At 44.4% G+C, this 143,856-nt stretch overlaps 1 protein-coding gene across 7 annotated transcripts; it reads left to right on the top strand.

Annotated features, from left to right (window-relative positions):
• The first annotated feature begins 36,860 nt into the window (after positions 1 to 36,860).
• Positions 36,861 to 136,122, top strand: KCTD1 (potassium channel tetramerization domain containing 1). 7 transcript variants are annotated; one of them, XR_010829651.1, is made up of 6 exons: positions 68,826 to 70,824; positions 101,824 to 102,002; positions 128,056 to 128,200; positions 130,481 to 130,589; positions 130,680 to 130,786; positions 134,325 to 134,351. XR_010829651.1 is itself a non-coding variant. In XM_066992884.1 (5 exons), exons 2-5 carry the CDS (start codon positions 101,839 to 101,841, stop codon positions 134,481 to 134,483), a joined length of 774 nt encoding a protein of 257 aa, XP_066848985.1. In that variant the 5' UTR covers positions 36,861 to 36,970; positions 101,824 to 101,838; the 3' UTR covers positions 134,484 to 136,122. The 7 variants fall into 7 exon arrangements, 6 of the variants coding, with proteins under 6 accessions (XP_066848985.1, XP_066848987.1, XP_047935981.1 ...); XM_066992884.1 differs by lacking the exon at positions 68,826 to 70,824 and adding an exon at positions 36,861 to 36,970 and having other exon boundaries at positions 130,481 to 130,786; positions 134,325 to 136,122; XM_066992886.1 differs by lacking the exon at positions 68,826 to 70,824 and adding an exon at positions 37,050 to 37,094 and having other exon boundaries at positions 130,481 to 130,786; positions 134,325 to 136,122.
• Positions 136,123 to 143,856: the final 7,734 nt, after the last annotated feature.

The raw sequence follows: 143,856 nt of genomic DNA, 5'->3' as shown, positions 1-143,856 counted from the left end.
TTTTAGATTAGTTGACACCATATGCTCTTCCCTGTATGTTGATGTGTGAGCAGAACACAGTGGTCAAAATATTTCTTGTATGTTTTATCTCTGTATGTTTCTCTCAAAACTCATATTAGGCAGTTTTATTCTATCACTTTATGGATTACTGCTCCATCCTTTCTGAACCCCCAGAAGCCTGATACACTGACCATACCACACCATGGTTCAAATGCCAGTTTCAGATCCTTCTTATTTAAAAATCTAATGTCCTGATTTCAATTGTGCTCACCCAAAATAAGTAACTCCTTCTGGAAAAAAAAAAAAAAAACACATTACTCTTAATGTTACCTTTGGTAAAAATTACTGCTTAGCACCACCTGTCATTCAGTGGGACTGGAGAACCTGAATGACAGCTGAGTGTCCATGCAAAGAGCAACTGAAAATTACATCCATCCCCAAGCTGGCCACCAACCCACACCCTCCCCAAAGCCTGTTCCTCGCCCTCTCTTTATGGCAACCTCTCTGCCTCCACGTGGATGATGGTGGGAAGTGAGAAGCAGCCGGGCAGGTACTAGGGAAGCGTGTCTGTAAGATCTGCCTCCTGCCATCTAAAACACTCATGTTACTTTAAAGCCTTTGCAGGAAAGATGATCTTTTTGTTCTCAGTAAGTGCCTGGCTGTGACACAGGTGCAATGCAGCTCTTGCACAGGCAAAGCTCAAGAGCCCAAGAAGCAGCTCCCAAAGGAGGGAGCCCTGAGCAGCTTTCCTGAAACTCCCGAAGGCAATGTGCTCCAGGCCCTAAGTTGGCTTCAATTGTAAAGTGGCAAAAACAGTGCAACTTTTCTACTGTGAAGGCCTTTGCTGTTGTTCGAGCCCTTATCTGAGCATCCACAACATACAGATGAGCCTGCATGGGGTCAGCTGGGTTAGCAGAGAAATGAAAAATTCTTTGCTTAATGAGGTGGTCTCTCTGCCAGCTCTGTTTATCTACAAGGGTACTAAGGATGCTGAAAACAGCCTAAAGGGAGAAAACGAAACCGAGTTTCAAAGGCGTGTGACAGCCTCTGTATAATCCCAACAGGCTCTGTTCCTACATACCATAGCAATTTCTGTTCCTGCAATTCCCTGTATGTTAGCCAGGACCCATTCTGTGGGCAAGGGAAGACTTTGGAAGAATTAGGGTGTGGTGCAAAAGACAAGCACAAGCACAAGACTGATGTATCAGATCATGTGTGAGGATGTGCAGCACAAAGGTGCTTTGAGCAAGGGCCCTGATAGCATCTCCCAGGGACACTTGCCTGGCGTTACCCCTCCCGGTGTGCACAGGCATGTTCCTAGGAAAACCGTGGTACGCTCGGGCCTGGATTCAGCTGCACCATGACCTGGGGGTGGGAGGAAGGGAAGGTGCAAGGCTGACTGCTGTCACTGGGTGCTGACAGCAAGGAGAACGGTCCCTTTAGTCTCACCCTCAGCAAAGCCACGCTGGCAGATGCTGATTGGCACAATGAGACTTCACCAGCTCCAAGCAAAGCACAACCCGCATTCCTAGAAGGGTATCATCACCAACCTGGCCTGAAAATGCCTGCCTTGGTTTCCCCAGGTGGGTGGGGAGTGGAGTGGAGCCATGCGGCACCCCCGATGCACCCCAGAGCAGCGATCGGCGCAGCAGGCTCAGGGGACTGCAGCTAGGCGGAAAGGGGCTGAAACCTGAAACGCCCTCATGCCTCCCTCTTCTGACTTGAGCTCTGATCTGGAGCAGAGAAGCCTTTGCTCTACGATGCTGTCTACCCATAATGGACCAAAACCCAGATAAGAAGTATCTCACTGATCTTGCCCTGGGCAACACCCACAATGCTTTCTTGAAACTCCTTTGAACACGCAGTTTAATTGTTTCTTCTTGTGAGCAACACAGTGAAGACCCAATGAAACGGATTTCTTTACTGTGTAGTCTTTTTCTCTACTGGGCTCTTAGTCCAATTGTAGCAAAGTCTGAAATACTACTGAAGAATGTACATTGATGTAAAAATATAGGCAATCCTTTCCTTTTACAGGATATCTTGGGAACATATTTTAGAGAGAGATAATTTATTAAAGCTTATGTTCGCTTTACTTGAACGTTGGACCAAGAAAAGCCAACAAAATCTCTTTAATACCAGCAGAGAGGTAGTTGGATACACGGCAGAAAGGGAAGAAAAAAGGAACCACTAAGCCTATTGTAGTGCTGTAGTACACACAATGTAATCTGTTCCCTCTGACATCTGTAAGGTTTAAGCACACGGCACAGGAGGCTTCCTCTAACACTTTTGTATATGCTAAGGCAGAATTTCCATCAGTTTTAATAGCTGAGCTTTATTAAAAGAAAGTTCAGAGTTTTCTAATGTATAAATAGAAACAATTCTTACAATTCTTACAATACTGGTGAAGCAGTCTAACTGGAATTATGTCCAGAAGCATTTGAACTGAAGGATAAATTTAAAAAAGAAAGAAAGGAAAAAAAAAATAAACAATAGCCCACTACAATGGCAAAATCCATTAGTTGAGGAAAGCAGGGCAGACATGGTCAAGGCATTGTGCTTAAAGGATATCTATAAGACACACATATACAGTAACAGAGAGTGACATTCTTCATGTTGTATCAGTTTAAAAATCCAGATAGATCTAGATATAGATGTCAGCTACGAGGACAACCAGACTTCATCGCCCATGGACATCAGCACAGCCAGCACCTGTCCGCTCAGCAGGTTGTGTGCCTCGCAGTGAAGGGCTCAACATGATCCACTGCTCCGAGCCCCCGCGCGCAGCCCCGGCAGCCCAAGGTGCGCCTCCCACCAGGCTGTGCCAGCACATGGCGTGCAGTCAGGGGAGGCAATTTATAATTACTTGGTGCAGATTGCAGATGGCCACTTTGTTAGTGCCCGTGTGGAGCCACCCGTCGCAAGGCATGGGGTTGCCTTTTTTCCCTTCGTGGGGATGTCTGATCATTGTGTGCTTCTCCTAGGGCTCGATCCGGCAAGGTGCTGAACAAAGTCTCCTACGTTAAAGGAGTAGAAAGGCAAAATTAACAGCCCTTTGAGACAGAGGCTTGAAAAGGAAATTAGAGAATAGGATTTCTGCATCGTAAAATATTAGGGACAGAGTGTATTAAATTGCTCCTAAATGGTGACAAAGGAGATCTGTTTCACTGTCTGTTTTATTAATTGCTTTAACTAAAGGATGTGCCTCTCTTGTGGGGTATTGACTGCTAATTCGAAAAGGAAAAATATTGCTGATGCATTATAATCAGGATACTATGCAAATTTTTAAAGAAATGACAATCAAGTTCTGTATGTTGTGCTTCCAAAATTTATTTACTCGTTACAACCAGGCCTTCTATTGAGAGTGGTTTCATGCATTCTTTCACCAGTCAAGTCAACATTACTGTCTTTTTAAAACAGCTGTAAATCTCTTTGATTGGGACTTGAGGCTGGAATCATTCGTGCTGTGTTAAACTAAACTGTCTTATCTCCTTGAGTGCTATGCAGCCTCTAGCATGTCCAGAGCTGCATCTGTCCATGGCCTACGGAGGCCAGGATTTGAAAGCTATTAATAAAGACATTTGGGGAGGAGACAGAGACACGCCTTTAACCCTCGGTGCAATGTGCAAGGAGAGATGACAGAGTAAAAGAGGCATAATTTTCCTTTCTCTCTTTCAAGGGTAGAGGTTATTTCTTTTAAACAGGGACAATCAGTGCCCTGCAAATAACCCGTTATTTTCAAAAGAATGCAGGCTGCTGAACATCTGCACCACAGGACCGAAGGCTAACCCAGAGAAAGCTTTCAGACTGAATATGGGAGGAAAAAAACACAATTGCCATAAAGCTGACCCAGGTCAGCACCTCTGCAGGGAGACTCACACCTACTTCAGACAGCATGGAGATCCTCAGCCCTTTCCATAGGGCTGAGCCAAGTAAGTCATAAAGTACCCCTATTTGGGGGTGGGACTCCCCTTGCGTGGGGAGTCTTGTCTTCCCACTCAGGAAGAATATACACATTTGATGCCCAGGTGGCCCCAAAAGAGTTTCAAACTGGTCCCATCGTAGCTTAGTATTAGCCAGGAACTCAAGTATTATGTAACTTGAAATATATAATTCCCCTAGAAACACCAAATTACAAAAGACAAGTCAAACACCCAGCTTGTTTTCCCATTTTCCCCTTCTCAAAGTGCATGATGAAGAGCAAGTCCTTGGTGAAAAGCCAGACTTTTGTGGGAGGCAGTATTGAAAATCTCCAGGTGGTGGGGGAAATTCCTCAGCCATCCAGAAACTGGACATCTAGTCGTCCCTGTGGACAACCTCAAGAACCAGGCACAGGCAGAGCAGATTGATCACATCCACTGTGATACAGAGGGTGGCTTAATGCCTTCCACTGTCAAAAGTGGATGGGGCACTGGAGGCACAGCCATCCTCCGACTTCAGCTTGCACAGAGATGAGCTTCATCCAGAGCAGCATCTGGGGCTTTGTCACGGCACAGCTCCTGACATCGCTCTCAAATGTACCTCATAAAACTTTGGGGGAGGCGGGGAAGGGAAGCTGGGAGATCATTCTAGACAACATTCTCACTCCTGGTTTTCCTCTCAATCAGCTCTACTGGGGATACCACCTTTCTGTTGCTGAAGGTGTTGGTGACATGCACCGAACAAGCTGTATGCGCCCATCCCCACACTCTCTACGCCTACATCTCTGCTCTCAGGAGCTGCCTGTTTCTCACAACTCACCAGGTCAATCCAAATGTTTCTTTTAGAGATTATGTCTGGAGCTGTCTGCTGCACTTCCTTGAAGGCTGGGCTACTTGTATTTAACATCAGGCAGTCAGGAAGGACCATGCTCATGGCTAGGGGAAAGGCAAGCAATTTATCACTTTGCAAGGCAGGGCATGCCTCCACGTTTGTCATAGCTCATTACAGCAGAAGAGGGAAATGTCCCTTTTTCATTGAAACCAGGATTTGGCCTCAGCTTTCCTTCCTATGGCAGTCTCCTCTATAAAAAATGATAAAATAAAACCTCAGTGTTCTCAATTCTCTCCTCTGCTACAACTATCTTTTTGATCTCCACAGTATCCACCAAAGTAAAAAGAAAATCCGAGTACTACCCCTTACAAAAGTCCTCAGGGAGCTCAGCACTGGTGAGATGCAAAAGGCCAGCCCTGAGAAGAACATCACCTATCTCAAAAGAAAAGTTCAAGAATGGGCTGTGAGTTCCTTCAGAGACAAATCTGGCAGTTTTTTCACTTAGAAAAACCCTACCATGCACCTGGTATTTGATGTCTTTTTAAATAGGAAATTTCTCTGAGTTTTTGGGTCATCGCCTATGTGATGCCAAGGGCCCAAGGTCCTTGGGTCATCACCTCTTTGTCAGCTAAGTGATAAGGATAAATCGAAGTCACGCAGAAATCACAATATCTACATCAACATATTATTATTACTGTACAAAAAGCTAAAACTAATGGACCCGCTTTTTCAGTTCCAAGTCTGGAAAGCCAGTGAAATCACCACTCCCTGGCTAGCACATACATGGGCTGATTCAGCAGCTACCCCCCCAGCCCAAAATCTCAGAAAGGCAGAAGGGCTGCACAGTAGTTCATTTTTCTGGTGGTCAGGAATTTCTTTAACTTCTTCTCCCAACAGCCATCTTTGTTCAAATTCTTTGTCACCCCACAAGTCCCACCAAGTCACTCAAAACAAATGCGTGATGATTTTCTTGCACTTAAAACTGTTATTTTTTTATACAGAATTCCAACTTTTTATTCAAAACCAAAAGTTTATTTTTAGATTGAAAAAATATGAAGGAAAGAAATTGCAGTCTGTGGGTAGGCAGAGTTCTCCCACAAAATATATGCAATTTTCTGACTACCACTTTCTCTTATTTCTAAAATTTCCATCGGTGCAGTAATCAAGCAGCCTGAAGACCAGATCACATTTGGTTTCATTTCAAAAGTGCTAAAGAGATTAAACAGCTTGCAGATTGGATGATATTGCATGATATGCCCTATACATAATCATACAGAAACTGGAGTTCAGCTTCCCATTAATTGTGCATTGATTCACTTTAAACAGGCTCTGGATACAGACTGAGATGTATTAATAATATTTTATTGTATTTTAACTCACTTCTGCTCTTATTAACTTGTTAATTTGTTCTAATGAATTATTTAGTTTTTCTCATAAGATTTATTAATGTGTCAGACCTTACTTCCACCTGTAGTTTTACATTATATATGCGTCTGAGAGGAAATACCGAGTAAAAAAAAAAAAAAAGAAGAAGAAAAAAGCAGGAAGAAATTTTGTAGAGTATCTTTGTTCTGGTTGTACTATGCTTTGTAATTTATTATTACCATTTTGTTGCCTTACTCTGCACAAGTAAATTAACCAATGAGTGCCTAAGGACATGTAGCACATGTTCAGGGTTTGTGGCATAGGAGTGGATAAACAAAGATGGTAATATCGGCTAATAGAACATTGCATCCCATGAGGGGTTTTCATTTCTTTTGTTTGTACGTTTCCAATAAGCAATGCTAACCCTTTAAATGAAGAGAGGCTTTTGTGCCTGTGAGTTTTAGGCGAGCATGCCACAAGCTGTCCAGCTGCATGTATTCTGTTCCTGATCATCTTGCAGTGGGGTGCAAAGTCATGCAGCTTTGCAGTTCCCTTACCTTCATATGACCTTCAAAATCTTCTGCAATGTTATCTCTTCAGCATCAAAAATCGCAACAGACTTGAGTAGAACTGGCACAAGAATCCTGGTCAAGAAACCACAACACCTTAAAAGAGGGTAAGGAGAGTTATGAAGCAGTGACTACTTACCTGCAACTGAAATCACTCCTTTCTTTGAACAGAAAGCTTCTGGTACCCCTCATTTGGCAGAACTGAGGATAATAGGGCAAACGTGAAAAGTTTCTGCAGCACTATCCTTATTATGAAGAGTCTGATGCTGCCATCACACCCAGATCAGAATATTTTAAAGTTTTTCTGTACTTGTAATACTTGGACTTTGACCATCTAATATCTTATTCCCTTGTAAATGACTTCTTCCAGTTAAAGAATCAAAATGTGTGTATGCACCCACCCGAAGCAGCACAGACCCTGAATCATAGATGCACTGCCTTTCCAAGAACAAAATAGCCCATTCTCTTATGCTCCCAAGTTGTGATGACTCATCTGCAATGAAAGATTTATCATATTTGAGACTGTATACGTACAAATATTTATTCAAGTAATTTACTCACCAATTTATCTTCGTTTAAAGACAACAAGAAACAAAAACTCCACCAGCTCCCTGGATACCTTGCTTCACTTTTAATCACCTTCTCTATTAAGAACCTGCACGTAGCTCCTTGTGTGAATTTGTTTGACTTCAGCTTCCAGCCACCAGCACTGGTCTGGGAGCCCTTTAGTACCCAGTATTTTTCCCTCTGAAGGTCCTCACACTCACACACCATAGCTCAGCTATTTGTAACTCTCCAGCACTGTTTTCACTGGTTCCCACATCCCCTTCACAGCACGAACATCAGAAATGCAAGCAGCACATCAGTACAGCTCTCATTTAGGCTTTCATAAATAGACTTCTCTGCTCCTGCCCATACAGACCTGCGCAAGGAGCTCACGTCAACCCTTTCTGGGTGCTCCCCTTGTCCCTGCCTTACCCTATGGACTGCTCCAATGCCCGTCATGTATAGTGTGCATTCTTAATACTGAAATGTGTTTTGTTTAAATGGGTGCATCCTTTCAAACAATTTTGCTCGCTTTGTAATTTTACTGCTGTTTATCACTTTTAGAGTTGTCTGCAAATATTGTTGGCAGTGGATTTGCAATTCCAGACCACTGGAAAAATGTTGAAGACCATCACCTTTAACACCTCCTTTTTTATTTTCCCCTGTTGGTTGCAAACCACTGATTTGCTGTGCTCACACCCTCCTCTTTTGTAATGTCTATGGTATGGCTTTTGGGGGTGACGTGCTCACTCAGACTATCAGAGGTGAGGTCTTCTTCCACAGCTGTGTCACTGGGAGAGCAGGACTGGGCTGGTGGAGGTATCAAGTCTCGGGTTTGACCGTGGGTTCAGGCCCTGGCCTCTTCTCTCTTAGTGCTGTCTCCAGGTGGCTCCAGGCTGACAGCAGGCTGCGTAGCTGGGGGCAGGAGAAGCACAGCAGGGTACCACCGGTGTGTGGCTTTTGGCTGATCAGGGAGAATGGGCAAAGCAAGCCGACATCTGCCTGCTGTGGGCCGTGGAGACATACCTCGGGGGCACAAACGGCCAAGCTGCTTCATGCAGCCTCCCCTTCCACCCCAGCACACACCAAGGCAGCCAGCTAGAAACCCAGAATCTCAGCACTCCCACAGATGGGAAAACGACCAACAAAACCCAGCCGAGAGATGTGCCTGGCAGCCCTCGAACTGTAGCAAAGGTCTGGGTGGCAGCATGCTGCAGTGGGGAGCGAGGAGGCCAGGGGTGGCCAGGAGCAATGTCCTGCCTCCAGTTTTGGCAGGACACCTGACAGGCAGCCCAAGAGGTGGGTGGGAGACAGGACAGCATCCCGGGGACCGCTTCTCCCAACCCTGGGCATCAGCCAGCTGCATGGCAGAGGTAGCTGCAAGACATCTGCCTCCTTCCTCTGGCCTCCTCCCTATGCCCTTATTAAAGCCAGCCAGGAGTTCTTCATGCCGCATCTTTAAGCAGACTGAAAGGAGAAAAAAAAAAAAAAAAGAAAAAAAAAAGCAATTGGATGGCATTTGCCTACCCTCTGCCAAATTTCAGGCAGAATTTTACTCATTCAAAGACATATAGATAGCAATCTTGACTGTTTTGTTTGTTGTTTGGATTGCAAAAGTATCAGGAAGCAAAGGTGCCCTGGAACTAATTTCTATTGTGTTCTCCAGACAGATTGCTCTGTAGCATAAATCCTATTAATAGATGACCTCAGATGTTGCCTTTTGAGTGGTGGTGAGTTTTTGAAGAGCATGAGCAATGCTTTTCTGTGGCTCTGTAATTTCTGTACTGAATAAACAATCCTCTTTCCTCTCCTACCCCCACGTGTGACTCCTTCATCAGCACTCCCCAGGCTGTGCATGAAGCACAGGCACGCTAAACAATACACCTTCTGTTTTCCACAGCTGCACATATGCCAGAAAAACTCCTTGTACGACTCGCAGATAAAAAGCCCCCATCCCTCTCCTCATTCTCCTGGTGTGCACACCACAGACCCCCAGAGAAAAACCTGGCTTGTTCAGCTACAGCGAGCGGTACTTCATTAGCCCTTTAACTGATGAGAAGAAAGGCAGGGGAACAAGTGCCAGAGCTGCCGTCCTGGAGAGGGCTGCTGAGCCCTGCTTCCTGAGGGAGGCAGGTAGCCGAGGCTGGAAGTAGTAGGTGGTGCTACTAAAATATCTGCTGAGCGCTCAAAACTGGACTTGTCACCTGCTGAGATAAAGTCCCCTGCAGTCTCATTAGCAGTGGTCAATGCAGTGGAGATGCCTGTGTACGTCTCTCTTGGAAAGAACCCTGATCGAGAGATTAAAAAAATTACCTCGGGGCTTATTTTGTCTCCCTTTTTCTTCTGTCAGTCCCATGTGCTATTCTTTTCAAGTTCATGAATACCAGACATGCTGATGGTAAGGGATCCACTCAGAATGAAGATGCAGCAAAAGAGGAGAGCTGACACCAGGAAGATCAGCACTTCAGCTCTTACAAGATTTTAATATAAGGATGTGCAGAATTCATTGCTAAAGCCTTCTCTCAGTTTCTTTTGCTTACCTACATGAAGTGGGCTCTTACTAAAATCCCTTTTACACTATTTGCCCCAAATATGACAAAAACATGGAAGAAGGTCCACAGTGGAAAGGAAAAATTACAGCTGAATTTTCCCAAGCAAACCTCCACTCAGACAAAAGTACACCTTTTTTTATGACCTGTTCTGAGACATACACCCTCTGCCTGCCTCCTCTGCCTCAGCACATTCACCTTGAAAAGCCACGGGGCCTGCTGGGCTGTGAGCTGTGCATGGGTTTAACACACATGTTCGTGCCCTGCATCTGTCACTATACGTAATTGTGCTTCCCCGCTGCTGTTTGCACAGTGTGGGACCACCACGCAGAGCTACAGCTCTCTCGTTATTAGAGCACTTGGATTTAATCAAGGGTACGGTAGCTTAGGGTCGACACAGGCTGCCCATGGAACAGGCAGCATCCCAAACTAGATTAACTAACGGAATAAATAGATAAAGAGGAGAGAAAGGAAGCAGGGCTTTTGTTCCTTTCACTTTGCACTTCTGCATTCCAGCTGCCAGGGCTGAGGGCCAGCACTTGCTTTTCCAGGCAGCCAAAACTGCAGGCTGTGTGTGTGCTTTCTCGTGTGTCAGAGCTGCTGAGCTCTGCACTGGGCAGACCATGCTGGATGCCAGCATGAGGGAGGACATCCCTCGGGTCATCCCCCCAGCTCGCCCTGCCTCTGGGGGAGGCTGGGAGACAGGCTTGGGGAGAGAGAGGCTAGAGGAGGGAGATATGAGCCAGGAGCCCTGCAACCCTGTGGCAGCCACAGTACCGTGTGCCATAGTCCTCTCATGCCTAGAAGCCTGGCTAGATTTTTCCCATCTGTAAATATTGTGCTTGCCACTGTCTAGCTAATTTTCCAGTGACACGTTGAAATTTCCGTAGCAGGGCATGGATTCTGCAAACAGCTGTGCCTGTCAAAGGCTATCATTCCTAACGGGGGTTACCATGCCCCTACCAGGAAGCATTGTCACCTCCATTCTTCCAAGGAAAAGGCACAGGAGCCCTTCCTCATCTGCTTCAAGCCAGTTAGCAAAACTATCTTCCTCAGCAGTGTAACCTCACCCAGTGCCCTTGCCCAGGAGCTCTCGCTGAATCACGTCTTGTGGCAGGAGTAGCACCTTCCAGCAGCCACGACAGGAACATCTCCAACCCATGCAGCTCAGTGCAGGGAGAACATACACCGACAGCTTCGTTCTGCAGCTCCAGCCACAGGTACAAGACCATGTTTGCATGTGCATCTCTTTCCTAGTCATGCCTACCACCTGTGCTTCTGCCATGTAGCACCATCCCTGCATCCTGTGGACGTACACCTCAGAGGGCTCTAAGGCTTCAACAAGAATAGAGATGCCTCAGCTGGACACCCACTTCTGCTGTTCCCAGCTTTATGGCTGTGGAAAGGGGATGTGTTTGAAGTGCACTGGTATAGCAACCATGTCATCACTCTTTCTCATGGTCATAATGCTTTGGATATGGATTCTGTCATCTTTCCCAACTAGTCAAAATCAAGCCTGATCACCTGGGGGTGAATTCCCCAGTGAGACAATAAAGAACGGTCAGTGGGCACGGTTCCCTCCTGCAAGTTGGTTTGCCTGAAAGCTGTGTTCGTGTTGCTGCAGCACCATGCCTGAGCTTTTTAGCTTCACAATACCAGTAAATCAGGTAACATAATGTTTTGTGTTGGTGTTGAACCAGTTTCTTAATATGTGGTTATGGACTGCTCCAGGCTTGGTCTCTAAAGGCACAAAAGATGTCTTGAATTTCTTCCCGAGGGCTGATGCTGTTTGCTAGTGGCCCAATTTTGAGTGATTAATCACAGCAATAGCTCATGTCAAAACACACTACTCTCATAACAAGTGCCAGAACAGTCAATACACTTTGCAATGTAATTGCGACCTCCTCATGCTTAGCACAACATGGTAGGAAACTCCAGGCAAACAGGTGTGTCTTCATTTTACCTTTTTCCAGGGCTGGAGTAATTAATCAGTTGTAGGATACGGTTAACATTTGTTTGGGATTCGCTGCCTGGGACCCTATCCTAAGTGGACCGTGGACCACTCCATTTTTAACAGTTGGCCAGAAAAGGAGCAGGTCATTTCTCCAGCTGGAGCTGCCTGGGATGGAGGACTTAATCAGCACACAGGGGAACCAGCTCAGTGACCCTCATCCTTCAGGCTCCCCTGAGCTGAGAATAAGAGTCAAGGTCAAATCCCCTTCAACACAGGAGGGCAGAGAGCTGGAGAATATATCTTCATGGCACGTGTCCCACCTCTGGTCTCTTCTTACCTGGTCAGGGCAGAATTTGGGTTTGTGTGCTTGCTTCAAAAGAAGTGCCAGGCCTTGCTTCAGGGGTGGCTGCGTGCAGTTGTGTAGCACTGAAACCATCACTGCAGACAACGCTTATAAGTAAAAGAAAAGTATAAGTAAGGCTGCCTAAATAATCCTTGCACAACTGTAGACTACATAACCACTATTTTTTTATTTTATTTTATTTTTTAATATGGAAGTTCTAAGCTATTTGTGCCTGTCCTCACTTACCCAGAGCTGATTGGGACACGAAGGCTGAGGAATTTTAAGCACAACCACAAAGTACTGTTCCTCATTAAATTCTGTCCTTCCACACCCACGTCCCCTCTCTCTCGCAGTATTAGGTGCGGGTGCTACCTCGCAGCACAAAGCCATCAGCCCCGAGAAGTGATGATAGCCTATTTCAGGACTGCAGCGCTGCTGTGAACAAGGTGCTCAAGTATGATACATTATCCCTCCAAGGCTGAAAATATCACCTCTGCGATGCTCCTAAACTCTGAGCTTAACACCACAGCACAGGTTTCTCATGTGATAGAACATTATGCTCCTAACAAAAAAAAATAAAAATAAAAAAAATCAAAGCTGTTTATACATACAGCACACTGGAGCTTATTGCTGTTTGCACTGTTCTGTGTGTGATTTGTGCAGCATCCTGTGTGGGCAGAATGGTTCTGAGCTCACAATGCTGTTCCAATAAGCTTGAACACATATGACACAATTTGGTTAGTGGAAACCCCACTATGAATTAATGTATTCTGTAAATTCTGAGTTGTAAAGACTCTCAAATAAACCAGTACAGGATGCTTCACCAGATACTGGACTAATTTTCTTGACAGATGTAGTATAGTTTTAATGCCTATACTACATTTAAGGAAAGAGATTACATTGAGAGAGTGTAAGCTTATACTTAAAACAGTTAAATATATTTAAAATGATACAAGTTCTGTAATAAAAACCCAAGGTGGTCCACTGAAATAGAGTTCCACTATCGCAGTGTCCTATACAGCCTGAATTAAAAAAAAAAAAAAAAAAAAAGGGGGGGGGGGGATGCCTGCCACCACCTGTGCAATAAAGAACAGATTTATTTTAAGCTAATTTTTTCTGCCCTGACACATTAATGACCTGTACTGTAGCTCATGTCGTTCAAACGTTTAAATAAAGGTTTAAGTGGGCACTTCCATAACAGCAACCACTTTTCTCTGACCCTGTGTTTATAAAATTGGAGGCACCTGAAATATGACTCTTCTAAGGCTTCATTTGAACTCAAAATTCTCCCCCACAGCTGAGATGAGTCTTCCTCCAAGCAGAATGCACTTGCTAGACCTATCATAGAGCAACACCACACAAAACTGCTGGGAAACTGAAGAACACTATCCAATTGCAACTGCCTCGGGTCAATGAAGAAGATATTAGTTTTATTTTTAGCTTGCTTTTGTAGCCTGATTGAGTTTTCCATGAGATAATCCAGTAGACATTCTCCTCTCTGCTGCTTTGGGTTTCTTTTTAATCATCAGGTTGGCCACATTATTAATTAAGAAGTTCTTAATAAATCATTGACTCTTTAATGTGAATCAGAAGAAGCAAACACTGGCATCCCTTGACTAAATTCTTTCATAGTTTGTTATTAAAAACTTTAAGATGTTCATTACTGAAGTATCCCAGCCACTCTCAAACAATAAAGAATTTGGTCTCATGATACTGATGAGAAGTGGAAAAGTGATGTAAAAAGAGTGTAACAAGTAGGAAACAGAGCACAGACCAACTAAAAGACTCGCTTGCAGTCCCAGAGGAAACCAGTAGCATCAATGTCAAAACATAGTAGGCTGTTTTTCAGTTAGTCTTACCTGATGACCATTTTATAGTCTCTTGACAGTCTTGGTTTTATTTTTTATTTCAGAACAGAAGACTACAGAAAGAAGAACAGGCTGCAAAGAAAATCAAGAGCCGAATTAGCTTGCAGACACATGCATTTGCTTTTGGGTGAAGCTGGGGTCCCAGAATGGAAAAATCTACAGCATGGTATTTTTAGTAATGTTAGCAGTAAGGGTTCAGAAATCGTAAGACAGATTTCCAGAAATCATGAGTTTAGTGTAAAAAATATCATGACGTTTTTCTAGAAATACTCGTTTGAGTTTTCATTTTTTCTTTTGTTCATATTTGCTTTGAAAAAGTCTTGAAAATTGTATGCAATGCCTTCAGGAGCTGGGTTTGTCTTAAAGACAAATGCCCAATGTTGTAAAACTCATGGAAAAATTTGCTAGAGTCTGTACTGTATTTATTCAATGGCATTGATTATTCAGGAGGATTAATTCTAACAACTTAAAAGGTTATGCCTTATAGAGCCTAGTGGCAGGTGAACATGAAGATTTTAGACAGAATTTCAATAATATTGAGTTGTCCGCTTTTGAGCCAAGACAGAGGTTTGGATCCCAAAGCAGTGTTATTGGTATTGTCAGGTCTTCTCTGGCTATAAAGCCCAGGCCCACAAGAGGAGGAGGAGGTCAGGATTTACTGGTGCAGTGGACAAGCACCCAGGTGCTACTGCCTCGCATGTTTTCCTTGCTGCATCTGGCACCGAATTTGGGTGAGGGAGGAGGTGCTGAGGAGGTGGCACCATGCAGTTGCATGTACAGAGGGGCTGATACCCCTGGGATGCTGGTGGGTACCTAAGGCTGGGGCAGCTGGTGGGTATGGCCACCAGGGTCCAGCGTTAACCAGGGTCCTCCACATCTCCCATAGCACAAGTCCCCAGTGCTCAGACAAATGCATTGAGCCCAGCTCTACCTACGTCTACACAACCCTTCTTTGGATGGACGCATCTGGGGGAGCTGAATGAATGCAGATCAGGACGAGACCTAACGAAGCAGAAACTTGTTTAGACACTTTTCCCAACCAAAGCAATTAAATCCTTTGTTACAACTCATGATCTTTCTGTCTTTCCCTACCAACATCCACCTGCCATTGCCTCTATCTTTATTGGGATTCCTTAGACAAGTCACTCATCATAGATTTTGCTTCCCTGGTATTAATGGCGTTGGGTTATTGGCTTTGTGTGACTGACAGTCACAGCGTAGTGTAAATCACAAGGAAGGAGAAAACTCCCACTGTGGAATTCTGAATCTTTTTGTAAAACTATTTAATTCTATGCACTCACCTGTCTTTTCAGTATGTAGAACATATCTGGTTCTGGTCTTCAAATGGCAGTTTTGTTCCTGTTAGCTAGTTCACAGGGCTCTTACACAGGGCTTTGTGGTCGGGAGCATTTAATTCCTCTCCTCACCCATTTTTTTTTACTCTTAATATAAGTGTTTTGATCAGAAGCTAGAACACTGGAGCTGGCCGAGAGTTTATGCAAATCCAGCCAAAGCCTTTTGCCTAGTTGATTCAATCTTCCCTTTAATCCCCACGATGATCCGCAGTAATGGATAAAAATTCTGAGCAGGAGCAGGGAAAAAAAGCCCTCAGGAAGCAATTTTGATTGCTGTGAGGAAGCACTTGAGGCTCTTGGCCCCAGGGAGCTCTCCCCAGTTCATCGGAGGCATTCAGATACCATGGTGATGGGGGTCTTTATATGAATAACTAGATAGATAAATGGTGAGTGCTTTTGATCTCTGCTAGCCTGTATTTCATGTTGTCAGCTGGGGAAGAGGCTATTCAAATCTGTCGGCTGCAGGAGGTCAGCCAGGAGAGAGAAAATGTCTTCATTACAGCCTTCTGTTCAGCCAGACCTCCCAGCTGACCCCGCTGCCCAGACTTGTCAGTCAGATGAGGAAAATTTTCCGACCGAGGGAAGGCATTGCTGTGCCAGATTTATTCCCAGTGTAGCAGCTCGGAGGTAGCAGCGTGAGACCCAGGAAGACTTCGCTAGCACAGGGGCATGTCCCACACCAGGACAAATGTGTGACCATGCCATCTTGGTCTGTGTTGGGAAACCAGGCTGGTTTTTCTTGGTGTTATTTTCAGTGCCACTATTTGGAGGGCTCGGAAGGCAGGCCTCAAGCTGAGCGACTGAAGAAGAAAGCCTTACTTGGTAGTTAGAAGAACCTAAATATTAATTACACTTTCTGCATGAGTCTTTTCAATCAGTGAGTCCCCTTTTATGGGTCTCATATACATTCCAGGCAATGGAAATGGAGTTCATTCTAGTTTACATTTCAGGCTGGCAGTGAATTTACAGTGTTTCTTTAAAGATAGTGCTCTGGCTTTGTGTGCACAGCCCCACTGAGATCTGTGGCAATGCTCAGGAAGGAAACCTGGGCAGATCTCACAAGCTTCTAACAGAGAAAGAAGACTTTGGCTATTGGAGGGCACGTTTTTGCAGGGGGATGCATGCAAAACTGCAATAGGAATTCCAATCCCATTATTTGTTAATGGGATTTGTAAACCTCATGTTCACAGGCTGAGATAAACAATATATGCTTCCTGAATTCCTCTTGCAAGAAGAGCTCCTTACAGCATAGCTAAATTACACAGTAAGTTATCATTTACAAAGAATGAAAATGAGAAAAAGAGTCAGTGAAATTAATTTACGTCTGAAAGATTTCTCAGTTTTTGGATTGAAGGGTAGGGGAAGCAGAGTGTCCTCCAAAACCACACTCTTAATGGGGATAGTTTTACTACGTTAGATCATTTCCAGAAAGCATTATAAAAATGTTCCCTTTACTCAAGCCAGCAAGGTTTTAATAGTATCAAAGCAAAATATAGTCTGCTATTAGCATGAAATAACATTAGCATAAATAGAAAAGAGTCAGGATGCTAAAAAAGAACTCCACATAAGTGGCCTGCTCATTTCACTAGACATCACTATGGCTGAGAAACTGTGAAATTTCCATAATAATCGAGTGCAGAGGAAAACAAACAACAATTTTATTGATAGGGAAATTACATCCTGTTGCTGAATATAAAACTACAGCACTGTTCAATGGCCCCTTAACAGCACTGAAAATATATATTAATTTTTAAGTGTAAATGAAATGTAAATAAAATATTCATTTCAATCTGGACACAGAATTCTCCTGATAGTGTTTCAGGGCAGAAACCCAGGAGATGTATATTTGGATTCCATGTCCTAGACTCTAAGCTAGTGGCATCTGATACCTTTGTGGAAAAGATTCACTCAGCTTCTCTGTGGTGATATACTTGTGCTGGAAAGCATGGTACCAACTGGTCTGTGAGAAGGTGCTGGCTTGGGGGAGAAGGGCTCCTTGGGATTTTTTCTTTCTTTCTTTTAAAAAAGACAATCCTTCAGCACTTTGTAGCAATAATCCCAGATATTACATCTTAAAATAATGCTGTTGCAGTGGTTAGGACTGTTACAGCAGGGCTGGATTGTGTCCAAAAAAGCAAACAGCTCCTTTTCCAGACCAGGGAGAGCAAGGAAAGCAGCTCTGGGAAACAAGTGACCACACCAGTCGTCACCACATGGACTCAGAGCTGGCAGATGGGCGTCCAAGCCCTGTCTCCTTTGGGGCTGGGGCATGCATGGTGACAGCAAAGAAGCTGCTTGGGTTTCTGAATCAGCATCTCTGTGCCAGCAGCAGCAGCGAGCCAGGCAGCAGCCCTGGCAGAAGCAGGTTTCTCTCTCTCCCCGTCCATGTGGCCAGGCACTGGAGACCCCTCTCCCCACCACCTCCTGCAGCCAAAAGCCCTCCTGCACAGCCGGCCAGGAACGCCGCCCCGCCAGCATGACTCTGCTTTGCATCCCCTGTGCACTCTGCACAGCAGTAAATGATTTCCCCCCAGGGCAGCGCGATGGAGAAAAAAGGGCCCTGAAATTCAGCCGTGAGCCACCCCGAGACGGCTCGTCCTAAAAACTGCGGCTGAGGGGGGGGAAGGTTGGGAGGGAGATGGGAGCGATTGTGTGGCTGTACAAAGCCAGCGGAACAGTTAATGCTTTAACCTTGCGTATAATTTATACAATAAACAAAGTCACATGTTTCTCTAATAATTTAGATGTAAGCAAATGTTGATTTATTCAGGAAGGCTACTGCCGGCAGCAAAGCCTGCAGCACTGAAATTTGAATTAAACTAGGACAGAAGCAGGCTAGTCTATAATAACATTTGTATAATTTTATTTTTGCCCTTGGCTCAGTTCATTTCCTTCTACAGTAGATGCATGAAATTGGTTCTTCAGCCACCTTTAGCTGATGTTCATTGATATCGGGGGTAGGCAGAGAAGCAAGAGAATGTAACCTTTTTAGACTTTGTGTTTGCAATCACAAGGCCATGAATTCCTAGGTCATTTACAACAATAATTTTCTGCTCTGCCTTCCCTTTCTGCAGTAATCTCTGACCAGTGCCATTTAACCTGGGGTGATGGGGCTTTTCCCCCCATTTTTTCCTGCATGGAGACTTCTAGAACAGAGCCTGTTAAACAGATGCAAATGTTGTGTTGTTTTTATCCTTTTATTCAGGCCCGAGGGCATGAAATTGGAGTTCTCTTACTCTGCCTTCAAAAAGAAGGAAAGGGACTGTATGATACTTTAAAAATGATGCTGAAAAAAAGAGCACTAGCATGGATATCTGGAGAGGATCCCTTGGTTTGGCTTCCCTTCCAGAGCGGCCTTTGAGGAGCAGAAAACCTGCTGGGTATGGGGAAAGATGCGGAGAAGCATGAGGCAGCGATTTCATCAGGGGGATCTGGGGGAAGCAAAAAGCCAAGCCTCGGAGGATTCACACTGATGAGAAAAAACATTTCACATCTACCCAGGAAGTCTGCAATAGGTCTTCAAGGGAAGTCAGAGGATGCTGCTCCGTGATGGAGACGTCACTGGGCGCCACCCCACCGTGGAGGGGACACCTCGTGTCGCATGGCTGGGCTGAAACACACAGAGAGCCTGCTTGAAATGCTCCCGAGGGCATGGTGTTTGTCTTTCCTGAGCCAAAAGGGACTGTCTTATGATGGGGGGCAGAGGTGTGAAAGCAAAGGGGCTGCTGGAGAAGTGGGAGGGGAGGGGAGGGTGAGGGGAGCTGAGAGCACGCTGGCAGAAGAACGATAACGTCTCTGCCTGGCAATGTGACAGGGATCATCTTTTAACAGCCGCCAGGACGAGCAAGATTGTTGCACAGGGATGACTCAAGATGTTTTTTTCCAGACTTAAGCCCGGCCAGGTGCAAGAACTTGAATGCCTATCACAAACTGAGGTAGTGGTGCTCTTACTCATAACACCCGTGTATTCGGTGATTTCATGGCTGTGGTATTTGCTAAAGAGTAACTTCATTCTTGCAGTCCTCTAGGTTACAAAGAAAAACTCCTTAACGTGACTGAAAATCAAAACAAGCTCTGTGGGCCCAGGGCAGTTCCTGGGAATCGGGAGCTGTCCCCAGTCATCCCAGCATGCCCAGACCCTGCATCCTCCCCGTGACACTTCCAAAGACCAGGAAAATAAGCATTTCAGCAGAAACAGCCACCTGATGGAGGGCATGGCTGACTGCCAGGGTAAGAAGTGCCAGCCTCAGGTTCTTCCCTTAAAAACACAGACAGGCTACATAGATGAAGGGTTTTCTAAACAAACTGAATCCAAAATGTTGGATTTCCTACCTGTATTAAACATCTCCATTTCAGTTCCTGTAACTTCGATTGTTATTTTTATTTCCGTCTTACAAATGGAAAACCCAACCCGTGGGCAGCTGCAGTTTGAGAAAGAGATAAACTCCCAGGATTTCTTCTGGTCGTCAATCCTAACATTATGTGAGCAATGGATACCTTGAGTCTTATGCCCCCATGAGTGTTGTCTTGCATCTTCTCACCTGAAGGCTAAGGGCCATGACGTAGTCATGCCCTTCAGCAGCCTTCCCCGACCACAGCGAAGAGAGGAGAGCCACACCTTCGTGCCTTCTGTGTCTATCCGCCTCTGCCCATGACAATACTTGCAGAACTTTCTTCCAGATTCCTCTCCCTGTGTGCTAAGTACCACAAGCAAGGGAAGGGCAATCCAGGGAGCAGGTTGCCTACGCTGACAGTCGCAGCTTCCCAGGCTGCTCCCTGGGTCAGGTGCTGCCCCTGACCTGGGGCAAAGTCGTGGCTGAGCCCTTCGTTCCCTTATTATAACTCAAAACATTGGATGAAACCCTCAGCTGGAGTAAATACTCATTGCTCCCGGCCCTCACCCACTGGTTGGCAAAAGCACACAGAAGTAGTCGCATTTCTGCTGTTAAAACTGAGCTTGGTTCACACTTCTGTGGTCAAACAAGTAAGTATCGCTGCATTTTATTTAGCTCTGTTAATGCCACACTAAGAATGGCATGTGTTTTAACATAACCACACTTTCCCCCTTTTTTTAAAAGCCATAAATGAAACATTAAAAGTCTCAATCCATCACAGTGACATCAGATCAGTGGACTGTGACTTTTATGACATCAGAGCAATTGATTATATGACTCTTTTATGTGTAGCTTGCTATGCAATGATTGCTCTCCTCTCCATATATTAAATCCTAACATCCTGGAATAATCTCTAGAGATAAAAAAGAATCGCTGTGAAGCAGTGAAGTACAGTAGTTACAGAATTGCCATAAAACTGTCATAAAAAAAATTGTAGAAACAGAAATGCCTTTAAAGATGGCAATGTTCCATTATGGGTCCCTAGCTACTGGGCTGTATTTGCCCTATGCACACCTTACTATATTTACTGCTTCTGGATATTTCTGTACCTTTCTCCCAGCAGCTTAGATGGTTACCAAGACATGCAAGGGTGTTGGTCTGCGTGCTGCAAGTCCCTCCGTCCCATTATATCATCTCTAACAAGTCTCACACCTTTTGCACCACGCTACATGCAGAGCCTCTTCTCAAATCACTAAAAAGAAGCTGACAGTGAAAGGGAGGTGTGAGCTGTTTGTTGCCATGAAATTCCTGAAAGAAGACAGATATTCTGTAGTGCTTATAAATAAAGGTGCTGCTAAAATTCGATTCAGGGCACAGAATAAGTAGCTCTTTCATACTGAGAGCTGATGTGGAAAGCTCTGCCCAGAAGACAGAGCTCCAACTGGATTTTTTGCTGTGAAATCACACGTGCTTGAGCCCAGTCAACATGCAAGGTGCTGTGCTATGTAGCCGTGTGTTTTCTTGTGTTCTCCAGGTTATCTTCCACAGGGTTACTACTGGGAGCAATGAGCAAGCCAGTGTTTTTCTTTGCCAGTTACAAATTTGTTGCTGTGTGGGAGGATAAGTTCCAACAGGCAAAGACAAATGCTTTCTCTTTTTTTTTCTCCCCCCTTTCTAATCTCAAGGCAATTTAATGTAAGCAGAAAGGTGCTACAGTCCTAAGGAAGGTGTAAGTCATCTGAGAAGTTTATGCCTCCAGGTCCTGAAAGCTGAGCTCTGGCAAATCTCACCCCTGCTGCTGCGGATGTCCATGTCCCCAGCATCTACTCTGCTACCTCTGCTCCTGAAAGGGGTGGCCTCTGGCAGAGGAGAGGGTCCAGAGACTGGGGCAGGGGCTGTTTTCCCTTGAGGATCCGCAGCTGCTGCTGTTCTGCATGTGAGTGGGCACCTATAGATCATCCCCAGGTTGTCTGCCTTGCCAGAGAAATGCAACAGCTTCAAGAAATACTTTAACATCTGCAAAATACTTTGGGATCCTTACACAGAAGTCACCAGAGAAAAGATGTTTGCACAATAAAATTTCCACAGGCAGCCCTTGATGCCAGCATCCTCTAGTCACCCTCAGAAATGATGCAGTGCAGCCCTCTTCTTCCTCTGTCCTTCCCAAAGAGGCATATTTTGGCAATCTGAGAGACAACCTAAGCTATCTAAGGTGATGAATGGTTAGTACTTATCCCACTCACAAGGATCTGAGCTCTGTTTTATTAGGTCTGGGGGGGGGGGGGGAAAAGAGATGAGTGGCCGGGACCTTTTAAGGGTCTTTTGCAGAGTCCAGGGTGATTTCAAGGGCAGCTTATGGCATAGGATATTGACAACAACAGAGCCCAGCTTGAGCAGCCACCCTTAACTCATCCTAATTTATATGCAGACCAAGCAGCAACATTATTGTTCAGCTGGGGGCATATTTAATTGCTGAATGTTCTGCAGATGTCTTGCAGGCTGGATAGATAAAGGCATTTAAGTTGCTGACTTATAACAGCACATCTTTCTTCTTTTAACATAAAAATTCCTACCTTCTTTGATGGATGTGGAATTTATAGGACCGAAATCTTGTGCTAGTCCTTTAGAATATTTTAGCAAGCATTCAACTCCCCAGCACTGCAAAGTAGCAGCTAAACCCCGATGTCTTTTCATCAGGAAAACAAATGAGCTTCATTACTGTAAAAGCAGTGCTTCCGCCCGGTATGAAATCGAGGAAGGTCCATTATTGTTTCTTTAAACCCAGCAGTACGATGTGTCGGGCTCTAGCCAGGCACCAAAGGGACTGCAGTTCCTTTAAGTGCCATCAGTCTGTTCAGTGCTGAATGAGATGTACAAGGACTCACGAGCCTTGCCCCAAGGAGAGTGTGACCCCACGGCAGTCGTGCAAAGCACTGCTGGTGCCAGGGTCCCGCACACAGCTCCTGTTTGTAGGAATATTGTGGGGTGCCAAGCAGTATGGGATCAGGCCCATGAATGTAAAGGTCTCTGGGAAGAGAAGTGTCTTGTCTGTCTCTAGGTCACAGCTTATTAAGGGCTACATAGTGCACAGTGTCCTTTTTTTTTTTTTTTTTTTTTTTTTTTTCCACATTCTCTTTCAAATCCCTCCCAACTTTCAGGAATAATCAGATTTAAAAATGGACGTCCCTTATATTTTTTTAATGGCACCTATGATGCCCTTTCTGGCTTGCGTCACACCAAGTCTCCTCCATCCCAGTGACTTAGGTGTCTGACAATTTGTCAGGGAGATAGCCATAAGTTAGGCAGAAAACCGGACTCCATTAAAAAAACATAAAAGCTGGGAGGAGGCAACTTGATGTGGCATGGCTCCTGGCGATGAGGAAGCATGAGTGCATACTGAAGCTTAGAAATAGAAAGTGATGTCCTCATAAAAATATGGCTCTAGGCTGGTGTGCCACTAGAAATTCTTCTGTCAGTTTAGAATATTTAGCTCTAAGGGATCTCTACTTTCAAATGGATCTTTTGATGCAAAATAGGCTGCACAGACGGAGATAGTGTTGAAGAAGGGAAAGTCGCATTTGCTCCCAGTTATGCTTGGTAAACTGAAGATTTTTAGATAGACTTTTTGATCTTAAAGTATTGAGTGGGCAGGTGGGTTACCTCGCTGGTGTGTTAGCTCTCCAGGCCCTTCTAACTGAAAACCTTCACTGATGTCTGGGCAGCTAAATAATACTGAAAGCTTCAACACCGCTGGTTATCAGGGGAACCTCTTTAGCCTAATTTGAAAGCTCAAAGCTCCAGGCAACTGAATTTTTTTGGTTACAGGCTCTTTTGTGTGATGTTCCAATGCAGTATATCCAATCAATGATGTGATATCACGCACTGTACCATCATGTGGATGTTTATTCCCCCCGTGTTTTGTATTTGACTTGTTAAACTGCAAGAAGAGTTCAGGGAACAAACGGGGGAAAAAAAAATAAAAATAAAAAGCTGCTCCTCAGCTCCCCTGCTGCAGAAATTTAAAACTAGCTAACGCACAAGCCTCAGTGCTCCAAAAGAAATGAAAAGAGCAGAAAGTGAAAATATATACATATGTATACACATGAACAAAACATGAGCCACAGTCATGGCAATCTGGGCTCCAATGTGCCAAACAAAAGGGGTTATTCCTCCAAGCAATCTTTGCACCGTAAAATTTAGGACACAACAAGGCTGGTTTATGATCACGTTGTAGATTCCGCTAGAAAACCATACAGTTGCAGTACAGTAAATTCTACTGAAGGTTGGGGCAGGCTGGTTCTCTGGTTGTTTTGTTTTGTTTGTTTGTCTTTTACTATTGTAACTTCTAAAAGAATCAGTGTTAAGGAACGACAGTTTGGATGGGGCATGGGAGCAAAGCTAGTGGTCAAGATACTCATTTTTCCTTTCTTCTCTAATTACACTCACGCAGCCCCATTGTAATTTAAGATCATTTTGGGGAATTACAAGAACTGTGAGAATTCTTTCCACACTGATTCTTTTTTACACAAATAGTAATAGGCCAGACCTTCATATGAAATAAATCAGCCCAGACTATTTCATTTACAGTGTGTCTGTGTAAACAACCTTAAATTGATTGTATTTATTAAGATGCCAAAAATAAAAGTAAGAGGAAGCTGCATGATGAATGATTCATTTACAAAGGGTGCCTGATACCTCCCGAGGTTTTGGCTCAGAAGAACAAGAGCATTTTATGGAAACTCCTGTGTTTTATAACTCTTTCCATTTAATTTGATGCAAGTTCTTTCATCCAGTCCAGTAAAAACACAGAAGATGGTTCAGAACTAAGATTCAAGCAGGACTACATTATAAGATTTTAAGGCTTTGAAACAGAGCTTCCAGCTCAACTGGAACAGTGCTTGCCTAAATTATGTTTTCCTATGTTTACAGAATTTTACTGTCAGTCCAGCTTCCCTTTCTGCTCCTATCTAAAGCAAGCCACAAGCCTGCATTTAGGATGCTGTAGTCCCTGGACACTGAGATAACTGTGACACTGGGAGTTTCTCGTCTTTTCATATGGTCTGTCTCAAATGAGAATTCATATTTGAACCCTAATATCTGTGATGATGAGACAAATGGGCAGTAAACAGTGGCAGGCATCTGACAGGGGCAAGCTTCCAGTACGCACCCTGAGCTGTTTTCTTGCACTGTGAGAAGAATCTCTTCTCTTTTGGCTTGATCTTGACAGTGCTGAGTGACAGCTGATGGTGCTGATAACCTTGTTCTGCCATTGACATGAGCCAGATGTGAGGCTACTCCACCCTGCAGGGCTGTATCCTGCACTCACCGTTACCCTGGAGTGTTTACTAGGTAGCCAGATCTTACTTTTATCTTTGGCATCCAAATAAAGTAAAATCATCTTGCCATTATTTATACAGTTCTATTGAAGCAAAGTTTCCATGGATGTACACTGGCCTCAAATTCAATTAGCAGTGCTGACACTTCCCTGCCTTGTGATTCTTCACAGCTAGTTCATGAGTCCTTTGTTGGTTTCTGGAAGATGTCATGAGAGAAGCTGTGACAGTGAGGCAACGAGGAATGAAGCAACACTTCCACTTTCACACTGGGTGTATTAATCTCATCCATAAGTGAAATGTTATCCCAAATTAAAAGTATTCACTTAGTAAATGAATCACTGCTAAAGTCAGCTGTACTGCAAATGGGCATAATCAGATGAGCCCTTCTTTCTCTCTTAAAGGCTTTGGCGTCAGAGTAACAAACCAAAGAGCATGCCAGGAGATGCTGAGCAAATTCTTCCAAAACAAGTAAAATTGTCTTTCTTACAGCTGCATGTCTTCCTCTCTGTATTCACAAGGTTCAGATCCATTTGTCAGCCTTTTAGGTGGTTTCGAGTTGTGCCATTTATAAGCAGCGGGGAGGGTAAACGCACGGAAGCAACAATTGCCTCTCGGGATACTTAAACAACAAGAAAACAGCACTCTCCAGACAGGAAGCACCACAGAAGAGCAAAGAATTAGCATGATTAGGAAATGAGGTGAGCCAGCTAGCCTCTCACCCCAACAAGGTAGAAAGGATCAAAAGGTCTGCCCAGGTCTATAGGGGATCTGGGCAGGTCCCAGGAGTCCAACTGTGCCAACACCTGCCAAAACGTGCCTGGGATGGTACGTGGTTGCCTATGTTTTGGATTGCACTCAAACTTAAAATGAAACTCAGCAGAACCAAAACTGAATAAATCTGGCCGGTTTAGGCAGGCACTCTGTGAACGCACAGGGTATAACCAAGCAGCAAGAAACTGGGGGGAAAAACAAACAAAACAAAACAAGAAACACAAGCACGTAGGGACTGTATATTTCAACACTGTAGCCAAGAGATTCGTGCACCTAAGTGCCTTACAAGCCCTGTGCCCAAATGATATAGTAGGTGGCATTAGAAGGGATGTTTTCTATACTTCTGAAGGTAATCTGGTACGGAACTACCTACAAAATTAAATATGGCCACAGTATAGCAACAGTAACTGTTTCACCTACTCCCAGCTTACTTTGCCAGTTGATACATGACTGGTTTGGAGAGAGACATTTTACTAAAACCTCATGATCCAGACAATCTGTAAACACCAGCATAACCCCTTAAACAAGGGTTTCCCCTTTTGTTGTTAATTTTCCCTTTGTGCTGAGGGAATGTAATGAGCATTTCCATTAAGTCATGGTACAAAGTATGCACAAATGAACATTCATTCTAACAATAATGTCAGAAACAACTCACTTTTTTCCAAATGGTAAGTTTTAATTGCTGGCTTAATCTAGTGTAATAACAATGTGGAGGCTTTAGGCCTCAGTTCATTAAAGCATTTAAACATGTGCTTAAGTATCATTGCACTTAATGAGACTTAAGTCTCTTCCTAAGTGTTTAGCTAGTTCAGTGACTTGATAGAAAATCTGGGAAGTAAATATTTACTGATTAATTCAGACCACTGGTAATACGATTCCATCAAATAGCATCTGAATAAAAACTTCTAGGCGTAAAATCTAAGAATGCAAGGGAATTAGCAGGCTGAAGGGCAAAACAAAACACTTAAAGCCAGTGAATCATCTTGCAGCTACTATGAGCACTGTTTCAAAGGAGGAGCTGGTTGGCATACACCCGTACAAAAAAAAAAAAAAAATCAGTAAAAAGTAATCAAATACCATCATGCAGCAGAATCTAACAAGTCAAGCCTAAGTGCTAAGAAAACACCTTCTGAGAAGGTGAGGTTCTCTGTCAGTGACAGGCAGGAAATGGTCTGCCTCCCATCACTGGAGATCCTGTTGCACACAGGGATGGTTGTCTCCTACAGTCGCTGAGAACCACTCAATGGTTGAGCAGGATGACAGGCATCTGGACTTGGAGAGAGCCTTCAGGTTGCCTGTGACCCAAACCACCCACTTTAGAACACAGCTTTTAGGTACCTTCCTGAAAATTTCTCCATGGTTTGCCCAGTGGTCTTTCTTATTTTCCCATTTTTCTCTAAAAAAAAAAAAAAAAAAAAAAATTAAGAGGAGAAAACTATTCTGAATAAAATATTGATTACATAGCTCATCATTTAAATCTAGAAAAGTAAGGATTTTGTGGGTCTTAACTTTGTCCTCTTTGTTGCTCATACATAGATATATAGATAGATTGATAGAGGTACACATGTTTATATACACACATACGCATATGTGCAGAAGAGTACTCAGTACTACCACACCTGTAAAGGAGTGCCTATAAAACTGCATGATGTTTAAAGCCTGAACAAAACATTAACAGAACATGTTTACCACCAGTACTAAAGTAACATGAAATTGCAGTATGTTTGTTTCCACGAGCTTACACTTGGATATGATCTCCACATTAAAAGGAATTTACAGAGCAAATCAGAAATGAGAAGTACAACCCTGTGGTATTTAAAGCCATAGGAACTTTGTTATTGGCTTCAGTGAAAATGAGGTTTCCCTGGGACATACAAATTACTGGAGTGAACTAAGTAAGTCTCTGAAGGGTCCAAAAGGGTGATGGGCAGTACCCATCTATTTGTAACTTCTTCATTCACCAAAGTGTTATGGTCAAAAGAGACAAGGGTTCGTTACAACGAGGTTTGAAACTCAAATCTTCCAGGTAGTAAAGTTTTGTAATTAAATTAGAGAAGAAGAGACGGCTTAAAACACATATTAAGGGGAAAAAAAAAAAAAAAAAAATCCTGCAGCTTTATAGCTAAGGCCAGAGAGGGAACTCGTTGCAACAACTGTATTCGAGAAAGAGATTGTGCCTTTGTGATCTTACAACATCATTTCTCACTGAAAGCTGGCAAGCCTGCAAGTTCCTTTCACAAACATAAGTCATCTGCACCAACATAGTTAAGATGACTTATTTGGATTTTCTTCAAGCTTTTGACAAGATCCCTTTCTTAAAAAAAAACTGTAAAAGCTGCACAGTAGAAAAGAAGTGTTGTTCTCTGTTGTAAAAACTGGACTGGGAGACAGGAACTCCTGAGTTCTCATTGTATTTCCTTTGATCTATATGCCCTGTTCATAATAAGCCTGACACTTATTCCTTCTGTGGCTTTGGGCAAGTCATATAATCTCTCTGCCTCCTTTTCCTGTCTTGGGGGGTATTGCATGGATTAGTTGGTCAATGTTTGTAAAGCAGCTGAAGAGTATTGACCCGATTCTCCCAGGGAAGCAGGGACACTCAGCTTCTTGGAAGGTCATGACCAATAAATTCTAAAGCATGCTACAGAAAATAAATACCAGCAGAAAAAAAATAATGAATCCAGCCATGACACCAACTATACCTGTTGTAATTCACTTTGTTCCTGCAAAAGGCTGAACACACTAAATCCCCTCCCACAGCTGTCAGAGGATCCCAGGACCCTCCTGGTGTGGTTGGCATCTTTCAGGTTTTGGACTGTAGCTGTTGGTGAGAAAGAAGGGAGAAATGGACTGCTCCTCAGGGGGACACAGAAACCACTCCCAGCAAATGTTTGCACTAGTGAGCTGGCAGGGGAAAATAAACAGTGATTGAGCGACACTTGCTAATGGTACTCATTGTCCCATGCAGCTGAAAAGGATTGTGAGAAGCCTGAGATGAATTAAGAGGCATTGGTGTATCCTGAATTTGGGGATAACTGACGATCAAATGAGCTTAGTCTTGGACGCGAGTAAGGTAATAAACACTGGCACAATTCTCTCTGTGACATCATTAGTTTTACTTTGAATTAAGTTTGGTTTGACTTTGCTGCACAGTAACAACCTGCATGTTTCCACACCTATCTGTATGTGGGCACAGAGAAGTAGCAGAGAGGATTGCTCCTGTACTCACAATAGAGTGGGTTGTTTAGCTGACCATTGAGCTAAAAACAAAAAAACAAAAAAAAAAAAAAGGCAAATTGAGCACATCTTTCTGGAGCATATCTTTCTAAGAGAGAAATCGAGAGAGACAATATCATGGCCAAGGCACTGGAGAGTGGCAGCAAATGCCCAGGCAAAGGGGAAAGAATATTTTCTTCATATTCGTGCCCCTTTCTGATCATTCTGAATACTGCTTTTCACTGTTGGCTGGTATCATGAGGAGAAAGAGAGCAGCAGCTGCTGCATTAGCAGAACTCTGCATTTTCTGCCGGGGCAGAGAAGTGCAGGAGGCAGAGAGATAAGGCAGTTTTGCCTGTGTGAGTGCACTTTGGAGTGGCTATTTTTGTGCACAGGTAGTGTAATTGCAGAGAGAGGAGAAGGCCGTCAGCGGCCTTAACACAGAGCTCTATTCCTTCCTTTGCACCAGCAGCTATGCCAGCTACATCAAGCCACTGACTCTTTGCCAGCACTCCTTGCTATTAGCTCTGTCAGGGGAGTGTTCCTAGTATAGACGTGGCCTTGGCAGCAATGTTTCCTTGCTAATGTGCCCTTGTGAGATGCCTCTTTCATGCCACCTTCACCTATATATGTTTGGTGATCATCGTGTCCTTTCTTCTAGAGGCTCTCTAGGATGTACACTGCATGGTTCGGTCACTCCCAAGAAGACGGAAGACTGGAAGAAAAACAACAACAAAACCCCAAGCAGAATAGCAGAAGGTTGGCTGACAAGGTAGGACTTCTCTCAACATCTGTCTCATGCTGGCTAGGACACAGAAGGGTTGCCTGAAGGTATCTACGGGAGTACTGCCCTTGCATGAACTAGCACAGCAATTTTCATTGACTGTGGCATGAGAGGGAGAGTTTTTCCAGATGGGCATTTTTCCCTGGCAGACATTTTCAGCGTTTGCCTTAGGAGATGACAGTCTCTATTTTCACAGGCAGTCAACTAAAATCCTCTTTAAACTTGTAGGTCTCCTCATGTCCCCCTAGCAGCTGTGACAGGACCAGCAGGGCATGGATTAAAATATCGATGAGCTTCCGGCAAGCCACTACTTTTGACCATAAAATGAACAAATAAGAATAGTGATGAGGCGGCAAGGTTTGTACCTCTGGCTGCTGTCTCTACCCAAAAACCCACTGTTGCCTAGTACTACTCAGTGCTTACAAGTCCCTTGTATAAGACAAACTATCAGGCCATTACTGAAACATAAAAATCATCAATATAACTGCAGGTGTGATATCCGCATTACATATGGAACCAAGAATGAAGCAGACAGTAGCTTAACATTTTTGCACCACTCCTCTTTTACATAAACTCATCCATCAAGTAGGACTAGACTAGCCCAACTCCTATAATACCTTGCAAGCTTGGGAAATGACAATGATGTAAAATCGGTGTGAGGTGAAAAACGGCTGCTTTTCATGAAGTGGCTAGGAGAAAAACAACATTGATTTAAAAGTGGCTTTCTCCAAGTTATTCCAAGCAGAAAAGTACCACTGCTTTTCTGCAAAGAGGGAGCAAAGGTACATTAGCAATGTCAGTTTTTCAAAACTCATGCATAGCGTTGAAAGCAGAGGGTAATTTCTGTCTTACAGAAATACAATACAAACCAAAATACATTTTTGATTTGGAAAGTGCTACAGGCAGTACCTGGTCTTTCATGTGTATTTTTTTTAAGATATACTCAGTCTACAATGAGTGTAGAAAATAAGTATGGTTCCAAAATCTGCAGGTCACTCATTGCAATCACTATTTGTAGGTCTAAAACCTTGGAATGAACTGTTTCTGAGGGGTGGATATAATAACAGCCAGGTTCAAATGCTACAGTCAGACCCTTTCTTTATCCAGATCAGCCACTTGAACATCCCAGACCAATATATGCACTCCCAGACTTTGGGATATCCAAAACACAAATATGAATCCAGATTTTACAGCCTGAGTTTCTCTTAAAGCTGTATTTTCTATCCCTCTGAAATATTTCCTCAGTTGAATAGGATGGTTTATTGAGTAGAAATTCATGTTTCAAATAACTATCTCAATGCATTACCATATTTTGCTACTATCTCACACTTTCCAGAAGAGTGTGTATAGAAGTATAGCTATACTGAAAGAGAGTACTATATTGTCAGTGCCAATTTTCTCTCTGAAAACTCATGGTACAGTTGAATAACAACCCTGAGAATGGTGGTTTTAATGTTAAAATCTGGAAGGGAAGGTTGGTGTGTTTTGTTATTTAATAATACCAGATACCTCTGCTCATTTTCACTATGTGCACAGGTGTGCTCAGGGAATATTTTTATGGGTAGGAAAGCTAAGAGGTTCAGGCACCCAAAGGATGAACAAAGAGAGATTCTAACATAAATTTATATGGTGCCCTGAAGGTACCACCAGTGTATTATAAGGCTTCTCATGAGCAGTTTTGGCTCAGGCAATAGGACCGTGAAGCAAAGCTAAGTGGTTCTGGATCAGGTGAACTGAGAATGAGGCAGATTATACTACCTCTAGAAACCGTGTGTTTTGTTAGAGAGTACTAAAATATAAAATAGGAAAAACATTTAATCAAATGCATATTTTACTCCTTACCAATTCCTCTCCCCCTTCTGCCCCCCAGCATGCACACACATACATGCACACACACCCCTTACCCTCTTTTCCTCAGCGTAGTCTTTAATTAGAATTAGTTGAGCAGTTCAGTTGGAATGGTCTTAGAGCAATTTGTACAATCTCATGAGATACATTATCAGTTATGCCCTGAATTCTGCATGCTTTATCTACCAGACTGACTCAAATTTCTTACACGTTCAATTCTGCTGGTATTTCACACAGTCCAGCCCAGAAAAGCTCACAGTGACCATATGGGTACATTAGTCCTTTGGTAAAGTGGACACACTAATCTGAATAAAACATCTGGCTTGTGTTGGGGTGGAGGGAAGAAGTTTCAAATGAGCTTAGGGAAGAGAAAAACAAACAAACAAAAAAAAGTAAGTAACAGATAGCAAGAGAACAGGTGAACTCCAGTTTGCTGTCTGCCTTCACAGGTTGTGCAGAATTGGTTCTTTTCCACCTGTTTTGCAGAATTGTCTCTTTCTCCACAACTTTTCTGTGCAACAGCTCTCTGAAGGCAAGAAACAAAGGCACTGTGGTACTGTCCCATTCTGCTCCTCAAAAAGCCTCTCTGCAATCACCAAGCAAGCAGAGGGGTATGCTTCTCAGGGAAGGAGTAACTGGGGAGGGAAGAAAGAAGTAGAGAACATCAGAAAAATGCAGAGGATTTCCCAAAGTTCATTATAGATGCAAATATACATAGGAGGCAATTATACCCAGACTCTTAGTTTCAGTCCTGCATGCTCAAAGACAATCTTCTAAGCCTTTCTTTTTTAACCTGTCCACAACTGTCATGAATTGCCAGAGTTCTTAGCATCTCCAGCTTCCTTCACTGGCAGAGGGATTTAGGGGCACTGAAGGCTTCTGAAAGACACCCATAGAAGAGACCCCCCCCAAAAGGAAGAGAGGCTTTCTGTAAAACTGCTCTGTGGTCCCTGGATTACCCATACAGTCTGTAAGCTTATCCATATCTTCACAAGGGACCCAGAGACTCTCAGGAGATTATGATACACCAAAAATCGATGTTTCTGGGGAAGAACCTAATTCAACCTCAGTTTTCATTACTATTTAGAAAAATGACATACAAAGTTAAATGAACTTTACCTCCCAATCCAGTGATGCTATTTGTCCTTAAATCAGCTACCCACAGACTGTGCTCTCGTTCCCTGAAGCAGATAACTGAGAGCTTGGAGCCCAAGGTGCAGGGAGGGACACCATCTCCTCCCGCGGTGCACGGCAGGCAGAGCCATCATCTCTGGGCAGCTAAGTGCAGAACGAGGGGATCCACATGGAAATAGCTGGCAACTGTAGAGGGATACAGAAATACCCCTATTCAGTTTCTGTTGTTCTCCTAAATGCACCAGGGCATAAATGGCATAGGTGGTAGTGGAACAACTGGACCCCTTAGAAGCAGGGTAGAACTTAGTGTTGAACGAGTTCAGACACCTTCCTATAGTGCACTTACGGCTTGATTTCCAGTCATTTCTTCTCACAAGTGCAAAAAGGACATCGTTGCTTAGGCTATTTCCCTGCTTCCTATGGCTTGCACTGTTCAATTCACTTTACAGTTAAATAATAAAATCTATTTCTTCAAACGCTGCATCAAAATGTTACTGATAATAAAGAAAAAAAAAAATACGGTATTTTTAACAGTCCTTGGGGAAAACAAATCTGGAGATACTGTGTTCATAAATCTCTCCCTTTGCATGCAATTTAAAATCCTCCAATTTTTACTAAAAAGGAGAAGGAATCACTTACAAACTATCTAATGTAGGCAACTGTTGCTGGCTTTTATTTCCACACTAACCAGCTCTTCTTAATATTTTTGAAACGAGATTGATACACATATAAAACCCACTGAACTGCAGGAGGAAACTTTGAAAAGAAGGTCAAGCTGACATGAGGGCCTTCCTGAGAAGAGCCCCTGTACTTGTTTCCAGACAGGATTACAGATAAATCAGAAATAATGCCCTTTAGCAAGCGGACACATATGATCCGCAGCCGTTGGAAACCCTGCCTCTTCAAAAGCTGCAATTTTCCAAACTGTTAACGTTGACAATGATGCAGCAAAACTACTATAGTTTTCCAGAGGCTAATTAGGAACAGGTGATGATTTGAGCAAAAATTCAGAAATCAAATATTGAACTCAGTTTGTGCTCATTAAGGTTGCTATTCAGCATCAGTAAAATATTTATAATGCACAAACACAATGAAGTTTTATGTAAACCTGTTTTCGAAAAAAAAAAAAAAGATAACTCCAAGTAAAATAGAAAAGAATTTGGTTTAATGCATTCTCCTTTACATGCAAATTACCTCCAAGCAGTTGATAAAGGTAAACACTGCTAACATATTTATACATATATATTTATACGTGACAGCCCTTATGAGCTAGGCTGTCTTTTTGTGAACTCTACTGAAGTCAAAAATACATCTGTAGGTCACTGCACGGCCACGCCAGCAGTAAACTGAGGCCTGAGCTGAGGGAAGGAGGGCTGCGGGTAGCGGCTTCTGGGAGAAGGCAGGGTAACCACAGGCTGGGTCTTTCCTCTGCTCTGCTTGGAAAGTTCTGTGGAAACGTTTAATTTGCATGTAAAAAGAGATGCAGATGGTACGTCAGCGTAACCGTTAACCTTGGCTTCTTTGAGGATATCTCCGTTTTATTTACGTGCATTCATATTTTTCACCATCATTCAATGGGAAGGAGGAGGCTGCAGTCCCGTCATGGTACGGCAGCAGACAAACGAAGGTAGCAATATCTACCCCTGTATCTACTGGTAGATATCTACTACCCACCATGATTTGCTGCTACCCCCAGCGAGCATGTGCCCTATCCTGTTAAAGTGATGTGAGACTTAAGCCCATCATTTCTTGACTCAGAGATGAAAGTTTTACCAAATGAGCCTTCATGAGGTAACGAATACATTTTCTTGCTTATGAAGAAAATATACTTTTTTTTTTTTTTACCAGCTGTTGCCATAATTTGATAAAGCCCTCCATGCAGGTAAAATAAAGCAAAATAATATTTTTCACTTTTTTTAAAGGAAGGTACATTTCTATTTTCCCTCACCTTTCTCTCTAGCAGCCACATGCAACCTTAAAATTAAAATTTGTTCCCTTCCTGATTTTCTCTCTGTATTATGCAGGTCGCTAATGAGTACCAGGCTGCTGGCATTGCTTTATTTATTTATTAGAAAGAGAAGAGCAGCGAAGCATTTAAAACAGTCACATACAAGGAGCCATACAATTTTTTGCAGTGACACACAGTGAGACAGAAATAAAGTTGGGTCAAGACACAGGTCTACTGAACTCCATAAACCGCTCATTTCATCTGGATGGAAAACTTTGAGCGTTTTCTTTACTGCATTTCACTGGCAAGCCATAAGGCTTTAAGTTATTAAACAAGCGCTAAGTTCTTAAAAGGGACTCGGTTGCTAAAGCTGCATTACGTCAGTAAGAGTTGCAGTGACCGTGGTCCACGCAAACCCAAGTGGGGAAGGCACAAATGGTTGACTGGAGCTCTTCTTCCTGGGTGCTACTGGTTTGTTTGGAAGAATATTAACATTAAAATTTGCAGATGAGGCTAGGTTCAGTATTTCTTGGGGCATGGAAGTGTGTGGTTCCTTAAAGTTTTTCCTTTTAATTTCTGTCAGCCACTCTCAATTAATTAACCCAGTATATCTACGTGTGGTATATCACAATGGCAAAGCAGTTGCAAATGATGCGAGTCTGACGTGAGAAATGCTACCACGTTATTATTCTTCTGTTCAGAGAGCAAAAGAAGGGAAAAAGAATGGATTGGGTTGGATCTACTTTTAAGCAAGAGAATTAGTCATTCCTTAGGTTACACCAACTGCCTTAGGAGGAAAAGGCAATTGTCATATTTTGCATTATTTTATTTAAGATAATAAACACAAATATAATAAAAAGCTAAATGTAGGTATTTGCTGGATATGTCTGGTCCTATTCGGAGGCTTTATCGGGCAGCTTTGGCCTCCCAGCCTGGTCTTTTTCACAAGAAATGTCAGCAGAGTCTCTGAATTAATGGACTGTGAAGTGCTTAGAAACATACCGTTTCAGAAAAGTGTACTGCAAGGATGTGACACTAATGGGAGGTGACCCATGGGTTTATGACAAAATAGCCCACTGTAACAACAAAAAAATAGACTTCTATACACAGGAGCTTTGACCGACGCAACGTGCAATGGAGTGGGAGTATAAGCGGGAGGCAGTATAAGTGAACCCCGATCAGGAGAAAGATTTTCAAATTATTTTGTTATCCCTGGTTTCATTTTCGTCAGGAGAAGGGAGCTGCAAACTCCCAGCTGAAGAACAGGAAACGTGCAGGGCTCCATTTTAACTGGGTAATTGGGGAAAGAAAGTTAGTAGCATTTGCGAGCAATGTCACATGAAGCTAAGTGGTAAATTCCTGGATTTGCTTACATGGATTTGTTTTCTTTTAATTTTGCTGCTTCCAAAAAAAAAAAAAAAAAAAAAAAAAAAAAAAAAGCAATGCAACTCCTTCAATCTTTTTGCAATTCTGCATGGTTGAACATTTGAAATGAGTTTGTGTATCACCCCCAGGCATTGATTCAGACTTGATTGGGGCAAAGCAGACTCCATGTGCTTATTTTTATACACGTCATTTGGGAAGTTATATAGCCAAGGGAACAGAAAATGTGTTGCTCCACTGCCAAATTATCACATATCCCTCGATCAAAACGGGAGGTGATCCTAATCAACAAGTTGTGCGACCTTAGTGCAATGGCAATGTCAGGTCAGCTCGGGAAAGTGAAGAGACAGCTCTAAATACAAATAAAAAGAAGGAGAGAGGCAGAAAGAAAGAAAGAAACAACCAACAATCCTTATAATTATCATCATCTGCTGCTTTTCCCTCTTCTGGCAAAGAAACACTCCATCCATTTGCAGAAATCGCCCGCGGAAACGTTACATCAAAACTAATCACAACGATTAAAATCAGCTTTTCTGTGCAAGAGGAGAGTAAAAAGCAAGTTGGAGGCTGGAATGAGACTGTTTTTTCCACAGACACAAAAAAAATAAAAAATCCGAAAAAAAAAATATTACACGCGGAATATATATATATATCTATCTATATGCACGTTTCGAAGGAGATCAATTTTATGCCCGTGTGATCAGTTAATTTAATTTAACTTTTATTTCGGAGATTGATTCAGACTGGAGGTAGAGACATGAGCTAATTGTATCCTGATCCTTGCCTTGAGGGGTTTCAAAGCCCTGGAGCAACTATTCTCTGTATTTTGCTCTGTCTACCTTAGCCAAGCTATTGCATTTCTCTCTGGCGTAGCGAGGAGAGCAGACCGCTGCCGGGAGAGAGAGAAATATCGGAAGTGTGAGTTTGGGGGGGGGGGGGGGGGGGGAGGTTGGGAAAAGGGGGAGAAAAAAAAAAAAAAAAAAGGAGGAAAAAAAAAAAAAAAAAAAAAGAGGGACAGAGTTTGTCGGCTCCGACGTTCCAGGTAAGGGCTGCTCGGGCTCGTTGTTGTTCGCGGCGGAGGGTGCCGCTCGCTTCCACGCATGTGCCGGGCACCCCGCGCGGGGACGCGGCCGCCCTCGCCCGCCGCGCTCCCCCGCGCAACCCGCGCCCCCGCGCAGCGCCGCGGGGAGGCGGGGAAGGGAAGGGAAGGAAGGGAAGGGAGGGAGGGAAGGGGAAGGGAAGGGGAAGGAGGGAGGGAAGGGAGGGAGGAGGACGGGTGGTGGGGGCTCCTCCTTTCCCCGCCGCCCCTCCAAGGTGTGTGCGTGTGGCGGGGGGGGGGGGGGGGGGGGGGCGTTTAATGGGATCGGTCCCTGTTTGCGCGCGGGGGGTGCGCGCCTCGCATTGTTCTCCGGCGGGCTGCGGGAGGGGGCCGCCATTGTGCGCCCGGGTGGGAGCTGCGGGCACCTTCCCCTCACGCAGCCCCTCCGGAGCACACCCCCCCCCCGGCCTTGGCGCCCTTTGTTGCCGGGGCGGCGAAGGGAGGGCGGCCCTGCGGCCATTTCCCCCTTGCGCGGCCCCGGAGCCCGTCCTCCGCGGCCCCCGAGGGGGCTGAGGCGCCGCCGCCGCCTGAGGGGGCTGAGGGGGCTGAGGCGCCCGCGACCGTTGGCGGCTGAGGCGCCGCGACCGTTGCCGCGGGGCGCTGAGGGGGCTGAGGCGCCGCGACCGTTGGCGGCTGAGGGCGGCCGTTGTGCCCTCCCCCCCTCAGGGCCGGTCGCGCTGCCCCCGGTGCCCGGTCCCGTCCCGAAAGAATTCTCTTGCCCCCCCCCCCCCCCCCCCCCTTCTCAAAGAAAAAATAATAAATAAATGAAAAAGCCGCCCGCCGCCTGTTTTCAATCAGCGAGATACAAGTTTATTCGAGAATGCCCCGCGGGCACCCAGCGTGCTGGGATCGTTGGGGCAAATTAAAAATGGGCGAAGCAGGGCAGGGCGACCCCTTCCCCCGGCCCCTGAGGCACGGAGCCTCCCCGCTGCCCCTCGGGCATTATTATTTTCTTTCCTCTTTTATTATTTTTCTCCCTCACGCATCCTCGCTGTCACAAGCGCTTCGCCCAAAACGCAACTTTTCCGCTTTAATCCCTCCCTCCCCGGCCGCCGGGGGAGGGCGAGCCAGCGGGGAGACGGGGAGGGGGGGTTAATCCGAGGGAGTCGGTGCCTTGGCCGGGGGAGGAAAGAAAAAGGAGAAGAAAAAAAAAAAGTGGAACTTTAATTGATGCCGATTGGGTTAAGCTGCTCCCGTACGAGGATGCTCGCAAAGTAGTTGGGAGGCACTTGGCGAAACTTCCCCTCGCGCGTTCAAAATGACTGCGGTGGTTGTGGTGTGTTAGTGACGCCCCGAGCACCGGGCGAAGCGGCGGAGCACACGCTAGAGGTCCCTCTCCTAGCTGTCACAGCCAGGGTGTGCTCAGGTTGGGCTGTCGGTGGGGTTTTTTGTGGTTTTTTTTCTCCGTGTTTCTCTGCTGGAACAAGGCTGCTGAGACCCGCACGGACGCGTTATTCGGGGGCGAGGGGAGGCAGGCCTGGCGCGCCTGTTGGTGTGTGGTGCTCCCAGCCCTGCAAAACGCCTCCGAACGGACCCGGCTCCGCGCAGAGAGAGCTTTCGTGGCGGAAAGCCTTGCAGGTCGTCGTTGTGGGGGGCCAGGGACCAAATTTCACCCTCGGTTTTCTGGTGTGAATCCCGCTATGGATTTAAAGAGCGGAAAACTTGAATGAGGGTTTCAGGCTACGGTTCATGGTTTTTGAAAGAGAAATGTGCAAGCCGGTGAAAAGATGAGTATTAGGATTATAAAGAGCCAAGAGAGTTGATAGAGGTGACCACAAACAACTTATCCCAAGCAATTTTCATATCCAGACCGTGCTACAGAACTAACTCATCCCCCCAGCCTTCACATATTACAAGCAGTATTATCACCATTTTACGGATGGAGAAACTGAGAAATAAAAAGAAGGTCACTGACTTGCCTAAAGCCATATAGCAAATAAAAGATAGATCTGGAATCAGCTAGGACAGATTTAGATCTCTTGCGGATTTGCACTGTTGTAACCGTTGATTTCAGGAGAATTCTTCTGGATTTGAGCCAGATTCAGACCTTAGGTGTTGCTCTGTCCCTTTGAAACCGCCTCCATTTAAATTCCATTTTGAACACGACCGAATTAGACGCGAGAATGTAGGGGGGATGTTTGGCGTACATCTCATTTTCAAAAGACAATTTACTGCAAAACTTTGGGACTGCGTTGGCTCTGGATTCCTTCTGTTCTTTTCGTTACAATTTCATCTGTCACATCAGCATAGTTCCCTAGTTGGTTTTTGGTATTGTTCCTTTAATGAACAATTTCCTCATGTCTAGTGCAGCTTTTGTTGCTGGCTTCTGAGAAGCGCTACTTGCCAGATGTCTCCGAATGAAGCCTTCGGTTTTAGGCTGGGACAACCTGAGAACAAACGGTTCTGCATGAGGCAGGCTTCCACTCATTGTGGGTCTTACTCACGCAGGAATGAAAAATCGCATGACTATCGTGTATAGAAAAGCCAACCCCTCGTGCTGGAAAGGCTGCGTGTAGAAGAACTGCACACACAGGCTTCTTATTGGATTATGTTAAGTTTATGTATGGAGAAAATGTGTCGTGAAAGGAAATACTCAGTGATCGTAACAAATGTGAGGACATTATTCAAAGTGGGGTCTCTCACAATTAACAAAATATCATATCTGCTACTCACAGTTGGGCACAATTTCGCATAAGCCCAGCTGGGAAGGAAAGATATTTCTGCTTTCTGTAGTCTAGCTACTTTAGAAACATTTTCAGGATACCGTAAAACAGACACAGATGTGCAGATTGTGATTATGGTGCTTTGCTGTTCATTTATTAATGTGTGCTGGCATATACAAATCACGGCCACTAAAACGCAGTGTAAAGTTCCTGCTTTGGTGTAACTAGTCATCAGCGGGATTCAGTAGGATGCTGATGCTTCGGGGAGCTCACAGTCGTCCAGTGTTGCTAACACTGCTGCAGTGAGGGTCCCACCTTGATGCGTGGGGAAGAGGGCACAGAACATGGGTGAAATTAAAAGTATTCCCCCTCCCCGAACTTCGGCCTTATGTGTTCATGAAATTAAAAGCATTTAGGTGGGAATTAGCCCCACAGAAGGCGTGCGAATTGTTTAAGACCATGAACTGATTCACTGGCTGAGCTGAGCTTTAAATTCCAGAGCTTTAGCCTCCTTTTTCACATTCCGTGCAGTAAACTTCTGTGCCTCACTGGCAATATGTGTTCAGCTCTGCGCTGGTACCAGAGGAAAAATAATGTTGATCAGAAGCAAATTTCAGCAGAGATGCCTGCTGTTACTTATTTTGGACACTTTTACACTGCTGCAGTGGAGCCAAGTTGGATCTCCTTCCAGGAAACAAATTTAGTTAGTTGTTTCTTTTTTTTGTTTGTTTTTTTTTTTTGTTTTTCTGACAGAAACATAACTCTTACTTTAAATGGAATCTCTTCTGTTGGTCTGCATTGTACTTATGTTTTCTTTTTACAGCCTGGATAAATTTCATCTCTGGTATAGTTCCATCAACTTCTGTGTTGTTTCACAAAGAATTAATTTGCCTTACTGTGCTAAAATACAGATTTCTGTTGTCCTACTTTCTGTAGAACACAGTTGTTTTTTTTTCAGATTGAAGGTGAATAATATAAAATGCAAATCTTCATTTTTATTTTGTCCACTTTACTACTGGTGCAGGCAGAGGTACCTCTTCTTTCCCTACTTCTCTGGTAAATGATGTTGAACATATTTATACGCTTAGAGAATGTGTATGGGGGGGGGGGAGGAGGGGGAGAGGCAGTAAATACTATCTTTCTAGCTGGTAATACCTTGAGCATTTTTTAAATATACGCGAAAGCCATGAGCACATTCCACGTTGATGATGTACATCATAGTTTTAATGATCTTGGGTTGTCTGCTGTGAATTTTAATCAAGCTTTTGATGCAGAAATCCAATCATCCCCTACCCAACTGAACCAAAGTGGGTGCCGATGCATGTTCAGTTGCTTTAAACCCATGTTTATGAAATAAATGGCTCACCTGATAACCTTCTCCTGATAGCTGCTCGTAGGGCTGGTTCCCCCCACTGGCAAAGGAAGCTGCCAGTTTGATGTGGTTGGCAGGTTAGCACAAATGCGGCTTTGCAGGTGGTTTATTTGTAGCCGAAGTCTACAGGTGAGGGATACAAACCTTAGAAGTGCTTGTCGGGGCAGAGGACAACTCATCCTGACAATTTATTCAGTGGCTTTTGCTCAACTATTTTTTTCCTTGCCCGATGCACTCACACTGAATAAGAAACAACCCTGTGGAAAAAATAAAAATAAAATAAAAATAGCACTGCACAAGAGGGTTGTCCCCTCTGATGGGGAAGGAGCTCTGTCTCACCTAGGCTTTCTGCTTGTGGTTCCCAAGTCAGACCTGTACAATTGCAGTCATTGCAATTGCACCTCAACCAGCACTGGTGGCCCCAGACCTTGGGTTCAGTGTGAGCGTCTGTGGGGTTTCCTTTATTTTCACGGGAACAATTCCGGGTGACTTACAGGACAGCTGTGATGTGGGGCTGTAACTGGCAGTGCCTAGGATCGCCCATATGCAGCCCACTCCTGGCTCAGGGTGAGTATGGTGGCCCTTGTCAAACACGCAGCTGGTGTGGGGACAGAACTGTCTCCTACTGCTGTAGCAAGATTTGCCAGGCTTCATCTGTCATAGCCTTTCGTTCTCCTGAAAGAACTGTGAAATCCCATTGTGGTTTGGCTGGGCAGAAATTATGGGAGGTTGTCCCAGGCCAGGCATTTCCAGCAGACATGAAGAAATATTCATACGCACGTATGAATTTCACCCGTAAGGCACGGGTGAAACAATCTAGAACAGGGTGTGCAGCTCACAGCATCCATCCTGGAGAACGATGAACCTAGGCTGGAACCAGAGCTAGAAGGATGACCAGAGAGTGGAGTATGTGTCTTGTGAAAGGAGGTGCAAAGGGGCTTGAATGTCCAAGTTGGCAAAACACAGTCTGGAAAGAGATACGAGCATTCTCTGTAAGTATACATAGGTAGTAAATCCCAGAGAGAAAAGATCTGCTCAATCTAAGTGACAATAAATGTGGCCCTGTTTAGTGTTTGTGTCCAGGAACACTTTCGGATGCAATATCTACAAGATGCAGTTTAAAGTGAGATACCTTTAATTTGGTAATGCTCTGCTTTGGGCATGTCTTCAAAGCCTCAGCTACTTGGAGAATATTTACAAAGAGAGCACAGCCAACCCTGTACCTTGGTGAGCTTACCTGCGCTGACCCAGTAGGCTGTAGTTGACTAAGGTTTTTTTCATCAGCATTTCTGTCAGTGGAAAAAAGTTTACTTTTCCTAAGCAAAAAATACATTTTAATTAAAAAAAAAAAAAATCACATCTATCAAAAAGCAATTTGGGATTCTGTTACAAAACTGAAACCAGATCTTTCTCACAACTGGAAGCCGCTATTTATTTTGAATTTTAATTAAATAGAAGTATGAAAAAGACCATCTGACAGAAAAAAAAAATCTAAAAAATCATCTGAATTTTTCACAGGAAAAATCCTCAGTCAATGCCTGTTGTTCTGATCAGTGAAAATGTTGCATGTATTTGTCAGTGAGAAGAATTTTTGATTTGCCCTGTAGATATATCCTTCATTTCTTCTCTGTTCCAGCTGCAAAACTGTTTCTTTTTCTATAGTTGTTTTTTTTTTTTTCTTCAAGTCAAACCCTTCATGCTTATTGTCTTCCTATGACTTGTTCAGTAACATTCATTTTATCATGAGTTCGCTTGCTCAACTCACTCCCTTCCACATGTGTTGGACTCGGTAGTACTCTCAGGTCCTTTCCAACTTGGGATGTTCTCTGATTCTACGATTCATTTTCATCATACTGTATGACAAGGAGAGGACAGACTTAATAAAGAAACATGCTCAGAGAGCCTTTTTCTTTTCCTCACTTTCTTACAAACACTTAAAAACATCCTCCTCATGCGATCACCTGGCAAACTTTCTACACACTAGTTCACTTGTGTACCCAGCTCGTAAGTCCTGCTGGGGAAGGGCCACCTCTCCTGCTGTAGCAGGGCACTGCAGGGGTTCAACAAGTAATTAACAATAGTTCCTGCTATCAGTGCTGCCAGAGGAGCAGGGGGAAGAGAGGAGAGGCAGGCACTGAGACCACACAAATAACTGTTGGAAGCCAAAGTGTTCAGAGGCTGTTAAAATTGCTCAAAGTTAAGGCAAAGTGCTCGTCTGAAACGGGAAAGGTGTTATTTCTCTGTGTGAACCGTACGTGGGGGTGGCATTAGATGGAAGAGGAGCGGTGCATGTTGTGCCTTACAAAGGGAATGCAGGCCCACCATCGCGATCAAGGGTAGGAGTGCCATGGTTGCCGTGCCCAGAGGAAGGAGTGAAGCGGGGTCTCTGGCTAAAAAACTGATTCCTGTCTCCCTAAGGCTTACTTCTTTCCAAGTAACCCAAAGGGTTAGCCTAGAGGTTTAGTTGAGGTGTCTTACTAAGAAGGATTGATGGTCTAACCATTCAGCATCAGGGACCAGTGCTGAGCAGTTATCAGAAATGATTGTTGTAAGTTTTGTAACCATTCATGTACCCATTATACAAAACGCTTTTCCAAACACTGAAGAGAGAGACTCCCAGCACTAAGGATCACTCACACAGGGTAAGCACAGGCCTTCCTAGCTTGCCACCAATAGGCAAATTTGACACCATTGATATACAGCAGCCTCATTTGTTCTCAGTGGTGTGGCAGGAAAGGGGCTAGACAGGCTTGCAGTCTATATTGGATGGGGCTTTGCGGTACAAAGGCAGTTTGGGGTTCCTGGAGGCAAAATGAGGACGTGATTTGGGGTATTAGCAGAACTAAATCTCCAAGGTTGTTGATGCTGTTCTGAGGAACAGGCTTCCTGAGAAGTGTGTAGGCAGGAGTGCTCCTCTTTTGGGGATATTTGAGAAAGCAGCTACAGTTTTTTCTGGGCCTCCTGCACTCGGGAAGGTGAGACTCCATTGGGAACGAGAAGAGTTAGCTCTTTCTCGGGAAAGGAGGTGGTTCTTTCAGGGCAAAACTGTAGCTTTGAAGAAGTATGTTCTGTAGCCCCCAGATCTTCTGTATTTATTACTGGTTATATATAATCATTCCTTTTTTCCTTAATCTTATTGAACCATTTACATCAATATCCTGCAACTGAGAGTTACATGGGTTGCTTAGAGATAAGCTGGAGAGTGATATCCTTACCCATTTATAAGCTAATGCCTTTTTAAATTCCATTAGGTGCCCTCTTGTTTTATGAAGGGCATCTGATTTCTCCTTCACACCATTCATTATTTTATATACCTCAATTCTATCATCTTTTACTGTTTTCCTTTCTAAATAAAATAGTTCTGGTCTTAATCTTTTCGTTTAGAAATACCCCCACATGTCTTTAATCATTTTTGTTGCCTCTGGCTATCTAGTGCAGCTATCTAGCACTCCCATCATTGCGTCTCACTGGATCTTTTAAAGCTAGTTCCAAAGTCATCGGTGTGAAGGAGACTGAAGGATGGTCTTGTGGTTAAAGTACATCACCAGGAGTCCAGAGTCCTGCTTCCACGTCTCCTGCCCTGTGACCCTGGGCTAATCACTCAGCCGCAGAGATCCGCAGTTCCCCTTTTTGTCCCAGGAAACAGCGCTGGGAAATTTCAAGTAAAATATGTTAAGTGTTTCTCTATGCCTGGATGGAAATTGTTATGGAAGCACAACCATATTAGATGTAGTAGTTTTGATTGTTTTTCCACAATGCAGCTGCATGTGTGTTGAAATTTGTAACTTCTCCCTAACTGTTTGATTGCACAGGGCTTAACTGTTTTCTGTTTGTTACACTGCTCTGATATTGGGTTCCAAACAAATTCAATTAAGTCATTTCTCTTTGTTATTGTATGGTGAACTTCATATGGAAAGTATGAGTTCCAAGCGACTGGGGCCAAACAGGCACATGGCTTTCATGCGTCCTTAAGGACTTGGAAAGCCAGCACAGTCCTGCTGAAAGTGTGAAAGAGAATCAAATTCCAGCTTTTTACGTGTAGGACACGGCCCGTTCCTGGGAGGTGCTGGGTACCCCCACTCCCATTCGTACTTCAGGCATATGGGATCAAGGCTAAGGTAGTGCTGGCTTGTCTCCAGTCTAAATGAACTAATTATCCACAACCTGTCAAGACTCTTACAAAGCACAGAAGACTCACCCATCTGGCTCCCTCCTCAGACATTTGCAGCTAGGCCTGGCTCTTGCACATTTCTAGCATATCCAGCACTCTCCAAAAGCCCGATTCAGGTCTGGGGCACCTCAGAGGCTTGAACGTCCCATCATTTCTGGCACATGGGATCCGAGGTCTACCCAGCTGCTACAGCTCCATGCTGCAAGGAACCTTACAAGAAAACATGTTCCCAAAATGTCATCATGTGCTGGAAAATGGTCATGCCTCAAGCACGGGGAAAGATCTCCGAGATATCTGAGCTATAAAACCCAGCTTTTTAAAGCGTCTTGTGTCACAAAAGGTGTTAAAGTGTTACACTTCTTTGATAGGATGCAACTGTAGCAGAACAAAAGCCAGCTGCTTACGTATTTGTGGTGCAAAACCAGGGATAGCTGAATTCTGCTTTAAGCTGCTTTTCTTCCTCTGGCCGTTCTCCTCCTAGTCCTGTAACTCTTTGCGTTGATGTCCCTCTTCCATTCTGCAAGCAGATAGTCAAACCCCCAAGTGGCACTGCAGTCTGCTGGCTGGCTGAAGTCTCCGCTCGTAATCCCACACAGACCCAGGATTGTTCAATGCACTTCTGGTCTCTTTGAAAAGAGACTACAAGACCCTCCTGATAACCCTGGTCTGTCAATTGTCCAGTTTGTGTAATTCAGGAGAATACAACAGGGCTCAGGGGTTTTGGTGCATCGAGAATCTTTGCGGCTTTAAAAGAGGAAAAGGGTGGTTTGGCCTTTGGTAGGTCGTGGAGGGTTTTGTTTCCCTTGTGCCTTGTAGCTGGCATTTTTTCAGAGCCTGCTGCTCCCTAGCATTCCCACGACACATGAACATGCTCAAAGAAAAATTTCCTGTGAGAAATCACTGGGCTTCATTAGATTTTCAAAGTTCAGAGCTGTGATCCTCCTTGTCCCTCTCCGGCAGCTGGCCCTGCCAGATTCTGACTGCTTATGTGAACATTTGATAAATCTCACTGTGGACTACATTTGCTCTTTCACCCGAGCAGTTATCACACACATTTCCCTAACACTTTAAAATTATGCCTGCCAAACATTTTCTGATGTAAAGTTAAAAGTCATCTATTACTGAAGTGATTTTTCAGCCCTCATGGGCATGTTTTTCTTTCCTTTTTTTTTTTCTCCTTATGTAGTTCAGATAGTTTCAAGCTCTTTTAAACAGGCTGCCAAGGGTCAGTTTCAAAATACGTATCTTTTTTTAAAAATTTTCTGTGTCCTAAAAATACATCGGTGCTATTCTTCTCTTTTACACATCTCCTTTTAAAGCCAAAGTCCCGTGAATGCGATGCTGCCAGACTTCAGCCACCCACAGCCAGATAGGCCGCACGCCACTGCGGGGAAGTCAGTGACACTCTTTCTAAAGCGTCCCCTGCTGTGCCTGGTGGCACCCGTCACCTCCAAACTGCAGACACAGCTTGGAGGGTGCCGGCTGGTGGGGAAGGGCAGTGGGTTCTTGCCCAGAGCTGAGCTGGGATGTGGCTGGATCAGGAGTCCGGAAGGAAAACCCTCTCAGTTCCCCCACTCCAAGCTGGACCTGTGTGGACTTGATTGTAGCTTTGCAGCCCACCAGTTTGGTGTAATTTATGGCCACCCTCTGTATGCAAACTGTTTGTTCGTATTTGGGGTCCTGCGTGACTCCTTCCTCATTTTTCCCCATTGTCTCCCCCGGTATGGATAATACTCTTACTTTCAGTGTGTGAGCAGAAGGCAAGATGTCAATTCTTTCCTCCCTGACCTTCTCATTTCATTCCTTCTCAGTGCTCTTGGCATTTTTCTGTAAATGCCTTTTTTTCCCTTTAGGTTCCAGAGCTGTGCACGTGTTTTGCTTTGCTTTGTTTTGTTTTGAAACTGATTAAAGCAGTTTGTCCTACCATGGCAGAGAGATGCTAAAACAAAGCATGTGTGTCTGTTGGTTTTAAACCAGGATTTTTCTTGCTTTTTTTTCCCCCCAGTTTCTTGTTTAGCAAACATAGTTAAATAGGATCACAGTGGAAAAAAACAAAGCAACTCCTCCCTTCCTGGATAATGCCAACCTGATAAAACATCCAGATTTTTTTCCAAAACCCGGTGCTGCCCTTGAACTTACTGAAGCACGCTCCAGCATCAAACAGTCTGACCAATCTTAATTTGTCATTTCCCCTCAAAGTGCCTTGGCAGGACCTTTGTTTGAAATTGCATTTGCCACTTGTTTGTGTCACAACTGTGTTTCATGCGGCACCTAGAAGTGTACAGGCTTGGGTCTGGGCCAGCCTTAAATAAAGGAGCTTATGCAAATACCTCCCCTCACGCCCCAGTATAGCACCAGAAACCCAAACCATCACACAAAGCCTTCCAGGGTGGAGAGAGAAATCTAATAGCCAGCTAACACTTAAATTGTACTGCAATTAAAATATAATCCTTTAAAATTCTTGGATTTGGAGGAAGGAGAGGGCCGGGGATAAGTGCAGAGAAAGAAGCCAGTCAGAAGTGAAGACACTGCAATCCTGAGCCTCAGCATGGAACTACTTAAGCATACCATAATTGCATCACAGAAGGTATGCATACCCCGAAACCAAAAAGGAAGCAGGAAGGCAAGAAAAAACAAACACAGTATGATGAACCAAACAGGTAACCTTCAGGAAAAGGAAATCTAGCCCTGGCTAACCCGACAGAAAGGAACACAAACTGGCAAAGGAAGGTGAAAGATGGGAAACAGGAGGATGGAGAGGAAGTTTCAAAAGAAAACAAACACATTTCTACTACAAACAATTGAGAAATACAAATACCTGAAAGAGAATTAGTGGATTTGCTGGATCAAAGGGGCAATTAAAAAATGACAAGTGTGTTGCAGAGCCTACATTATATCGTCCCATCAGTGTTTACTGGCTGGAAATATCTTCACTCTCTACGTATTTCATTTAATTACCAAAGATGACGGCCTGTCAAACACTGAGGTATCAAAAGTAACAAGCCTCCCAGAGCAGATGGCATTAATCAAGGCTGATAGCTGTTGAGAAAATCATGCAACTTTCCCTTAGAAATATACATAATATTCTGCTATGCCAGCTAAGTGGAACATGGCAAGTATTTTATTTTAAAATCGAGATCATCTCACACACACGAAAAGGGAAGAACTACAAGGTAGTGAGTTATAAAACCTGCAGATGAGCTTAATGTTAGACATGACGGAGCCAGTAAAGGAAAAGCACGCCTTTTTAATTTCATAAAAAAAATCTTGAAGTTTCTCAATGAAGCCATGGATTATGCAGAACCTTTTAATATAAACATTAGAGGGGATTTTGGAAAGTCTATCATGGCTTTTCTCACAAGAGGAGAAAAAACGTTATGGTTAAGAAAATCTAGCAGCCACGGGGAAGATGCAAAATTCTGCCCTGCTGTTTGGTTTAAAATAGAAAGGAAGCGTCGTGAGAAAGAGAAGTGAAAGGTTAGCAAGGTTAGCAAGGGTGGCAGCAGAATACCCCCAGATAGCCCCTGGGGGTAATCTTTAATACTTTGATCAATTATCTGAACAATAAGGTGTGGTATTTGGATCTAACAAAATCAGCAAAATTGTCTAGCCCCTTGATCACCCAGGGCAAGACAAGGCTGAAAAACCTGGGGACCCAAGGTTATGCTATCAGGTTATGAAAACCCTCTTAAGGCTTTATTTCACGTGTCACCTGAGAGCAGAGCCGCAGCCAAAGGGGCAGTGATGCCCGGCTGCTAAAGGCAGAGCCACAGCAGCGGGGTGTGGAGGGCAGCGCAAGGGGACCCTGCACTGCAGCCGGGCTCCTCACCCTGTGCTGGGTGTGCTCAGCCACAAGGTGCCCGTCACCGTCAATAACTGGTGTTATTCCTGAAGGATTCACTCAGCTTTTCTGTATTTCTGCCCATACCGGCTGCAGCCGTCACTCCCACATGTTTCCATCTGGGTCTCCCTACCTTTGCGAACTGACACAGCCAGAGCAATGTTCTCCCAAAGAATAAAGAAGAAAGCAATAGAATAAAAGAATATAAAGAATAGAGAACAAAGCAATATTCTTGCAAAGAATCAGCAGGGAGATGAGAGGAGACAAGGAAGAAAAAGACAAGTAGAAAAGTAAGAAAGGCAGAAGTGGGAAAAGAAAAAAGGAGAAAAATTGTGCTAGGATGTCGTCAGAATGGAGTTGCTATCATGGGCTGTTTGAGCTCTCCGCTGGAGGTGGGGACTTCCCCAAAACAAACCTGGAAAAAGCCATGTCTAACACCACCGGTATTACAGCTGATTTAAATATTTTTCTAATCCAAAGGTTCTTTTCACTGTTCTTGTGTCTTTTCCTTCCCTTCCTCCTGTAGTGGTCATGTTCTGCTGCAAAATTGCTAGTGAAAAATGCTCAGCTCAGTATGGGGTTATTTGATGGTGGGTTTGTTTTTCACAAATGAAAAGAAAAAAAAAAAAATGGAGAGCCGCTTGAATGAGGAGAAATCCTACTTCATGGAAATGAACAGGACATAATTAAAGCACAGAGTAAGCTCCCTTCTTACTGCAAGTACAGTGTTTGTGGGTTGTGAGGAGTACAAGTTTCTTGTGAATAACTGGAGTTCAAAATGCTATGATTGGTAATTTTGTGGCTGGTAGCACTTCAGGGTCCAAGAGTCACCCGAGGAAATTATAGAGAAGGAAATAATTTAGAGGAGAAACTAAAGTTTATTATGACACAAATCACGGTGGAGAAAAGAACAATAAATTTTGTTCCCACATACAGTATGTGCTTTAGTCTGCAAGATAAGAAATAATAATACACAGCCCCTCTACCAACCTGATCTACCAATAGAAAGGATTGAATTCCTACACTTTTCTCTGGTACCAAAGAGTGACGGTATAGGTAAAATATAGGTGACGTCAGAGTGATATTGCCAACATTGGCATTTTTCTGTTATTTAACTAAAGAACAGTGAAAGTCCTATTTTGTCCCTTCTAATCAGTGCCCCAGTGGGTGCTTCTGGTCAGGCTCTTCCAGAGTATTTTACAGGAATCTGCATTTGAAAGCCTGGTATTTGATTTATGGTTTTGTTCAACAGGACTGGTAACGTTAGATGCAAAATCATGAACCTGTGGGAGTGCCAAGACGCTAGTCTTTCCAGGGGCTGCCAGAAAATAGGAAGCGTGCAATATGTGATGATCTACCCACCAGCTCCTTTACAGAGGCTTCGAGGGCAGTGCCTATTGCTGTGTGTCTGTAAGCAGGTGAGGGGAGAAAAGAGAACAGCTGATCATGGCTCTGTTCACAGTGGCAGATCCTATAAACCCCATAGGTGGGTGCACATCTTTAAATATATCCCAGGTATTAATGAAATCATCATTCAGGCCTGCCAGCCACAAAATAACCATCTGTGAGCTGCTCAGGACATCCCTTGCTGTCCCCAGGTTTCGGTGGAGGTGGCCAGAACTTCACAGGGTTGTGCACATGGGACAAGACCTGCCATGCTTAGCTGTACTCAGGAAGGTCCCCCATTTCCTTGGCTATCCATCATGCTCCCAAATAAATGTTCTGCTGAAGGTAGTAATAAATCCTATCAATCACTTCTTTGATCCGTGGACAGGATCGGGTTAAAGCTGATTGCTCGATACAAAGTACACCTGTGTCCTGGTAGACTGGAAAACAGACCCGCAGGAGTCACTGTCCCAAGGCGAGGAGCTGAGCACCAGGGTCTGTCCAGAAGCTCAGACAGAGCAGGTGGAGCGTTCCCTAGTCACACGTGGAGGAGACACGAGGGTCGCTTGGTACACCGTGCCTTTATGAATAGGTACCGGCAGGCAGTAAAGCAGAGAGAAGTGCTTTTGAGCTCTGTTCTGGGTGAAATGAGTGAAGCAGGTTCCCAAAGGGCACAGGTTTATCTGGAGAGGCAGCCTTAGGTTTCCATTGTGTCAGGAGACCACGTCTCTTCTGATCTGAGGAGATGACACCAAAACTATGTTTAAAGCTATGAGTATTTGCATGGAATAACCACACAACAAGATCGTGATATCAATAATGACGGCCATCTCTTCTGTGATGCTTTTTATCAGCCAATTTCAAAGCCTCTAACGAAGGAGGTGTTTAACTTCGGGTGCATTTTACAGAGAGGAGAACTGCTGCACAGAAGATGGAGTGGCCTATCCAAATTCAGCCAGGGGGCATTTGGCTCAGTCAGGAGGAGAAACCAGAGTGCCAGCCCTGGGGAAAGCTACCTGAAAAAGCATGGAACCAAGGAGAGAGGGGAACAAAGTCTCCGCATTTCTGCAGTGAGAAGCACCAGCTGCCTTACTCACCCTTTGTTTGGAATATCAGTACACACATTTTTTTAGAAGACAAGTATTTAATTAATTACCGAGCTGATGCTGCAGTTCCCCTTCAGGATGAAAACAAACACTTAAACAAGCCTCTCCTGCCAACCCCACCCAACACCTACTCAGTTACAACAGATGGATGGGTGCCACAGACCAGACGTCAAGATGATACCAAATTTGACACTGTGCAAGCAACTGTAGCACGCTGCAGAAGAGAATCGCTCTCCCTGTAACGTTGCCTAAACGCCAGATTGCACTGATCCCTGTTAGAAGCGACGTGCACAGGACCCAGACAGCAAAGCCTGTAGTCACTGCCACAACCTGCTGACTTCTTTCCATCTCTTTTAATAGTCTTGCCTACGTGCCTGCATTTTTTCATCCTCCAGGGACTGCTGAAAAAGGGTACAGAAATACCTGGCTGCAGTCTAGGAGGGGTGGGCTGACTGAGTCCTCTGCTCAGAAGAGCTTTGATTACCTGGCTTGTGCAGTGCATAAACACGGCCACTCCAGGTGCTCGTTGTCTCTCCTGGGCACTGGCCTTGAAGGACAAGTGATCTCTCTTCTCTTCTGTCCCTGAAAGATGAGGAGATTCAGATGCAGTGTAGAGAAAGACTATATGTATGTGAAGAAGGAATAAAGCTTGGATGTTTATAGAGGCTTTATTCTAATAATTTATAGAAATGTGTACCAAATGAGTACTGTAAGTCAGAAGCAGGGTACCCTTCTGAGGAAAACTGAAGTCCTCGCAGGTTGGATAGATGGCCCAGGGCTACTGGGCTTTCCACGAAGATTGGTCACCCTCCAAGTCTGTATCATGGGGTGATGACCTGAGCCGGGTGACCTCCTCAGGAGCTCTGGAGCATCCAGAGCTGGCACAACAGAGTTCAGATGAAAGAGATGCCTTTGCAAGCCTAGTTTGACTTCACCTAAAACAACAACCTTCGGAAGCAGAGACTGGCACGCTCTTCTCAGGGAGTCCTGCAACAGTCTCAGCAGTCCAGATGGGAAATGTGCATAAGGCAGCTGTCTGGCACGTCCTGGGAGGTCATGGCTAAAACCATCTCCTAATTTTAAGTTTGAGCTTCCTAGTATCTACCTTTCCCTGAACACTTAGCATTTTGGAACACTCTGCTCTGGTTGCATACAATGAGTGCTTAGTTCTTCCGCAAATGAGATCTCGAGTGATTTGGGTCAGGCGCCCACTTTGGTTTGGTGTAAGTGAGTAGCCCTGTATCCTAACACAGGAACTTTGTGGCACAGACAGGGATAGAATCAAAGGATGTATCTTAAGCTCCAGGCGAATCTGCAGACAAACTGTCAGACTACAGATGCCTATTCAATGAGCCCCATCCATCCTGGGCACTGAACGAGGCAAAGGACCTGTAGAAAAAAGAGGATGTGATTAGATCATTAAGTGCAAAAGAAAATGTGGCAGTAAGAAGAAGAAGCATAGCCACGCTGGCTTTAATCTAACTAGCGGGGAAACTGCTTTATTGTAGACATGGCTGTGTGGAAGACCTCAGTGTTGGGTCACTTGCACTAGTATCAAACCCTCAGTTCCCTGAGCAAATTTACCATATCCCCTTCGGTGCCCACAAACTCTCAACAACACAGTAAAGTCAGGATCCAACCTCACATCAAAGCTTAATCATGATCCTTCTGCTTTATCATGTTCTCTTTATTTCTAGCATGTATGTGGGATCACACAAGGTAGGCATGACCTGAAATACTAAGGCACTGCATGTAAAATAATGGCTGGTCGGGAAATGTACACATTTTTAATGTTCTGTAAAGTCTTTGCTTTTAACCACTATGCAGTCTTAAAAAATATTGTCTATTTCAAAATTCTTACAGTATATCTGTGTACTTCTGCATTTTGGGGAAACTGTGGCATTATGTCCATAAGGCACAGGAGTTAATCTGGGTAAATCATTAACTGGCTCCAGAACAATGGCATGTGAATACAAATTCTTTGTGGGTATCGGACTTCATTATTTTGTTCCTGTTGGAGTGGTGACCTCACCATTTAGGCTTGTATAGTGTTAGTGCTGTCTAACACCATAGAAATCGAGGTACTGGAGGTTTTTAAACATGGTTATTGATCTCTGTGTGCATTAGTAGAGGTGATTCTTTTTTTACATCGCATGGTTTTATAACAAAGTTTGTAACACGTCGCTCTAATTTTTAAGTCAAAAGGCAGGTTCAATGATATATCTCAGGAAAAAAGAAGAGATATCTATTGGTAGCTGCACAGTGCTTTGTCTGGTGGTGGTGGTCTCATCAGAAAGGTGACTTGTGTGGGTCATCTTCACAACAATGCAACTGGGATAATGGCGATGAGACTCTATCAGTACGATCGTTGGTCAGAATAAAATTAAAACTATTCCCATTAATCAATCACATGAATAAAACTGTCAAGGTTAGACTGGACCTGAAATGGTACAAGAAGCCTATTAGCAGAGAAAGGAAGAAACATGAGAGGTCTGTTAGAGGTCTGTAGTTGGTCATTTTGTATTAGATGGTTAGCAGATCATTACAATTTCTAGTAGTAAATGCTTTCTTCATGACAGTTGTGTTTGATGAAGTGTTAGAGAGACTAAGGGAAAGTAAAGAGCACTGTGAAAAACATAGCACTTCTTCAGATCATGATAAAAGTTCAAAGAGAGGATGGAGAAGAGGGATGGTCTTAAAATGAACTGATGAGGAAGGAAAAATGGGAAAAATGAGGCAGATGAGAACAAATCAGAAAATTTTCTTGACAGCTGATATAAGTGGTATTAAATAAGTGCCCCTAAGCTGCCCAGAGTTCCTGGTGGAGCCCAAGTTGGGGTTCAAATCAGTTTCAAATGTTTTCCATCAATGCACTTTCCATCCCATAGTCTGTCCCCAGAGCCAGCTACCTACCCCCAGCCATCCAGCAGCCCTTCAGGAGCCCTGACAGGTGACAAGAGGAAGGGGCATCTGTGGCTGTGGTTTCTGTGGCTCAGAAGATTAATTTCCCTTCATTTAAGATTTATCTTTTTTACAGTCCTAAGGATGACTGCTCAAATGTTCTTAATCGTGCGTCTGCTTGCCTGATGGGAAATGTGCAAGAGCATTTGGGGTCTGTGGCTTTGGTACATGGCAAATGGCAATTAACAGAGCAAAATCCGCCTCTGGCAAATTAACATTGCACAGATTCTAGAGTGGGGTTTTTTTCATTGTTTTTGTTTTGAAGTGATTTTATTTGCTGAAGCACAGGAAATTGAGGTTATCATTTCAAAACGTTTGTGGGGTTGGAGTCCTTCTTCCCTGTCAGGTGCGTGTATTTTCTAAGCCCTCCTTTCCCGCTTGTATTTGCCTAGGTGTTGGCCTGCGTCCTTTAGTGTGTATTGCCTCTGATGTCTGACTCATTATGGCAACAGAAGCGTTGATGCCAGGCCCAGAAGCAGTACTTAAAAACCTGCTCCTTCAAGCTCAAAGCTAACTCAGTTTGCGGCAAATGAAAGAAATGCAATCATTTGGCACCTTGTCGGTGCATTAGTTTTGAAACATAGGACCTTTCTCCTCTGCTTTTCTGAGAGCCTTTTCCTATTTGACTAGGCTGTCATAAAGACCACTAACTCTAGGGTGTGGAGTTTAATGCTTGGGAAGGAAATGACTGGTTTATTGCATTCTTTCTTGGGTTGCCAAGCCACTTCCCCCACCTCACCTCCCAGTATATTTATTTCTCAGAGCTTTATATCCAGGAATGAAGAGACTCTCAGATTTCAAAGGGGGAAATGATCTTTCTCAGCCTTATGTTTGGGATGGAGCAGGAATTGGTAGGGCAGTAGAAGAAGAGAAGACAGAATAGGACTTGAAAACAAATGAAATGCAATCTGAAAACTCAAAAACTCAAAATCAGACGTTAAGTGAATACCCCCAAATATGCTGAAAAAAAAATAATTAACAAATAATCAAGGTTGTTGTGGTTTTTTTTTGCTTGGTTGGTTGGTTGGTTGGTTTGGTTTGGTTGTTTTCTTTCCTCATGCTTCTTTGTTTGGGGACATCTTGTGCTTATGAATACTGGAGGTTGGCAATGTCTGGGCACTCTTGTACCCAAACACTTGCAACGACACACAGATGAAAGCACAGAGGTTCCCCTACACCTGGCCATGGGGATCAGTACTGGCAGACTGCCGCAGCACATGGTGCCACTGCGAGTGGAGCATCACGGTTGTTTCATGTCATATGCCAAGGGGAGGAGGTGAAACCTCCCAAGGAGGCGGGCAGGATTACACAAAAATAATGGAAGCACTTGGAGAAGGAGGATGAGGAGCATCCTGACTTTCCCACAAGTGTCAGCACTGTGTTCATCTGGTTGCGTGCCCCATGGGAACAACAGAGCAGCCAGGGATTCTCCCCAAGAAGTGTGGGAAGCCATCCCACCAGGAGATATTAGAAGAGATGTACAGGGTAGCTTTGCACACCAGACCAGTGTATTTTCTCCTCCACATTTCTGCCTTTCATCTTCTCCATCCCACAAATAGAAATCTAGGAAATGGCTCACACAGCTTGGCAGGTGCCTCTGCTCATTCCTGAAGGAATAATAGGTAGTGCAGGAGAGGGGATGGGAGAAAGAACAGGGGATTTGGAGAGAGGGAGAGCAGATGAGGAGAGGAAGCATTTTCTGAGCTGGGACTGTTGTGTAGTATTTCAGTTACCTGCATGCAATGCACAAGGGAGAAGGGAAAATCTGGGGAGTTCCTCACAGGAGAACAGCATCGGAAAGGAGAGTGACAGGCACGGGACATTCATCAGCCATTTTTACCAGCATGGGGCTGGACTGCTGAGAGCAGTATCAAAGGAATAAAAACCAGAAGGGGAATGAGATGAATTTCTCCACAGCTGCATTTAATTGAAGCGAGGAATAAGGAAGTGGCAGATTTTGTACCTCTTTGGGGGTTGCAAAAAAAGGTAAATGCAAGAAGCCTTAATGTGCCTTAAAGCCAGACTTCCTGTTCATTTCTGGGGCAAAGCAACCCTGTCTGCCAACGGAGACCCTTGCAAGGGAGGCACATGACCTTGTGCAAGACGTGTGCCACTTGGCACCACTGTCTAGGGCTTTTGTCAGTGTCCTGGTCAGAAATCCTGCCTTGCCTCTGCAGGCACAGCAAATTTACTTAGGCTTTGCTTGGGACACCAGGGGGTTGACCTGAGATGGGGTTGCTCGAGGGTTTGAGCAGAGCTGACCTGAGGCTCTAGAGATGCAGAAGCCACACAGGGCAGCAGATTGCCATTGGGAAAACACCTGGGTCAGAGCCCTGGAAAATGAGATGTGCTCCTGCTGCTGCCATCACCAAGGGAGAGTCACTGCTGGGAGGGAAAAGAGTCAGCTCCTGCCTCGTGTCAGCTGTGGGATGAGGCAGGCCTGGCTCTACGGCACCCTCCCTCTGGCTCTGTCACACCTGTCCCTTACTCCCCACCACTGGGGCAGTAAAGTTCAAATCTAGTTGAAATCTAGTTGACCTACTGAGAAGCCTGCCCCTGTTCTGGGTATAGACCTCACAAATATATCTGTACGTGGCTATACCATCAGGGCTATAGGAATGCTCCCACAGTGACTCTATCGGCTGGGACAGCTGATGGGGAGAAACCGCAGGCAGCCAGACCACATCTTCGTCTGTTAAAGGCTCCTCTCAGCAAAGTATCAGATAAATTGCACTCGGTCTGACAACAGGATGGCTTTAGGGCTGTAAAGGTTCAGATAATTGCCAACAGACCTACAGGACGTGCAGGGACTGTTGGAGTAAAACACAACCTGAATGAGAGCAATTTCAGAACCACTCCATATTCTTTTGTGGTCCAACACCAGTGCCCCTGCCTTCTCCTGTCATTCACCATTGTTCCCCCTTCTTTTCCTTGGCTAGCCCAAAGTAGCCTCATGTAGTGGTGTTGGATCTTCTCTGATATGGCTGTGGCATTGGTCAACAGGATCAAGAGAGGATGCTGTTGGAGAAAACAGCCATCCGTTTGGTCTGGGTTTCCAGTGTTTTTTTAGTTTGTTTGTTTGGGTGGTTCTTTATTCAGAGGAATGTCCATGGTGAAGTTGTACTTCTGTCTGTTCTGCCTTTACAAGTCACTGTTTGTCAGACTGGTTGTCATGAGTCCAAGCTGAGCTCCCCCAATATGGCTGGTTTTGCAAACATGGCAGGAGATTTTCTAGAGTTCCTTCTCCCTCCTAGATTTCAAGAATCTGAGCTCTGTATTAACGGGAACGTGAAGGTCCCACATATGTTATTATGGCACATCAGCAGCCTTGGCATCGCTGCTGTTTACTGAGAATGTCCTTTAAAATAAAGGAAAAAATATTTTTTTTTCTTTACAAATAAAATAGTAAGCTGAATGACAGCTGACTATGCAGAACAAGGGAGCTTCCTATTTCTCCCATGAGGAAACTAAGCCAAGTTTGTGACACAGATTATTCTACCAGAAAGTCTTTAACTCTTGTGCCCAGATTACTAACGTTTTCCCCCTAAGGTGCCTACACTTGCAGTGAGCACAAACAGCATGGCATAGATCACCACAAGGTCTCAGATGACTGCAAACAGCTGAGACCCGGTTCTCCTTTGCCCAGCCTATTTGCCAAGCCATACTTTGTTGGGAGATCCTCTGTGTCAACCCAGAACACAAGTCTGCTCCTCATGGTAGGAAGCAGAGGTGCAATCAGTGACCTCAGGTTTGGAATTTTCCCTTTTCTTGCTCTTGAAATGATCCTCGAAGTACTGCCTTGCTGTAATTGGTAACTGCCACATGACAAATGTGTCTTCTTCATCATCCAGCTGACTGTCTTCAAATTCACTATTCCAATACAATGCAATTATTGCTCATTTCTGCATACTGTTCTGTTGAGTCACTGATGTTTTATATACACTTGAGAGAAAAGATCCTCTTTTAGCAGTGTGTAAACCTCTTCTGTCACCCAAAACAGAAGTTTTATTATCCATTTTTATTCAGTTTGTTATTTATATTAGTCTATCTTCGGCTTAGTTTTTTATTAGTAGTAGTATTCAATTTTAAAACAAATCCTAAGCTGTAGAACATTCACAACTTTTTGTTGTTTTTTTTTTATCATGTCCATTTGGCAAAGCAGAAGAAATTGAGAGGAATGGTTTTCTCTCTGAGGTTAAAATGAAAGGTAGACCCTTCATGTAGGAGAGTGCTTGTTTGCATGTTGCCACTTAAAATGGTTGTTTATTCATGAGACTTGTTGAAACTACTCTAGGGCTGGTATTTACCACCTTTGATTCAAAAAATGTATTTTTACTGATGTACTATATGGAGGAGACTAGATTAATATAAATATCATGGTGCTTATGTTCAGAATATGATGAAAGATGTTGTGTTTGACTTTTCTCAAGCATTCAGAGAGTGAAAACTCCTATTGCAAATTTATTTCAAAATTCTCCTGTTGACTAGCAGATAAAGATGTAAAAATGCTGTAACGAGGTGTGCAGAATCAGTTAGGCATTACTCCACTAAAATGTCCAAAAATACTGAAAAAGTATAATTTGGGGTGTATATTTTTGTTTTAACAAGTCACCCAGCTTTAGACAAAGCCTAAGAGACTGGACAGCCATGCGGAGAGCCTGTGCAAAGCCAGAATTCATCATCAGCAGGTCAGCCTGGTGGGCTTTGTAGGTAGGAGCCTTTGTCCATGGCGGTAGGGAGGGCATTCATGAAAGCTCAGTCTGTGGTTAGAGAGCAGGAAGAGATGAAGACCGGGCAACTTTCTGCTATCTCCTATACACATGTGCTTTCCAGGGGTTCAGTATCTTTCTGTTTAAGCAAGTACTTGGAGCAGTAACCGTGCATTTCTCAGTCAGAAGTGCTCTTTTCCCCAACATCGAGGTGGCTGGGTAGCTTCATTGTGTTAAGGATCCTACTGCTGAGAACAGAAACTCACGATGACTTCCCAGAATGGTACCAAGCTTCTTGGACTTCACAGACTTCTCTCTACCTGGCCCTAAATTATGCCATGCACTGGTGGCCAAACTGGAATTCAGAAGACAAAATCCCATTCCTGGCTGTTTGGGATCTGACAAGCTCATTTGGAGTGATGGGTTAAAAAACCAAATCTAGAAGTTCCTTTAAAATAAAGTGCCCATCCCTAAAACATTACAAATTAATCCAGATACTTTGATCCCTTTAGCTTCACAAACAAAGCTCCTGTAATTCTGCCTCTCTACTTTACAGTTGACTAAGATTCCTAAATACTTAAATGTCATTACTTCTGATGGGATAAAACTACTTAGAGAATATTACTAAGCATTTTCGTGTAATCCAAACCCAATATATCTTGCTGAATAAAAGAAAAGCTCTGGAATTTGAGAATTCCAGTGAAAATAGAAAGAACTGAGCTAATTAAGCACTATAGCTAGAGCTGGGCAGAATAATCCAATTGTAGTTGCTGAAAATACAGTGAAACAGAGAGAGTTTTTGTTCATAGTCCTAAAAGTGACATCTAGCTGGTTTTAGAGGCTAATATGGAGGTGCAGGATAGGTAAAGCACAGAAAGGATGTATTTTCCTTGACTCGTCTACCAGTGTGCCAGAAAGACCAAAGGTCAGGTTTTCAGAAGAACGCCGTGTTCACTAACTCTAATTTAATTCTCTACATAAGTAGCCATGTTTGCAAATGGCTAAGCACCAAGCAGCTCCCATGGAAACCATATCAGGTGCAAGCCTGTTTGAAAGTACAGCTGGTTTAAATGCCTCTACAACCACTTCTGAATGCAGAGACTTTCAAAAAACCCGAGCAAAGTTACTGGTTCTGAGAGCTTGAAGAAAGCTGGATATGAATTTCTTGAGGTAGTTGCTTGTGATTCTTTGATTCTTCAAAACGTCTTCCCAATGAGGTAGCAAAAAATGGCTTGCACACCATTTGGATGGTGTAGTGTGTTGTTTTTGTTTGGTTGTTTTTTTTTTTTGGGGGGGGGGGAGGTTGGTTGGTTGGTTTGGTTTTGTGTTTGCTTGTTGTTTTGATTGTGTTTGTTTTAATATATATAAAGAAGTCTTGAGAGGGAAAAGAACAGTCAGTAATTTAGAAAAACAAGTCAAATTACAAGCTCAGTCCTCATGGGCACATTGTCCAGGAAATCTCAGGAGCACCAACAACCAGTATTCAGAGTGAGAAGTCTATCTTAAAAATCACAGGGATTTCTCCTTTCTGAAATTACCAAACTGCTTCTCCAATTGATTTCCAAGGTTTTTACAGAGCAGTCATTCAAGGTTTCAAGCTTTTCTTCCTTCCAATCACTAATTTTCAACCCTTCCATTCCAACATATGGAAGAGGAAACTCCAAAAACACTATCATGAGACTGCGCAAATTGGCAGCCCCGCTATCAAGATGTTACTGTCAAGGCCAAACACATAGGAATGACCTTGGAATAAAGGCCCTATTATCTCTCAGCAACTCTTCAAACTCTCCATCCCCCGAGAAACTTCACAATTGGAATAGGATGCCGGGCTGTCTGGAAAGAGATTAAATTGTTCACAGCTGCCTGGGAATTAACAAACTTCCTCTCCTTTACGTTGGAATGCAGCATATTTGCAAGCCAGGTGGAGGATGGCATGTGAGGTTCTTGCAGGACCTCGAGTTGGCACTAAGAACCACATTTTCATGTCTGCACATATATCTGAGTTACCAGGGCTCAATAATAATTTTCTGGCAGATTACTCCTGCCCTACAGCAGGTTTCTATGATTACTAAAGCCAGAATGAAAGCAATAGGTCTGGATTTCACACTTTATATCCTTCCATGCTGAAGCTTTGATTTTAAAAACTGCTTTTTTCCTTTGACACCAATCAGCAAGAACAAGCCTGACAATGTACAGGTAAACAGTCGAGTAAACTGCAGGGACAGTCTTATAACGGGCAAAGTGATACCCTCCCTCGTAACTTGGAGGAAATTATTCGGAATAACTTGATAAACCTTTGCCAAGATTGCTAATGGAGGGATTGTGCACTGCAAATTGCAAATGTGACCTCATTTTGTCCAAGGCACAAAAAAAAAAAAGAGCTTATCATTTTTTCTTGCTTATTTTAACAATGCTCATTGATCCTAAGAAGCGACATCCTTGCTGTCTAATAACTTCCTTGCCTGTAATTAAATAATCCAGTCCATGAATGTGCAAAATGCCAGTGCTGAGAGTTTTCTAAATGATTTTTATTTATTTGATGACACCTTCAGTTCTGTAAAAAGAAACGGAATTTTAGCCTTGATCACCAAATAAGGAAACTTTGGAGTGGGCACAACTTAGTCTTTCGTGAATATAAGAAGGCAAGGCTATTCAAAACAAGATGTGCCTCAAGGATGGACAAAAAGCTTGTTGCATTTAAGCATTCTCAACAGCTATAGAAGTAACGTTCTCATAATGCCAAGCCCTAACAAAATACTGATGCTCACCAGCTGTTAGAAGGTATTTTTCATCTGCTTTAGTATTATTTGATAGGGGGAAAACAAGAGAGGTAATGGTTTTTTTTTCTTTGTAATGTTCCTTTGTTTTAAAAAGAATCATTTTGATTTTATTTTTATTTTTTAATATATTTGTCCAGGCTTTACCTAAAGAGGGCTTTATGCTCTAAAACTTAAAATACAGCTTTTTATTGCAGTTTGCACCTTCTGGTCTCTTTTACTCCATGGCCACTGGCTTCAAACCACAAATGAAAGTCCGGACAATACCCTGAAGATATTACTACAAATTGTTATCTGAAATCACACACTCATTCAGTTTGTGAAAGTACTTTTGCATAAAGGACCAGTCCAATTAAAATCAGTGCACAGTTAGCTCTGCTTATCTAGTAATATTCCACCTCATTCTTTTCTACTTCTTTTTTCACTATATGAATCAAATCAGGGACTGATAGAGGACGTGGCGAGGGCTGGCAATAAACACATTATACTTTGTTATCCCTGTACTCTTCTTCCAAATGATGTATGAGTTTATTCCCTACTGCTAAAATGCTGCTTTATAGTCAGCATAGTCTGTGATGCAGACCTTGTGTAGACAGTCCCCGTGCATTTAGGTCAATCAGGATAACTTGGGATACTTTAGCATTTCACACGTGGAGAAGGGGATGTGGAATCCCATTATTAGGGCCAGAAACCATTGTGGCCAGATAATGGTTTAAAAGAAAATAAGTGTAAAAAATTGCACAGGCCAACATCCTACCAAATTGGACGTGGGTGAACGAAGAGAGGGGCATAAACAGGAGCTAAGCAGCTCCTGATTTTAATGGTACAACATACAGTGAAACATCCTGATCCAGCAGCAGGCGGGTGGGTCTGGGTGACAGCCTGTGCGGGGCTCTGACACTCGTGAGCAGGCTGGTGACACTCTCTGTGTGCTCCGTTTGAACTCACCCAGTTTCAAAGTTGCTTGAACGGGGTTTGTGTCAGCCCAGCTGAGACAACTCAATCGAGGGAAGAAAATCCAAGTAGACAGGTCATTGGTGCTGTGGTTTTTGCTACATAAATACCTGAAAAGGAATTTCCAAATCCACAGTGACACAGACATAATACCAGTGGAAAAGGGGAATAATCAGTTTATTTCAGTCACTAAGTCAAAACAAAAGTATATTGACTGTGAATTCATGGTGCAAAGAGGCTCTAAAGCCACGAGCTGGCGGTGGGAGGAAGATTCCCTTTTCCAGGCTGTGCCGAAAGCCAGCTGTTGCCCCGTCCCCCGAGGACCCCAAGCCCTGAAAAAAGCCTTGTGTGAATGAGGGGGTTTGGGTGTAAATCCCCACCTCTGGCCCCGTGCGCTGAGCCCCACCTTGGAGCGACCCAGAGGCTCCAGCTCATTCCCCAGGGATGGAGAAAATAAACAAGATGAAGCAGAACCCACACGGCACGGAAACAAGGTGGAAAGTGGCATTTCTTCACAGTCTCCAGAGCAACATTTTGTTTGTTAAACTGTGAGGGCTCAAGTTTTTCTTCCCTTTTTTTTTTTTTCTTAAGGGAGTGTTTCAGAAATCTTCTTCTTAAGAAGCCTGGCTGCCATATAACTGTTCATTCCCCACTGCATTTATAGATTTCATCCAGCCCAGTTTGACTTCCAGCCTCTGCTCTTAGTTCAAAATAAATTTTTATTGCAGGATTATGAACGGAAAATAGGATTTTGAGAAGTCCATATCCAATACAGTATTAATTTATGCTCCATTACATACTACTAAAAGCACTATAAAAAGTGAAAACCCCTACTTCCACAGACCTACAACACCTATAAATGAGGCTTTGTGGTTTCACAAGGATTTTTTTTTTTTTGAGGTTTCTCTCTGAGTTACTGCGTTGGTCCTTCCAAATTTCCTTCATCCCCATCCCCCATAGCATTTATGGACGCCGCTGAGAAGGACTGAAAGCTACCCTACATTATCAGCCTGGATGGGAAGAGCTGCTTTCCTCCACAGAGGACAAATATTATGTCCCTGCCCTACTGGACTGCTCAGCGTCAGCAGTTCCTACAAATGACTGCACAACCGCTGGAGCCACTGTACCAGCCGTGCCTTACAGAGCGGCTAATTTGTTTCGAGTGCCGTCATCACCACAGAAGCAAAGACAAACACAAGCTCAAACACAAATAAATAAAAGATTAATATATCTCCTGGCAACCTACTTCCAGCACATTTTAAAAGCCCCTTAAAACCTTTGTGCAGTGCAATGCAATTTACTACCTGACTCCCTGCAAGCTGTCTGACAGTGGTCTTTGTTTTTGGAAGCAAAGGCTGCTCCAGCTGCTTGACACTGAAAATAACAACAGTTCACAAAGTCTTGGCTTTTAATTTCCCAAGCACTAAACACATGCTTTCTTGCAAAGATGATGACACGGGTTTTCTTCATTTTGCTTGGGAAACAGAGCAGTCAGAAAATGAGCCGTGTCCTCAGCAACAAAAATACTGCTTTTGTAAAAAAAAAAAAAAATTAAGTGAATAATGGACAGTACCTGTGGGAAAAAAAGTGAGCGCTCTCGCTGCAATATGCTCATGATTCGCAGCGTGGAGCTTGGCGAGGGGGGTGGTTTGGTGCTGCCTTCACGTTTCACAACGTGTCGGTAGGAGCCGGCGCTTTGATATGCACAACTACCGCTAACATTTCATAATATGACAATCTAATAGGTGAAACAGCTTCCGTGTTTTAAAATTCATTAAGAACAGCTGCAACTTAGCTCTGATGGATACATCATTGCTTTCCTTAATCAATGTCTCCTTTGTTGAGTTATATAAAGCTGTTTCATTGCCACACAGACAGGAGCCGCTACTCTAAAAAAGAAAAAAATAAACTAAAAGATATTTAAGATCTATTTTAGCATGTCAGTATCGGCTGTCCCTAGTATCGAGAGTAATGAAACAACTAAAAATATCATATATGCAAGTAAAAGAATAAAAGAAAAATGGTATCAACGTTTGAAGTGACAATTCCGAAATGCTAAAAGAGCTTGCCTAAAAACTGAGTATTTCTGGGTGCGAGAAGGATTTCTAGGACATGCTTTTTCCCTAAGTGAATTTTCCAGGAGTCTCGAGCATTATTTGCCTTCAAGTTCCATAGTGTCAGTGTGGATTTCTCATACCGACTTCTGCATAGCCTGCCTCTATGGGGAAAATAGCTTGTGTTTAGAGAACATATTAACACTTTTTAAGAACATGTTTATTGTATTTAAACTAACAGTAAAAGTGTACATGACAAAAAGCTGTTTTCCCAGAACCGTGCCGTGTGGTCAGCCTTAGGGTTAACCAGCAAGCTTGTTTTAAACATTGCTTTTGAAAATCTCTTCTGAATGTCTAGTTTGGATCCCAAGGAACAAGCAGGTCCAGTGGATTTTCTTTGCTTCTTGCCTTCTGGGGGATATTCTATTTTAGTGAGGCTTCACAATGAAATATGTATGGAGAAACACAGAACGGGGAAGTCTTAAATGGATCTAAGTCAAATAACCACTTACGGAGGCTACAGGAGAAGTAGCCTGTGCTAGTCTGAAGGAGAACAAGGCTGTGGAGAGCTTCAGTACAATGGTTTAATTGTCAAAGACCGCGGCTCTAGTAAGCTCTGTGCCTGCCAGGAGCCAGACCAGGGGCCAGAGGAAAGAGGAGCTTGAAAAAGACATGAGGAAAGGCCTGAAACTCTTTGGTAGCACGGTTACAAGCATTACCTTTATTGTAAACCGACTGATTCAGAGAGTAGGGTGGTTTTTTTTGGTTTTGTTTTTTAACCTGGAATGCTAATTCTGTTGCATATAAACTGATCTCCAGGTATACGAAAGGAAGGAAAATCAGGTCTAGAGTTTCAGCCCTAGTGGGGCAGGTGCATTATTAGTGTTCTCGGGTAATTGCATCTTCTTCGCTGACAGCAGTAATAAAACTCATTCTCATGGTGTGGACAGAGCTCACATTAGACTCAAACCTCGAGTCAGAGGGGAGAAGGCTCTCTCTGCCTACGTGGAGCACTCCGCAGGATAAAACTTTGATTAGTGATGTGGAGGGTGGAGTAGATTTAAGTTTAATGTCATTATGCCAACCTCAATTAGACAACCTTGTGCAACTCTGGCAGTTGTGGAATGCAGTTCGATTACCTGGCGTAGCTCGAGAGCTGGAACAATAGGATTTAGACTTCTGGAATACAACTGACTAGGCTAATTTTTATCTTTAGGAACCGAGAGAGATAGACAGCTTCACCTGTATATGCGAGTAAAATGCATCTATATACATATGCATACACACATATACATACACATATAGGTTATACAGGTATATAGGTTATATGGGTGTCTTCCCAATTATGGTCACCTGCAGCACCCTAAACACCTCGTTTGCTACTCTCTGATTTCCCCCTGGCTGCTGAGGTGCTTCCAACTGATGTGTGTAATATGGATGTTCCATATATATTTTTCCCCTCCAACCTCACTGCAAGTTCTTTATGTCCTTTATACTTACTATTAGTATACTTGGCTCCATATTCATCTCCAAGTCTGTCAACATAGTTCACCTCCTGTAATCAGGAAATGGTGATTAAATGAACATCCAAGTACAGAAGCTGTCAACCTGGTGTTCATCTTTTTCTAAAGTTTAAAAAAAAAAAAAAAGTTCAATTACCTTTTGTGCTCATGTGGCTCTGAAAACCAAGGAAAGGGAAAAGGAAAGAGAAAAGGAAAGGGGAAAGAGGAAAGGGAAAGGGAAAGGGAAAAGGAAAGGGAAAGGGAAAGGGAAAGGGAAAGGGAAAGGGAAAGGGAAAGGGAAAGGGAAAGGGAAAGGGAAAGGGAAAGGGAAAGGGAAAGGGAAAGGGAAAGGGAAAGGCATCACCTCTTCTATGATCCTTACACAGAATCAAATTCGAAGGTCATTGCCAGTCATGTCATTTTTAGCATTTAGTGGAACAATAAAGGAAACTGAAGATCTTCATAGAAAGCATGCAGGCTGCAAGCCCTGCAGTTCTCTGTCTCCTGGGATGGGCTGTTATAGCTCCTTACAGGAGCTCGTTTGGGGCATTTAGGTTTTAATGGTCTTTCTGCTTGATGGCTGTCAGTTTCAGCATCTGGTCCACCTCATCGGAAGGTCTTAGAGATTTTGACTGAGCGTTGGGTTGCAAATAGCATATGACGGGGGGGGGGGGGAGGGGGAATATTTATATCCTCTTTATGTGCATAGTGAAAAAAAATCTAGAATATATATAAACCATCGACATAATCCGCTCTCAAACTACAGAGCAAGTACAACTTCTTCAGTGCATGCAACAGCCCTGACCTCCGTGTAATTACTCCGGGCTTACATCAACATAACAGTGCCGGCTTTCTCTGCAATTATTTTCTGGGAGTGGCAGGCTCTCTTCCTGGAGCGCTTATTTGTTTCGAATTGGCCTCGTTTGCTCGACAATTCGCGCATCCTTTCTGCCTGCCCGTTTGCGCCGACTTGCGAGGGCAGCCGCTGCCCGGGACGCCCCGTCGGGGACGGGGACGGGGACGGGGACGGTGCTGGGCCCCCCCCCCGGCCCACGGTAACCCCGCGGCTGGTGCCCGGCGCTGAGCAATCGCCTACGGATGAGTAAACCCCAACTGTGGTAACTCGGGCCGGCAGCTCTGCAATTAAGACTTTAATTTCAGGTGTAGCCCGGTGGTGGTAATGAATATTTATTTCAACGGAGCAAAGAGGAGAAAACCTGCCGGTCGGGGAAGGGGGGGAGGCTCTGGAAAAGCTCGGGTTAAGCAGCTGCGGAGCTGCTGGGGTCCCGTGCGGGGTCCCAGCCCGGCCACGTCCCCCTCTGCGGGGAAGGGGAAGGGGAAAGGGAAAGGTGAAGGCAGCTCCCCGACGGCTCTCCCAGGGGATGCTCGGAGCCGGCGGAGGGCAGAGCCGGGCTCCCCGGGGACTCTGCCGAAGTCCTCATTTCCTCGCATCGCACCTTCCCGGGGGTCCCGCAAGCCCTGCGGGGCGGCGCGCGGTGTTTTAGGGTATTTTTTCTTTCTTCTTGGTATTATTTATTAAAGTTACGAGGACGAGGTGTTTGGTTTTTTTTTGGTATCATTGATGAAAGCTGAAAGGACGAGGTGTTCAGAGGCTCGCCGACCTCTGCCTGCATCCTGGCTGCGGATTTCTTTTTAGCTGCTGGGGATGTCAAAAAACATAATAAAAATAAAAAGGGGAAGGAAGAGCGGAAAAAAGAGACCTCGGGGCGACATCTCCGGGCAGGCGAAGTCCCGATAACGATTTTAATCTTCCTACTCTTCTATTCACGACCGCCCGCCCCCGGACATCCCCGGACCGGCCGCCTCGACGTGCGTTTGCCTCCCCGCGCGGAGGAAAAGCGGCTTTTCGGGGCGGGGGGCCCGGCGGCGGAGCGCGGCACATCTGCGAGCCATCCAAAGCGGGGAGGAGCCGTCGGGGCGAGGCGCAGCGGGACGGGCGAGGGGGGAGCCCCGGCCCGGCGGCTTCCCCCCTCGCCCGTCCCCTTCGCTCGACGGGACGGCCCCGAGGTGAGCGGCGCGGTGAGTACCTGCGGGACACCCCCACCCCCTCCCCGGCACCTCGCAGCCCCGTTTCGCGTCCCGTCCCGTCCCGTCCCGCCCCGCCCGCTCCCCGCCGCCGCCGCTGGGAGCGCGCTCCCTTTAAGAGCCCGGCTTTGCCTCCCGGTAGCTGAAGGTCATTAAAACACAAAAGCGCTCCGGCGCTGCGGTCCAATATAGCGCATGCGCCCTGCCCGAGGACTGGCAGGGAGACGGCAATATGGCGAGAATGCCTGGCAGCGGCGGCGGCGGCGACTGGAGCGGCGGCGGAGGGGGCGGCGGCGGCGGCGGCGGGGACAAGGCGGGGGAGCGGCCGCCGGGCCGTGTCCGAGGCGCCCCCCGGCCGCCCCGCTACTGCAGCGCCGGCGAGGAGGAGGAGGGCGAGGAGGAGGATGAGATCCGGGAGGTGCAGATAACGGGGGACGAGGAGGAGGAGGAGGAGGACGGAGCCGATGGGGGGCTGCTGCTGGACGAGGAGGAGGAGGAGGAGGAGGAGGAAGAGGAGATGGGTCTGGAGTGGGACGGCGAGGAGGAGCCGGAGCCGCTGCCCCCCGCTCCGGGCCGTACCGCGGGCGGCTGCGGCGGCGGCGGCGGCGGCGGCGTCGGGGCGGCCCCGGGGGGAGCCGCGGCCGCTGCCCCGGGGGGCGTCGGGGGCGGCGGCGGCGGCGCTGGGGGGGCGCCGTCGGAGGACGCGGAGCTGGAGGCGGCCCTGCTGCTGCAGCGTCCCGAGCGGGCGCGGCTGAGCGAGAACACGCGGCTGGCCACCCGCTACGCCGTGCGCATCTTCCGCGAGTACCTGAGCGAGAAGGCGCAGAGCCCCGACTTCGAGACCATGGACAAAGGGGCGCTGTGCAGGGTGCTGCGCTCCTTCTACGCCGAGGCGCGCTCCAAGAGCGGGCAGCTCTACTCCAAGTCTTCCCTCATCAGCATCCGCAGCTCCCTCAACCGCTACCTCAACGAGCCGCCCTACTGCCGCACCCTCGACCTCACCAAGGACCCCGAGCTGCGCGCCGCCAACCTGACGCTGGCCGCCGTCATCCGCAAGCTGGAGGAGCAGGGCGCCGGGCCGGTGGTGCAGAAGCAGGCCATCACCCGTGCCGACCTCCGCAAGCTCTACACCTGCAGCGTCTTCAGCACGCAGAGCCCCTTCGGGCTCCTCAACAAGGTCTGGTTCGAGACCTGCATGTACTTCTGCACGCGGGGCCGGGAGAACCAGCGGGAGCTGGAGGAGGACTCCTTCGGGCTGGCCGTGGACGAGGACGGCCGCAAGTTCGTCTACTTCAAGGCGTTGGGGCCCTACCACAAGTCGCGCTCGTCCTCCTGGAGCAAGAAGCGGGCGGAGAGCAGCGACGAGGAGAACCTGCCCCGCATGTACGAGACCGGCACCGAGTTCTGCCCCTACGCCAGCTTCGTCAAGTACCTCTCCAAGCGCAACCCCCTCTGCAAGGCCTTCTTCCAGCGCCCGCGGGACCACTGCAGCGAGGGCGACATCACCTGGTACGAGAACAAGGCCATCGGCAAGAACCTCCTGGGCACCCGCATGCAGATGCTCTCCAAGGCGGCCAAGCTCTCCAAGACCTACACCAACCACTGCATCGGCGCCGTCTCCATCGCCACCCTCAACAGCATCGCTGGCATCGGCACCAAGCTGGGGGGGCCGCCGCCGCCACCGCACCACCACCACCACCCCCCTCCCCACCACCACCACCACCACCACCACCTCCTCCACCACCCCGCCGGTGGGGGCTGCTACACCCCCGCTGCCCTCAACGGCGGGCCGCGGCCCCGGCCCCCCACCGCCAACCCCTACGTGCTGCCCAAAGACGGCGACGCCGCGCCGGTGAAGGCGGAAGCGGCCGCGGTGGCCCCGGCCAAGCGGGCCCTCTACGAGGCGGTGTTCCCGGCGGGGGCTGCGGCCGGCGGCGATGCTTGCGGGCCCTCGGCCTCCCCCAAAAGACTCTGCCGCCGCCCCGCCGAGCCCCTGGACGCCGCCGCACCCGCCGTGGTGGTGGTCTCAGTGAAACACGACCCCCTGCCTCACCTCCTCCCCGAAGCCAATGGGCACAGAAGCACCACCTCACCCACAGTAGTTTCACCTGCTCTTGTTTCCCCCACACAGGTAACCGGAAAAAGGAGAGGAGGAGGAAAAAATAGAGATATATACAACCCCCAAGCTGGCCACCCTGGCCCACGTAGCCTGTGCTCCCCCCTCGCTTGCCCATCTCCCCCGGGGCCGGTGGCAGCGTTTGGGCAGCCAGAGCCCCCCGCGAGCCGGCCAAACCCCGCTCATCCCACAGGGAGGTGCCCAGGTACCGTCCTGCTCCCCCTCGGCGGTGGCACCAGTCCTGCGGCTCCCCCTCTCCCTCCTTTTGGCTTTCTTTTCCTCTTTCCTTGTTGTTCTTTTTTTTTTTTTTTTTTTTTTTTCCCCCCCTCCACCCCTCCTTTTTGCGGAAGATATGAGTTACGAAAGTCGGGCCAAAGTAGTAGATAAGGGCGTCAGATATCATTAGTGTGTGTGGTGTTCTTGATGTGCTAATGAACTATTTGAATAACCTCAAATGCAGGAAACAGCCAGGAGAATACTCAATTACACACTAGTAATGAGGGTGTAATTTTAAACTTCAGAAGTTAACAAGAGGGTTAATATGGCAATTGCATTCATCTTGTATTTGTTTATTTAAAATAGCTCTGTTTCCTGGCAGTGATCCTCTTTTTTCTTTTCTTTTTTTTTTTCTTTTTTTTTTATAAGGCAAATTGGCTTTAGTTGCATTAGTTGCCATAGTGGCGAAATATACAGCAGCAGCGCAATTAGGCGGGTTAGGTGCAGCGAGACCCAGTTTGTCGGAGGCGCTTCGCGTGGCTGAGGCGGGCCGGGCGGAGCGGAGAGGTGCCCCCGGCCCCGTGCTGCGAGTCCCCTCCGCCACACGTGCTGCCCGGCCCAGTTGTTGTTTTTTTTTTTTTGACGGCTGGAGCTAAATTACCTCGCCGCGTTTCAATTAGGGACTCGCTACGCTTTTGTAGTTGGCTCCGAGTTTGGAAGTCCTTCCAGCTCCGACTATAAAACTTCTGCAGCTACGCCGTGCCCCATAAAACCCCGTGTGCCGGGCAGTAACTTTAATGCTCGCTGCCCCGCGCGGTCACCAACCCCCCCCGCGACGTGCTGGTGTGGAGCAGTAACAGGGATTTCGGTGGCGGGGGCCCCATGCTGTGGGGTGAACGCAGGTATCCGACATGCCTGAGCTGCTTCCGAAGTGGAAATACCAGTTCTGGACAGAGTGACCCTTTCAGGGAGCTTGCCGGCTAATCAGCCAGCCCCGGGCTAATTGGGGAGGGGGAGCGGGAGGGCGGCTTTCTGGGAACGCCTGCGCAAGCTTCTATGTTCTGTACGGTACCTGCGACCTCTCCTTTCTAGTGTGTTGTGGGTTTGGGGTTTCTCGACCACTTCAGCGGAGCGCCGCGGTTTGATCTCCTGCTGGTGTCTCCGAGTGGCTCGGAGGCTCGGTTGCGTGCAGATAGTGCTTTTGTTCTAGCTCCTTCTTTCAGGCATTACACCAGGTGTATTTCAGGTGTATTTTCGTGACCTTGAGGGTCATTTGGGAACTTCAGGCGTGGCTTGGCTCCTCGGAAGGTCGTGCGCATGAGGATGGGGCAGAGGGACCCGTGGTGACGGAGAGAGCATCGCGCGGTACCCGTGCCCGTAACCTGCGTGGCAAGGTGTCCCAGCCTGTCACACAAATCCCACAACTCTCCCATAAAGCTCACACGAGGAGAAACCCAGCTGTTGGACTGCTCGTTGTGTGGCTGCGCGGTCGGCGCTGCGATTCTCATTAGCGGCTGGCTATCGGGGGAAAGGGAGAAATGGCTCGAATAGACGGGAGCGTACGCGGCCATGTGCTGCCTTCTTAGCTGCAGCAAGGAGGAAAATGAGCAATCAGCAAGGGTACTAGACAGTGTGGGTTTTCTCAGTAATTATATGGAAATGTTCATCTCCATTCACAATCTAATGAGCTAAACAAGCTGCCCAGCCACTTTTGTAGCTAAATCTTGCCTCCGCTACAAAACTCGGTAATTTGAGCCTTTAGGAGAAGGGAGCTTTTTTCTTCTTCCTAATCGCTGGTTCTTGTCGTGTCAGTTTTTAACTTACGCACTTCTTCTTGGGATGCGATGAAAAAGCATTGTCTGGGGAATGGGTTTCCTTGGGAGATTGTTAATGCTAAACTTTTTCTCCCTAGCTACCTTTTGTAATAGTTACGCTAATCGAGGGCCAGGGCATTTCCTGGGGAAATTAATGACTGGCTGGGGTTAATGGCCCAAGGCACTGCCTCAGGCCATCAACTCCCCCAGCTGGTCATTAATCCCCAGGAAATGCCCTGGCCCTCAATCGTTATTGCTTAATTATAAACAAAGACTTTCCAGGCCTTTTCACTGAATACATCTCATCAGGCAATGTGACACTAAATTCTGCTGTTGACAAATATCACCGATTTCTTGAAAACACCAAGGTCAGAAGCTTGTGTTTTATTGGTCTTGTCTGCAATTATTCGTCCAGGGGACAGATTCTGCTGCCCCGTGGGCAGGTGAAACACCCCGTCGAATAAATATCAGTGCAATGAGGGGGCTTCTTAGCGTGTTTATGCTGTTTGTGTGTACGTATGTTTTCTTATAGCATTAATACCTTAAGCAAGGTATGGAAAAGGTTAAATGGAGGCACTAAACTGAAGGTATTGAATTTGCACTGGCTGCAAACTTTAGGAATCTGAGCAAGGATATTAATTTTACTCTCTCCTGTCGTGGCTGCTTCCTTCTTTTGTTTTAGCCCCAAGATGTGTTTGTAGCTCTTGGTTTGCAGGAGCCTCCTCCAGAGCTGGGGAAAGGTACATCAAATGCTCAACTTGATCCAACGATTGCTTTTGGTTGCAGCCGTGAGAGCAGCATTATACAGTGTATTTTAAGCATCCTGTGCCATCATGGCACAACTTTCTTTTCAGTCCTTATTTGCTCTGAAGTGTAGCAATTTTCCTGCCACTGACAGCAGTGCTTCAGCTCAAGCTGATGACAGAGGGATGTAATTTGTCTGTTGTTCATCTCTCTTGTTACTGAAAGATGAACAATAGCTAAAGTTTAAGCCTTTGATGCTACAGTCGGGTGGTAGCTGTTGAGATTTATAGGTCTGGTACGTGCTGAACTTCCTGCAGTAGAAATTCCCCAAAATAGGTCTAAGGAAATACATTGGCTTATGCTATGGGTGAGGGGAGTCACGGGTGGCTTCAAAATGTTTCTGTTATATTGATTCTCTGACTCGGTTGGGTTTTTCTGGGCTACTTCTGAAGAGTTTCATTGGCTCTTAAGATATCTACCAAACGTTTGGTCATTTAAGCATGGTTCACGTGCGTTTGTCATGGGTGTTCTGAGGGATACCTGAAGGTTTTTTCTTTCTGGTTTCAACCCAGGGACAGCTTTTTTTTGTGTGTGTTTTCTCTTCATATGGCATGTGTTTCTTCATTGCCTTATGCTTTCTTTGAAGGGGGCTTACTTTGACCAGATCAACAAATCTTGTTCTGACTGCAGGTTTTGCAAAACAAGGCAAAACAGTAATACATGATGAATATAAGTAGAGAGCAGGCACAAACTGCAACAAATCAACGTAATTAATAAGTTAGTCTAGCTCTCTTTAATCTTTTTCTTTTGGAAGTGGATAAGAATCTTTGTGCTTAATGTTTGTTATGAGAACATCCCACATTTCCATAAAAAGGCCACAAAAAAGGCTCCTGTTCTGTACAAATTTTCTTGGTACTCTGTCCAGGATCATCACTAGGAGCTTTCCAAGTGTGCAGAATAGGAGGACTCATCAGAAAGCTCCAGGGACACTTTGGGAGGCAGCGTTAGGATGCTGGGCTTTATTTCTATACAGATAATAGATGGGGCAATATCCCTATCTTAACGGCTTAAAGCACAGCAGCTATTAAGACTGATGACTTCTAAATACCTTGTTAGTTCTCGTGGGAGTATATCTGTTTACTTAGTTTCCAAGGTTAGTTGTGGCTGTGCTACTGCCTAGTGAGTGCCATCCTCTTTGATTAATGGATTACCAGAGTTTGCAAGAAAACCTAGGGTTTGCTACGTGTCTTTTTAAAAGGAGCACCGATGTTAAAATCTTTAAGCGTGAGGGTTAAAAGAACAATAAAAACTGTACCTACTTTACAGGCTGTCCGTTTCGTGGTTGGTTTTTGGTTGTTGTTTTATTGTTTGTTTGTTTTTCTTAGTGGGAAATTCTTTCTTTTTCCGTTAGTTACAGATGTGGAAAGTGATCAGCTGCAGGAGGTACCTGTTATACCTGCTGGTCATTAAAGTTGCTCTTGATGCAGGGGAGGCAGGGGTATCAAACCCCTAAACTGGTGTTCTTATCAATCTCCGTAGCAAAATCTTGGCTATTGCCCCAGTCGGTCAGTCAGTGCTGTAACTCTCAGTTCTTCTAAAAAAATCATTGAACAGGGCTGTTTATTTTATCTTATTTTTTGAAGATGGTAAGACAACCCAAACTGTGTTCCTTATAACCAACAGGAGGTTTGTGGGAATATGAATGTGCCCCAAGACAAGCTCAAGAGAAGCAGAATAGAGATTGGGGTCAGTGATCTCCTTTAGGCTCTGGGGGTTGTGCTCGCACTGAAATGAATGAAGGGAGCTGGTCTTTCTTTCCTGGAATGGAAGCGGTCTGTTTGGGTCGGCTGCTGGGGAGGAGATTGCTTGAAGGTGACTCGGGGTGGGTTTCTGTGAAGATGTGAGAATGGTGTTTTGTTACACGCAGGTGGAATTTAGATTTTGGAGTACAAAGTCTAACACATCTGCTATATTGTCTTTGCAGGTGGTCTTAGATGCAATGGGGTGTTATAGTGGAGAAAATACGTTATGTAACAATTTCAAGTGATGATTTCATCCAGTAACACATCAATTCTTAAAATACTTTTACTTTTTGGAAATTAGAGCTCTTTAAGTTATTTGCACCGTGTGAACTAGTCAGAAACTTGCCTAGTGCAGCCTTCAGTGACACTGATAAGAATGCAAGAGGTGATCCGTTTTGTATAAACCAAATGAAGATGACCCTTTTCATACAGTTAGGGGGAAAACAGCATCGACGGAGTGCTGCTGTATTTTGACACTTCTTGTATAGAATCTGAAATGACTAAGTCGCTACTCTTCCTCTGTGAACATCAAAGGTAAGCTGCACAAACTTAAAGGCAGTGGAGGTGGTTTTCTTTTTTTAACAAAAAAGTCTTCTGTGATTATCCTGTAAAAGATTTGCCATTGCCCAATGCTCTCCTGCTAGAGAGCAAGAGATCAGAAACTGCTCGGTCTAATTGGTGAGTCTGTATGACAGTGAGCTGCCTTATTTCATGTGTGGTGTAGAAATAAATGAGTGCTTAAACCCTTTGAAACACACCACTACTGCACAAGCCATAGGCTGTAATTAAATTGAATGTGGGGTTGTATTGTCTTGTGCCCTTGGCTATAAACTTGATAACAGACCATGGTACACCCACTATTGTGTTAGAAGCTGGAACCTAATTAGCTATGTTGTAGATTTTCAGTCACTTTCGAAGCCCTTCTGTTCATCCTTTTCCCAGTGTCCTTTTTTCCTTATTATTTTGCTTTTCTGTTTCTGAAGCAATAAAAGCACCCTGCTTTTCGGGAGGAAATCATTAAGGGCATGTAGCCAAATATGTACGTGCAAGATAATTTTTTATCGCATTTCTGGATTCAAGGGACAAGTGTTAGTAACTGCATTTTATCTGATGTAGAAGAGATTTATTAATGTTGTGATAGTAAAAATATATAATCATGTTTTCGGGGAATGCTTTGTAAGTCTCTCAGGCGTTCGAGGGGGGAGGAAGGAAGGGATTGCAACTTCTCACAATACCTTGATCTGAAAGTAATGTCGGAAGACATGAGATTGAATTCTGTTCTTGTTGTTTTTCAGGATTATCCACACAGAAAAATGGCTCTTCCAGGCTTTTAGAAATTCACGCGCTTTTGCACTCAGCCAATTTTAGTTAGTTGATCTGAAAACCTTCAAACTTGCTAGGGACTTAATCCCTAATGAGGACAAGTGCCTTTGATCTCTTCTTAGTGCCATTTTTAGTTTGGGAAATAATCATAGTTGCAGCGCACAGATACAGTATGTACATTTCCAGTAAATTCTCAGTTAATTGATATGCCTACTGGTTGTGTCTGTCTGTACACTTCTGTGGCTGGCACGGATCATTGCAGTTGGACGTGGGGGCCCTGGCGGTGCCAGACCCACGCGTTCCGCAGTCCTCTCGTGGCTTTTTGTTGGGAGCCAGGGGAGTGTGGAAGGACAAAGCCCAGGGATGCTCAGGAATGTGCGGGGATGTTCAGGGGTGCACAGGGTGAGGGCAAGATAAACCTATGAGAGGCGAGGCATAAAGATGAATTCTGGCTTTCCTTCTGTTTCCTTATCCCAGAGAGCTTGCGGAGGCACTGGGGCAGTTTCTGGTCTAGCATTCGCGTGCTCTGTTTCACTCCCTCCTCCTCAAGCACCCAAACCCAGCATCTGGCGATGCTGTCATTTGTTTTAGTCTGTGGGTTGTTTTTTTGTTGTTGTTTGTTTTGTTTTGTTTTTTTGATATGGGGAGTGGGAGGAAGAGGAGGCTATGAAGTTGTGACTCTTGTGCTTGGTAGCTCTAATGAAGGGGCTGCGGCTCACGGACTTCCCTGTAAATTGGCACCTGCGTATGCTGTTACTACTTCTGCGTCTGCCTGTCAGAAATGCAATGCGTAAATGAGTGACTTCTTTAAAACACCACTGTATTTTAAGCTTCTCTTTTTGTGTGTGTGTCCATTTACGTGTGCTTAAAATTAGGGATTGCTGGAAAAATTTCAAGAGTGATTTCTCAACCCTTTAGCTGAACCCTGAGCTTTTAGTAACTGCTGTTACATAAATAATGTGTATGTTGGTATGTATGTGTGTATATTTATATACATGTATATATATGCTGCTTTCACTGCTGTTGATTTTTCTCTGTATGTTTCTAATAGGCTTCAAAAGTGGCAGGGAGGAGGTGTTCAGAAGCAAGACAGCATGCTCCATCTGATGTTACTAAGGTCGGATAGAGTAGTCTTGAGCAGTTACTATGATTTTGGGTTACTGGCCATGAAGCCCATGCCGGTCTTGCTGGCATGAGCTGTTGTTTCACGGGTGAGGTGCCTGCAGCGCACCTGAAGGAATGGCCCACTGCACCCAAACTATTGCATGCGATCAGTGGCTCATTACCAAGCGTCCTCTGGCTTGAGGCTCATCTGGAAATGAAGCAGCAGAAGCATGCAAGGGGAATGGCGTACGTGGGTTTGGCACAAAAAAGGAGGGGAAATCCGATGGTGTCGCCCTCCCCACCTGGATTTTGCTTGGGCTGGGCTGAGGCTCCCTCCGTGCGCCTGCGGGCTGGGAGCGGGGAAGGTGAGGTGGGTTCAGGAGTTACCTCCCTTCTCGACACAGCCTTCCCTTGTACCAAAGTCATGCCACCCCCAAGTGTGTGAGTTGCCCTAAGTGCTGTAATTAACCCATGTGGCTCTGATGCCAAACTGGGAGGACCTAATTTTGATGGTTAGGTTGGCAAGCTGGAAAGTGTAGAAGGGAACACAGATGTCGTAACAGACAAACCTACAGGCTGTAGTGTGGGTGATGCATGAATGTCAGATGAAGAGGGAACCTGCCTGAATTAGTTGCATTTTTGAGGGCTATCCTATGTTTCTAATAATTTTATTACTAACGCCATTTACAGTGTATATTTGTGTGCTGTTCCTTTTGTCTTCATCTTGGATATCACAGGTAGCTGGAGAACTATTGCAGACCATGCTTGCTTGGATTGAGAGATGAGGCTTTCTGTAGGCTTTTATCAAGTTTATGAGTTCCCATCTTTGGTTTAGAAAATGTGTTGCTCTTTTCCTGTCATCGTAACACCGGTTTCTAGAAGCTCTTCCAAGACCCGGTTAAGACCAGGTTCACGTTTCTACTCGACTTTTTCAAATGCATTTGGGGGGGGAAAAGGTAGTAAGATGCTCTAAGTGTGTGGGTTTTGGCAGATAACTGGCTGAGAAAGAATTGTGTAGCCTCTTACTATCATTTATGCCTTCTTTTTCTATTGCCTTTTAATTCAGTAATGCTGAAGTAACTATTTTGCTGATTATATCTCTGAAAATAGAGTTTCTCTGAAAAAGCACACTCTCTAAAAATACACGGTAGTCGGTGGCTGGCAAACACGATCGCAAGGACTGCAGGGAGCGGAGGAGCGGCTGCTGTCACGGCGGAGGGGGTCACGCACAGCCCTGTAGCACTCCCTTCTGCACCACCGGCCCATGTCGGTAGGAATGAGGTTTCTCTCCAGCACAAACGCTTCACAAGTTTATATTCTTTAGCAGGAATTGCAGTGCAAATCCCTCCTTGCTCAGCCTTTGACTCCGGCTCTTTTGCCTAAGTGCTGTTTGAAAATAAAATAGGCAGAATGGGACTGACGTGGGTTTAGGTGTCAGGCTTAAAAAAAAAAAGAAAAAACACTGCTGGAAAATCTGTTTTTGAAGCTGTTGCCAATCCAGAGCAGCATGTGTAACATAGTTAAGGTTTGACTTTTAAGAAACAGAGACAACTTTAATGTCTTTTCAGAACGCAGTGTAAGTTTTGCTTTCCTTTAGAAGCATTTGAAACACTTCTATAACAGCATAATTTCTGTATTTTTTTTAATCTCTAGAATACCTTGCAGATTACCTTAAAATAAAATAAATTAAGCGTTATTTTTGAAATGCACCTCCATTTGTCAGCTGCTTTGAAATTAAACGTTCCCAGTCTTTTTGGTGTTGCTTAAGGAGGAACTGTGTACAAGTGTTTCCATTAAAAGTACTTCTGGACCTAAACTGCTCCATTTGTTTTTAGGTGTTGGAAAGTATCAAAAGTGAGGAATGCCAAAACAAACAAACAAACAAAAAAGCCAGGTTCATTTTAACCAGCAAATACAAATTTGTTGAAATGGGTATCAAGTTTAAAATGTGGTGATGCGAATAATACTAGATGTAGCATGAATGAATGTGCTAGCGTATTGCGTTGGTGTGTGGAAGTAGCACAAAGCTATAATGTAAAAGGTGAAAGTATCCACATAGCAGAAAGAAGGATAACCGAATGCTTTTTTCTAAGTTTACTATGGTAATTCATTAGACAAGGATTCCTCATGCCCATGCTAAAGTGGAATTTTAACCAGTTTTCCTGAGTATGCTGAACTACCAGACTGCTAACAGGTGCCTTCAGGATCACCAGTGTAAGAGTGGGCTAGGTTTGCAGCGCAGGATAATGGTACGGCAGTAACTGCTGAAGTCATGTAAAGTGTACAGAGAGGCTTTTAGAAGCTTCTGTGGCTTATTTCAGTAGTTGAGAGATACTAAAGCATCAGGTGAAATCTGTAATATGTCCAGGTAAAGGTACAGTAAATACATGTGTCTGTTGTAGATTTCACAAGGCCTGTGTCCATGTTTTAGCTAAAACAGAAACAAACCAAACAAAAAGCACTTCAGTGCTGCTGTTTGAGCAGTGACCGCGGAGCCCTGCCTTGGGGACATCGGGCGCTGGTGGCGAGGCAGCCCGCGGCCCCCTGGGTTTTCCTCCAGAACTGTAAACAAGCGCTGTAAGGAAAAACTAAAGCGTTGCCATTTCCCCCCACAAACACTCTTTGTAAAAGCCGAAAAGCTCCAAAGCAAGTGTGCAGTCTGAAATTATTTTATTCTCTTTTAATGGCAGTGGTCTGAAATAGCTGTTTTACCTGAATGTGAGAAAAGAGCGGAGATGAGCCCTCTGACCTATCTGGAAGCCAGCAAGCAGGGCTAAATAATTGTGCCAGCTGGGTTTTGGAGCTAGGATGTAGGAATTTTGTGGTAAGGAAAGGAGCTGGAAAAACACTGACAAAGGAAATGAAGAGGGGAGGGAAAGCAGGGTGAGAAAACATTACCCATTGCTTCATCACAGCACGTCAGGTAGGAGCTAGATTCATTTCTGTAGGGCCAGTGCACTGCTGGCTTAGTTTGGTGGGTTAAAGGGTGGGAAATAATGCTCCTGTTTGAAGTGGAGCTAGAATTAGAAAACTAGAAAATTTGCCCTTCTTAATACTAAATAACACGTGTAAAAAGGCACTGAAACACAATTTGATCAGGGAAAAGATAGAGCTGAGAAGTGGCAGAGAAGAACTGTGTGTTTTCTCTAGAGCAGAAATGCTAGAGCAAAATGTGAAAGAGTAGTAGTGGCGGTGTGTTTTTTTGCGGGGAGGTCTTGGTTTTCTTCAACTTCCAAGTCAGTTAAAAGAAACTGAGTGTGGTGTAAATTAAATACATCGTATGCTCACATTTGGAAATTGAAATCTAAAAGGTTTTATTTCCTTAACCTTAAAAAGGAGAATTTCAACCCGTGGTTGCCTATAGAGTTTTGTTTCAGAGTAAGTGTTGGTTCTTGGGTATGCATCCCAGAAGAGATCCATTGTCAGCACTGCGGTAAAATGGCATATGAGCATTGTGTTTGTTGTTATTCCTAATGGACAATAAACTAGTTTCCTCAAGCTACTTGAAATACTCCTTGTAAACTAAAGTGTCCAGATCAATTTCTCATTCACATCTTATTAAAACTCAGTGAGGAGGTTGGGAAAACATGGTTTTGATCAAAGTGCTGCGTGAGCTGGTGATCTAGTCCATTAATCTTTAAGCCACTTCATAAAATTGCTCGAGAGAACCCACTGGGTTCCTGCTTCCAAAGAAAGCTTCATCCCACCTGGGTGCCACACGGGCTCTCGTAGCCCCTCAATGCGATGGGAGCTTTACCGGCACTGGGGTCTGGGTTTCCCTGTATCTATCTGGCTCATGGTTTCCTAGTGAAATATTAGCTTTGTTAAATTTCTACTACAAAGAACTGTCTGCATCTAAAATTACTTGTGTACGCTGGTCTATGCTGTGTGTTAATGCCTGTGTTTTCATTGCGTAGTCAGTTCATGCTACATATCACAACTTTAAGTGCTTCGGTGGTGTGCTTAGTCAAAATGCGTTTTTTTTCCCCCTAAAGAAACAAATGCAGGGACATAGCTCTGAGACGTCGGGAATTTCTTGTTGGATCTGGGGGTAGATGGCTGGTTGCTAGCTTTCAGCACACAATTCTTCAGAAGTAGTTAAGCTGCTCTCGTACTGTAGTCCATTTTTCATAAACCCATTTTAAACTTTTATACGGCGTCTTTTCAGATCTCTCTTTTACCAAGCTTCTGCCTGTGCATCTTAATGAGGAGAAGACCTCAGATCAGTGTTTAAATCATCTGGTTCCCTACTTTATGTATGTAGCTGAATCAAGATATATAATCATGCGCTCTATTATAAACTTATTCCAGGAGAGGTGTTCATCTGATCAGCAGTGCTTTTGGCTGGCAACGGCAGGCAGATGCTTTGAGTGCTGTTGCAAATCAGTAGCATTGTTTCGGAGACGCTGTCGGATATGCTATTTTTGTCGTGCCGTGAGAATAAAAGCTCTGTGTTTTGCTATGGGGGAAATGAAGCACACGAGAAGCGGCCGACACAACATAAAGCCTCCCGGAGCGAGAAGTGTCCCTGCGTGCTGGCGGGACCGTCCCGTAAGAGTGAACGGCGTGCTTCAAGGCAGAGATGAGGGTGCTGGCGATGGTGTACCAGCTGATTCAAGGCTGAAGGGAGGAGATGGGCTCCGGGTTGAGAGAGCTGATAAGAGATGTTATCAGGAAGCACCGGCGATTTTAGCCCAAAGCGGGGTGTGGAAGGAAGTCTTCATCCGAAGTAACGGGAAGCTGTTGGTTCTTAAGGCAGGTTTTTTTGTGATTTAGGGGAAAGGTAGTGGTCGCAGTTGGGACCCTAGTGGATGAGTGTGGTCACTGCATCTTTACCTCTTCCCCAGGCGGGGGGAGGAAGAGCTGCCTTCATCCCCAGAGGTGAGCTGCTGCTGGACAAAGCACGCTGGTGGCAGTGGTGCGTTGGCTGTTGGGACAGGCTGCTGGGCTGGGAACATGATGGTATTGAAAAGCAGCAGACTCCTGTACCAATTTAAGTGGAAAAACAAGACTAATGGCCAAATTTGTCGTCTTCATGTTTTTGACTTGTGAAAAATAGCCGTTTGCTTCTCCATCTTCCTGGCTTTACCATCTCCTTAATACAACTGCTCTGACTTTTACCGATGGCTTCTTGCGTCTAATCAGTTCTTAATGAAGCAGAGGGGTGTATTTTACTTTGTCCTGCATGGGCTTCTTTTTGTCACTCATTGTTTTCCCTCCGCTCCGTTTCCACCCCAGGCAAAAATTATTTCCAGCTGAGAAGGGCTGGATGTGTGTTGTTGCACAGCAAAACGGTAAATGGCCCTACAGATTTGCTTGCAAGCAGCAGAACATATTTTCCCTCTGTTTCTCACCTCACATGCGTGCAAGGAAGGGTCATCTGGGGCCAGACCCGAGGGCTGGCTGTCCTGGTGCCCCATCCCCAGACTGGTGGCCAAGAGCAACCTCTGTAGAGGAGGACTGGAAACGGGCAAGGAGGCGATGCTTGTGATGGGCTCGGATGCTTCTCGTGTGGGTGCTATAAAAAGGCTTGCCAGTTCCCCTCTGAGGTGTAAGTGGCGTGGCAGGAGGAGACTAATTATTAAAGATCAGATGTTAACACGATGGTGTTGGGTCTGTGGGGTGAGCGGACCCCTTCGCATTTTCTTCTCGAGCTGTTTTGATGGGAATGTTGATTACAGACAAGGTAAACTTGTTTGTACTTTATTCATTAATGACAAACTATAAGCTGCCCTGCCTCCCCTCCCCACAGGCAAGGCACTTGAAGAAAAGCCAGGCAATTAAAATACTTAAGACAGTAATTACAGTCAAATATACAACAAAAATAAAACCATTGCACAGGATTTTTTTTTATGCTTGGTTTTGTTCTCTTCGTTTATTAAACCACAACTCTTGCCTCACGGTTGAACAGGAATGTCTCAATTGGTGGCACCAAGGCGTGCGACAGGCTTGCCTCGGTTCACTTGGGTGTTTAATAGCCTCCTTGAATAGGAGCTCTTACTGGTGAGGCCTTCACGGCTCTGAAATCTGCTTTTTAGATGTCTTACTAGGTATATAAAGCTGGCACATCCCTGACTTTTAGCGCTGATCGGTAGGAGCATGAAACCAATAGTCTCGTGAAACTTTTATTTTTTCACTTTTCTGATCCTCGCTGTATGTGGAAGAGTATGGGGAAGACTGAATTAGTTGGCTTCAAACATTTTAATTTACCGTGTGCGTTTTAAAATTCAGAAATAAGCATCCACAAACTTGAGTTGTTGTGAATCTGTCTAATGAGTTAGCGTAGTGCAGCGTGAGCCTGCGTGTGTGCCAGCTGAACATATTTTAAGTGGAGTTCTTAGTGACTTGAGTATTCCAGATAAAGTGCACTTTAAAAAGAGAGAAACGTAGCGGTAATGAGATCCAGCTGGTGTACATAAACCTTTCACATTACATTACATAATTAAGTTGGTAAGTAATGTATGGGGAAAAGTTCTTGTTGCTTATTCTTTTGTACTGGAGTTTTACAAGGCTATATAAATACTGTAAGTATTTAATGGGGGAAAAGCAGGATTAAAAGCAAACAGCAGAAGATGGATGGTATAAAAATGTCATAAAACAAATGTGCAGTATTACCCTCGTGATATTTAATATTAAATGACCGAAACTTGACAGTGTTCTCGATGTTGGAAGCGATCTCTTAAGATCATTTTCTAATTGATCGGTTTGATTACCATGATTGGTTTAAAGGTAAATTGTTTTCTGCTGAACAATAGCAGAACACGCATCCCCCCGAGGGATGTTTTGGCCAGGCTTTCTGATTCAGTGAAATCTACGCCGCTGTGGTATTCAAAGCAGGGCACAGGCTCATAGGCTCCTCACCATAACTTAACAACCTGTTCTCTTTTTAACAAACTGTAATTAAAGAAACATAAACTACATCTTCATTTATTTCGGCTGCAGAGCATGGGAGAGGAATGTGGGAAGGAATTCTTCGTACCGCTGTGAATGTAGTTGCCTACCTTGCAGTTGTTTCATAAACATCCGAGAAAGCTTCTGAAAAATACCGAATGTGGAATGTGCCAAAAATGGTTAAAATGCTAGACTCCGTCCTCTGGCAGACAAGCCCTGGCAAATCTTCGCTTGATGTTGCTGCCCTCGGCTGCCCTCCTTCTTTGCTGAAGCTTTTCGCTCCTTTGCGGAGTCAGCAAAAGGTACGGCCGTGTGTCTGGGCTTCAGCAGCTGTGCTGAGCCTCGGTTGATGGCTTTTGGGGGCTGCCGTTGTCACCAGCACCATGCTGCCTGGTCGGTGACCCGGCGGGCAGGTGGCCCCTGCTTTGCCAGCGACCCTGGGGAGAGGGATGCTCGCCTCCAAGGAGCAGTCCCACAGAGCCCAGCTGTTTGCAGAGTGATGGTGAGTTGGAGCCCTCAGCTCTCCTCATTCAAAAAGGGTGGTCAGGCAGGTATCGTACCTTATTTAAAGCTTAGGCTGTTGCTCTTGTGAAGAGTGTAAATTAGGATAATTGCCCTTTTTTTAAAAAAATGAGACTTATTTGAGATGTCTCAATACCTGTTAACCAGTTAAGATGACAACTTAATTTCCAGCTGCTGTTACCAGTGCTGGCCCCGAGCTGCCCGGGCTGGGTGCTGTGGTATAAGGCGATGTTGCCTTCCCCAGAAGGAAAAGGGAGTTTTGAACTATACGTAAACTTTCACTTACTTGCGTGAGAGTTATTCAATGAGAGGTGAAAGGAGCGCTCAGGACATAAGCGAATACAAATATCTTTTGGTTTTGTGGGTTTTTAAGTTCCCATAAATCAGTCGGCAAGTTCCCAGTCCTTGTGACAACCACATGTCCCATGCTCCGACATCGCAGCCGCCACAAAACCCTGGTGAAGCGTGCAATCAGCCCGTAATGAGAGCAGCAAGTCAGATGAGTGGCATTTAAAAAACAGGGTGCTGTCCTGCACATTTCTGGCTTGTTTTTTTGTTTTTTTTTTTTTTTGCAGGCTGCCAGTGTACCGGTGGACTTTTAAAATCTCCCTCTCTTCTGTGCTGTCCGTGTTGCCCCTTGCTGCTTGATAAAGCAACAAAAATCCACAGTGGGACTTTCTGCAGGAAAAAAAATGGGCTGAAATCCTTTAGGGGCTTGTTCGTAAGGATTTGAAGTGACGTGGTATTTTGTGCTGCTTGCTTTTAAGGAGCGCTTGTGTTAATGAGCATTTGCTGTGAAATACAGAAAAGAAATCGGCTAAAAGTGAGGAGGGGCACGCTGAGGCTGGTCTCGTGGCTTCTGGACCTGCCAGGCGGTGGGAGCAGCAGCCAGAGGTGCTGGTCGGGATGTCCACGAGCATCCAGCACCTCGTGGGCTCATGCTGCATGAAATGGCCTTGCTGGGGGCTCTCCCCGATGGGGCTCCCTGCCCAAAGACCTGGGCTGACCCCGCTTGGCTGGAGAGCAGGGGGATCGCGGCGCGGTGCGAACAAGGGCCGCTTTGTTCTGGATCCTGGATGCACTCTGATTAAACCCCATAGTCATGAGGATGGATTTGGTGGTGCGCTCTCGCTCCCTTTGCATTGCACAACAGCACAAACACCCAGCAAGCTAGCTGATCTGACCCGTGTTCCCTAAGGGTTGTGAAATTCTGGCTGTGTATAAATTTGCTGGCTGAATTTGGAGCATGATTTATGAAGGGGACCTTGCCTCTTGTAGAAAGCATGACTTCCCTTCCTGCAGGACCGCAGGGCAAATGTTCTCAGTCTGCAAACTTCTTCAGTCTGCTATCCGTAACGTGGTTTTGGTTCATCTTCCCTGCTGCATGTTTGCTTACTGAAGCTGTTTAACTGAAATGCAAAATAAATTTATTTTCTTTAGCGTTTGGGTCTAGTGCTGGCTCACAAGAAATGCAGAGCAATGAATGCGTGTTTTGCACTGTTTAGGAGCTTTCTAAAATACTCCAAAGTCTGCTGTGTTTTTTTGGTTTTGTTTTTTTGTTCTGTTTCCTCAATCTGCCGTTATAAGTGCACTTTCTCTTGCTAATCTGCTGCCTGAAATACTCTTTGTTCAGGAAGGCAAGTCTATTTCTGTTGTAATCAGGGCTAAGAATTCAGCTGCAGGGTCACTCTGTGGCACTGCAGAGTTCACTGACCACGTTTTGCTGCTGGCAGTCCTAGCTTTGGCCCCTTTACACAGATCAATGCCAGGCTAACCCCATTTATTGCTACTACTGAATCAGAACTCTGCTGCTCCTATTTAATTTAGCTCAAAATAGACGTAATGCAAACAAGCGTTAGCATGGCAAAAGAGCTAGGAGAAGGAAGGGGGGAGAAAAAAGGCATTCGGTGGTTTGGGTTTGTTGGTTTTTGTTTGTTTAGTTTTGTTTTTTTTTTTTAATTCAAAATACCAAATGGTGCCAGGCTTCAGATGGGAGGAATTAGCTTGCGCTGCATCGTTAGGCCCTTTATAAAAAACAATAGTCATCGTTGATTGTAATCTGCACGTGAGTATTAGAGTTTATCTGGCTGTCTTCGGTTTCCTTTTTGTGTTTAAAAGTCTTTTCTGGTGTCACTGCTACTACTTCAGCTTAGCCATGCGTTCAGCCTTCTTCTGGGTGTTGAGTCCCGGTGATGCATCTCTGGTGTGCTTCACTTTGGCCCCACCAGGCGAGCCTCCATCCTTACTGCTGGGTACCGACCACCAGCTGCCACTGCTTCAGCCTCCTAGAAACCTCCAGACTTGCTTGTGGTCAAGTGAAATCTCTGTTGGCAGGAGCGTTGTTCTCGGTGGAGCTGCCCGGTGCTGAGCGCTTCGCAAGGTCCGTCACGGTGAGATGGGTCACAAGGTTTGGTTAAGACAAGTGTGTGGCAGGTAAGACTGCGCTGGCTGTCGGGCCTCTTGACTGCAGTGCAGTGTTTTTCTGTACCTGTGGCACGCTTCGGTACGAGAAAATGTTGGGATCATCAGGACGTTGCTTGGAGTTGAGATGACAGGACCTTTACGGCGTGGTTGGCATCCCGCCACAGTTTCCAGCTAGGACTGGATGTATAAATACCACTGCCACACCTCATTCCACACGGCTTCTTAAATATGTGGAGGAAGGCATACCCTCATCGCCTGTTGTCTTCTGGGCTGAAGCTCTGCTCCCTCTGTGAGGCAGCACGGGTGGAAATCCTGAGATTTGGGGTTTCTGCTGGAAAACGAAGCAATCTCTCCATGCATCCTTCCACACTGCCCCCTCTCTTCAAACTAATCCCCTTCGGTTCTGCGTTCAGCAGAAATCAGGTGCCCAGCCCGGGTATGTCCATAATGGGGCCACAGATGACAGCCACGAGATGAGTCCATAATTTAGGAATTGTTGATGAAGTTGTTTTCTGCTCCCCTCTGCTAGATGGTCATCGCAGGACTTGTGAAACTTTCCCTGTTTGTTCCAAGTTCTCGTACTCGTGTTTGTCATTTACAATTCATCTGTTCCTGAAGGCAAGCTTTTGTTCCAAAGGGGAGACCAAAGCCTGACAACTTAAATGTTTTTTTTTGTGTTTCACCACCCTTCTCCCCACTCTTGCAGATTAAGCGCTGCCTCCGCCAGCCTCCCCTTTTCTCTTTTGGCAGGGCTTTGTTGCCCCAACAGGGGATGCTTTGTCTCCCCTCTCCCACTCCCCGGGCACACTTGGCATCCCGCTGCCTGCTCTCCTCGCCTCCTGCAGGCACTGCAGCCGCCCTGCTTCCCTCCGCTCTGTGCTGGGAGGAGCTGCTGGTGTCCTGCACCGCTTCCCTGGCCTTTTCCCCCAGATTTGCCTGCTTTCAGAGAAAGTCCTCTGCAGGTGCTATCTCCCAGGCCTTGTCTGGAACTGCTCTTTAAAGCCTTGAGATGTGTCACTGTGGGCAACCATCCCCTCTTCAGCCCCTTTAGCTGCCAAGCCTTTCTCTTGTGGTGGTTTCTCCCGCTTTTCAGGTGTCTGGAATGCAGTGCTTTGGTTTAGTTTTTCACATAAAAGCGGTACTTTTGTGAAGGAGAGTTATTTTTTTCCCTCTGACTCCTGCAGGGGTGAGGAAGTGTGTCCTCCGTCCTGCTGTCCTGGCCACTGAGCGTCGGCAGCCTGCCACGTGCTGCATTGGGTGGGCACCGCTGCCGGGGTCCAGAGCTGTGTTCCTGTGTGTGCCTAGGGAGAAAGCCCCTTGTGGTCTGTCCTCTGTAAAGAAGGGACAGGGTCTTACAATCATTGCTTGCTTTTGTTTGTTTTGGTGTGTGGTTCATTTCTTCTTTTTGTGTGTGTGTGGTTTTGTGTGTTGTGTTTCTTGTTTTTTTTGTTTGTTTTGGGTAGAGGTAAGATTTTGTTCTTTCACTTTGTGTAGAAAACAGTTCCTTAACCTATTTTTTTTCCTTGGAAATCAAACTGATTTTGCTCTAGTAAGTGATTACATTTTAGTAACACATCCCAAATTACTATGTCTTCTAAGATCTTATAGAGATCTTCTGTCATATACTCAAACTGCTGTCTTAGACATTTTTAGGTACTCTCAGATCTTGTGGTCTCGATCCTTCCCTAAAATTGTTTCTTTTCTATTGCAGAAGGCAGGTGTAGTTTGAAGGTGTCAGTTTTGGACCTGAGCTGTTTATAGAGGATGCGTCCCCTTGTTGGCATGCTCTTACTGGCTACTACCAGCGGTTGCTACCACTCAAGGTAGTGGATTTGTTTTCTGCAGCTTTAGTTAAGTGAAGTCTTCCCCCAAGACCAATGCAAGATTTCTTCAAGTATTGTTTTGAAGGAGAATAATTTCACATCAAGCCTACTGCCTCATCAGTGGTTAAATTAGCCTAACCTCTTGGCAATGCCCAACTTCTCCGAGAACCCAGTTGCAGAACAGCCTACCAAAGAGAAATTTCATACCTGAGTGGTTACCACACGGTGGTTGAACCAGCTCTGGCAAGTGGCAGTGAATGTCCTTAGGTTGTCTAATGTAGCTTCTGCATGTTTTAAAGATGAAGTAACTGTGTGTGCTATAAGTTTGGCTTTAATTTTCCTGGTGAAGCTGCCCGTTGCCCTTTTTCTTTCGAGCTGTCCCAGAATCATCTTGTTAGGTCGTTCTTCTGTGTTGTTGGCTTCTGCCATAGCGCAGCTATCTTTAGCATGAGTTTGTTAACATGTCTTTATTTCTTGCTTGTCAATTTTACTGGAACATTCACTGAACGTTGGAGGTGATAAAAGCCAGTAGCTAGAGAAAGTAAGATAGGCATTTCTTGTCGATTAACCAATGTTGTCTTTTATGCTTCTTTAGACACTTTCAGTTCCTTTGGTTCAAGCACTGGCAATTCACGTGTTAGTAATAACCAGAGAAGCACAAAACCAGGCTCAGAAACAGGACATGCAATCCAAGCTAATGTAGATAAAGATACCAAGATTCTGACTGGTATTCTGAGGATGTGTATGTGATCTGTTGTGGCGAGGGATCAAGATAAAGCCTTTTAATATGAAATAAAGAATTTACTGAACTAGTTAGCAGCTGTCTAAAACTAGTTAGCCAGTTGCTGCTTCATGAAGTTGGCAGTGGTGATGATGGCTTCTGTTAGCATATAGCACATGGTTATATAGATTCATGGTTAATCTACCCTCGTGGGCAAAAAAAATGCTAAAATTAGCTGCCAAATGAATGTTTTTATCATATGAGCTACAATGACTACTTGGAGAAATCCCTACAGGTCTGAAAACAATAATAATCAAAACTGTATTTCTTAGCTTTGGAGCCGAAAGTATCTTTTACACATAATGGAATCAAATGAACCAAATCTAAAGTATGCTTTGTTCCTATGCCATACGGTCGCTGTCTTGCCAAGCATGCTTCTTGCCTTCCAAAGCAGGATCCTGCGTTCTCCTCTCCTCAAATCCTGCCCTTCATGCTACCCAAAAAAGTCGCTGCTTGTTCCTGATAGTTGTGTGCACAGTTCCTTTTCTCCCTTCATCCTTAAGTGTTTTCCCAGCATTTAAGAAAACCTCAGAAAAAGAGAAAGGGGTAAAAAGAACTCAAAACCTTCATGGATTACTGCATGAAGGAGCTTTTTGAATTTAATTCAAGACTTCAGCCCCTTGCCACCAGCTGCGTACCTACTCCTCTGAAGGCTTCCACATCCAAAGAGCATCACGTTTCTGGTATGGGGCAGGGGTAGGAAAGTATCTGGGTGGCTGAGGGTTTTCAGCTCTGCTCCCGTATGTGGCATGGCACGTGAACAGCACACTTGGAGAGCTCTTGGGACCCCTCGACTGTCCTGTGCCACCTCGTGTGCGTGTCTTCAGCAAAAGCCTATTTCCTCTCCCAGCACCTGTTGTTGTGCCGCCTGTCCCGAGGTATTAAGTAACCTACGTGTGTTTTGAAATAGTGTAATGATAAATAATGTGATTTCTCTCGTGATAGTGCTTGGACTTTTTCATTCTCCTGCGTGTTATGAAATATGTAGGCTGATAATTTCAATGAGAGTTACAAGAGGAGAGAGAATCTTCCAGCCAGCCCTGGAAATGCACGGGATCATTTCAGAGCCGAGCAAGCTCTCCTTATTGCAGTCTGCGTTCACCAAGACTCCCAAAAACCCTGTTGCTTCAGTAAGTTCAGTCTTTACCATTTCCTTGCACTGTCTTCTCGGTGGTCTCTGTCCATCTGGCAGGTTTTCAGCAGATTGTAGTTTTTGAGTGATGGCATCGTTGCATTGATAGCGTTGGGAGGGGAAGTAGGCGGGAGGGAGGAGGAGAGCACTGTGACAGCAGAGGGCTCCTGAAAGCCGGTCCTTTTTGCCTATAGTGTTGCGTTGCATCAATTCTGGAGTAAGGGATGTATAATTTAGGATAGCAATTTTCCACTGTATTTCTAATTCTGCACCAGCTTGAACTGTAACTGTCAAACACAGTTTTGTTTACATCTTCGCTGTAAATTAGATAATTACAAAGGTATGGTTTTAAAGCCCTTTTGTGCCTCTTTTCTGCAGTGAGGTTATAGATGAAGCTATCTGTCTGTTGTATTGTCTAGTCTCGTAATTACTAAGTGGACGCAGTGTCTTCAAAATTACGATTCAGGCTGAGAATATTTTATTATTGGTTGCTGCAAGAAACATCTGGAGAGTGCTTAGAGCTTGAGTGCGCTACCGCATTTCATAGATACAGTTTTATTGGATCCTTATAATTTGTCTGTTTCCTTTTCATAAGGCAGGAAGGGCTAACAGAGGCTTTTGGTTTTTTTTTTAGTTGTTTTTTTTTAAGGTGATTCCAGATATAAAATTCTTCAGCTAGTCTGGAGATGGTTCTTTCTGTTGGCTTCTTGTTCAATCTGAAGTAGATAATATTCTGTTGATATGTCCGAAAAAGCGTGTACTCCAGATGGGTCAGTATTATCTCTTTCTGCTCCTAGGCAAATTAATAAAACAAATTTAAAAAGTGCAGAGGAAAGCAGGCGGCTGGCTGATTCAAAGGGAGAGGCTATGTTTTTCATCACCACCCTTTCAAAGCCTCTCTGAATCAAAAGAACCATTGGATTGCGAAGGCAAGACCTATGCCACACCAGAAGCTCCCAGTTCAGCAATTTTCCCAGGGTAAAATTATAACTCATGTTTCCTCAGCACAGGCTGTAACTGGCAGCGTTCCTTCTACTTCTAAGGGTGAAATTGCTGGGGGGAGAATAGACATCTAATGTGCCTCTGGAAGTTTTACAATGGGTGTTAGCCTGGCTTTGTGAAAAGGTAGACGTTCTTCTGGAACATGCCCAAGGGCAGGTGCTATTCAAACTGTAGTGTAAATTAACTTTAAATAAGGTAGTGTGGGCTTATTTCTGTTGGGGTTGTGAGTCAAATTTTCAGAAAAGGCCCATTTCTCAAATTCTGACAGTTAATGACAATCTTCCAGTTATCCCACTGAAGTCTGCATTTTTATGAGTCTTTAAAATCTTCAGATATGACTGCAATTCAAGATGGTAATCTTTATTCATGTACTGCTGATAGGATCTTAACTCGCAAACAAAACAGACAGATTTTAGCAATGCTTGTTTTTTGGTGTTGCTTCTCACCAGAAGATTATGGGACAAATTGCAAACTCAGTACAAGAAGAATGTAACCAGTTGTTGTTGTTTGGTGTTGTTTTTTCCCCCGCTCAAATTTTGACAGCATCTTTAAGGAGTTGTTTAACTTTGCATTCAAATGTACCAACATGGTCCTGGCAAACATAAGTTCTTTTCTTTTAAACCCAGGAGGGAGTGTTGTATTTTTTTATTGTTGCCTTTTTTTTTTTCCTTGTGCTTTTATTATGTAAAGACTCTTACAAAATATGCATGGAGTGCCTACTAGAAGTGGATGAAAGGCAACACTCGAGTGAGAAGTCTGACAAAAATTAGGCTATTAATATAAGCATCTAAAGCTGCGAGGTGTCCACCTGGGAGGAGCAGAAGATGGTTTCCAGTGTTCGGAGCTTCCCTGCCCCTTCCCACATCTGTTCCTGATCCGATCCCCACGTACACACGTGGGGTTGAGGTGGCTGTTGCATGGTCGTCATCAAGAGCAGGAGCTGCTGGCTATTCCCAGGGGCCGGGGAGAGCTGCTCACCTGCCTCCTCCAGGAAGGAGGTACAGGCCCTGGACGAGGGCCCAGAGCAGGTAGGTATCTTATCTGCAAAGGCACTGGCAGGCCACACCTCCTGCAGCAGGGATGAAGTGGTCCGAGGTATGTGGATCAGTGCTGCTGCGGGAACAACTGAAGCCTTGTGCAGGGGAGAACGGGTCTGTCACCTCTGTCCTTTGCCAGAAGGTGAAACTCCCTTCGTGTGCCTGCTGTGGTACGGAGGGCAAGAGAATTCACCTCCTCTCTGCTACCTGAGGTTCGATAGGGGAAAGAGAAGAAAAGTGACCTATTTTCCAGGTTTAAAGGGAGGTGAATGAAACTGTCCTCGGGGCAGCAGAAGCTAAGGGTTTTTTTGTATCAGCTGTAGTGTTGTGGGCAGGGCTGCCAGGCTGCTAAACGCTCTCAGGCCTGCAAGCCTCTTTCCCAGGGACTGCTCATCTTTGTGTAAGTGTTTCCTTCTAAAAAATAAAAATAACTGCATAAAGGTGTCTGAGATGACTGTGGCCTTCCTCCATCGAGACTGAGGGATCTGTTGGCAGTCGGTGGCTAGTGAAAGTTTCTGCAGGATCTGGCAGGATCCACTTTTTGTCTGCAAGAACACAGGCGGCTGAGTGAGGTGACTGAGGTGCCCAGCTATGCAAACCTTCACGTATTTGGGGCTGGGCACGTTACTTTGGGAAGGCTCCGGCTGGGGCCTTGCACTTCCTTTTGGTCACTCCTAAATCAACTTTATTGTCGGTTTGAGTAGAAGCCGGTGCAGAACAAACAAGCTCCCCGTGGAACAAACGGCCTGAAATTGCAGGTATCTAGCCCATCCCTATCTTGGGACGCCATGAGAAGTGGCACAGCAGGTCTGTTGACCTTTGGTCTGATGTCCTCCTGCGTCCTCCCGCGTGCTTACGGGATGTTTTTGCCAGCTGCGTGCTGGGGTGCGCACCCTGTGATTATACGGTGTCGGGTGGGCATTGTGTGCTGCGCGGTAATTGGGAGCAGCTTTCGAATCCGGTTCTGCTTGTAAATTAAATTGCCACTTTTTCTGAGCGAGAATCCAATCAGCAGCAAGCCCGGAGACCGTACAAGTCTGCTTCCATTAAGAAAAGCAAAGTGGCCAGTGGATGTGCGCTGGGGGAGGGCGATGGGCCGGGGCTGGGCCCCTGAGTTTCACGGGGATTTTATTTTAATAGTGCAGTGGGTTGCATGTATGCAGAAGATCCTGCTTGCAGTATGGGCTTAGGTCAAGTCCTGTGGCAGCCACACTCACCACTGGCTTGACCAAAGTGTAGAGGGTGTGCACAGCAAGAAATGGGTAGGTGGTGCAGAAGAATAGAGCTTTACTTGCAGGGCCTGAAGGTAATAAAAGAAAGCATTTGGGCTGGCCTCAGCAGTGCCTACCCAAACAGGCAAGGGGCTGAGTTCCCATAAAGAGTACCAAATTACAGAATAACTTGAGGGAGGTATTAAACTTTTGTATGCAGTTTCAAGGCCTACGGGAAGCTTCAGAAAAGTTTATAAGCACTTGAAAAGATATATCCTGTCTCTGTAAACTTGACCTTTTCCAGATTTTGGACTTGCTGCACTAGTGGTATAAGCATAGCCCCTGCCCTTATCCCTAAAGCCTTCTTCTCAAGTTAATTAGAGATTTTCTTAAGCTCTCAGCGGACAGTTTCTGATGAAGCTGTGGTTAGAGCTGTTCTGCTGAAGTTAGTCGTGAGCTACAGGCTCGGCTACTGTCCACCTGGGTGTTGGGGTTTTCAAAGCATCTTCAGGCTCCTGTCCAAGGGCACTTTTAGCTGTCCTGAGTCTGCAGGTAGGCAGCACTCCCTCTTCCCTCGATCCCTTGCCTTGCACTTGGTTCTCTGCACCTGTGGCGTTTATTCTAGGTCCTGATCAGCTCCGGTGAAATCCCAGCAAGGCTCGTTATGCCGAGGAAATGCAACCACGTTCTCTCCAGCGCTCGCAGCACTGACTGGGCAGGTGTGCTTGGCAGTGCCCAGATCCTGAAGAGGCTGTGAGCAGCCAGTGTGCAGGATATGAAGCAAGGGATCCCCGTCTCAAGGGACAGAATCGGCGCTCCGCTGCTGGGGACAGCACCTCTGGGACAAGGAGGACATAGCAATTAAAATTGGCCCGTCAGGTAAGCACTCCACTCACCATCACTGTAGCCACTCTGGTGTGACAAAGGTTTGTCATTGCCTTTGTAGATTTGGTCAGTATTCGGGCTATTGCATGATGCAAAAGACCTTACCTCTAGGAGATGGTTTCAGCCATGTCATTATCTTCTGATGGCCTGTGCCTTACCCCCTGGCTATGATGGACTCCAGGTACCTGTGTCCTCTCTCTCAAGCAGCCATGTGGCATCCACCTTGTTATAAAATGCATTGATGCCTGTGTTTCTGCAAATTGTACTGGTTGCTGCAGACATGGCACTGGTGGCGGGCAGTGAGCAGCTGCTTGGTGTAGTAGTTGGTCTTGTGCTGTACTCAAGTGCTTCAGCATTTCAAGAAAACCCTCCTAACTTCTCAAGCTCTCTGTTGTACTTGGCTTTCTTGTATAGGATAATTTGGTCTTCCATCACATGTTGACAGACATTCAGGATGTAAAATGAGGCTTTTCCTCCAGAGGTCTAAAATAATTCTTCTGCTACCACCATTGCATCTCAGGGGACCTAGTATCTCAGCTTACTGTGGCACTAAATTGCATCTGATAGTGTTTTGGGCCTGTCTCTCATGCAGCACTCAAACACAATTGTTTTGGAGTTTTGCTTTATAAACGTAATTCTTAATGTTCAGAGTCAGCAGTCCTAAAGCTCGCAGCTGCAAGGGAGAGAACACTCATTATATTGATGAAAGGCAAAACATTACAGCACAATCGGCAGATTTTCACTGGGGAAAGTGATGCGTTACTTCTTTGTTTTGCAGACCCAGTGGCTCCAGTACAGCCCAACCATCTCCTCAGAGAGCTACCACCTGTCAGGGTAAGGGTGAAGAAGCAGAAGAAAGAGAATTGATATGCTCATGTGTAAACACCTTTTGTCAAAGGCCTGGGCCACTTCTTGGTGCCTGTGTTATTCAGAACGAAGGTGAAGAGAAGCATGCGGATGGCACACATGACTTAGGAGACTGGAAAGCATCTGGCACACTCCATACTGTGCACATAGTCATCTTTTGAACACCTTGTGGGCTCTTTCTGAGGGGCCAGCACAACCTGGTGTCATCTGTGGACGCGGCATACCATGGCTGTAGCCAGAGAATTCTGTGTGAGGGTTCAGCCCATGGAGGAACCCAGGGCTGGGTTTTCCCCTTCCAAGAGAAAGTGTCTGGGCTTCCTGGACATGTAGCTCTATATCTCTGTGTGCTTGTTAAACCTTCCAGAAGAGCTGTTTGTACTCTACTGATATTGTTTATATTGAATAAATATATTCTCCAGCTTCTTTGTTGTGGTGACTGTTTTTGCTGAATTGAAAAAAAGTGGGGGGTACTTGCTTAAGCACTGTGGTGAGACATGATCATGATTTTTTTTTTAATCTTTAATGAAATGTTTATTTTGAAAAAGTGTGGCCTCAAAACGAGGACACTTCTGCAGGAGCCAAATCTGAGAGAGTCATCCTAATGTTCCTGGTTTGGATGAGGGACCTGAACCAGGGTATCGTGCGTCCCCTCAGACACCCCTAAGCATCAGCCCACTGTTTATTTCAGTGTTGGGGCACACAGCTGTCCATGAGATTTGAGTGGTTCCTACTTTGTACTGAAGGAATGGGCATTTGTGCCTCTGTCTTCTGAAGTTTTTTTCACCATTTGGATTCATTTTCCACACAGTGGAGTGCATATCTTTGGAGGAGATGTTTCTGCCAGAGATTGCTGGTGTGACTATGCTGGCTGCTTTTGCTACTTGAGGTGGTTCCTAAGCACGGAGCTGCTGTGAAGAGAAACCTCTCTTGTGACTTTCTATTGTAAGAAAAGGTAATGGATACAGACGGATTTGATGCAATACAATAAGCTGTTGCATGATTGTCTTTTCTGCTGCCTGGTCTAGATGAGACAAGCTTGTCCCACCTTCCCCCCAAAATCCAAGAAACTTTGAAATATGTAATTTTGAGTTTCTCAGCAGTGATAATTGTTTGAATTGTGACAGAGAGGATCTGATAATTTTGCAATTTCATACAAAGCCTAGACCTGCAGTATATTGAGTAGCATTTTTATGCTCCTGCTTGAGCTGGGCTGGCTCCTGGGCTATATTAACCCTGGCCAGATATGTCTTGGCCCACGACCAAAAATGATCCCCCCAGTCTTGTGGGTCAGGTAGGTTCTTTGTACTTGAGCATGGGTCCTCCAGTGAGTGAGCATGGGTTGTCTTGTAGTGCTGTGGTTTTTGTCAGGGTTCCCGGCTTAAGAAGGGAACTGAAATGACTTTGCTCAAGACCGCAGAGTGTAAATAACACTTCTGAAATGCTTCTAATCATAGAAACCTAACATGAGCACATATTTTCAGGGGAGGAGGAAGCCTCCTGTCTCTTTGATTTTGTACACTTAGCAGCACATTTTAATAGCTCATGTTCTCCAGATATCTCTTATTTCTTCCACTTGCTACCAGAAGATTGACATGGCTTCTGTGTTGTTCTTTGGTAAGCCGATGGCATTGGTGCACATCTCAGCCCTACAGCTCCTGTGTTTTTGTCAGCCTGTATGTAAAGGCTCATTCTTTACCAACGCTCTTCAATGGAGTTGGTGAGAAGAAGACAGGGAGGAGAAGAGATCTGAAAGCTCTCCTCCACGACCCTTGGTCCCCTTTGGTAGAAAGGCTTCTCAGTCCTAAGGATTTTTCTACATCCAGGGAGGAGGAGTTGAGGCAAGGTTGCTTTTCTGTTGAGCCTACAGGAAGGCTTGCCTAGGGCAGAAAGTGAGAAGCAGGTTCAAATATACTCTGACATCCTGGGCCAACTAACTGCTTGCTGTTGAAAGCTAAATATCTTTAAACTGCCCAGTGCATAGATTTTTAGTAGCCCTTCTGAGTTTGTAGTTTCAGTAATGAATTGATTCTCTGTTTAAAATCTGAACTCATTAGTTTGAAAAGTTGTTGGGGAAAAAAAAGAGTACTAGGAATGATAAATGTTTAAAAGGTATTTCAAGCATTTTGGTCCACAGGAAGTGGTGTAAAATGTGAGATTTCCTGTTCTTTTTTTTTTTTTTTTAAATTTTCCGTGGGGTAAATATTGAAATATTTGAAAAGGAAAGATACCAAGTGAAAAATGAACTGATAGCAGATCGGGAAGGTTGCTGCCCCTATAGCCTGCGTGGGCTCTGGCTCTGCTTTGTGTCCTGCTCGTGAACAAAGTCGGTGCAGTTCCTGAGGCGCAAAACAACCTCTCTGATCTCCCTGCCGGCTGGGAGCAGCAGCAATGGCTGAGCTACAAACCCTTCTTGGGTCATGGAGGGACCGATGTGAGACCGAACACCCCAAGGAAGGCTGCTGAAGAGCCCTTCAGCCCTCTTTATCATCAGCTGTTTTAAATAGCTTGAAATCAGCTGGGTCCCACTGAGTTTGATTTCCATGACTGCTTTCTCTCCTCCTCTAATTGTTTCTAAGGAATTGTGTTTGTAAACACTTCATGTTAGTGGATGCTTAATTTACCAGTCGTGTCTTATCCTAACTGCTTATTTTTATCTAAGCTTGTTCACCTCATATTTGCAGTAATCCAGCAAAAGCAGTATATTTTTTCAGAGAGACTATCTGTCCCTATCATCTTTTTCATAGCTGAACTAAAACAACAGTTTAACTCCAATCTGTTAAGCAAATGTCAGAGCGGTGATCTTCTCTGCTGCGCTGGTGGATTGCGCCACATAAAAGAAGCTGCTTTTCAATCGCCCGGTTCTTTGAATCCTGCTTCTTTCTGCATTAATTTCTCCAGGGCAACTGGATAGAAATGGTAGAAATAATAGTAATACTATTGCTTCATTTCAAAGTAGCCGCCAAAACAGCAGTGAATAGGTTTCATCCAGGGAAATGCTCTTTGTGAGCTAAGGCTGGAGAAATATTAGCATTAGAGTTTTTAGTATCTAAATATCGAGTATATGGCGCATTGTTTTTTGAGGCACGACGACTGCAGGTAACTTGAAAGGGGAATGTTGAAAAAGGAGGAGGGTGAAATAAAATGACAAAGGTTTTAATGTAAAATTATATGTACTTTTATTATATGTTTCTTGGGAGTTTTAGTAAGTAAACTTTGTAAAGGGCTGCTTGGTTATGTCTCACTTTTGGAAACCAGTTCTTTTTTCGTACCTCTTTCTGCCTTGTGAAAGGCCCGTGGTCCTTTGACCAATATCCCGTCCTCGCGATGACGTTTATCCTACGCCGCCTTCTCCCATTTCATACACCCAGTGCTATCACAGCTATGCTGAACGAGGTCCCAGCCTAACTACAATATTAACCCTGCAAATCTGTTCATTTTCTCCTGAGCAGCCCCAGGCAGGATATACAGGAGAATGTGTCCAATTGAAAAACTATTACAGGCTCCGTGGTGCTGCAGTCTGCTAAATTGTAACAGGGCTGTGTTTTTCTGACGGAGAGGATCCTGGTGAGGGGAGTGATGTTACCTATTTCATACAAGTTACAGAATTTATTTTTCATTTTAGTTTCAGCCTTCTTTGTTGATTTTTCAAATTGTTTGCCAGCTTTTGAGCACTGAAAAGTGTTCCCTTCCCCACAATGTGTGCTTTTTCCCCATTTTGTATAGTTTCTTGCCTTCCTACTTTTGCCTTTTCAGTTGTTGTTTTTCATTTTTTCTTCATTATTTTACTAAATATCATGCTGCAGATCAGTAGCATCTTGGGTGGTGGTTGTACCACATAGCATTTATAGCAGACATTAGTTTTGCATAGCGTGTGTACCTTATTTTGTCTGGACTTGTCTTCATTGCGCTGCAGGCACCTCCTCGAGCAATTGTAGTGATTAAGAGTGGTATTTCTGCAAATACTATATTAACTTCTGCTTATACAGAAGCAGGGGGAAAAAAACAAAACCCAACCCTCCCCCCTCAACATCTAAAGTAGGCATTTTTCTTCATCCCCTTCGTTTTTATCGGTATTTGACCTAAGCTTGCTTTTGCGTATGAAAGAAAATTAGTTAAGTACCTTGTGGTTTATAGATGCCTTTTGTTACATATTACTTGGATTTATTGTGCAATGCTGGCCTGTAAATCATTTCAGTTAGACATTTACCTGGCTCACGCTGCCTTTATGCTTTGAATCTTTAACAGCCGTGAAAAATGTATAAATGTTTTCGGCAGCGGAGGGCTTCGCCGGCCCAAATTCCCCGCAATCCTCTGCTTCTGCGAGGTTTTAGTACCCGGCTCTGCGGAGATGTTTACAAAGAAGCCATTACCTTGTGCAGCTAAAAGATGTGTCGAAAGAACAAAGAGAGTTTTGTGATGAAGTGTATCTGACTTCTCGCTGCTTTGCTTACCTTTTAAATGTAAAACCTGGTAATTTGCAAGGGCTTTTAGTTCTCAGGGCATCTCTGCAAGGTTCCAAGGTGCGTGGAGCTTTCCTTCAGCAGAAAGCTCGCTTGTCTCAAAACCGCTCTCGAATGCATTTCTATTTTAATCCCCAACTTTGAATGCAGCCTGCCTTACTGGCTCCAGCAAATCGCTCTGCCCTGCCCCACCCCGCTGGGTGCACAGACTACCAGCGCGCAGTTTACCTGCGTTACATCTCTGCCTTTGTGACTAAAAGTTGGTTTCATCAGCAAGCATCTGCTCCTGCTCCACTTTCCGAGCTCGCTTGCCCGGGGAAGCCGCTCAGACCCGCCGCCTATGTGGGGCACGCCGGGGCATCTGTCGCTATACGTATAACTTTTAAATGGAAAATGTCTTTCTCAAAGGCTGTCGATGTCCAGTGGTCTGCAGTGCATGAACAGTTGACTAGTCCAGGTGTTTCTGCTTCGGTTTCCGTGATATGTGAGTTGGAAATTCGAGAGAAGAGTGTGCAGAATGGAGGAGTTGAGGGTTTGTATTTCTCTTCTGGCTGCCTCGCAATGACTGTGGAGGGCTTGGGACGGGGCGCAGATTCTACCTGTGGGTTTTAATTAAAACAGTAATTGTTCTTAGTCTTTCTCTCGTGGTGTTTTTGTCAGAGCCTTTATCAGCTCCGAAATGCGAGAATGAGATTTTTTTCTCTCTGTCATGAGCAGTGTTCAGGAAGAACTTGTTGTGTTGAACGTGGTTTCTACTTTCTGGGTTTGGTCGTTGTATTTTGCCCCACTTTACGTACTTAAAACGTAGCCAGTTAAGACTTCTGGTTTGATTTTAAAAATTGCCAAATATTTGTCTGTGCTTTAATGAGATTAGAATCATAAGCTGAGACTATGAGAGACAGTGCTGTTGACTCGAGACTGTGGGTTTCTGCAAGGTTTTCAAGGAGATCATTAACCCACATCTATCTCTTCACAGGACAGTCGGCCCAATATGTCAAGACCTCTGATCACTAGATCCCCTGCATCTCCATTGAACAATCAAGGCATCCCCACTCCAGCACAACTCACAAAATCCAACGCACCAGTTCACATTGATGTGGGTGGGCACATGTATACCAGCAGCTTGGCCACGCTTACAAAATATCCCGATTCCAGGTAACTTTAAAAAGATTGTTCTGCATGTCTGTGGCAACTCTTTTTCTTCAATTTCATGCTTGGACATCCCTGGGCTGTCTTAGAGTGATAAATTTAGTTCCTTTTGTTTCAAAATTAAATTAGGTTTCTTTGTTCGTAGGAGGTTAGAGACTGGCTTTTCTTTCCCTGCTCCACTGTGTTCCAGACAAATGGCATCTCTACAGATCCATATGTGTATGTACTAAAACAAAGTTGATGGTAAAGTAGGCTGACTTTCTACCACATAGGATTCTGCTTTGATGCCTGGGACCTTTTCTGTGGTTTATTACAATCAAAAACTGTATAGGTACTGAATTTAAGTCTAATGTGGGAGTGCTGGGATTTTTTTCTTTTGGGTCTACTTTCCTGTACTGTCAGAGTATATTTGCAGATGTGTCACTTGAGGTAAAGGCAAGGTTGTATGTAACAGAATATAGGACAGCATTAACTTCATACTTTTTATAGAATCTTAGGATCTTTTACATAATTAGACTCTTAACTCTCACTTTATATATCTTCTAAATGAGAATTTAGTGGCTTTGGTATCTCACTAGCATTAAGCGGTTAGAAAAATTTGGGGTGCATGAGCAAAGAGTGTATCTAGAGTAGATGTAATAAAAGCACAGATTTAAGAGAACAAGAGTTCATTGAACATATGTTATGTGGATGTTTTGTGGTGGTGGTGGCAGATAAACATTGTAGTGATATTATAATTCTAAGAGTGGTTATCAGTTATCAGAGGTTGATCGTGTCTACAGTATTAGCCTACACCTTGCCCTTCACTGCCAGGATCACTGCCTGATCCTGTGGGAAGACAGTGTTACCTTCATGGTCTTTCCACGCCAGCATTTGAGCGGGGAGCAGGGAAGAAATTAAGGTGCAGCTCCCATTCCCCCCAGCCATTTGCACGCCTCTCTCTCTCAGCTTTGCACTGCTAGGGCAGAAAAGAAACTCTGTGTAGCATCATCGACATAAGTCTATGGGTTCATTGGAGTGGAAGACCCAGAGGGGCCCCATTGCTACCTTAACATGTGTCCTTCTGCAGAAAGGTGAGGCCAGGTCTCATTACTTCTAACAGGAAAGATGGGTTGGTGCATGGGGGCTTAGTGGAAGAAGGAAGGTGCAGTCTGTCAGATCCTTGTCCAGAGGCACTTGGCACCATTGTCAGTCTTGATAGCATTGAGATCCCATTTTTTGTTGATTTTGTGAATGGTTTGAGTGATATTGTCCACCATGATGAGACTTGTAATTCTAGTACTGGGACATAAAGAAATTAAATCAGTCCTGACTAAGGCTTTAAGAGAAACTTAGAATAGAAGTATTCAGGTTAGTCCATGTCTTGGTGGAATCCTATTGCTCTAGTTGAATCTCAGTTAAGTGGTTCATTTAACAATTACCCAGAAAGATCCTTATTGCAATTCAAGCAGCCAATTCTCTGTTTCTGCTTCAAGAGCAATTCCCTCTATTAATTATTGTCCTATCACATGACAGGTCTCCAGTGTCGCTTTTGCCTATTATTTTCAGCTATTTTAATAACGGCAATTCACAACTGAAGCGTTTATTCAGAGAACTTCTTTTGTCTGCTCAGATTTTGTTTCCATCAGCCCTTAGCTACTGGGTTGTAGAGGGTGAAGACCAGAGGCGAGTTTGTGAGTTTCTTGATCCCACGACTCTAACTTGCCTTTCCGGAGGGTACAAGATACATTTCATGGGATATGATTTTGTTCTGAGCATAGGTTTTGCTGGTACTACTGCCTCTGCAGCATTGTCTAAATAGTTTTAGGTGGTAGGACTGGGACAGTGCTTCTAACAGTTAGAGCTGACAATGCTATGAGAAGAGAATGGTAAATAAAGGCATATGAAAGAGAAACAGCTGAACACATGGCCTTTCTTCTGACAACCTCCTCAAGGAAGGCCAGGCAGAGCAAAGTAATAGAAGCATTGCCAAAGCAAAGGGCCCGCCAGGAGAGATTGAAGCAACGTCTGGAAAAACTTGAACTGTTCTTCAAAAATGGAATCTACCCTTTTCAGAAACTTTTCTTAGGACCTGATTGTGTTCAGCTACTAGAAGTGGTGATTACTTAGCATTTTCTCAGTAGTTGTAGTAGTGATGGTGTCTGAAACTGTAGGGAAATGCCTTCCTGTTGTGTATTCCTTCTTTCAGTGCAGTAGAAGAGGCTGTTTCTATTAATAATGCATGCAGCTTCTGTTTCCATGTCAAATTCACCGGGACAGCATATTCCTTTTTAAGTGAAGAAACACTGAAATGTCTTTCATAAGTGTATTTGGTGGCAGTGGAATTTAAGCTTAATGCATTCTGCATTCGATTGAGCTATTGTAACACTTTAAAGTGGAAGCTATGCCTCTAGTATCAAAGCTGGTTTAATAAATTAAACATTTTAAAGCTCTTCAAACATAATTTAAAGAAAACCCAAACTCTTAAGTTATAGTCATTCTGTTTCAAGTCGTTCTGACATGCGTTTGTGTTTCAGTTCTGACAGTAAGTGTCTTTTGAACCCCTTGATGAGTGAATAATTCCAGCACAGCTATTAGAATCTGGAATTCCCAGACACTTCCAGAACTTGAGATTTTTTTTTTTTAACATTAGCAGCTTCAAAAGAGCAATTACTAAACTCGTTTGGATGTCAAGACTGTGGCGTGAAGCAATAAGCTGGCAATCATGATACTGTAGTTTGTTTTTTGTCTGTGAGTTCTTACCTTAACGTTTATTTCCAATGCTGTGTGTGTATAACTATGGTGAGCGCTGGGTACACATTATCCAGTAATATTTGGGCCTTAGTAGAAATTGTTCCTTGTAGCCTGACCTGATCAGTCTGTATCCACAGACTAACTTTTTTAATGCTGTTTTACTCTAGTCCAAGGTTTTGGTCAACATTGCTTTATTTTTTATTTTTTCTACCAATATCGCGTGTGTGAATGAAATCAAAACTAAGGCAGGGTCTCACCAATCTCTTTGGGTGAGTTGAAGCCTCCTGAGGCTTACTGTCACATGAAGTATTGTCTTTGAAAAATAAGGTCTTGACTATCTTGCCTGAAAGAGCACTGCTTCAGGGATGAGTCAAGGCATAGGTTGCAGGCTCCAGCATCTAACAGGTTGAGACATGAAAGTCATTAGGCTCCTGACTCGTATTACATGCAGTCTAAGGGCCAGAAGCCTAAAATGAACCTTTCATCTGTGGGCCAGGTACCAGAGTCATCTTTCTTTGCGAGATTGAAAGGGTGATATCCAAAGCAGCAGCTTTGGAGTCACTGTGACTTGCCGGTATGGAGGAGACCTATCCTGATAGAGCAGTCTGCTTTGGAGCAAGTGTGCTCTTCCTTCCCGTTTTGGGTTCAGTAACATCTCTTCTTGTGCCTCTCCATTCTCCCCTTCTTGGACAGTATAGTAGGAATTGGAAAGAGTGCTTTAAAAAGGGTTCCGTAAATGGTACCAGGTAAAGACTTGCAGTTTGCAGGGCACGTTTTCTGTAATTCTTTTGTTAGATCCCCAGAACCAGTTTGTGACTTGATATGTAAAATGCCTACTGACAAGTATCCATCCATTCCTCCAGAGAAAACCTAGGTGAGAGTATAAAAGCATCTTGCTGCTGATGCTGGGTCCTTGCCCTTTGCTATGGAAAGACGATCAAGGGCTTCTCTCAGGTACTCTTACGAAGAAACCAAGGAATCAGGACCTAACTGTATTCTGGCCAAAGGCTGATTGCAGTGAAGAAATCCAGCAGACAAGCAGCTTATCTTTGAATTAAGTAATCTTGGAATGTAAAATTCTGAAGCTGAAATAATGCTTAAAAAAATACAATTCATAACGAATCAGCAGTACAGAATGCAGGAGAGCCCAGTTTATATTTCAGACCAGGGAGAACTTGCTGTTTTCACAAGGAAGATCTCATATGATTGTTTTATCTCATCAACAGACTTCAGGTTCTCCTAAGCCATCGGTGAAACCATGCCTCAGACATGATCTCATGCAGCTGAATAATAAAACTTGCCAGAGTTAGGCTCATGAAAAGGCAAATTAAATCAGTATATCCATGAAGAAGACCTAATATAAGGCTGGATGGAAAAAAAAAAGCTAGTTTTCTTTAAATACCTGAGCAGGGCCAAGTGTCCTTTTGTGCACCTTGTCCCTACAATACTGTAAACTTTGCTGCATTTACTCATGTGTGGATTGTTCCTCCTGTTTTTCAGTTGTTGACCAATGGTGATGCATATGTCCATGCGAATGGAGCAAATGTGGTTGTTTCTACTCTGTGAGAAGTCTCGAGGTTTTAGAATTTGTTGTTTTGAACTAGATTATGCAGGATAATATTTGGCAATGCAGTTATCCGTTAAAGATTTGGATGCACTGATTTTTGTTTTTTTATCTTATTACTTTGTATTACTTTTTTTTTTTTGCAAATGAAGATTTTCAGAAATGAGCCTGCTTTCTACAGCCCAGAATAAGCCTCACATTTTTTAATGGGAAGATGGATACAAGATGAGGATCTCTTAGAAGTGCCTTTCTCACTTGAGAGCTGAGGCACATGCAAGTTCTCCCATTGTTCCTTACGGTCACCAAAGAGTCTGAGGAAAGTGGCTTGAGTTTGTAGAGTTTATGATTATGAGTAGAGGAAGTACAGGTCTGTTAGTTCTCGTTTGGACCTGAGCAGCCTACTCACCTTCTCTGTGTATTATCATCTTGCATAAGATCAAACCCTTTGCTTGGAGATGGCAATCATACATTTCTCAGCCTTAATGCTGTCTGTATGATATCTACCAAAAGTTGTTGTGCACCAGGCTAAGACAACCTCAAATGACTGTCGTAGCTAAATGAGTTGTTTGACTTTGATCCATATGAGCATCAGCTCTCTGATATCTCTGTTATCAGCAATATCAGCAGTGTGGTCTGTCACAGGTTCAAAGCATCTGGACTTTTAATTAGTTCTGTCCGAGTCGCACAGTGCAAACCTTTGCATAATTCTATGACATCAAATCGGCACATCCTGTATTCCTACTGTAGAATCAGAAGATTTCTTAAAAACCTTAGATATTTTTCCTTCTAAAACCTTTTGTGGTATTTGATTGCGTTGCTACATCTCCCATCTTGAGTTACTCCCTGCATACAAAGATGGGTTCTTCTTGTATAGTATTTCACAATACTTCCAAATTTCTGCCCAGGGCTGTTTCAGGTTTTCATATGAACCAATCCATTCATGTCCCAGTTTTCTTACCCAATCTTCACTCTCAGCCCTCAGGGAAATTAAATTTCACACACTTGGATCTAGTTAGGACACTGGCTTTTTTGGTTGACAAGGGTTTCTTTTGCATCAATAGCATAAAATCACTTAGCAAAATGCCCAGACAGCCCGTGGCCCTTACTGACGGTTTGGGAGCAGGCCTTACCCTTCACAGGTTACATATGTGAACCCCTAAGGACATCCTGTAGCTTAGGCAGGATACTGCTGTTTACCTGTTCCAGAGCGTTGGCAGTTTCTGCAGTCTGAAGACTGTCCACAGTTCCAGAAGAAGACATGTCCCTTGTTTCATGCTTCTGCAGGTTGCAAGGCCATGCTGGAGGCTTCTTGTTTGGTAGGAGGCCTGTTGTGGTGGGGCTGTTCTACACCGTGCACAGGAGTCCCGGTGCAACACCTCCGTGAGAGCAGTCCTCTTACTTGTTTCTGACTCATGTTGGATGGTACCTCTCAAACTATTGTCATATGAGGCTAGTCATTCAAAAAAAAAAAAAAAAAGCTAAGTTTTCTAATTAATGAGCTTTGTTTGATTTTTTTTGTTGTTGCTGTTTTTATGAAAATGCTAATAGAATGCGTGTTATTACATCTTTACTTCTAGTCTCCTTATTTGAATTCATTTTCCTGGAAGGCACAACTGTATCAGCAGAACTATTTGGTGATCTTTCTACAGTAGCAACATCAAAGCTGGCTGAAGTATTATTACTTAAATCACTGTGCTAAATTTCTTATACAACTTTTTCTTCTGTAAATTGTAAAGAGCAAGCTCCCTTGAGAGTTTTCAATGTTGTTGTGCTCAGGCAGCTGCCTCAGTATGAGTGGTCCAGGTGGCAATTTTTTAATATTTTGTATTTTTTATTTTATATTTTGTATTTTTTATTTTTTATTTTCCTGGCAAGGGGGAATAGACAGAAGAGGTTGGCAAAGTCTTGGTTTAATCTTTGTTACCTACCCTGGCTTGCTCATCCAATTATTCACTTTTTATATTTCATCATTTGATTGCTGCATGGTCTTGTGGTGAGAAAAAAGGTTTGGAATAGGACAACACTCTACTACTGGTGTGTTCTGTGACCCAAGATAACCGATTTGATTTTGAGCTTTGGTTGCTTCCTACCAAGGTTGACAAAAAAGCAATTTGTAAAATTCTTTGTGATGAGAATTGAAAGTTTAAAAGATTGCTGTCTCTAAGCATAAATATTTATAGATGCCAGTAACTGTGATAGAAACAGTTGATGACATTATTATCATCAGAAGCATGTATCAGTGAAAAATGAAATGCTGATTCAGAAGGACCATGCACAATACAGTTAGTTCAACAAAGTTTAAAACTTCTGCATTGTCAACTGGTGTTTCTTACTCCTGGGCTGCTGTTCTTTATTTTGTCTTGGTCGCTGTGACCACGTATACAGATCTGGGGGGAAAATAGAACAGTAAATGATAGTATACTTCATTCCTGTTTCAAGAAATTTAGAGAATTTACACAACTGATTTTGTAAAGAGACATCTTTTGTAACACACATCTGTCAATAAATTGCTCAGAGGGGTATTTTCTAGTCATGGCTGAACCGAGATTAATTGTATCTCTAGGTATGTATATTGAACTCAAGGTATATATTGACCTCACTTTGCCTCAACAAATGATCACCACAGGTCAGCCATCACTGTCTCCTTGGTAGAAGTGAATATTTTCTGAATCTTAGTCCTGTGCTATGTTTACCTAGCAAGGTCAGCAAGCCATCGCTGTTGCTTGTGGCTAGTGACTGGGTGAAAGAAATAGTATGGTCAGATTAGTAGGTTTTCCCATCATGTGGTCAGTAACTGGTAGTGAGTCATCACTGAAAGGGGCCATCAAGGTGATGTCTTCCTGTTACAAGTGTCAGTAAAATTGTTTTTGTGTACTAGTTATTTGTAGGATTAAAAAAATAGTTTTCTACTTGCTGTAGACTTTTGCAGTCTAATGTGTAAAATAATAGTGAAATCAAGATGGTGGATTGTTAGAGTACTCCTCACATGTACTCAGACCCAGGGACTTTCTGTCATGGGTTCATGCCATGCTTAGCCATGGCTGCATGAGTATGATGGTGTGGATAGACATATTCAGAAGAAATTTCTACATTCATGAGTGTTACAAAGTGAAAGGCTTCATTTCCTTATTTCTGAGGCTAATAGTCTTCTGAGGTAGCAAATACTTTTCTAGAGGAAAAATAAGAAAATCTGTATCCGTATTGTCAGCATGGCTCACAGGTCCATGTACCAGTAGGCCATGTAAGTACCCGTGTGAGGTGGTATGGTTTGGTTCAAGCTGTCAGTCAGCAGGAGGAGGGGATGTTAATTACTGCTTGTGAAGGGTCAGTGCTCCAAGAAATCTTCTCATTGCACATGCTGCTTGATTTCAGCTCCGTGAGTGGAAATCTGTTAGCGAGGAGCAGTTGTTGTAGCATTCAGACTTGTAGCCCAGTAGCGTGGCTCATAAGCCAGCATAAAGGCACCCGAGCTGTATTGCTCATTCTAACTGACCAAGAAAACACTCCGAGAAAAGGGAGTGCTCAGCCTGTGGGTTGTGCTGCTCTGATAAGGGCAAGCTCATGAGAAGCTGAGGTGGCAGCTTCCTGCTTGGCACTGAAGTGTTGGGCTTATCGGTCATTTCTGATTGGGTCCAGATTTGAATCATAGCCTTGAGGTTCACCGGTTTGTTTTGCCTTTCGCTGTGCTCAGTCCTTGCACTCGGGGACCTCTGTACGTTAGCACTAGGTTCTGATTCTGCTGCCACATGCGCTGTTTGCTCTTCTCTGGTCTTTCATGAACTGCAATGCAGTTGCTAAGGAAATTGGCATCTTCTACGTACGCAATTGCAGAAGTAAACATTTGGCTTCCAGTTTTGCCGTCAACACCTGGCCACCTATTGGGTGTGTTTGGAGCTTTAGGACGTAGATTCTGATTTGTCTTCTTTTTGGTAATGATCTGTTTTCCTGTTGGGTTTCAGGCATACAAGCATGTTTGCCATTTGGGGATATATCTGCAAAGTTTGCATAGGAATTTGGAAAAACTGCTTAGGACCCAGTGTTTATCTGTGCTCTTTCTAATATAAACAATGCATAAATACTGTGGGATTGTCACCCGTTTCTGTTATGTGAACACATCCTCTAACTTAACTGGTTTGCAGTGTATTCAAATACAGTTGTGTCATAACCAGACAACTGTCGTCTGACAGGCTTGAGTTCTCCTTTGTCATTCATTCTCAGTCTCTTTCCCTATAATCTTCAGCTCTCGGGATGTCGCTGTCTCTTCGACTGCATCTTTCTTCTGTCCGCATTCAGCTCTGAGCGTCAAGCTTAATTTTGCCATCTGAATTCCCTCATTGTTTTGTCTTCATTTTTTCTTCACCTGAGTTTTTCTGTCTCTGTCAGGAGTCAGAGCTCACAAAGATCACAAGTGATCCTTACCTGACCAGATCAAGGCACATTGCTTGCTTCTTGTCCCTCTTTCCCCACGCACCATTGGGTTTCTGACTCCTGTTACTGGTGAGTTTCCTTGGTGTAGTTAATCAGCCAGCCTATTTTTTTGGATATCTCATATGATGCTTTCACTCATAGTGACATCAGCTGAAAGGATGCTCTGAGACTCATTGATACCAATCTCTTCCACTGAATCTTTGAATCGGTGATCTAAGTAAAGTATTACTAACTGTGGTGCGTATGTTAGCTTAGATCCAGCACAGTTGTCTCTGCACCTCATTTGGACGATCTTCTAGACGCTTTTGAGGCACTCTGCCTGCCTCAGAGAATCAAGGGTCTCCTGTAACAGCTGGAAAGTGTTTTGAGTTGAGCTTGTAGCTAATTCTCACGGCCTGCTTTGCAGGAGCATGCCTTTAGGAGAGCAGTGGTCTGACGGTCACCTTTCCACCCAGTCCTTCCACTGCATAGCTCAGTCTGCGTAGACACTAGGGTTAGCTCTGATGCTCAGAGCAATATAGTACAACGCTCCACCTGGACTCGTTTATCCTGCTTCCAGCTAACTCAGCTCTGCTGCCTCTGGTACCCAAGCTAATTACTGAACACCAATACTTTATATTTTTATGCACCACTGCATTTTGCAGCACAGGCACTCGGTTGAAGGAAAGCAATGCTGGCAACTCAGTTTCTGTAAATCAACTTTGTTTGTGAAGGAGTGAAAGAGGTGAAAGGGGAGAGTGATAGAAAGGTACAGATTTTCCTCATAAGATTAAATGGCAGAGCATAGCAATATTAAGTAAAATGGCAGTATACTTCAGTAGCTCATCAATTTATAAAGACAAAGATTAATTCTACTTCCTAGACCCCAGTGGGGTTTTCATGCTAAAATGTGACTCGTCTGTCAGTCAAATGGTAGGCATAATTGTTCTTTAAGTGACCTATTAAAATACCATTCCTTTTAATTAAAAGTTGTATTTGTGTTCCGGCGTAGTCCGTACCCGAACTGCTGAAGCCCTTTCCATGCGAGGCGCGTTGCAGGCAGGGAGCTGGCTTGAGCTGTGTCACACACACGTGTGAAATGGGAGTGATTGAAATCCAGAGCAGCAAAATGTGGCTTGCCTTCGGCTCCCGCTGGCAGGGAGGGAGATGGAGGGAGAAGCAGCATCTCCCAGGACCGCACCCAGGCTCTTTGCATTCCTTGCCTAAGACATTGCTTGTAGTTACTTCTTGCGGCGTAGAAAGTTATAGTACGGGGCATTTCCCGTAAGTGTGTCACTTCAGAGCAAATGATGGATTACGTCCTTCCACACCCCAAAAGCATTCTTTGTGCTATAATTAAAAAATAAATGTTGCAACGTTGAATTGGAAATATTTTCTGCCATACAGTGAATGTGTTTTGTTAGGTTGCCTGGATGTAATTGCAACAATGTCAGGGTATTAAAACCTTGTCACGGGGCAATGGTTTCCTGCCGCTATGCGAGTGCCAAGGACTGCTTTGCTTAGCAGCAATATTGCTGTTTATCTCCATCGGCAGTGGTGATGATTTTGCTTCTGTAGAACTTTTCTTCTTTTTTGCTTGCCCATACGCACATGATAAATTACAGTTCTGCGCGAGCACTAACCTCAGAGCTTAAAACGATGGGAAGCGCCGCCGTGCCAGAGAGCAGCCGGGCTGGGAGATGGCTCCTGGTCTGCCCAAACTTGCCGGCGATCCAAGGGGAAAGCCTCCCAAAACAGCCACCCCATTCAAGGAGCTCCACCAGGCCCCTTTCACCCATCTGAGAATTGATTTCTCTTAAACAGTTCAGAGGGCCCTGGGGGCTCGCAGTGTGCATAAAAAATGAAAACCCTTCCTGTCTTAGAGCAGTGCAGGCAGTCAATACAAAAGAGAAAAATGATCTTTTGAGTGTATCCCGTTGAATCCATTATCTCGAGGGCCTGCGTGTGGTGCTTCATCAAAACATCATCATCTCGGTGATACGTGGGGGGAGAGGGTGAGGTGGTGGTTGGGGAATTCAGAGAAAACTCTGCGGTGCTCCCAGTGCCACAGGATAGGCTAAATACGATACAAGCCAGAAAATGAGAACTGCAGCAAAACTGATATGTTCCTTTTTATAACAAATTGATTTCATATTTTACATGTTTGAAACACAAGCAAGTCGTTCAGGAAAAGTTTTGAGTGCCTCTTGTGTTGGTAGGAAAGCCCTGTTGGGCATCTATTACAATAATTGCTTTGCTTTAGATCAGAATACAAACTTTCTTTCAGATTTTTTTTTGCTTTACGATGATAAAGAGAATAAAAGAGGAAAGAAAAAAATCAGTGTCGTGTGCTGTCAGCGCATTCTAGCCTTGTTTTGGCAGGTTGTCAAGGGGTTAGACTGCACTGTCATGAGCTAAACTGGTGTTGAATTTCAAGTTCTTGTGAGTTGAGTGTGTCACAACTGTTAGTTTTTAAACATTGACGTTTTTTAAATTTTTTGCATGCCTGTATTAATGATTTGTATGTTTTACTTAGACGAGCATGAAAGGAAGATACTTGGTTTCAGCTGTTCTGAGTTTGCAGTGTTTGCTGGTGTTATTTTACCAGATTGTGTGGTTAAGAGCTGGTTTTTTGCTGTCAGTGTTTCCTTGCTGCAAATAATAAGCATGTTGCTCTTTGTTAAATTATATGAAATAAAAGAGAATAAATGAGGATCAATTCCAATAATCAGTAGTATCAATAATCCAGGAGGACTATTGAAAAAATGTATTTTTGGAGGGCAGGTGCAACGGGAAGAACGAAGACGGTATTCCAGAATGCAACTGACTTGTCAAGCTTAAGTCCTTCGGGGTGTCCTCCATTTCCTTTAGAGAAAGGTTTGCTTAAATAAACTGGGCAGTAAGCAGTGGGTGTGTGCCTTTGCACAACATCATCCACCCAGGTGCATTGTTGGCCATGGTGATCCTAAAGGCAGAGTGCTGTCAACATTCCTAATTGGTTATTACCCAATAACGCACACCCTCGAGTGTCTTGGGACTACAAAATACTTTCTACCTAGCCTTCCTACATGAATAATGAAGCACTTCAAATATTCATCCAATTATATTCAGCCTCTCTCTTGACAAAGGGTTGCCAAATGCAATTGGACATACTTCTGACATAGAATTTCAGGCTGCATCTATGTTGGAAGGGCTTAGTCATAATTCTTGACTTCTGGGGAGAGATTAGATAACACCGCGATGGTAATTTCTCCAGCCTCAAAACCGATTGTTTATTCACTTTTGCTGTTAAATTCTGTTCTACTAGCTGTATAATTGCAGAATTTTAAAAATGTATTTTTTTAATTTTCTACTTGGAGCTTGTCGCGTGAAACAGCGCATGTTCTGTTTGAAACAATGAGGTGATTTGCGTGTTCTCCAAGTGCTGCTGGTACAGCTGGCTATGGCTGAAGTCACCAGCAAGCATTTGAAAAGCAGACAGTTACTTTTCAAACATATCTGCTGTATTTGTTTTCTGCTCTTTGGTTTTCAAGTCATTTTGCTGCCAATCATGATTGACTCCCAGTATGCCAGTGTCTTATTTTTAAATGAATGTTTCTTAAGTCTTGCTAACATGCTGTTATAGGTGGAAGTAAGCTAGGGGAAAGATGCCTCCCTGCTTGTATTTTCCTTGTGGAAGACCTAACTCAAGGGAAAGGACAAGGAGAGGAAAGCTTCTGCTTTTCAGTAGCTAATGTGTATTTGGAGGCCCCGCTTTTTGTCAGGCATTCTCATTTTTCCAGCTTCTATTATTGTTGTCTCATAAAGCTGGGCCCTGGGCCATGCCTTTCATGCCGGCCTTTCCCTGCTTAGTAGCTAACCCAGATAAACTCATCAGCAGAGCTACAATTGCACTTTCCCCTTTCCACTTTGGATTAATGGCGCAGCTCCCTCTGACTGAATGGATGCTGCTCTCCAAGCTGCAGAGGTCTGGTTCCAGGTGAGCCTCCAATTCCTCACTTCAGATACAGAAATAACAGCCCTAATCAGGTGCGTTTCATGCTTCTCTCTTTGGTAGGCTCAACAAAAGGAGAGGTGAAAAGGATGTTGCTGGAAGTCGCTGCTTGTCTGGTGTCATTATAAGGTGTAAAGCATTGGTTTGAAAATAGAAACAGCTGCTATGGCTGCAACTTTCAATTGCATTTAGCTTCTATGTGGGTCACTTCATTTGCTGTTAAAATGCGAAGCAGCTAAATAAGGGGTGTGAGACCTCCTTCCTTCTCTTACTAATGGAGTCCTGAAAACACGACGGGCCATAGGAATCGATGGAGAACATACACCCGGCTTTTTTACCATGCTAAAATCGTAAAGCTGGTGGTGCAGTTCTCATCCTCAGGAGAAAAATTAGTCATGTTGTTTTCAAAGCCTGTCCCTGAATCTGCAGGAGGAGAGGGCAGCAGCACTGTGAGAGCCAGGCTGAGGCTGCTCCAGGAGCACATCTTCCAGCAGCCCCATCCCGTCCTGTGAAGGACCTTCGGCTCATGTGCCTCGGTGTCTTTCTTTGCAAACTGCTTCCGCTGGGGAAGGTGAGTGGTTATGAAAGCTTCATCAGCTGGAAGCTGAGGAGGCTGCAGACAGAACAAAATAAACGGGGTGGGGTCTGGAAAAACAGGGCTGGTGAAATCCAGTGCCAGTAAAGGTCAGGTCTGTTGCAGTACATTGCTGACTAAACTTACGTACAAAATGAGGGCACATCCATCATAGCACGGAGAGTTTATTTTCCTCATCGCTGTGCTAATGTTATTCTGCCGTAGTAACAAAACATTTGTGGGACTGTGTGCGAGTGGGGCCGGTCCCCACGGCCAGAAAGGGCTCTGCACCGTTCCTGACAGCCTTCTGTGCTCCGTGGGTCCAAGAGAAATCCCCTCTTTGTCTTCTCTGTGTGTCCTGTGATGATAAGCCAGCGATGTGCTCCCAAAATGAGATCGGGAGTTTCATTTTGCCTTTGTTTGCAGACCTTAAGGAGCGAGCATGTCTTGACTGATGTCAATCAGCAGACCTGCAAGCAGATCCTCATCCCACTTGCTGCTTTCCTGTCGGCTGTATCGCTGCAATAACGGTGCTAACATCGCAGAGCCCAACCTGACCATAAGTGCCTTCTCCCTCCTGGTAAAGCCCATCACGAAACTGGTGCTCAGCAGCAGCTTCTGCTTGACAACTAGGGCACCCACTTTCAGGATGCTGCAGAAGGACGTTTGCCTTCTGTGATTGTTGTTGGTAGGCATCTTGCAGCGTACACCAAGGGGGGAAGAAAGCTGCGCAAAAATCAGCGGTCAAATAGGGCAATGCATAAATTTCCCTCGTAGAGGTCTGCATGACTAATGCAAATAAAGACAGACTTTCATGGATGCAGTTAGCAAGAAAATATAGTTTGGTGGTCTTGCTTCATGGTTGGAATTGCTTGTTTTAAAAGACATTATCTTTTCCAGACTTGTGTTGTGCTAATTGGCTTCTACCTGCCTCTAAACTCCAAGAAAAGTAGGCTTTCAGGAAGTTAGCGGTAAATGATCAGAACCTTCCCACAGCCCCAAACCATTTATTGCAGCCTCGACAACTTCTGGAGAGTTGGGGGGGGGGGTGCAGAGCTTTGATGAAACAGAACAGCTTTTGATTATCCCAAACTATTTTCAGGCAAACCAGAATGTGGTTCTGTAGATCTCCTGTAAAGATAGCAAAAAACAATTATATCTATGCCTTGTGGTGATGCAAGAAAAAAAAAAAATCTAACAAAACACCTGGATTTCTGCTAAATTAAAATTTTATTGCATTCAGGAATAGAGAAAAAAGTATCAGTATTAAGTAGCTACACAAGTGGAGGGGATAATGCAAGGTTGTTGTAACATGTTTTATCTTCAACAAGCACAGAGAGGAAGAAAACACTTTGAAACACTTTTCTGTCCCTGGAAATGCCTGTGTTGGGACTTGTGTTATTCTCCAAAATTGCAGTTCTGAAATTCAGGATTTTTCTTATAGAATTGCAAGGTCTTTTTCTTGTTGTTGGTAAAGGAATTGTGGCCTTGTGGTGTACACTTACTCATGTTAGCCGTTGATCAGGTTTTTCAGTATCCATCATTAGTGCAAGCTGCAACTTAAGCTATTGCTAGAAGAGTTGTGCAGCAGTACCTGTGTCTGAGGATGAGGACAGATATGGTATGGAAAGACCCTTAGGCAATGTCTGTTTCTTCCCCCCTTTTTTAATCCAAGTGTATTTAAATTTCATTCTGTCTTTTTAGAGAAAGGCTTCAAATTAAGCATAGGAAATAATAAAAATATATAGATTCAAGCAGTAGACTTCTCCATGAGCAACATCTAGCTGATGGATTAAAAGCAGTGCCCAGCTTTCCAGGGAGGCAACTTGTTTATTAGCAGCCTGGTGTTGCCACAAGGAAATCCTAGCTGTTGGGCTGCGCTGGTTTCTACTAGTAGGATCTGGTCATCCCGTGGATGGGAGATGCTGGCTGAGCGTGGGCAGTGAGTGCTCATCTATGGCTCTGGCTAGGACTCTGTGGCTGCTCCACGAGCCTTCGGCAGCTTCCCTGCATCATCCCCCAGCCCGTCAGGGGTCCCTGGGATGCCCTCGAGCATCCCAAACATCCCGACACCAGGCACCTGCGGTTTGGCAGCTGAGTCACATCCTGGCTCTCCTGCTTTGAAAGAATCGTGGTTTGACATTCACTTTGGACATGGTATTTTTGAGGGTTTTATTGGCTGGAATAATGCTGTATGTTTTCACCTAGATTGATGAATTAATCCTCATCTCCCTATTTACAGGGCTGTATTGCTTCTGTACTGTATCTTAGTTCTTATCCTTTCTTCTTTACCTCCTCCACAGAAATACATTCTTACTGTGGGGTTTGGTATGGCTGCAGGGACTATTACACCATGACAGCATCTAATTTAATAAACAATAAAGCCACTGTTTAGTATATGTAAAGTCTGTCAATGGAAGTAATGTTATCTGTGTGCTTTTTATCACCCCCACCACCAGCAGAATATGCAGGCGTGGCTTTGGCATTTCTAACCTATGCATTAAGCATTATTTGTTGCTCAGAGCCACTGTCTAAGCTGTTTTAGGTGGACTTTCCTGTCCTCTTACCTGATTAGCACACAGGTTTTGTATTAACTGATTTGGTTAATGGTGTGATTTTCCTAGTTACTGAAATGCTTAAATCATTTGAACCTCTAGCGTGGAAGCAGTTAAACATGTAAATGTATGAGAATAAATTAGACAGGTATAAACACGTCTCTCTGTGTAGGCACACGGGTGTCCACACTAGGAATCGAGGCAATGTAATTGTAATGCATATAAGCTAGAGTTAGTCAGAACAATAGCAGTGCGTGGCCCTGCGTTTCTCATAGTAAATTCTGTGGTCGTAACGCCCACATCTCCCTTGCCTCTGTTGTGCGTGCTCTCGTGCTATCTGGGTTGCCTTTCTCAAGGAATTTGTAATCTGAAGTGCATCCTCTGTCCGGGCGGAGGAATGTGGGAGCAGGTGATCTGCGCACTAAAGCAGGACACAAATGCTTGAGACGCATGTAGTAAACCTGTTATCATGTAGCTGGCCTTGCAGCTTTTCTCCGTGCAATTAAAGTCAGCTTTAATAGGAAAAGAACGTTATTAGAGCTGCCAGGGCAACCTCAGTCTGTCATCTTCGTGGTATATGTGCAGTAATACCATCTCCAAGACCTGATTGCCTGCTGCTCCGCACAGAGAAATATGGTGCTCAATTAATAAACATCTCGTCAGCATCTCCTGTTCCTCCTCACTGTTCAGCATGTGTCCTTGGGCCGTATTTTCCGCACATTATTCAAGTCCCGTTCTGAGGAGTCATTCTTGCATGCTTTCTTGCAGCTTTCCGTAGCCTGGCACCTTCTTGCTTCACTCACGGCAGATGTGTTTGAAGTGTTTGAAGGCAGAGATGTGACGTGAAAAGGGCTGAGGTGGCGAGGCGTGGAAGTTGTGCCTGGGTTTGTGCTCTGGCCACCAGGCCGCTGCTCTCTGAGGTGTCGCGGCACCTCAGGCTGCGAGCTCTCGGTGCTTCTGCAAGCCGGCCCCCACGTTGTAGGGTGGGAGCTCACAAAATAAGGCAGGCACACTTGGTAGCATCACGCAGGAGATCTGTATGGAGTTTGTTTCTCCAGCACGGCCCCTCTCTGCCTGGCCTCCGCTCCTTCCTGCCTCCCCTTGCCTCATCCGCCAGGCCTCTCCCTGCTCCTCCGGCAGCTGAAGCGGGGGTCCCGTGGGCAAGGGTCTGCTACACTGTGTAGCCCTGGCTTATCCCAGCTCCCGTGCTGCCCAAGTGAAGGGTGCTGTGGGAAGTCTGTAGGTCGCTAAAGACCACAAAAAGGTCACGTTTCAGGCACAGGGAGGTTCGCAAATGGCAGCTGCAGAAGGACCTCTGGTGTCTGACATCTTAACTTGCGATGCTTGTTTTGACTAGGATAATAATGTTCTTTACATGTGTATTTTTTCCCCGTTTGTCTATTCTTAGAAGGCTTTAAAAATCCTTTCTATCTTCCCTGGCGAATTTGCCTTGTGACAGTACGTGGCAATGCTTTATTCCATGCTGGGTTCTGTGTTTTCCGGGGACACAGGCTCATCGTAGTTAACAGCTAGAGGTTTCAGAAGCGCTTTGAGTTTTATTCATTGGTGAGAAGCTGTTAATTAGGCTGTAATGTAGAAGTGGCCTCTCGAGAATTAGTCCTCGTAGGACCCCCTGTGCAGCACGCAGAGGTTGGTTTCACACTCTGATGCCTGTATGGGCAGAAGGAGCTTGTGCAGCTCTTGGCAAGTGCCTTCGTGTCCCGTCTGCGGAGATGAGTTGTCTGTCCTTCTAGAGGAGGCAGCAGCTAGCAAAACAACACAGGTAGGGTTTCTGGCTAAGTAGCCAGAGTTGTGAAGATCTTGGAAGGCTTGATCTGTTACAATTTCTTGGCAGTATTTCCTAATTTCCAGTGATTTGTATGTGGAATTTTAATGCTGAGCGTTCTTCAGGGTACAGAGGAAATACTGAGAGCTAGCAGTGGTTTGAATGAAATTCATGAAAGCTGAGGGGCAAGTTTGATGCACGAAAGAATACATCAAAGAATTTCCCCCATTCTGAGAAGGTTGGTTTTGGGTGATTTTTTTTCCCCAGTGCCAAGATTTTTGAAAGGAAAATGTCTCTAGTAGCTTTTCTTAATTTTTTTTAGTGTTGTCTCTTTGTGTAATCTAGGTTTACAGGGTATATTGACAGAGCTATGAAGATGGCTATTGCTAACATGTCTTTTTTAAAAAAATTGACAGGATCGAAGGAGAGTGGGTTGGAGCTGATATATTTTCTGCTTTCTACCTAAACACGGTCCCAAGACACAAGTTCTACTTCAGTACATTGCTGACTGTGAAGTGGCTCAGTCTTCTGAATATATAGAGCATCACGGCCTTTGGGATGTTGTGCATTCACCAGTTTAGTTGCTTTCTGGCTTTCGGTATTGAACGATAAACACTCCAGTTCTGCTCCTATCCTCCATTATCTGTACTCACAGCAAACCTGACCATCTTAAACATGATTAAAATATAATTCAAAAGTTATTAGCTAATTATGACGCAAAGTACTTAATTTGCCATTGCACCCTAATAACTTAAAGGTACTCCTGATAACTTGGTAATAACCGTATCATAAGCAAAAGGACACGGTTGCTACTAACCTAATAGGCAGCTTCCCTCAAGATAAAACATAAATAACGTACCTCAATGAAATCGGATTCGAGCTTAGTAAAATTATCTTGGCAAGCAAAGAGAATATTTGTTAATTTTTCTGTGAAATGTTATCATTGCCAAGAAAACTTGGTTACAAAAAAATAGAGATGGAGAAAATATTTGCGTGAATAATTGATTTAACATTTCATTGGCTTAAATGATTTTAGGGAAAGTGGTTTTGATACGCGCTGGAAAACTAAAAAGTTTTCTGGGACTTATTTGCAAGATATCAAACACTGCAGGAGATGTGGGGCTTAAAGGCTTGCAGCCTGCTCTGCAGCAGATCTAGTGCGTGAGTGAGCCTGAAAAAAGGAGCAAGGAGAGGTGGTACTGCAGTCTGGGGTTAGTGCTTCAGTTAGTTTAGTTTTGGGGTTAGTCCCATCATCTGCAGTCTGGGGTTAGTGCTGTGCTGGCCTCACCCAGGCTGCAGCTGTGCAGTGGGGGAGAGGGTTTCTGTCTACCCACATGTATACTCTTCTAGCCTTGAGTCACCAGCTCTTGACATCCCATCCCAATTATTTATTGCCTTCCTTTCTAAAACATCAGTATTTCTACAAGTGCCATTTGGGTCTGGGTGGCTGGTGGTCCTGAATGTGGGTATTTGAACGTCCCAGGAGAATTATTATTTAATAATTATTTACCTCTGGTCCGAATCTCCTTGGTTGCAAGATCACCTGTTTAGTGGGGAAAATACAGGTTTTAATTTTTCTTGGAAAACTTCCTTTTCAGGCAAACAGATCAGGCTATTTTGTCTTCTGGGGCCTTTGCCATCCATTGTTTAGTTCACCTCAATGTTTCCTGTGACCCACATGTTCTTGTTTGTCATTCGGTTATACATCCCCAGCATCTCCTCACTCATCTGCGGCATATAAAGCCGCAGTTGTCTCTCATGGAAGTCTCATTCCTGCAACATGACTGCATGGAGTTGTGCAATTTGTTCTCTCCCAGTTACTGTGTCAGTTTGTCCATGTGGGTTAGATCCAGTGACTATTGGTTCCTTTTTAATAGGCCTGATTTGCTTTCATCTCTGCTCCTGGTGCTGCCGCTGATCAAGCAGGTTATAGCAAATCCCACGTTTCATTTTTTTTGTCTCTGATGCCTTCCCTCCTGATACCACCTCACTCATCATTTCAAATCCTTCCCATCTGTTCCTCATATACTTTACTCTGCATTTAAGGCTACTCACCGCCTCCCATCTATCTCAATTCCTTCTAAGTGTTTTATTAGCCCCTTGAGCTTGTCCTTACCCTCTCTTTTGCCTCCATGCTCAAATAACAATCATAAGATGTTTGAAATGGTCTCCATGTAAATGATCCAGTCCTTTAATCTTTGGCAAATATTTCCACAAAGGTTTCTGACATCACTTCCACTTAGTATCTGGGATTTATCTGTTCTTTAAAATGCCATGTAACATTCTCTCTTAAATCTCATAAGACCTGGTGTTTTAATGTCTTCTTCTAGCTTTGTCTGCTTTGGCTCCTATATAAATACCTTTTCTATAGAAGGCTTAATAAGATTTTAGGTTTTAATACACTTTTCCCCCGTTACCTTCGCTTTACAATCATTGTATTCATGCCTCTTCTAATAACTTAGGAACTGTCTCTGCCAAGGAATTCCTGAGACTCATGGACATGAAACCTTAAATTAAATGTAAGGAGGAAGAGATAAGAACAAATTATAATAGCACTGAGAGCAGGAGATTACAACAGGGTATTTGGTTAAAATGTGGTTTTCATAATGTATGTCTTACTGAAAATTGCAAATTTATTCTCTTATATCATGTTTATGAGGCAACTTTTGTTATGCAGAGTTATGAAGGTTGCTAGGTATTCAGTCGCTGTGGATCCAAATGACATGAGATGTTGGAAAAAAAAGACGAGCAGGTTGTTACTGCTAAAGTGGTCCTTTGAAAAATGAGTAAAAGCCTAGTCATTCTCCACTTGGGTAGCATAGCATTTCTCCCTGGTGTGGCTACCCCTTCAAATGTACTAGCTTCTAGGGAGAGTGCGAAATTATATAATTTAGACATATGAGGAAGTAAAATTAAATAGCCATGAGATGAGCATACCATTAAACAGATCTAATTTATAATGGGCTCTTATGCAAATTGCCTTTGAGCACTCAGCAAAAGAAAATGAAAAGAAATTAATAAGGACAATGTGGACTAAAAAGTCGCAGAGAAAAAAAAAAGTAAAAGCTTCTTCCAACTCACTCTCTGCACACCCTGGAGTGTTAAATAAGCATTCATTCGCATTAGCCACTTAAATGTAATGATGAGATAGGAAAACCTGCATTCACTTATCCCTGCTGTCTTTGATTCCGTTGCTCCAACCATGTAAGGTTTCAGCTTTTTTTTTTTTTTTTTTTTTGGTAATTATTTGCCACGTAATTTATTATTTGAGGAAGGAGATGAGGATTTGCTACTTGGGTGTCAGAGCACAGTCAAGTCCCAGGCAGGTACCTACCATGGGACTGCGGGTACCACATTGCCAGTGCTGCACCTCTTCCTCTGCCAGGTTACTCAAAGGACTTTGCACCATGAGTTTTCCTCCCTTTTTGCTGTTTTGTGAAAGGCACGGAGAACAAGGAAAGCTGACAACGTGGAACAGCTGAAAATGATTTACTGGAGAAAAAAAAAATCAGTTCTGAGTTTGTAGTGTCCTCTTTAAATAATAATAACATGAGCGATGATATGCTGAATATATTCAGCAATAAGGGTTCTGTATTTTCTTGAGGAAAAAAAAGGATTCATTTCTACCTCTTGAAATGATTAAACGTAAAGCAATATTCTGCATGCTTGCAGATAACAAAGTTTGTTGCCTTTCCATGTTCCTTGTATCCTTCTGAGAATACAAAATACAAAAGAGAAGAATTTTTGCTGTGTCCAGTGAAGTCACTCAAATAATCTGCAGAACTGTAACATTTTTCATAGTGGTAAGAAAGCTGTGCGGTACTTGGCTTGTTCAATTAATATTGGCCATCTTGTTCTTAATTACTGCGTCTTTCCCAAATACTCAACTGAGGCAGAATATACTAAATGAAAGACTTTCTCTTTCTGTCTATAATAATATATGTAAATATTTATATGTTCAGAGAGCAAGGATATAAACACTTACGCCGTGCAGCTTTGCTGCAGACTGAGTGTATTTTTATACTCGACAAACAGGAGTTGTTTCTGAAGAACTTGAGAAACCCTGTAAGCAATGTCATCTTCCCCTGCTTTTTGTTGTAGAAATGCTGTTCTACGAGTGCTGGTCTGTGGGGACAAGGGTCCCTGTAGTATTTTACAGAAGTAAAACACTGATCTTCTCCATGTCCTGTTGTTTTCTCCCCACTAAAACCAGGTTTGTGTCCTTAAAGTAAACCCATGTTCTCTGGTGGAAGCTGAGTTTTACAATGGTTATATTTTCAACCCTTAAAGCATTTGATTTCTGACAGTGGATTATGATACTTAAAGCCAAAGATGTTAATTATTACCCATTGGAGGTCGCACTTTCAACCCATGGGACATTAATTTTCCATATATACAGAAAATTCCAGCCTGTTAGTTTTAATTAAACATATCAGAAGTAAATTTCCTTATAAATGAACTACATTTTTTTTATCCTTTACCCTTGATATTTGGCTGATTCTGCATATAATTATCAACTTATTTTGCAAGCAACCTTCAAAGCATTTTGCTGTTTGGAAAGCCATTCAGCTGTTATGTGTTTGTCATTTAAATATATATATCTTTGTCAATCATCAGCTGAAGTTGTCAAGAAGGAGATGGGGAAAAGCATCTTCTAGGTTTTCTTGAGAAGCGAAATTATAATGAACATGGCTTCACAGTCTTTGCCTCATGCCAGCAGCCTGGTGTCACTTAAGCATTTATAATTTCAGCATGAGACCAAGCAGAAGGAGAAGCAGAGCTGTGGGAGACAGGGAGGATGGCTGCTCAAATATTATCGTCTAGCAAGTGTGCAGTGCGAGGTAGGGCAGAGTTTGCTGCTGTGCTTCTTCTGGTCTCCAGTCTCTTCTCATGGCAGCAAACGCAACTTAGACCCTGCCACTGAGCTATTGCAAATCCTTCCCTGGGGGCCATGAAGCTGGAATCTGTGGTTTTCAGTCCGAAAAAGGCTTAAATTTTATTTACAGAAGTCTCCTGAAGCTGCTGTACCATTTGAAAGTATGGTTGTGTACCGCAAAGTGGTCCTGGCGAGGGGAGGAGTTGGTGCTTACCAGTTCCTCGGCTCTTAGCAATTCCTCGTGGTTTGCTGCTGCTGGAAAGCAGCAGCACGCGAAGGTGGCACTTTGCTAGCTCCTCCAAGCCGGATGGACTGGCTTTCGGGTCCCTGCTGTTTGTGCGCTGGTGTCAGCTTTGTGATTTTGTCAGAAGGCTCCAGCCTCTGATACTATCTTGTTCTTCTTCTAAACAATTAATAAAATGAAGACAGAAAGCCTAGAGGTTTAAAATATGTAATTATAACAGTAATTTAGAACTAGGGAAACGCTGCAGAAACCAATTACAATTATACATTTCAGTAATGACTGACTTGGCCAAATACATATGGTTTGTGAGTGAATACTGTGACAGATTCCAAGACAACGTGCTTGAGTATGGGAGAAAATCGAATCTAAATGCCTCATGTTACAATATTAGACATAAATGTTGCTCATCCACCTAGTGAACAGAAGTCTGTATTATATGGCCTGTCACAGCTTAAATTTTGAGCAGCGGGGCAGGCACTAACAAGTAACCGTGGAAGAAAGCTTGAATTGTTCTAAGGGATAGCTTTGAGAAAAATGTTTTGTGCTGGATCATACTGGAAAATATGTTTAATTCCTTATATGTTACAGATTTCTCGTGGTTTGAATTGATTCTGGCATTTCCTACAGAATTTTAAATGGCCAACCAAGGTTAATGGGTTTTTATTTCTTTCCCAGTCTTCACCTCTCCCGCCCAGTGAGAAGGAAGGGACGAGACTTATATTCTGTCCAAAATGTGTTACTGGGTGTACTGTTGTGATGCCTGCTGTGAGCATGAATGCCTTTTCCGACTCCGTTTGGGTTGGCTGTGCTGTTTTAAAGGAAGGATATGTGACTGTGGGCACGAATCATCCTCTGTTCACATCCTGCACTGGGTCGGGGCGATCCCAAACATGAGTACAGACTGTGTGATGAATGGATTGAGAGCAGGCTTGTGGAGAAGGACTTGGGGTACTGGTGGATAAAAAAATGAGTATGAGCTGGCAATGTGTCCTTGCAGCCCAGAAAGCCAACCATACCCTGGGCCGCATCAAAAGATGCATGACCAACAGGTTGAGGAAGGCGATTCACAGGAGGCTTCATTGCCTTATGAGGGAGAACTTCTTTATGGTTCAGGTGACAGAGCCCTGGAACAGGCTGCCCAGAGAGGTTGTGGAGTCCCTTCTCTGGAGATATTCAAAATCCACTTGGAAGCGATCCTGTACAACATGCTCTGGGTGACCCTGCTTGAGCAGGGGGGTTGGACTAGATGATCTCTGGAGGTCCCTTCCAACCCTGCCCATTCTGTGATTCTCCCCCTTCGCTCTGCTCTCACAAGACCCTGCCTGGAGTCCTGCATTCAACTCTGGGGCCCCAGCACAAGAAGGTCATGGGCCTGTTGGAGTGAGTCCAGAGGAGGGCCACGAGGATGATCAGAGGGCTGGAGCACCTCTCCTATGAGGAGTTGGGGTTGTTCAGCCTGGAGAAGAAAAGGCTCCAGGGAAACCTTATAGTGGCCTTCCAGTACCTAAAGGGGGCCTACAGGAAAGATGGCGAGAGGCTTATTGCAAGGGTCAATGGTTTTAAACTAAAAGAGGGGAGATTTAGATTAAACATTAGGAAGAAATTCTTCACCCAGAGGGCGGTGAGGCACTGGCACAGGCTGCCCAGAGAAGCTGTGGATGCCCCATCCCTGGAGGTGTTCAAGGCCAGGCTGGATGGGGCTTTGGCCAACCTGGTCTGGTGGGAGGTGTCCCCGTCCATGGCAGGGGGGTTGGAACAAGGTGGTCTTTAAGGTCCCTTCCAACCCAAGCCATGTGATGATAATGTGAAGCCCAGTTTCTCAGCAGTTCCCCACAACCTCACTGCAAGCCCTGCCATCCTTCCAACTTCAGGAGCTGTTTCTATCTTTTTGCCTCTTGAACCCTTGCTGGAGATTGCCTTTCCTTGCTCAAGTACAGGTGTATCTCAGCCTGGGGTGCTCTGTGCAGCCAAGAGGGTTGGTCATGTCTGAGCTGTGCTGGTTTGGGGTTTGGTTTTCTACGAGAGATCAAAGCAGCCTCAGGATGGTGGTGAGGAATGGTGTTTCCTCGCTTCTTTTAAAAGGAAAAGTGTATGTCATGGCTATTCGTTGTGCTTGTGGGATCCATCCTGTAAAAAGACAGACTTGTACCTTGCCTTTGTATGTACGCCAAAAGCCGAGTGTGATCAGGGAACAAGAGTCCATCCCCTAGCTGCACGCTGGTGTACGGTGGTGATATTGCACCTTCCTTAGTGAACTGCTTAGGTTTTCCTGTGCTAATTCCCAAAACATATTAATTATATTAGGACAAAAACTACATAAGAATGAGCTTTTTCATTAAAACAATGAAGGTGCAGAATCTGTGGAATATTGCAGAATGTAACAGCTTGTGACAAGGCTCCAAAATCATGCCCAAGAATGTCAGTAGTGTTTCATGCAAAGCCTCCACGTGACGTATCACAAGTTAGCTATTTTGAGACTGTTTTGTTTACAGTTCTTTGGAGGGGTGGCATCGGGAAGAGTCAAAAAGTGCTTCCACATGCACGTATAGGCACATAAACATGCGCACAACATCAGACGTGCCAGTCACCCCTGGTGATTTCACTGGGAAATTGTGAGTAACTCCAGAGTGTTTTGCAAACACCTCAGCGCAAAAACACGGTGTGTATTTCATGTTACTGTGGCAGGGGGGTTGTTCCCAATTTTTAGCCCTTCCTACAGCTCTGACTAAATCAGGTTCTGCAAGGAACACCTCTAGAAAACGTGTGTTCAGCCACCAGCTGATGTTGCAAGTGTTTTTAGCAAGCGGAGGCTCTCTGGGCAACTGCGTGGTGGTGGGTGGTCTCTGTAAATGCTGAGGCATTTCTCCTGATTAACTTAGAGCATGCTAATTGATACCTGCCACAAATGGCTGGGTTTTGCTGTGAAATCATTACCTCACATTGAAACTTTATAACTTTTATTTCCCCAACTACTTAGTACCCACTGCTTCCTCAATTGTGGTGGTCCAAGCATGGGTTGCAGTAAAGAGCATCCAAAAAATGATCTGAGTTTAAAAATAATTTAATAACAAAATAATCAAATAAAAAGCTTTTCCTGAGTGTAATTTTCGAGCTAATTCACCATTTACTCCTCCAGGAAGCAGAACAGAGCCGATCAAGGAGGTTGGTGCAGCAGGGTGGGATGGGGTCTGCTCAAGGGGCCATTGAGAAAGGTGCCCCAAATACTCTTGCATTGTCGTCTCATGAGACAAGGCAGCAAATTTTCCCAGTCACTGCTGAGCTGTGTGTGGTCTGACCCTGACATTATCCTCTTCTTTCCTCTCCAGAATCGGCAGGCTCTTCGATGGCACGGAGCCCATCGTCCTCGACAGCCTCAAGCAGCATTATTTCATCGACAGAGATGGGCAAATGTTCAGATATATCTTGAATTTTTTAAGAACATCAAAACTCCTCATTCCTGATGATTTCAAGGTGAGATTTCAAGGGACTTGGATGTTTTGCATATACCTTGGTAAAGCAAGAGTCTGACATATAATCAAAACAGAGCCCCAGACGGGGGCACGTCAGGAATACGGTGCTTGATTGCAGGTACTTGGCAAAAGTGAGCATGGGGTTGCTATAGTGGCATCTGTCAGGCTTTTCTAGAGTGGCATCAATATTAAATTTTCCCCTCCTAGCTATAGTGTGGTGGAGTAATCTTGCCACATTTGACCTAGGGAAATTAAACATTGTAGGATGGTGATGGAAACAAAGGATGTTACCATCTGCAACCAACTGATCGTGAGCTTTGCTGGTTACTGGTCCTGTCATCCTCTTTTATCATTCCCTTCTGATTGCAACAACTCCAGCTTCCACTCACATGCTGAAATTCAGAGAACCGTTTGGGAATCATGGTATTGACAAAATAAACAGCACACGTGGTAATATGTGAGCATTAAGTCATAGAATATTTTCTTCCCCAGACTCCTGGATGCATACTGGAAATTTAATTTTACATTTTTAGAGAAGTCAGGGATGAATAGTTCTATGTTTATCATTTAACCTTTATTAAAAAGTCTGCTTTTCTCTTTTTGATAACAAATTTGTAATAGTTCACCATGTCAGACGTCAGCCTACAGAGGCAGACCTTCGGACTATTGTGTGCCTGCAGGTATGTAGGTGTAGCTGTGAAGTGAGTGTTGGAGACCAAAGCTGCAATCAGAAGAGATCTTTATCATTACTTTATGAGTGCATATCAGCCTGGCTGGCTGCACCATTAGTTCACCGTAGGAAGTACAGCAATTTGGACTGAATGGAAACGGTGATGTGGAAGGGTTAGAGCAGTTCACACTGGAGTGCAGTCTTTTATCCCTCATATCTGAGACATTTTCAGGTGTTTGGGGCATAACAGGTGTGAGGTTCAGTTCAGGAGCAATCTTTGAATTGTCTGCTGGAGATACCTACATACTTCTCCCTGGGTGATGTGGTAAACCTACCCAAATAACGTGGGAATTTAGAAACGGCTGATAGCATCATGTCCCTCTTTCAAAGCCTTGGAATGTCTTTGTGCTGTTCTCAGCACTTGTCCTGAAAGCAATCAGAAATACAGAAAAAGGAAAAGCCACCTTCCATGCAATATTAAGAAGTGACATATGCGGGGTCCTTTAATGACATAAATATACCATAGCTCAGCTGAAATTAGAGACGTTATCTCCTGGCATATTCACCCAACCACCATGATGTTCAAAGGGGTGTCCCTTCCAGTTGTGCTGTAAGTCATCCAACAGATCAGTGCTTAAAGTAAACTGCAGCCCCTTGTTTTTTAGAAATATATAGATGACTTTGTCATTGGACATTAAATATAAGCAGTATTCTGAATAGGCTTCAGGTGTCCTATACTCATCAAGTATTCAGTCTGTAGCCCAAATCAGGGCTGTGTTGGCTGTTACCAATCATCTCTTGTGGTCATTTGATTCCTCTGCCTTCCCTAGTTCTCACTTATTTCTTTTTTCTGTATAAATATTTTCCAAATTGTCTTATGGTCTTAAACGTAGAAGAACAATATTTTGATTTATTTATTTAAAATACAGCAGTAGACAAACTCAGGATCATAAATTCTAAATTACATCTGTACTGGCTATATGTAGAAATGCATTCTCTCTGCTCTGGTGTTTGAGATGATGTAGTAAACAATACTGTTGGCAAAATGGAGAGGTATTAAAAAATACTTAATTTTTAAAATGCAGTAATATGTGCAATTCATTATGCAAATATCTGAAGCATTTTGCACAGAGAACCATTGCAGTCTCTCTCATTTACATTCTTATACCTGTTACAATGCCTGCTAGTATTGCTGTAAGAAGCGATGGATCCTAATGATGAATTTTCTGAATCCTGATTGAATTCTGTTCCATCTGTTCAATGAGGTCATTATTTTATGACATCACTGTGGGGATAAAGATGTGGGGAAAAGTGGAATGTGACTGCCTGGATTATTCCATAGCATGGGGCACATGATCAAGTGTAACTTCCCCCTCCCCACACAAATGCTGCTATACCCAGTCTGTTTTAAGTTGCTGATGGTGGAGTTTTTTTGTTTGTTTGTTTTTTCTTGCACTATTATTTTATTACACCTTCCTATGCAGTAGCTATGAGCTATGTCTGAAAGGTTCCAGATATAGAGCAGCGTTAGCCTGAATAACCAGATACATTAAGTGGTACATTATCAATGCCTCTTTCTTAATTGTGCACAGTAATATGTGTGTCTTTCAGGACTACAGTTTGCTATACGAAGAAGCAAAGTATTTCCAGCTTCAGCCCATGCTAGGAGAGATGGAAAGGTGGAAACAGGACCGGGAGAGTGGCCGCTTCTCAAAGTCTTGTGAGTGCCTGGTGGTGCGAGTTGCCCCAGATCTCGGAGAGAGGATTACACTGAGTGGTGATAAGTCATTGATAGAAGAAGTGTTTCCAGAAATCGGTGATGTGATGTGTAATTCTGTCAATGCCGGCTGGAATCATGACTCAACGCATGTGATCAGATTTCCACTGAACGGATACTGTCACCTCAACTCAGTTCAGGTAGGAGGTCACACGCATTTATTGGAGGGGAGATTGTTGACCAGGTACCTGTGGGTTGGCACGCTTTTCTCTCTCACTGAAAGGTTTCGATGAACAAAATCAGCTGGAGTCTCTGAGCTAGTTATTTTCTTCTGTGGGCTGCTTTCTCAACTAAATTCTCACACATCGTCACCAAATCTCTTTGCAAAACAAACTACGCTAGTGTTAAAAAACAGCTCTTAGAGGTATGTTTGCCTCAATTTATAAAGACACTGTATATTTGGAGAAATATTTTTGACACTTGAACATAAGGCGACCATTCAACCCTGCTTCCAGTCCCATGCCTTGCTTGTCATAAATTGTTTTTTTGGATAGACGAGAGGGCCTAGAGACATCTCAAGCTGGGGAAGGAGGGTGCCACTTCCCAACAGAGCTATTGTGAGTGCATCAGGCTATGTCCTTTCACCTTGCAAGGCAGCAATCACCATGCACTAAGAAAGGTGGTGGAGGTGCTCTGATTTCCGAGAGTCCTTAGGAGCTCTGAAACTGAATAGAGAGAAGAGAAGAACAAAAAAGGTAAAGCCCTGGTCTCTTATTCTTGGGAACACGGGAAAAGTGAGGGGAAAAGGGAATTAGTTGGAGAAGGAGGTGACTGAACGCTAGTGTCAGCGTTGGCCAGCCTCTAAAATGAGGGCCATGCATCTACGAAGGGAGAGCACAGCCAGCCTCCTCCTCCTCCTAATTCTCCTCCTCCTCCTGGAGTAGGACCCAGTATTTCTGGAGAAGGGAGCAGCCAGCAGCCACAGGAGAAGGAGCCTCTCAGCCCTCTCTGCTACACCTCAATGTGGGACATCCTGTGGGGCTTTGACCCTTCAGTGAGACTGTCAGGCAAGCTGAAATGTGAAGGATTCTTATGAGGCAGTAGGGGGGAAGTTATCACACACACATGGTAAAAACTAGCATATAATTTTTCCAGTGTTGCCCAGGTCTTTTGCATAATGATATCCCTAAATGTTTCTTGAACAAATGTACCATGTGCTTTTTACCTTGGACAAAAACAACTGGTTCATTCTTTCTCCTTCATGAGGTGGCAACAATGACACATCTGCTTATTGCAATAATGGACCTATCTAATTCTGTGATCTTAGGAAAGGGCCTCCTTTTTCACATTCAGAGGATGTGGCAATAACTAAAATCAGTAGTATTTGTTTAAAAAAACAATTGTGAAACGGGTAAAATAATCTGGGAGACAAACGCAGGTAATTTCTGTAAGAATTGCATTAAGCTTACAAGCTGTAGTGTCATCTGTTTTATCCTTTGTTAGTTAAAAAAAAAAATCCACACCCACCTTCATCTAAGTTAGCACATCATGCACAGGCAGCAGTTTGGAGTGAGAACACTTTTTAACATCTGGAATCATCATTAGCACTATTGATGCTGTTTGGTTTAGGTACACCTCCTAAATGCTCCAGACTTAGGAGCAAATTCTTACATGGAGACTTGCCAGTTGAGCTTGACATCTTTCTGCTGCCAGGTCTTGCTCTCCAGGTAGCAAAGCTCTGCTCCTATCCCCTGATGAAGAGGGTTGAGCAATGTGGTATGTGCTGAAGGCTGTCTAGATGCTGCATATAATGCTAGTGCTTCAACACAGGAGAAGGGATAGTCCTATCTGACCTGTCAAGACATGGTTAACGCATGCTATGCTTGGGCAGTTGTGTCTCTTAAATAATTGGCCTTTATTGTCATGCTGAAACATCAAAGTTGTTTTCTCCCAATGACTAATGCAAATTTAGAACACCCCTGCATGCAAGATTATAATGGAAAAGGGATATTGCATTCAAAGATGGATATTTAGCCACATGTCCATGGAATCACAGAATGGCTTGGGTTGGTTGGAAGGGACCTTAAAGCTCACCTTGTTCCAACCCCCCTGCCATGGGCAGGGACACCTCCCACCAGACCAGGCTGCCCAAAGCCCCATCCAGCCTGGCCTTGAGCACCTCCAGGGATGGGGCATCCACAGCTTCTCTGGGCAGCCTGTGCCAGTGCCTCACCACCCTCTGAGTGAAGAATTTCCTCATAATATCTAATCTAAATCTTCCCTCTTTTAGTTTAAAATCCGTTCCCCCTTGTTCTGTCATTATCTGGCTGAGCAAAAAGTTGTTCTCTATTTTTTTTATAAGCCCCCTGTAAGTACTGAAAAGCTACAATAAGGTCTCCCCCAAGCCTGTTCTTCTCCAGGCTGAACATCTCTCAGCATTTCTCCATAGGAGAGGTGCTCCAGCCCTCTGGTCAACTTCATGGCCTTCCTCTGGACCTGCTCTAACAGATCCACGTCCTTCTTGTGCTGGGGGCCCCAAACCTGGACATAGTACTTCAAGGGGGCAAATGTCATATGATAGTTGTCAAAGCAATTTTATCCTTTAGCAGCTTAGCTTTTTTCCTGATGTTTACATTTTTGTCACACCAAGATTGCCAAGCCTATTTAATGATGTGCAAAACTCAAGTCAGAGTGGCAAAATACACACAGGCTTCAAGAGAGATGCTGATCCCATGCTGATGATGCCACATCTTCCATTTTGGGGGAAGTAAGCATCTCTGTCCAAAGAACAATATAAGGCAAGACAGGGACTATGGTAGGCCTGGAAAGTGGGATGCAGACTGAGTGATTTGCCCAGGGATGCACTTATTTCCTGATCCATCACATTTTCTCTCAAGACTTAACTTCTCCTGTATTTTTCAGTGGCTTGCATTGAGACATATTTGGGGAATTTGGGCTTATATTATTAAATGCTAAAGATCAGGTTAAATAAAACTCACACTGAAGTTTTGATGTTTGATCTCCACTGGGGGCTTCTGAAACTCTTTTCCCACCTCCTGCTTTTTGAGATTTGTCTGCTGTGTAATTAGTTGTATTTTGGAAAGACATTTGCTGACCTGTAGCAGTGCGTGTAAAAATGTAACATGTCTTGTAGTTTTATAGACGTTATAAAACCCAGCTTGCTTCTGCCCCTATCCCAGCTCTCTGCTTGCCCTTGCTGTCCTAGCACATGTCCTAGCTAGGTCACAGGTTTTACCACTGGTATGCGTATAGCCACAGATCTTTGCAGTTCTGGTAGCTTATTAGTCTCTAGAAAATCTGATGGTAACTTTTCTGAAATTACGACCACAGTGTCTGCATTATCACGATTGAACTGAAGTGTTTGCTTAACATGCTTCAATGTCTGGTGTGCAATCCTGTATTTGCCCTATTGTACTGTAAATTGTGTGAAGCAGAGAATGCAGTTTTTCAGGCATGAATCTGCGGGTAGAAGAATACTGCGCTTGCTGACAGTACTGAAGAATACCTATTTTTCTCCATTTTTCTTCTTATTGCTGTGTGCCCAAAAGTCAGCAGAAATCAGACAATACGGTGGAACTTAGGGAACCAGTTAGTGGATCTGTGTAACCACATTTGTTTTCTAGCTGGATCTATTTGAACACAGCATGTATCATCCTTAGACAGTGAATAGTCTGTTTATTTACTTACACATTGGTGTTTTGTTTCCTCTTTTTGCAGGTACTTGAGAGGTTACAGCAAAGAGGGTTTGAGATTGTTGGCTCATGTGGAGGTGGGGTGGACTCTTCCCAATTCAGTGAATACGTACTGAGACGGGAACTCAGAAGGACATCTCGCGCACCCTCCGTCATTCGAATAAAGCAAGAGCCTCTGGACTAAAATGGACATGTTTCTTTATGCAAAAAAAAAAAAAAAAAGATAGAAAGGAAAAAAAAAAGAAAAAAAAGGGGGACGTTTCATGTGCAGTATGGACTCCAAATAAGTCCTGGAACTAAAATTGAATAAAAGACACATTTATATCAAATATAGAGACCACACCTGAATTCATATGGGAACACTTGGAATAGTAGTAATAATAATAACCTCAAGGTGTAAATGAAAACACACACACACACACATATATATGTATACGTATGTATATACATACATATATGTACGTATATGTCAAAGGGTAGGAAATGCAACAACAAAGTGGTAGATGAGGTTGGTGCTGTGATGGCCATTAAGTGTCCTAGGCCTTACTCGGGCCCACTTAACGGTGTACAAGCCATTACCATTGGGGAATACATGGACTGCTCATAATGCATTTTCCATTGCCAAACACCATCCAATTTTTAATGTGTACACACCTTGATTCAACTTTATTTGCATACGGAGGTTTATGTCTGTCTGTTTTGGAGGTGGATGGGCAGGCGTTCAGGAGACGACCATCCATTGCGTTGGAAAGCTAGTCGACTGAAATTTTAAATGTAGTTTGTACAGAAGTCGCACACGTTTTGTCTGCCCTCACAGATGTGAAAGGTTAACTTTTCTTTTGAATGAGTTTTTCGTTGTTATTTTTTGTTGTTTTGTTTTGTGTTTTTTCAGAGGGGGCCAGAATAATTAATATTTGGTAGAGATGCTCTGGTTTGAATCTGCTGCTTTCCTACAATTTTTCAAATTTTATAATGTATTAAATACAATAAACTCTGTTTAAAGTAATGAGGGTCTGATTTCAGCCAACAGGAGCAGAGAAGTGGGATTTAGCTCACTGCAGTCCGGCGCGGTGGAGTGAGCTAAAGGCAGCAGGTGCTGTTGTGGGGTTGCTTTGCGGGGTCAGTCCAGTGTGCTGGTCTTCCTTCAGCGCTGTCCCTTTTAAGCTTTGTCCCACTTTGAAGAGCAGCTGCTGGCCAAGCTCAGAAAATACCAGTCCAGCCCAGGGAAGCCAGTCAAAAAGGGGTGCCTGGTTCTGTAGGCATCCATGTTGCATCATTCCCTCTTAACTAAGGAGCTGGCAGCTCCAATTCTCAAAGACCTTGCCCTGCTGAGTGTTAGCCAGCCTGTTTGTTTCAATGTCCTTCATTTCCCTTGTTTAGAGCTAGCGTTCTTCTGCCTAGAGAGAGTGAGACTGCCAGCCCCTTGTGTTAGGCCGTCCCTGTGACAGCAGGCAGTAAGTTCTGCGTGGTTGTCCTGCCAGCTGCTCCTTTGCAGTCTCTTGCTGGGGCCAGCCCGGCTCGGCGAGGCTTTACAAACATGCCACGTAATGAGGCTGCTGCACGGCCCCTTCACAGGGTGATGCTTTCACCACGTAAGATGCACCAGCAACCACCTTCTTTCCTCCAAAGTATCTTTTTATGCAATATTCCAAAATATGACTGTGTACTCATCCTGGTATGGAAGTTTCTATTGAGGCAATGGTGCCGGCGTTCCATTCATTTTGGTGACACTTTGCTATTTATTTAAGAAAAGAAAAAAGAAATTGTTAAAGTAAATACATGTAACAAGGTTTTTAATATAGTCTGATAACTCAAAGCTACAATTTTTCTGGTTTTTATTAAAGTTTGTCAGAGGGCATATTTAAATAACTCTGTCGGCACATAATCAGTGGGGTTTTGAAATTATTGAAACACAGAAATGGGAGGGGGAGGGGGACTCCAGAAATTAAGGTTCATTAGCAGATTATTAGATCTTCAATGTGACGCTGATCGGTCTGTTCCCAGTACTGAAACAGCTGCCGCAAACAAGCACAAGTGCTTGCTTTCAATCAGCAGCAAGTAGTCCTCTTAACAAATAAACGTTTACTCTTCCTGCCCAAAATTTGGTTGTTAGTCTGCGTAGAAGTCGGTTAGAAAACAAACAACAACAAAAAATGGGAAATAAATACTTTTAACAGATTTTCAGGCTTCTGGAAGTGGTACGGAGTTAGCAATGTCAACAAAGAAGCCGGTGCCGTAGGCTGACAATATGCCGACTGCTGTTGGTCTGAGGTGATGTGGCGTTTTGGAGAGGGTTGGTTCAGAAACCCTTCCTGCACTCCCAGGTGCAGTCCCACATGCACCTGAGGACACACTTCCAGGCTGTTGAGCCCAAAGGTCCAGATCCAGACCTGCCCTGCTGGCTGCTGTGCCTGTGCATGGGCTCCGGTGTAGGCCGGAGGCAGAGCCCAGGAGCACCGTCAGGCCCGAAATTGGCCCCACAGTGCCTTTGCACAGCCTTGGTGTGGAGGAGGCAGGCAAAGGTGGCATCCACTTGATCTTCACCCCACTTTTTGCTCCTTCTGCTTCTTGTCATGCTGTTCCCCAAGCCGTCAGGCTGTGCTCAGCCAGCAGTTTTGCTTGCTCAGTCCGTACCTGTTTGAGTTGACAGCACCAAGGGACACCCCTGTGCTCCTTCCACACCTCTGGCTGGCCGGATGGCCTCCCGCTGAGGCCGTGTTCATTGTTAAAGGAGTCATAAATCACCCCGAGACCCTGGATGTTAATGTCTCTGCGATTACAGTGCCGTCACGGAGTCAGAGATCATGAGTAAACACAGCCGTGGCTGATGGCAAACAATACGCAGGAGTAAGCTGGACGTGGATTTTGGAGAAAAAGTGAGGTAGTCCTGTTTGCAGTTGCAGCTTGTAACCATGTGTTTCTAAAATGTTCTTTAGAAAAGATATTAAAAAGAACATTTATTAAAATGTTCTTCAGAAAAAGTGAGACAAATGAGAAATATTTCAAGGGGGTGGGAGTTGGGGAAGGACCAGACTCTACAATCAGCTATTTTCTAGAGGTTAGTAGCGTTGGCACGTACAATAGCTTCAATTTACCTAATTTTTTAATTAAAAATGTTGCTATCAGTGGTGCTGTGTTCAATAAGAGGAAGAGTTACAGTGAACAGTACCTGCCAACATTGTACTTCAGCAACTTGGTCAAGCAGTTGTCAGGAGAACCGCTGTGGACATGCAGAGGTGGCAGATGCCACTTGCCACCCTCTCACGGTGAGACACAGGCAGAGGAGCTGGCTCTTCATCGCTTCTTTCTGTAACATGACAACTGGATTCCTGCAGTAGCCATTGACCTGAGGTTTAATTCTTTCCCTATTGCCTCCTTAATGTATTAAACAAGTGCATAAAATAAATATGGATCCTGGCATGCTTGGATGAACCTTTAAACCATGAGTGTCCCATTGAAGACTGAGCTGGCTTCACCAGCTGGGAGGCATGAAGTCCCACAGAGTCATGACTTCCCCTTTCCAGCAGTACTGCCTGTAAACAAGTGCCGCTAATTTATTTTATCTCCAAGATCTTGCTGGCCGGGCATTCTAGCCCAGCTGATGTTACACCTTTCCATAGCATATGTCTAGAAAAAATTTCAAAATTGCCACAAAAATGTAGAGGTGAGGCACTATTTCTTGATGTCTGGTTGAATCCATAAAAAAAAATCCAATGGGGACATCCTACTACCCACTGAAAGCATGAAATTTGAGCCTTAGTTACTTTTCTTTACACTAAACAGGCCCTGCTTTCAACTGGAAGAGAAACATTTTGTTCATGAGCATAATTTGTTTACAACCACCTTTAAAAATGGATTGATACACTAATTACAGGGGTTTTACCATCACCCAGATAAGTTGTCAAGTGCATTTTTCTTTGATGTTCACTTTTTTGGGGACTTGGGGGAGGAAGACTTGATTTGGGGTCAAGGACAAGGAAAGTATTTTTATTGACAATGGGGCAGGTTTCTTCAGAGAAATAAAAGCATTTATTTCCATCTGTCATTTCTTGACTGCAGAGTTCTATATTATGAATTATTTCTAGGGACAACTGGTATTTGTATGTAGTCATTCTTGCAGCCTGAGGTTTATTTACAGTGGAAATGAAACCAAGACACCCTTAGGGCCTGTAGATCAGTTGCTTTTTCTCAGACTTTAGTTTGAGTGGTTTATTATTTCTTGAGGGTCTGGAGGGATCGCCACCACCAAAAATCAATACATTGCATCAGGTCCCTATGTTGGCTTTGGCTGCCACCTCGTTGATCTGGTTACTGAAGACCCCAAAACTGACTTAGCATTTGGGGACCTCTATTTGAGATCAAAATTGTTAAAGTCTCGTTGCTTAAAACCATACATCTTCCAAATAAAAGATGCATGTGCATAGCACAAAAATTCATCCCTTTGTAAGCTGAGCTAGTGCTGGTAACTGGGATGCTAATGTCCACGCTGGGGGAAAATGCTGATGCCAACCCCCCAAAGCATCCTCCATTTGTACCAGAGCAAGCTCCAGAAATGGGGGTGGTCCTCTGACAGATGGAGAAAATCCATTTTCTTTGAATCTGTGTTTTTCTTCACATTTGTCGTCCAGAGGCTTAATATGTTACTGAGTTCTGTGTCTCTAAAATACAGTACGTTATTTTTCAGCTGATGTTAGATTCTGTGGGCCAGATCCCATTTTCTGCCTTCTATATTCGTCATGAATTTGCCCCACACTCAAGTTGTGAACCAAATGATAGATTGGTGTAATTTGGGGTTGTGAGAAGAGGCACCGCGTGGTGGTCAGCTGTACTGTTGCATCAGATGCAATTGTGCCTTGTCCCTGTGGTGTGCCTTTTTAAAAATCAACACTATTTCCCACTGAAGGTTGTTGGAAGCCTAGTTCAATCAGAATCCTCTCTCCAAGCCCTGCTGAGCTGCAGGTCCACAGGGTCTTCTCTCCAGATAGCCCATCACCGGTGGCACACAAGCCTATAGGGCAGGGTGGCAACATGCTAAGTGTGTGCCTTGCTGTGGGCACTGACATAAAGCAAAAAACTGCATTTGGTGAAGTCCCCTGAACTCCCATACTGCACTCATTCTGGCTCAGCTCAAACCAGGGGGCTTAGCAAGGATACAAGGGGATGTTTGATGCTTTCTTGATCAGCCCCAAAGAAATTAAAGTCAATGGAAAAGCAAAAGACAAAACAACTCAAGTATGGATGCTGATTCTGAACATCTGTAGCAGCGAATTCACTAATTCTTACTGCCTCCGAATGAATAAATACTTAAGATCTGGAGGGCTCACGTTAAAAACATGTATTGCCAGATAATAAATAACAAAACTAGCCATGCATTTCTTTCCCTCATTCTCTGCAGTTCAGGAGGCTTGGTTTTCTTCTGCTTGAGGCTAAGCCTAGGCAGCTCAAGAGTAAAAATTTTGGCCCTAGCACCGTACTTGGTTTCTTCAAAGCATCATGCAAACCTTCGGTTAAATGTCTCTCTAGCTGTAAGGAGAAAAGGTAGCAATAAGCTCGTCATACAGCTGGGGGAGGGACCCATGAGGGCTCACTTCCAAACACATGGGTGGCAAGCTGCCCTTCAGGATTCACCTTCAGCTGCCTCCTGCAAGGCCCATACAGGATGGAAGGAGGCTGGAGCTGGTGAGGTGCTATGGCACGTGGTTTTAAAGCTGAGCACATACAAAGCATCCTTGAGATACCTAACAAGCTTAAAAAGTAACGCTGTGACCGTGTTAGCCTTGATACACTTCGGGATTATTTTTTTTTTCTAATTCCTTCCCAGGCAAGAGAAAAATAAATGAATATCTTCAAAGCCACCTGGACATGGTCCCGGGCAACCTGTTCCAGGTGGCCCTGGCTGAGCAGGAGGTTGGCCCAGATGACATAATTTGTGAAAGAGCTTTGTTCATCAGTAAAGTGATCACAACAAAATCCCGAGATGCACCAGGTTGGTCAATATCAGGAAGTTTTCCAGCTGTGGCTGCCGACATCGAGCAAAACACGGCTGGCTCCTGGCTTAAAGAGCTCCAAAATCAAAATGGCAACACCAGGAAACTAGGGCTAAACCCTCCCAAACTGTCGCCCTCCTGAAGCATCTGCTTGTGTTTCTTGAAGCTGTAGCCTTTAGAGGAGTAGCTTGAAATCTGTGCTAGCGTATCCGCCGTAACCAGTGCAACTCTTCCAGGAGAAAGCTGCTTGGCTCAGGGACCGCCGTTGTGCAGAAAAATTCTCTTCTGATGCATTATTGATAGATGTAAGTTAAAGCCATAAAGCTTGCAGCTTTATCAGGCAATATCTACTAAATCCTGGAAGCATGTAAGATAACCTAAATGTAATCTACTGCATACCAGCTCCTTCAGTGATGGATAGCACAACAAAAGCAGGACTAATGAAAAATTAATGAAAACAGTTACTTCCATAAGAAAAATGATCTGTTTTCTCCCACCTTTGTATTGATTTTAACTGGCCCTGTAATTGGAAGTGTATAATTTTTTCCTAAGGTGAAGAGGATTGAGGGCGAGGGAGAGTGAGCGTATAATTCTATTCATGTTTGTGACATACTTTCAGGCTAGAAAAACAAAGCATTTTCCTTAGGATGTTGAAGCCGCCTGTGAATGCAGACTTCAAGCATATTTTTTCCTAGCTCAGGCAAACTGCCACACTGCTTGCCTGAAACCAGATAGTGCATGAGCCGAGTTCTTTGAGTATTTTGAAGGCTAGGGAGGAGGCACAAAGGGACAATGTTTAAGAAAAATCAAACATAGCGCATGTAACTTGGTGCTTTAACATGTTGCATGCAGTCAAGTTCATTCCTGATTGATCTTCTCGTTTCTGGAAAGGAAAAAAAAAATCCTATGGTTGCTCTTTGGACAGTGAATGAATGTCAGGCTCACAGGAAAGACCTTTCTGTGAGCCCAAACCAACTGCACCACTGTGTTCACACAGCAGCTCGGCATGAGATCCTCTCTCTGGATGGGACAGTGTCCCCAAGGGACCCACACTTCTTGTCACACCTCCTCCTCACTGATGCCTTTAAACACAACTGGGTTTTTGCCTGAATCTAACGGAGCATTTCTGTTTTTTGTTTGTTTGTTTTTTTTTTCACATCACAGATCATTCTGATCTAGAACTCTGCTGCAAGCTCTGTTTTTGTTGATCCTTAAGTCTTTACCTGTTAATACATCCATTGAGCCTGAAGGCCAAGATAATAAATCAGTCAGATAATAAATACTTTGTTTTGGTGGGAAAAGAAAAAACAAGTGTTTCTCAAACTGTGTAGGAAATGCTTCTTTCCTGTTCCCCGGGACCAGGATTGGGTCTTTTTCTAACTTATTCCATGAGATATATCAAAGACATGTTAGAGAGCTGTACTGTGACAAAGAGGTAAAAAGCAAGATGTTTCTGCACATATTGATAGTAAATGTTGCTCTTTGCCTTTTGCTAGCATCTCTCAGGCAGTATGCCTTCACTTTAAACATACTTACTTTGCTATGTGTTCTTAACTGTAGAGATTTAGCTACATCCTCAGCTGTTGCTTGCTTGCTGTTTTCATTGGCCTGGTAACAGCTGCAGTACAAGATGAACCACCTCTTCCAATGCATGTCATTAAAAATTAGGGTATTTACCACTCGTCAACACTTGGCTTGGCTTTATTTTTATTGCAGCAATCTCAGGCGGTGTGGTCTTGTTAGGTGCCCCGCAGCACTGATGTGGTGGTTGAACAGCAGGTGGGTGACCGATGGCCACCATTTAATGGTGCCTTCCCCAACTCACCGAGCTTTGTAGCACGGCCAAGTGCTGCAAGAGAGCTCCAGCATGGAGAAACCACCCAAAAGTCACCAGGGATGCAATGCCCAGCAGCAAGGGAGAGCCAAGGACCAGGACGGCTCCTGTACCTCCTGCTGGAGAGTGCCCAGGCTGCAGGGGTGGGAGGGATGCCCAGCTCCCTGCCTTCAGGCAAATTCTCCAGGCAGGCTCCTTCAGATCTTCAAAAGCTGCTTGGACATAGCTCTGGACAACCTGCTCTCAGCGTTGCTGCTTGAGCAGGGGCTTGGACCAGGTGGCCTCCAGAGGGCCCTTCTCACCTCAGCCCTTCTGTGATCCTGTTACCTCCCGAAGGATGGGAGTGACTGAGATGTGAGAGGTTTGTTAGGAAGAGAGAAATGTGGCCCTACTCCCACAGTTGGTGCTGCCCTCCTCTTTTTGCTGAGAGGTGTGCCTGTAGTGCAAAAATTAATAAATAAATCCAGAGAGACAATTATCCTGTCTACAGAAGCTATGAACAGACCAGGAAAAACACTCTTTACAGCATTGCTGTAAGCTTAAGCAATCACTGTTAAAAATGAAAATGCGCCAAGGAAAGCAGACTGAAGAAGAGCATCAAAACCTGTGCTGGACAGTCACTGGGGCCCCCCGGGTGGTTACAGTACAGGCAAAGAACTTCAGGGTGTCAGAGGGGCTTTACTGGGACAGGCCAGCTGTGTCCCCAGGTGACAACCGATGCATTTTGAGTAATTAGCTGGACTGAGGGCTTGGCATCCCGTTTCCCAGCCCTGCCATTCCGCAGGGCAAGCTGAACTTTGCAGGGGTAAAAGCAGAGTATGGGAGGAAAAGTGCTGTGTAAACAGGGAAGGGTCCCAACGTGGGAGAACGAAGCTGTAAGTCATCAGCAATGTTTAACAAGCTTGTCGTAAAAGAAGCACGTAGGGTCACTGGGAGCTCTGGTATCAGGTTTGTATTTTGTATGGTTAGTGACAATAAAACACGGGAATGATGAAAGATGAGGGCAAGGGAAATGTTCATCAGATGAAGGGATTAGCACACACTTTTTGCGTAGGATGCCGGAGTGGGAGAAGGACAGTAACTTGAGGGACAGTGCAAGGAGGAGAAAGTGCTCTTGATTGTTTTCATTCTTTAAAGAGGATATCTTAAAGCTATGCCTGGTACTAAAAGAAAGAAGAAAAAAGAAAAAAAGACATGATGTTGAGTGGAAAAGACAACCTGAAAAAGCCTATTTTGTTACAGAAAATGTTCTCATTACTTTCTTCTTCCAACATCTCTACATTAATTACAAAGTCAGTCTCCTGCCTGGCCATCCCTTCATTCTTTCTTGTTCAGCAGCGTGTGCTATGGACTGCAAGCATGTTCATCAAAAGCAACAGAAACAATATTCTATTTTTTTTGAAAACAAACAAACAAAAAAAAAACAAAAAACATTATTTATACCTGTTTTTCTTAGTAAGTGATTATGTACTCTGCGTTTATCCATTCTCTCACCTTAGAATTTAATATATTTTGAGATATATATATTTAATATATTTTGAGAGAAACTGGACATGGCAGAGTCTAAGTAAAGGTTTGCTTTGGGAAGTGCCGTAGCATGAAGCTGTTACTCTTTTGTAGGAAGAGCTCTTCTCGCAGGCGACAACCAGGAACTCTCATGAAACAGGGGTAAATAAAAGCAGAGCCTTTCGAACAGTGCTGGAAAATGGCTTCACTTTTCAGCTTCCTTTATACAA

Source organism: Anser cygnoides, chromosome 2 (genome assembly GCF_040182565.1).
Source record: "Anser cygnoides isolate HZ-2024a breed goose chromosome 2, Taihu_goose_T2T_genome, whole genome shotgun sequence".
Classification (NCBI taxonomy): Eukaryota; Metazoa; Chordata; class Aves; order Anseriformes; family Anatidae; genus Anser; species Anser cygnoides.
This window is presented reverse-complemented; position numbering and strand designations above follow the sequence as displayed.

Coding starts and splice junctions, on each gene's coding strand:
- KCTD1 (XM_066992883.1), top strand. CDS start 68,926: ATGGCGAGAATGCCTGGCAGCGGCGGCGGCGGCGACTGGAGCGGCGGC. Junction 128,201..130,480: donor TCATTCCTGATGATTTCAAG/GTGAGATTTCAA, acceptor TGTGTCTTTCAG/GACTACAGTTTGCTATACGA. Junction 130,787..134,324: donor GTCACCTCAACTCAGTTCAG/GTAGGAGGTCAC, acceptor CTCTTTTTGCAG/GTACTTGAGAGGTTACAGCA.